Source organism: Calypte anna, chromosome W, assembly GCF_003957555.1.
Source record: "Calypte anna isolate BGI_N300 chromosome W, bCalAnn1_v1.p, whole genome shotgun sequence".
Taxonomy (NCBI): domain Eukaryota; kingdom Metazoa; phylum Chordata; class Aves; order Apodiformes; family Trochilidae; genus Calypte; species Calypte anna.
In genome coordinates, this window is record NC_044276.1 from 2,992,561 (window position 1) to 3,136,739 (window position 144,179).

The window sequence follows — 144,179 nt, forward strand, 5'->3', positions numbered from 1 at the left end:
TTTTCTTGTATATTGGTGAGGAGTAAGAAAAGGAAAAGAAACAAACAAAGAAACAAAGCAGGGAACACAGTTATGAGAATGAGTATGCCTTTTCGGAGGCTGAAAGTTGCTGCGGAGAGTGAGAGTTGCTCCTGGTACGGAGAGCACCCCCACTCCTGCCTCCGCAGCTGCTTCTCGGCCCCCGCACACACTGCTGCTGCTCAGAAAATGAGCCCTGCTGCAGACACCACAGCAGAGAAAAAAAAAAAGTGTGTGTGTGTGTGCCTTTGCTGCTTATAGGCTTGGAATTTTGCCTCTAAACAATTTTATTAGGCCTTTTTGCGCTTCAATTTGGCAACCATGGAGGAAACCAGGACTCCACCGTGCCGTGATCCGTGAGGGGTCTGGGGACGCTTTTAGGGCCCCCCGACTAATTTTTTGTCAGATAAGCTTCCTCTACCCCCTTGGTTCTGTGCGCCAGTGGACACCTGACCTTCCTCATACTAAAAAGGTTTTTAAGTCCCTCCACTGCAGTGTGAAATGTGCTTTTAGTATTGTATTGTATTGTATTGATAATAGGCTTTTGTTAATGTTGTAATTCCTGTGATCGTTTATATGTTGATTATGGGATCCTTCGTCTATATATTGATTGCTGATTGTGCTATTCTGTTGCACTGCTAAGCAGATGAACTTAACTTCTGGTATTTTAACACAGATGCTAAAAGATGTTGATAGTGTCAGGCATGCAGTTTTACAAAGTCGTGCTGCCACTGACTTTTTATTGTTAGCTTTTAGGTTATGTTTGTGAAGACTTGGATGGGGTGTATTTGCATAAATTTAGCTGATCATTCAGAGTCAATTCACAACCAAAAACGATTGATTAAGATAACATGAAAAAATTAACTGTTGAATATACTGGGTTAAATGAATGGTTAAATCATTTAAGGATATAGGGATAGCTTAGAGATTTAATTAGTCAAGGTTTATCAATTTTATTTGTTATTATTGTTTTTGATTATAAAAAAAAAAAAAAAAAAGGGCAGAGCGCGATGTCAAGACATCGCTGGAGCGGACCCGAGACAGATCATTTTGCCCCTTATGCAGGACTATTTGGTTTGGTTATTGCTAACTTGAACAGACCTGCAAATAGCTTTAGCAAGGTTTAGCGGGGAAATAATAGATTCTTACCCCTTATATTTCTTGTTACCGCTTTTATCTAACATGCAGTGGGAGTCGGACTTTTTTTTTTTGTCTGACAGCCCAGTGGACGGCATAATGGTCTTTACGGATGCCGGAAAAAAAAAAAAAAAAATCCCGTAAAGCTGTTGTTACCTGGGAGGAGACGCCTGGGCAATGGCAAGAACATTTAATTCAAGGGAAGTCATTTGACTCTTTGCAAACCCTTGAACTTAATGCGGTTATTTGGGTTTTTGAAACGTGGAATAATACTGCTGTAAATATTGTCTCTGATTCACTTTTTGTAGTAGGTATTGTTGTTACGATCCGAGTTATTATTTATATTTTGATTGCGAGGAAAATTCAGCCACTGACTCAGAGACAACGCTTGAATTGACCAGTAACCAGACTGCTGGATTTAAAATTAGTTACAAAGTTTATTTCTAAATAGGGAAAGCCGGTTATACTAGCAATAAGACCTTTTGTATAAAGTAACCACCTCAATCGATGGTCGTTAAGAGTAACAAAGGAGAAACAAAAGAGAGAAAATGTCACTGTCAGGCGCAGGGCCTGGTTCCTCGGGCTGGAGGGTTGCTCCTGGGTTTCGCTGTTGAGTGGCTGCTCTGTCCTTCCGTAGCTGAAAATCGGGGTGAAGCTGGAAATCGGGGTGACGAGCTGAGGAGACGTCGAGCCGAAAAAGCGCTCACGCTTCCCGTCTTCTCCTAGGGTTATTTATCCCCCAAAAGAAAGGGGGGGTCACTTCATTCAAGATGGCCCTGATACATACATATCTCCAGGCTTCCTGGGATGAGTCATTTCTTATCTTTGTGTCCTGGAACCCTGCTAGGTTTGGGCGACCAGGTGTCTGTCAGGCCTTCCTTGAGATAAACATATGGTAATTTACTAGCCGAAGGAAAAAAAACTGGTCCGAGAGACATGTTTTATATTTTCAGTTCCACATGTATACCACAATTGTTTTAAGAATGTATCATGCCATTTTGAAGGAAATTTCGAATAAGCATTTGTATTTCTTATTGCAGAAGTTATTGAGACTCTTAGCAGAAAGAGCACATCCTTATTTTATCACTCATATCCGGAGTCATCTTAGTGACCAAGGTTTGGCTATCGGTAATAACCGAGCTGACTATTTAGTTGCACCAGCATGGACTGGTCCTTCTGTTGATGTTTTTTCACAAGCTTGACAATCTCATGCATTTTTTCATCAATCTGCTAAAGTGCTAGCGAAGCAATTTCATTTACCTCTGGGGGATGCCCAGGGAATTATGAAATCTTGTCCTGATTGCCAAAGGGTTGATCTTGGTATTGAAATGTGAATCAATCCTAAAGGTTTGAAATCTTTGGAACTGTGGCAAATGGATGTCACTCATGTACAACAGTTTGGACGTTTAAAATATGTGCATGTTGTTATAGATACTTTTTCTATGGCCGTTTGGGTCTCTGCTCAGACTGGTGAGGCAACGAAACATTGTCCTGGTTTGGACCAGGATAAAGGTGATTTTCTGTCTTGTACTTTTGCTTTTAGCTAAGTCTTCTTAAGTAGTTACACTTGCTGAAATTAACAGCAAGTTTCTCAGACAGTGTGTTCTTCTAGGATTCATAACACTTGATGTTTATAGTTACTGCTAGAGACTGGTATGCAGAGCCAAGGACACTGCTCAGCTCTGAGGAAAACATTTTACCGTTCAGGAGGATAAAGAGGTCCCACCTGAGCCCTCCTTTGGGGAGGAACAGACAAGATAGATGCCAGAATTGACCATAGTATTCCATCCCATATACGTCACACTCAGAATAAATTTGAGGGATCACGAGGGCCAAGCCAGACTTCCGGACTTCTGGATTTCCTGATTTCCTGCTTCCCTTCCTTCCCCGGCATCCTGGAAGGATCCCGTCCGTTCGTTTGGCTGTGGTCCTGATCCGTGCCAGCCCATATCTGTGTGTTCCTGCCTCCAGTTCCCGACTGCTGCTGACTCCAGGAGTCCAGCCTGGACTTTCGAGGGATGCCCTGCAGCCTCGGTGGTGACGTGAGAGTTATTGGGGGAGAGGGGGGAGGAATGCGGTATCCATTTTCCTGTATATTTGTATATATTTAGTAATTTTTCCTATTTATCATTACTGTTTCATTAAAGTTGTGTATTTTAGTTTCCAACCCATAAGTCTCTCTCCCTTATTCTCTCTCCTTTCTTTATCAAGGAGGAGAGAGACATTAATAGAGAGCGTCTGTTATTTGGTTTAATCGCTGAGCCAGTGTTAAACCGTGACAAACATCTTATCAGACATCTATATGTATCCTTTGCTGTTCTTGGAGTACCTCAGTGTATTAAGACGGATAATGGCCCCACTTATTCTTCTGCTCGTTTTCAAGAGTTTTATGAACAATGGGGTATTCAACATGTTCCTGGTATTCCTCATAACCCTACGGGTCAAGCAATAGTCGAACGTTGCCATTCGGTACTAAAGACACTCCTTGAAAACAAAAACGGGGGGAGGAAGGGAGTCCTCCTTAGGACTGGTTAAGTAAGGCTGTATATGTCATGAACTATTTACGCCTTACAGGAGAACGTACAAACCTCCGATACTTATTCACCAAAAAGCTTTAGCAGACTTTGCTTCGGAACCTTCCTACAAAATTTTGGTGGAATTCAAGAATTCCATCACTGGACAATGGGAAGGGCCGGCAGAGGTGAAACTGACTGGTCGAGGTTATATGTGCTTACTTATAGGGACTGGAATGCTTTGGGTACCAAGCAGATGGGTTCAGCCATGGAAGCAAACGCCTTTAAATGTGGATTCACAAGTGACAATATTTCTGATACAAGTATCTGGTTTGGGAGATTGTACTGATTTATTTTATTTCAGGCTGATTCCACCAGATTTTAGTAGTAATAGTGTTTTGGTTTTTAAAGTTTTTGGTAGGTGTTGTTAAATTTTTCTCATATATTGGTAAGGAGTACGATAAAGTCATGAGAATGTTTTTCAGAGTCTGGAAATTGCTGCGGAGAGAAAGAAACTTGCCCCCCCAGACTCTTTCCCCCACGGCTGCTTTTCAACCCCCCTTTGTGTGGCTGGTGTTTGCTGCCACCTGCAGTTGATTCTTCTGCCCCCGCAGATACTGTAGCTGTGAGCGCTGCTGGGAGGGGGGGAAAGGACACCACATAGTGTCATTAAAAAGACAAGACAAAAAAAAAAAAATTCTCTAATGCCTTCTGAAAGGTATGAAGCAGAAGTGGGAAATATTTTTACATTGTTCTGGGCACCAAATGTCCAGGCCTGAATCTTGGTAGGTAATAGCTGCAGCTCCCACCTGTCTGCAAATGCCAGGAGGAGGAACTGGCTGATGGAGCTCCTGTTGGACATCTGCTGCTTTTCAACAGGGAGCACTGACCAAGGAGAAAAATTAACTTATGGAAAACCCGTCTAGAAAATACAAGACAAATTTCCCCATCATCTTTTTCTGCTAAAGACACACAAACTTCCCTATGAGACCTTCCTTCAGCTCTATGCTCATATATCTTAGGGGCAACTATTAATGGTGAAATGTGTCATACCAAAGCAGTGCTAAACAAAAGGGATTGTCAGCATCTGTATTCTCCATGCTGAAGAACCAGGTTGCAGAAGGCAGTTTCAGGGAGGTTAGGTTTTTTTTTTTTTATTTCAGCTCCCTCCATCTCTGCTGGGGAATATTCTTGGATGTCTCAAACCCTCAGCATTTCTGCTGCACTCAGGGAGAACAGAGCAAGGCAAGAGGATTGCCTGTGGCTGCATGCAGAGAAGGGAGAGCTGGCCTGATGAAGGGAGGGTTACCTCCTCCCAAGCCTTAAAGGGCATTGCCCAGAGCTCCAGAGGGCAGAGGGAAGATAGACACCTCCTTGCCATGGACACATCTGCTCCCTGGAGCTGCCCCAGCCAGGAGCTGCTTCCTTGGCCCCGTCTCCCTAACTGCCCCTGCTCACAGAGCCCAGCCCAACCCCTGGGTGCCCAGCTCTGCCCTTCAACAACTCGGGGGGTGCAGGGGCTAAAGAAAAGGGCACACACCCCCTGAGGACAATGGAAAGGAGAGCCTGAGCTGCTGGGGGGTGGTGGGTGGAGGCACTTCCCCAGGTTCCCAGTCCCCCTCCAGGTGATGCTTGAGGAGTCTCAGCCTCTGCTCTCCCCTGCACAGCTGAGTTTCCATCCCACCAAGCTGAGCCAGAGACAAGTGGAAGAAGAGCCTGAGGAGAGACCAGACTGGAGCAGAAAAGCCCTGCCCTGAAGGAAGTCTTGAAAAGTCCCCTCAGAAATATTCTGGGCATCAGCTGGAGCTGTGAGCAGCTCTGATTCCCTGTCTCAACAGCACCAGGACCTGCCCTGGGCTCCCTGTCTCCTGCCAAGCCACAGCTTCTGCCAGCGCCAGGGAGCTCCCCGGGCAGGCTTAGAACTGCCCCTGGCAGACAGGCAGCAGAGTCCCTGCTCCAGCACACAGCCCCTGGGCTGCAGGACCCTGCTCTTAAGGACAGCCCTGGGCACCCCTGCCTGCACACCCCCCCTCAGCCCCTGCGGCCATCCCCAGCAGAAGGTAGCCCCATGCCCTCTACTTCTGACGCGACTCAAGGATAGCCCTGCTCTGCCAAACTGTAGTAGGTGCCACTAATTACCAGGTAGTGGGCATGAGCTTGTGTTAAGCCCACCTGTGCCTTATTAGGGCGGGCCCCAACTGGACATGAGCAGGATAAGGGGGCCAATAAAAGGTGAGGCCTGAGACATAGGCTCAGGTCATTCCTGAGCAAGCTGGCAGAGAGGTTAGTTGAATTTGGAGCAGTAGCTCTGTGCCTGGCTAGTCAATCCTGCAGGCAACAGACTCCGCATCTTTTATGCACTCCTGTGGGAACACCTGTTGGACCTCAGAGCGCCGTGCCCTAAGAGAGGTTTGTTTTGCAACATCTGGTAAAGAATGCGGGCACAGACCTCGTTCTAGTCCCTGCTCAGATGCATCAGAAGAAAGGGAGCCAGTTCAGCGCAAACGAACATCAGCAGAAAACCCAAGCAGTTGGGTAAGAAGATATACTACTTTCCCTCTTTATCACTGACTTGCCAAGAAAAAGAGAAAGATGGCACTGTCATCAAGCAGCCCCGCTAATGAGAAGCCAGTGACATGGACGAAGAAACAAGAAGTCTCCCCCTTCCTGGCCGCTGCGGCCTTATGGGAACTTTGGCAGGAGTTCGGTGACCTGTTGGGAGGCTTCTATACCCAAGAAATGAATAAGAACATAACTGGATTAAATAGCACATATGGAGTGGTAATCAATGCCCTAGAAGAAATAAAAGCCGAGGTGGAAGCTGCCGCCATCGCAGCACTTCCGCCAAAAGCTAGCATTGGTACTACAACGCCATCACCATAACCAGGATCCGGTGTTGTCGCCACAGCGCCTCCGCTACCCACCCCTGTTCCTGAGGGTGGAAAAACCCGGAAGGCATTCTTAGGATTGAGGGACAACGGCCTTGCTATCAAGGGCATGACAGGAAAATCACATCATTCTATAGCTGAGTTTCTATCAGATATCGGGCCAAAGGAAGAAGAAGAAGCACCTGCTCCGAGCACCAAAAGAAACGAACAAAAGAATGTGAAGATGCCGACAGCCCATGACCCCAAGATGGGCGTCCCCAGCTGCTGCTTTAAACCATCCCTACTGCCACCTCCCAGCTCAGAAAAAGAGCATGGGAAAGAAGCGGCCACCCCACCAGCTGCACCCATCGGCCTGGAGGACAAAATAAAAGCCCTCCTGGAACAAACAAATCAGGCCGTGAAATCCTTCGAGAAAAGGATGACAGACATAGAACAACGCTCGTCTTTCCATAAATATTGAGACCCACCCACCCTCCATGATGATGAAGAGGAGGACATTCCAACTCCGCTGTTATCAAGAAAGAACAACCAAGGCATCAAAGGTGCTGATAAACCCCGACCCGGAAGATGGTCTGGTTTCATCCGCAATGCTATTCTCGAAGGGGATTGGGAGGCCAGCACCATTGCTTGCCCCGTTCTGCATGATAACAACAGGCCACCTCAATTTGAACAGCACAGTTGGAAAACCTTACAGCAAGCCAAGAAGACCCTGAGAGAGGGAGGATTAAAATCAGAGAGTGGTCAGGCTGTCCTGGACTGGCTCTTCACTGCTGACACCAATTGCCTCCACGACTGCCGCAATCTGGCCAGGTACCTGCTGACTCCCTCCCAGCAGATTGTCTGGGCCAAAGAATGAGAGCACCTGGCCCAAGTAGAGGCAAATCACCCTCGAGCAACTGAGGATCCACTATTAAGTATAATCGCCGAGATGCTCACGGGCTCAGGACGCTATGCAGATGTCCAAGTCCAGCTTCAGTTCCCGACTGATCTCCACCACGTCGCTGTGCACCTAGCCCGCCAAGCCTTCTATGTGGTCCCAGAGCCTACTCCAGTCCCTTCATTTCCTTCCATCAAGCAAGGGATGAATGAGCCTTTTCAACATTTTGTTGACAGCAGTCTATCATGGGTCAATCCAAGCTGGGAACAGAGCAAAAGGATTCCATGTTCAAGCTACTGGCGTTTGAAAACGCAAATCCGAGAATGAAGTCACTGTTCTCCACTTTACCAAAAACGGCTGACGTCTCGGAGATGCTAGAAGTCACTGCCAGGGCCACCCAAACACAACAAAACCAAAGCATGGCCAGTGCCTTTGCCGCCGCCTTGGAACCCACTCAAAAGCTCCTCATGGCAGTCGCACAGAAACTAGACAGAAGGGGAAATCGATACAGAAGGAGAAATTGATCAAGGGAATTCACCCCTTTCTGTTCTCGATGTGGAGCCACAGGCCACTCAACAAGAGCTTGCTCAGCCACAGTGTGGTGTGACCGGTGCCAGAAAGACAATCACAACAATCTGGCATGCAGGTCTGCAAAAAACGGAAGGTGCAGCACACTAGGCCCCAGCGCCATGACACAGGTAGCCGGGCCAGCGCTCTACACCAGCTCCCCGCCCCAGCCACAAGGGGAAGCCTGGGTATCGATGTGCCCTCAGCAATAGACGTCACGCTCACGACAACACAGGTGCACCGGATACCGATGGGAATATGCGGACCAGTATACCAAGAAGAAAGCACAGTTGGAGCCTTATTAATGTGCCATTCTTCTACTTGAATCGCAGGACTTATTTTGCTCCCAGGAGTTATAGATGCGGATTATACAGGGGAGATTGTGATTACTTGTTTTACATTAACGCCACCCCTGATAATCAAAGCAGGAATCATAGAATCATAGAATCCTAGGGGTTAGAAGGGACCTCGAAAGATCATCTAGTCCAACCCCCCCCTGCCAGAGCAGGGCCACCTAGAGTACATCGTGCAGGAACGTGTCCAAGCGGGTTTTGAATGTCTCCAGTGAAGGAGACTCCACGACCCCCCTGGGCAGCCTGTTCCAGGGCTCTGTCACCCTTACAGTAAAAAAATTTTTTCGAATATTCAACTTGAACCTCCTGTGCTCCAATTTACACCCATTACCCCTTGTCCTATCACTGGTCATCACTGAGAAAAGCCTAACTCCATCTCCCTGACACTCACTCCTTACATATTTGAAAACATTGATGAGGTCACCCCTCAGTCTCCTTTTCTCCAGACTAAAGAGACCCAGCTCCCTCAGCCTTTCCTCATAAGGGAGATGTTCCACTCCCTTAATCATCTTAGTAGCTCTGCGCTGGACTCTTTCAAGCACTTCCCTGTCCTCCTTGAACTGAGGGGCCCAGAACTGGACACAATACTCCAGGTGCGGCCTCACCAATGCAGAATAGAGGGGGAGAAGAACCTCTCTTGACCTACTAACCACACCCTTTCTAATGCACCCCAGGATGCCATTGGCCTTCTTGGCCACAAGGGCACATTGCTGGCTCATGGTCATCCTCTTGTCTACCAGGACCCCCAGGTCTCTTTCACCTACACTGCTCTCCAGCAGGTCAGCCCCCAACCTATACTGGGCCATCGTGTTGTTCTTCCCCAAATGCAAAACTCTACACTTCCCCTTGTTGAATTACAGCGTGTGCTGAAAATTCGCACACAACCGTGCTGTACTCTCCACATCCGTAGCCATAAAACATCTTTAGGCCTCGGGGAAGGAAATGCAAGGGCTGACTCCCTCGTCAGCCTTGGAATGCATGGTTCCATAAGTCAGTTTGGGAAGGCTCAAAACAGCCATTTCTTGTTTCACCAAAATGCCAGGGCACTGAAGCGCATGTTTTAAATTCCGTGGGAAGATGCAAAAGGGATTGTTAAAGCATGCCCTCAGTGAGCACAATTTGGCCCTGCCCTAGGTGTGGGAGTCAACCCATGTGGTTTGCAAGCACGAGAGATCTGGCACATGGATGTCACCCACGTTCCGGAATTTGGACGACTCAAATATATCCACGTGACAATAGATACCTTTTCAGGCATGCTTTGGGCGACAGCTCAGACGGGAGAATGTAGAAAATCCGTGGAGGCTGAAGGACAACACGTAGTCACCAATATGGTTTAAGTGAAGTCGTCTATTAACAATTCACACTCGCTTTATATAGAGCCCTTGTTTATATGACGATATCTTGCAGGTGACTATATCTTGGCCACAAATCATGTTCTCACAGAACTTCTGCTGGCTACATCATTATCCTGTTGTTACTCTTTTCTGCTGCCAGCTCCCTTATCTTTTGCCTATAGCTCATCTTTCAGTAACCTTGCAACTAGGTCTCAAGGCCCTTAGCTTACTCTAGCTAAAGCTAAATAGTCAGGATTGCTCACATGTCTCTTTTCTTCCAGACAGTTTCCCAACAGGAGAAGGGTTTACATATGGTCTGTGACCTGACCAATTGCTTTGCTGTCATGGGGGTCCCCCAAGTAGTAAAAACTGACAATGCGCCTGCTTATATAGGTGGAAAGGTCAAGCAGTATCTTGCTACTTGGGGAGTAAAACACATTACAGGAATCCCTCATTTGTCTACAGGCCAGGCGATAGTGGAAAGAGCTAATCGCACCCAGAAGACATATTTACAAAAGCAAAAAGACAGCAAAGACATGGACCCACAGATGCGGCTTAGCAAAGTGCTTTTTACATTGAACTTCCTTAGTCTAAGCCACGATTCCCCTCAACCTCCCGTGTTACTGCATTACTTGTCCCAGAAACTCAACCGCATGCCGGAAGTCCAAATTAATTACAAGGATCCATCTACAGGTCAGTGAGTAGGGCCCAAGCCGCTACTTTTTACTGGAAGAGGTTATAGCTGTGTCTCCACAAACTCTGGACCTCTTTGGGTTCCCAGTAAATGGACACGCCCTGCTGCGACCAGATCTCTAAGGGACAACCTGACACCCATTCCTGACAACGATGCATCATCTAGCAGGTCAGAAAAGTCATGTGTAGGACATCTCATACTTTTGAACTTCACATATTTTTTGTGTTCCTTTTCAAAAACAAAACAAAACAAAACAAAACAAAAAGGAGGAATTGTCATTTTTGTTGTATTTGTGTTTATTAGAGCATATGTACTTATTGTAATTATCATTGTAATAAACGGTTGTTCTTCACAAAAAAAAAAAAAGGGGGGGGGGGGGGGGGAAGTGTGCCACTAATTATCAGGTAGTGGGCATGAGCTTGTGTTAAGCCTACCTGTGCCTGACTAGGGCAGGCCCCAACTGCGCATGAGCAGGACTAGGGGGCCAATAAAAGGTGAGGCCTGAGACACAAGCTTAGCTCATTCCTGAGCAAGCCAGCAGAGAGGTTAGTCGAATTCGGAGCAGTAGCACCGAGCCCGGCTAACCAATCCTGAGAGCACTATTTGTGCGGTCCTGCTGGAACACCTGTTTGACCTCAGAGCACCATGCCCTAAGAGAGGTTCGTCTTGCAACACCAAACCTTTTCCTCCTGCCCACCAAAATCCTCCGCAAGGATCCCAGCAGCTGTGGCACAGGCTGCCAGCTGAAAAAGACACCCTCCAGGAAGCCCAGCTTCACTGCTCTGCAGCCAGAGACTCACCATGGCAGAGGCTGTGAAGATTTCTGCCCCAGGCAGCTCTCAGCTCTCCTCCCAGCCCAGGCTGCCTTTCTCCTCTCTCTCCCTCCTCTCCCCTGTCCTGCTTCTTGCAGGCAGTGCCCTCAGCCCTGCTGAGCTCTGCAGAGGAGCTGCTCCTGCCCAGAGCTGTCTCTCTGCAGCACTCTCTGCTTACCAGCAGCTCTCTCAGTCTCAGGAACCTGGCCCAGCATCACAGGACTAGCGCCAGACTTTGCCACTTGCTCAACTCTCTTGGGGCTCCCTCCAGCTCTCCCTGGGGCTCCCCCGGAACCCAATGTGACACACACTGAAGTCATCGTTCATGTCCCCTCCCTCCTTTCCAGCACAGCCAGTTCCACTCTAGAGACACAATTTCTACTTCTCCCACTCTCACACTGGGCACCCAGGCAGTGCTAGGAGGAATCTCCTTTCCCTCCTCTTCCACTGATAGCCATGAGTGACACTGGAGGTGCCAGGGCTGGTCCTAGACATGTGTGGGTCCCCAGCTCCAGCCCCTCAATGTCCTTCTTGTTGTGAGGGGACTTGTTGCCCAGGGCTGACCCCAGGTTCAAGGGGCATCCTTACTAGTGATGAATGCAGGGGAACAATCACCTCCCTGGTCCTGCTGCCCACACTTTTTCTCATGCAGCCCAGGGTGCTGGTGGCCTTCTTGGCCACCTAGGCACATGCTGGTCCGTGTTCAGTCGGCTGTCAACCAGCACCCCCATGTCCATCTCTGCTGTAATGTGCACCATTTATTAGTGACTTTTGACCAAAATGCAGGACCTGGCCCCTGGCCTTGTACAACCTCAAACAAAGGTCACCTTGGAAGGTTCAGACTGGAGGGAAAGAACCAGAAGTCTCACCCCCAGGGTATCCTCATGTTAGAGGTTTACCCAGAGGGGTCCTTGATCAGCCCAGGATTTTGTTTACACAGCAAAGCCAGTGAGAGCAGAGGGACACCAGAGAAGGTCTGAAAATGCTGGGGTGAGAGTTAGGTGGGAAAGCAGGAAGGGTGACAACAGCCTGAAGGGAAGGAGCTGCAGGCATGGACACCGCAGGACAGCCTGCAGGAGAGGTGGCCAACGGCTCTGTCAAGGAGTGAGGTCATTGTCCCCTTGGCCATAGCAGTGTCCTGTGGGAAAGCAGTCCGCGGAGGCTTAAGGATTCCATGTGCACATCAGTATGATTGTATGAAATCGTTTATTAACAACTTGCACTCACTTGTATAGAGAAGTCTTGTTTACACCATCATATCATGCAGGTGGCTTTGTATTCCAATTACACAAAACATTCTCACGGAACCATCTTCTCACATAATTATTTTCCTCTTCTGTTGCCAATTAAGTTATCTCTTTCCCATTAGCTCATTCTCAGAAAACCTCTAACTAGGCCTCAATAACCATTAACCCAATGTAGCCTAAGTCAGGATTGCTCACAACCTGTATATTTCTGAACTGTTTCCCCAGCATATTCCCCTTTTTGCTTTTTGAGCAATTCTGACTTATTTCATTACATAAGATAACATGCTAATGCTATATTGTCATAAACAGCATACTACTAATGCAAAAGCAATAACATATAATTGTATTATATTGTCTACCTGGACTTCAGCAAAGCATTTGACACTGTCTCCCACAGCATTCTCCTGAAAAAGCTGGCAGCCGGCAGCTTCAACATTAGCACCCTGTGCTGGATTAGGAACTGGCTGGATGACCGGGCCCAGAGAGTGGTGCTGAACAGGGCTGCATAAGGTTGGCAGCCAGTCACTAGTGGTGTCCCCCAGGGATCAGTATTGGGCCCAGTTCTGTTTAATATCTTTATCGACGACCTAGACGAAGGGATTGAGTCCATCATCAGCAAATTCGCAGATGACACCAAGCTGGGAGGAAGTGTGGACCAACTCGAAGGCAGGAGGGCTCTGCAGAGGGACCTGGACAGACTAGAGAGCTGGGCCGATTCCAATGGGATGAGGTTTAACACGGCCAAGTGCCGGGTCCTGCACTTTGGCCACAACAACCCCATGCAGCGCTACAGGCTGGGGACAGAGTGGCTGGAGAGCAGCCAGGCAGAAAGGGACCTGGGAGTCTTGATTGACAGGAAGATGAACATGAGTCAGCAGTGTGCCCAGGTGGCCAAGAAGGCCAATGGCAGCCTGGCCTGTATCAGGAACTGCATCGCCAGCAGGTCCAAGGAATTGATTCTGCCCCTGTACTCAGCCCTGGTGAGGCCACACCTTGAGTACTGTGTCCAGTTCTGGGCCTCTCAGTTCAGGAAGGATATCGAGGTCCTGGAGCAGGTCCAAAGGAGGGCAACCAGGCTGGTGAAGGGACTCGAGCACAGACCCTATGAGGAGAGGCTGAGAGAGCTGGGGTTGTATTACCTTCATTGCGCCACTAGCGCTCATCGTCTCCAGAGTGAGGCTCTGAGGAGTCTTGAACCCGGGGCCTTCAGCATTGCAGTACTGTGGCGTAGCCAGCTGTGCCATCAGAGCCTCACCTTGTGGGCAATGAGCACTAGTGGCGCAATGAAGGTAATACAGTGCTCCAAGAGCAACTGACCTCTCTGATGCCTAGCCCAAGAGTGAGCTGCCCTGTGGCTGTGAGCCTTACCTTTTATTGGCCCCCTGGTCCTGCTCATGCTCAGTAGGGGGCCTGCCCTAACCAGGCACAGGTGGACTTGACACGAGCTCACACCCACTCCTTGGCAATCAGAGGCACCTGGTTGCCTTGTTACTCTACAGGTACCCTTTTAAGGTGATTTAGACCAAAAAATTTATCTTTACACTGGTAAAGATTGCTCCAGGGGAGCAATTCCCACAGCTGCCTACAATTTATCTTGGTCACAACTTAGAAAGATGTGGGTAGAAAAGCACTGAGTAATTATATTCATTGTATTAACATACTAGTGAGCTACCACTGTACTGAAATACACACCCAAGGCTAGAGAAGACCACTGCTAACCAGAAGATCCTGACTCTTTAAGCATAGGAAGTGACATTTTTGAGCATTGCCACTCCAAATGGAACAGAGAAACCAGTTAAACAACAATAGAATCATAGAATGGCTTGAAGGGACCTTAAAGATCATCTCATTGCATGGGCAGGAACACCTCCCACTAGATCATGTTGATCCAGGCCCCCTCCAACCTGGCCCTGATCACTTCCAGGGAGAGGGCATCCATAACTCCTGTGGACAACCTGTTCCTGTGCCTTACAACCCTCAGAGTAAGGAATTACCTCCAAATATCTAATTTAACAATCCACTTTTCAAGTTTTAAACTGTCTTGGTTTAATGCAGTGGTGTTTTGAAAGCAGGGGGGGTTGCAGGGGTGGTTCCTGTGAGAAGCTGCTAAAAGCTGGCAGAGTTCCAGTCTTGGCACCACAACCAAATGCCTCTCATCTCTCTTGTTCTATCAGAGTTGGACTCTGCAGCCACTCAAAACTCGAGAAAAACATATTTTAGAATGAACTATGACCCAAGAATAGAATCAAGCCAAGCCTGAAATGATAATGAAGGAGAAGGAAGAACCTTCAGGGCAGTAACCCTGACCTGGGTTGGTGATTGTCTCCCTGAGTTTACACCTGAAAGCAGTGAATTAACAGCCTCTTATCTCCAGGGCCTGCGGGTTTTGTGTTGAGGTTGGATCAGCATCACCCAGCTGTGATGTGTCCCCTCCCCCTACCCATTCCACAAGCCTGATGTCCCCAAACCCCTCAGGACCCAACCCTGCTGTCCCCCCCTGCCAACTTCCAACCTCACCAACCAGGTCAGGTCCCTCCCCACGGAGGCCCCTCCCTACCTTTTCTTCCTCTCTCTGCCACTTCCCGCGATCGCGCTGCCGCTCCCAGGAGGTTTTGCTCTGCCGCCCTGGAGCTACACCCATACCCCCCTCCCCACAGCCAGAACCTGGTGACCTGGTGACCGCCGGAGCATCGCCCCCCCCCCTCCCCACCGGCCTGGGCTGTACCCCCCTGCATGTACTGGGGGGTGCTGGGAGGTGATGGGAGGGGGGTGGTTATCCCAATACTGCCAAAACTGGGGGCAAGCAGCACAAGATGGGGGAGGCAGGGGGGGTAGGGAATGGGTGATGAAGGGAACTAAATTTATCCCTGGAGTGAGGGCAGTGGGATTGGCAACCTTCCAACCACTTCAGGAGGGTTGAGGAGCTGTGATTGGGTCTCCCCCCACCTCATTCAGGGATTCCCAACTCCTTCTGCTTTGCAGGGCTGTGATAGGGAATCACCAAGTCATCCAAGCGGTTTGGGGGCTGCAGCCGGGGACCCTTAAATCACCCTGGAGCCAGGGACTAACGATGGCAAATCCGGAATCCTTCCAGGGGACAATAACCCCAGGGCTCAGGAGCCACAATTGGGGATTCCGAAAACATCTCAGGAGACCCCAACTCATTCCAGTGGATGACAGCTCATCTTGTATGTGGGTGCAATACGGGAATCCCAAGGTCTTGGTGGGATTTGGTAGCATGACAGGAGACCCAAACTCTACTTTGTTAGCACACTAGGGCTTCTTTCCCAAAGACAGGGTGACTCCATCTGGGCAAAAATCTCTCTGGGTGCCCTAAGGAAAGGAAAGATTTCAGTCAAAGCGTTATTTCGGATAAAAATAACTGAATCCACCAAGAACTGAAATTTGACATCAGCGAGCAACGTAGGAGAAGGTTTAGGATCCGCTCAGCCCATTTACACCATCCATCAGGGTGAGAGTCCCCAGAGATGTCCTGACTGCAGGAGATGGTTTAGTGACAGCTTGGATCTACTCCAATGGTGACACCATCACACAGGCACCATGTCCTACACCTGCACTGACTGCGGGAAAGTTTTCAGCAGGAGATCAGATTTTATCCAGCATCAACAGGTCCATAAGGGTGAGAAACCCTTTAATTATTATGACTGTGGGAAGGAATTTACCCAGAGTTCTACATTATCACAGCATCGCCACATCCACATGGGAGAGAGACCCTATAAGTGTCTGGAGCGTGGGAAGGACTTTACCCGGCGTTCCAATTTATCAAGCCATCACCGCATCCATACAGAATAGAAGTTGTATCCCTGCACTCACTGTGGGAAAGCCTTCAACAATAGCACCTCTTGGATTAATCACCAACATGTCCACACTGGGGAAAAGCCCTACATGTGTCTCCAGTGTGGAAAGAGCTTCATAGCCAGCTCGGGTCTCTCCTATCACCTATGGATCCATAGAAGTGAACGTCCCTACAAGTGTCACCAGGGTGGGAAGAACTTCCTTCAATGCTCCCGTTTGCAGACCCATCAACGCCTCCATACCAGTGAAAAGCATTAAAGCTACACCCAGTGCAAGATGATGAGATTTTAGTGGAAATTAGATTTCATCTGTCATTACTCGACCCATCACAGCCATCACCAAGTATGAAGGGTCAAGTTGACCTCATTTTCCAAGCTCCATCACACCATTGATGCTTTCTTCAGCTTCTCATTGTAGTGAAATGAGGCAATCAGGTGTTGCTAATTACGAGGTGGGAGGCGTGAGCTTGTGTTAAGCCCACCTGTGCCCAATTAGGTCTTACCCCAGCTGTGCATGAGCAGGATTGGGCGACCAATAAAAGGTGAACTTCCGAATGCATGCTTGGCTTCCGCTCGAACTCACAACCTCAGCGTTGCTCGGCTTTTGTACTGCTTGTATAAGTGCCATGCGCTAAACTGATTGTGCCACTGGAGCTCATTACCAAGGTGAGGCTCAAACTCATAACCTCAGCATTGCTCGGGTTTTTACTGCTGTATAAGGACTGCACGCTAACCGATTGCGCCACTGGAGCTCACTCCTCATTTCGCTGCATCTTGAGAAAAACAAAATGGAGTCAGATCAGAAACTGCTTCATAACCCACCCAAAATTTGAGTTTTAATATTTGTTTCAGCATCGTGAAAGTTTTTTACCAAATAAGGAAAAAACAGAAAAATATTTACAATTGTGTCACCCTACTAAAGGGATGTGGCAGGATGGGATCCTGGACACTTTTCCTGCACAGCAGGCTGGGAGTGCAGCTGAGGGAGCAGTAGAAGAGGGAGGCAGCACACTGCAGGACAATGCTTACAGCAGCAGAGCAGGATCATCTCTACTACATGGTTTTTAAATACTTCTAGGGATGGTTGTTCCACCACCTTTTTGGGCTGACCATTTCAACACCTAGCTACTCAGTAAAAAATTCTTCCTCAGATCTGACCTAAACCTCCCCTGGTGCAACTTCAGGCCAATGTCTTCTTGTCCTTTCATCGTTCACTTGAGAGAAGAGGCCAGCACCCACCTCAACACCACCTCCTTTCAGGGAGTTCTAGAGAGCAAGAAGGTCTCCTCTCAACCTCATCTTCTCCTTACTGCACTTTCCCAATTCCCTCAGTCTCTCCTCAGAACACTTCTTCTCCATTCCCTTCACCATCTTGTAGATGCCTGTAGACTCCAGGAGCTGGCACAGCTCTTCAGAGGAGCGTTACTGCTCCTTGCCTGTCAGGAGGGATGCTTCATGAGCTCTCTTGAAACCTCCGTGACACCATGGGTGATGTGATGGGACACCTTGAGCAGCCTGCAGTAAGACTTCTGTCAGTTGTCTCCTGAAGTAAGAGAATTAAAACTCGAGTGGTTGGAATGAGCTGATGAGAGCTCAGTAGAAAAGAATCTGTATGAAAAGCCCCAGAACATCTTCCCTGCCTGATTGGTTGACTGATATCTTGTGAAGCAGTAGTTTTACAAAAATAAATAAAAGTATTTGTTTAAAGAAACATATATGCAATGTTTTTACAAAAATAGAAGTATAGAAGTAGTAGAAATGTATAATCTATAGTTTAAGGGACCCTCATGGGAATTTACTAGCTGAGTAACATAGGTAGGTGTGTGTATGTGTCAAGGCTTAACACTGGCCCGACAATTAAACCGAGTAACAGACGCTCTCTATCAATCTCTCTCTCCTCCCTGATAAAGAAAGGAGAGAGAATAAGGGAGAGGGACTTATGGATTGGAAACTAAAATACACAGCTTTAATGAAACAGCAATGATAAATAGGAAAAATTACTAAATATATACAAATGTACAGGAAAATGGATACCATGTTCCTTCCCTCCTTTTCCCCCAATAACACTCGTGTCACCACCGAGGCTGCAGGGCATCCCTCGAAAGTCCAGGCTGGACTCCTGGAGTCGGCAGCAGTCGGGAACTGGAGGCAGGAACACACAGATATGGGCTGGCACGGATCAGGAGCACAGGCAGATGAACGGACGGAATCCTTCCAGGATGGCGGGTGAAGGAAGGGAAGCAGGAAAGGCAGGAAGGACAGGCAGCCGGAAGCTGGAAGCAGGAAATCTGGCTTGGCCCTCGTGATGACTCAAATTTATACTGAGTATGACATATATGGGATGGAATACTCTGTTTGGTCAATTCTGGCATCTATCTTGTCCGTTCCTCCCCAAAGGAGGGCTGCAGGTGGGACCTCTTTCTTTCTTCTGGAAGGTAAAAGTTTTCCTCAGAGCTGCACAGTGTTTTTGGCTCTGCATACCAGTCTCTAGCGGTAACTATAAACATCAGTTGTTATCAGTCCTAGAAGCAGGCACTGTCTGAGAAACTTGCTGTTAATTTCAGCAAATGCAACTACTTACAAGAGACTTAGCTAAAAGAAAAGTACAAGACAGAAAATCACCTTTATCCTGGCCCAAACCAGGACATTATGTAAAGGGTATATGTGATAATGGAATGTAGTATGGAAAACTAATCCATGAGAGCACATTATGGGATATATGAAGGTTGCTGGAGTCTGTAGAAGGATTAAAACTGAGAAAAAATAATTTGATGTTCCTTTTGTGTTTATAATTGTGCTGCATTTGTGTAAATTTTCATTTTTATTTCGGTTTTTTATGCTCTACTGTTGTGAAGTTTGTGATCATTGTACATAGTGAATAATGTTACTGCATGTAATGCCACCAAAATCTCTGATTTGGAGTGCCCTATCCTAAAACACATCAGATTGTATAGTGCACCTCTTGAACAATTGAATTAGAACTGCTTTTGGAGAACTAAATTCACAGGTACATCAATCCCAAGGGTGTTGCTACAGAACCCTTAGCTTTAGAGGTGACACTGCTTGAGGAACAAGGATTCTGCACATCATAAATATCACCACTGCCTGAGCTGAAGAAGCTGGAGTGAAGATGCTAAGCTTGTAGCCATCATGATGTCATTGCCTTACGATATCATCATGCCTTGTGATATTTGTACTGATGGGGTGAGGGAACTGGATTATTGAGATGTCATTTGAGTATATGGTTTTTATGATCCAAGCAATCAGCTTTTGTGATTGCACAGCCTGAACATTGAACTATCTTCTTTTGTGCTTTTATAATATGTTTATTCATACATACTACTGAGTGATTTGTGTTCCCTAAAAATTGCTCGAAAAGAAACTTCAATTGTTAGAGAAACACAACTGATATTTTGACTGTAGAGAGAAAGACCTTAAGTGTCATTTCATCTTCATCTGATCAAGGTGTATTTGGATGGTCTCAGGAGGCTGTCACTCTTTGTTTACCCTCCAAGGATAAATTTTCCCTAGAAGTTTTTCTCTGTCCTGGGAGATGGACTCTCCTTGGGCTGTTGTCTTGGTCAGGCCACAGGATGTGACAGTCCTGTGCTGTTGTGCCAGCAGCAGGTGCTTGTGCTGGAGTGCCCTTACATTTCCTGCAGCCCCACAGGGCTATGCTTGGCCACTCAATTGAGGGGTTGCACTGACTGAGGTTGGAGCACCCCAGACATCTCCAGTGTCATCCATGGCGTTCATGGGAAGAGGAGGGAAAGGAGATTCCCCCTGGAACTGCCTGGGTGTCCAGTGTGAGAGTGGGAGAAGTAGAAATTGTGTCTCTAGAGTGGAATTGGCTGTGCTGGAAAGGAGGGAGGGGACATGAACGATGACTTCAGTGTGTGTCACATTGGGTTCCGGGGGAGCCCCAGGGAGAGCTGGAGGGAGCCCCAAGAGAGTTGAGCAAGTGGCAAAGTCTGGCACTAGTCCTGTGATGCTGGGTCAGGTTCCTGAGACTGAGAGAGCTGCTGGTAAGCAGAGAGTGCTGCAGAGAGACAGCTCTGGGCAGGAGCAGCTCCTCTGCAGAGCACAGCAGGGCTGAGGGCACTGTCTGCAGGCAGCAGGGCAGGGGAGAGGAGGGAGAGAGAGGAGAAAGGCAGCCTGGGCTGGGAGGAGAGCTGAGAGCTGCCTGGGGCAGAAATCTTCACAGCCTCTGCCATGGTGAGTCTCTGGCTGCAGAGCAGTGAAGCTGGGCTTCCTGGAGGGTGTCTTTTTCAGCTGGCAGCCTGTGCCACAGCTGCTGGGATCCTTGCGGAGGATTTTGGTGGGCAGGAGGAAAAGGTTTGGTGTTGCAAGACGAACCTCTCTTAGGGCATGGTGCTCTGAGGTCAAACAGGTGTTCCAGCAGGACCGCTGTCCTGGTTTGGGCCAGGATAAAGGTATTTTCTGTCTTGTACTTTTGCTTTTAGCTAAGTCTCTTGTAAGTAGTTGCACTTGCTGAAATTAACAGCAAGTTTCTCAGACAGTGTGTGCTTCTAGGATTGATAACACTTGATGTTTATAGTTACTGCTAGAGACTGGTATGCAGAGCCAAGGACACTGCTCAGCTCTGAGGAAAACATTTTACCCTCCAGGGGGATAAAGAGGTCCCACCTGCAGCCCTCCTTTGGGGAGGAACAGACAAGATAGATGCCAGAATTGACCAAACAGAGTATTCCATCCCATATACGTCACACTCAGTATAAATTTGAGGCATCAGGAGGGCCGAGCCAGATCTTTTCCGGATTTCCAGATTTCCAGACTTCTGGATTTCCTGATTTCCCTTCTTCCCTTCCTTCACCTGGCATCCTGGAAGGATTCCGTCTGTTCGTCTGCCTGTGGTCCTGATCCATGCCAGCCCATATCTGTGTGTTCCTGCCTCCGTTTCCCGACTGCTGCCGACTCCAGGAGTCCAGCCTGGACCTTCCCAGGGCTGCCCTGAAGCCTCGGTGGTGACGTGAGAGTTATTGGGGGAAAGGAGGGAGGAATGTGGTTTCCATTTTCCTGTATATTTGTATATATTTAGTAATTTTTCCTATTTATCTTTACTGTTCATTAAAGTTGTGTAGTTTAGTTTCCAACCCATAAGTCTCTCTCCCTTATTCTCTCTCCTTTCTTTATCAAGGAGAAGAGAGACATTAATAGAGAGCGTCTGTTATTCGGTTTAATTGCCGGGCCAGTGTTAAACCGTGACAACCGCACAAATAGTGCTCTGAGGAAAAGGTTTGGCAGAGCAGGGCTGTCCTTGAGTAGCGTCAGAGGTAGAGGGCATGGGGCTACCTTCTGCTGGGGATGGCTGCAGGGGCTGAGGGGGTGTGTGCAGGCAGGGGTGCCCAGGGCTGTCCTTCAGAACAGCGTCCTGCAGCCCAGGGGCTGTGTGCTGGTGCAGGGGCTCTGCTGCCTTCCTGCCTGCCTGCCAGGGGCAGCTCTCAGCCTGCCCAGGGAGCTCCCTGGTGCTGGCAGAAGCTGTGGCTTGGCAGGAGACAGGGAGGACAGGGCAGGGTCCTGATGTTGTTGAGAAAGGGATGAATTGCTCAGGGCTGCTCACAGCTCCAGCTGATGCCCAGAATATTTCTGAGGGGAATTTTCAGGACTCCCTTCAGAGCAGGGCTTTCTTGCTCCAGTCTGGTCTCTCCTCAGGCTCTGCTTCCACTTGTCACTGGCTCAGCTTGGTGGGATGGAAACTCAGCTGTGCAGAGAGCAGAGGCTCAGACTCCTCAAGCATCACCTGGAGGGGGACTGAGAACCTTGTTAAGTGCCTCCACCCACCACCCCCCAGCAGCTCCGCTCAGGCTCCCCTTTCCATTGTCTTCAGGGGTTGTGTGCCCTGTTCTTTAGCCCTTGCACCCCCCGAGTTTTTGAAGGGCAGAGCTGGGCTCCCAGGGGCTGGGCTGGGCTCTGTGAGCAGGGGCAGGAAGGGAGACGGGGCCAAGGAAGCAGCTCCTGGCTGGGGCAGCTCCAGGAAGCAGATGTGTCCATGGCAAGGTGGTGTTCATCTTCCCTCTGCCCTCTGGAGCTCTGGGAAATGCCCTCTGTGAGGCTGGGGAGGAGCTGACCCTCCCTTCATCAGACCAGCTCCTCCTTTTCTGCACGCAGCCACACGCAATCCTCTTGTCTTGTTCTGTTTTCCCTGAGTGCAGCAGAAATGCTGAGGGTTTAAGACATCCAGGAACATTCCCTGGAGAGATGGGGGGAGCTAAAATAAAAATGCAAACCTCCCTGTAATTGCCGTCTGCCATCCTGGTTCCTTAGTACTGGGAATGCAGATGCAGGTGACCCCTTTTGTTTAGCACTTCTTTCATGTAACAAACTTTACCACTAACAGTGTCTCTATCTTGGGGATTACTCCTTAGCTGCAGGCTGCCTTCTAGAAGGAAACAGATGAGAATAGAATTGATGGAGAGAAAACATGTCCTCACTGCTCTACCAAACTGCCGCTTTACCTCCAGATGTCCCTTAGAGACCAGTAGATATCTCAGGTATATCTGCCTTAAAAGTACTCGTCATTACTTATGGGGTAAGTAGAAGAGAAAAAATGAAAACTTTCCCTTCAGGTATGCTCTGCAGGCTGGTACACTGGGGTTAAAAATTCTGAAATGTTCATGGATGTCTAGAGTGGATTTAATCTGAATTCCCCCCATGTTCCTTTTTACCAACTTCTGTAGGGCAGGACTGATACCTGCAGAGGCAAGAGTGCAGCCTTTTCTCTATAAGACACCATCAGCCAGCACCAGCCACAACTCATGAATGGGACTTCACAAAATTATTCCTGTATGGAGCATGGTGCTTTCAAGGTTTCTGTGAGAAACTGAATGCATCTGCCAAGAAAATTACTTATTTAACATTTTCTTTCTCTGACAGTGCACTATGCTCAGAGACAGCAGATGTCTCTGAGACATCTCATGTCTGACTGAGACAACAGGAGCTCCATCAGCCAGTTCCTCCTCCTGGCATTTGCAGACAGGAGGGAGCTGCAGCTCTTGCACTTCTGGCTCTTCCTGGGCATCTACCTTGCTGCCCTCCTGGGAAACGGCCTCATTATCACCACCATCACCTGTGACCACCACCTCCACATCCTCATGTACTTCTTCCTCCTCAACCTCTCCCTCCTCGACCTGGGATCCATCTCCACCACTCTGCCCAAAGCCATGGCCAATTCCCTCTGGGATAACATGGACATCTCCTACAGGGGATGGGCTGCACAGCTCTTTCTCTTTGTCATTTTTATGGTTGGAGAGTTTTATCTCCTGACCATCATGTCCTATGACCACTACGTGGCCATCTGCAAACCCCTGCACTACAGGACCCTCCTGGGCAGCAGAGCTTGTGTCCACATGGCAGCAGCTGCCTGGGGCACTGGGTTTCTCAATGCTCTGCTACACACAGCCAATACATTTTCCCTGCCCCTCTGCCAGGGCAATGCCCTGGACCAGTTCTTCTGTGAAATCCCCCAGATCCTCAAGCTCTCCTGTTCACACTCCAACCTCAGAGAACTTGGGGTTCTTGTATTCAGCTGTTTTTTAGATTTTGGCTGTTTTGTTTTCATAGTGGTGTCCTATGTGGAGATCTTCAGGGCTGTGCTGAGGATCCCCTCTGAGCAGGGAAGGCACAAAGACTTTTCCACGTGCCTCCCTCACCTGGCCGTGGTCTCCCTGTTCATCAGCACAGCCATCTTTGCCTACCTGAAGCCCCCCTCTGTTGGGGAAACAGTTCAGAAATATCCAGGTTGTGAGCAATCCTGACTTACTTCAATTTAGGCCACATTGGGTTAATGGTTATTGAGGCCTAGTTAGAGGCTTTCTGAGAATGAGCTACTGGGAAAGAGATAACTTAATTGGCAACAGAGGAGGAAAATAATTATGTGGGAAGAAGGTTCCGTGAGAATGGTATGGGTAATCGGAATACAAAGCCACCTGCTTGATAAGATGGTGTAAACAAGGCTTCTCTATATAAAGTGAGTGCAAGTTGCTAATTAATTATGTGGGAAGAAGGTTCCGTGAGAATGGTATGTGTGGTTGGAGTACAAGGCCACCTGCATGATAAGATGGTGTGAACAAGGCTTCTCTATATAAAGTGAGTGCAAGTTGCTAATAAACGATTTCATACAATCATATTGATGTGCACATGGAATCCTTAAGCCTCCGCAGACTGTTTTCCCACAAATGGCGGCCGAACAGGGACTAAGGGTGGCCCGGACCATGGTCTAAGGACGGCCCGGACCAGAGACTCTTATGCTGTTGCTTCCAGGAGCGATAAAGACAGCTGGAATAAGAGGGCGGAGAAGCCAGTCGAAAGGAGATTGCTGCCCCGGCAATCTATGTAGCTGGTGCCCGGCTACGGAATAAAAGAGGTACCTCGGAGTTGAAGAATCTTGCCCTGATCAGGTGAGCGGCTGGGGAGGAGATGGGGTCTACACTCTGATGTACAACAAGAAGAGACAGTAGTTAAGCTCCTCCAATATATTCTCTCTAAGAGAGATTTATTACACGAAGGCAGGACCTTACGTGAATTACTGAAATGGGCACAGGGTAGAGACTTGATCCCCTCCATGGGTACTGTTTTTGAGTTACCTACTTGGGAAGCCATAGGTATTGCCCTATGGGATAAAATTAGCGATGGAGATAAGGAGGCACAACGCTTAGCGACACTTTGGAAATTGATTAAAGAAACCTTAAAAGAAATGAAAAGTGAAAGGTCAGCAGCAGCCTCAGCATTTGTTGTCTTAACATCTGATCTGCCAGTACCGATGAATGCTTGGGGTATGAACTTGACCTCTAAACAGTTGTTTGAGACACCTAAAATACCCTTACCAGCACCTGAAGGGACTGTACTGATTCAAACTCAGTCAACTGTGCCATTTGACCCTGGGGGTCAGATGAAAAGTAAAAATGGGACCGAGAAGCAAGACCAAAAGCGACCGAAAACACCACCAGAATCATCGGAGGACCCAGAGGGAGAGAAGCCGGAGAACACAGGCGAGGAATCTTGGAATGCAGACTCCCGACCTTGCAACTGCCCGCCACGGCTCCCGGCTGCTCTGCCACCTTTCCACCTCCGAAGCTTGATTTATCTTCTTGACCACAGTTGCCACCAATTAATCCTCTGCTTCACCTGTCAACACCATCAGTGCCTGCTATAGAGCAACAACCAAGGAAGGAACTGGGACTCGGAGACAAGCAACTAAGGAAACTGCTGAAGAAGCTGACAGAACTGGAGACCAAGGATGAGTATACCCCTGAAAAAACCCTAGTTTTTGCTCCAGGGAACATCCCGAACAATGGGGCACTAATTCATTTTTACCCCCTGATCCATTCCCTATTCCTGCTCCTATTTCCCTTAACCCTTTAACACCCACTGCTCTACCTCTTCCAGATCCAACATGGGGAGGGGAGGGTAGTGGGGGGGGGGGTGGTAATGTGTATCCAGTAACTAGATGGAAGGGAATTATTCAAATGCTATAGTTGAAGGAGAAATGGTTCCCAATATGAGTCCGATGGTTTTCCAGTGGTTGTGGGACCAGGAGGAGGAGGTCAATGGGTTGCATTAGATTGGGAAATGATAAAAGAAGCCAAAGGTGACATTACAGTACAGTACAGTACAGTACAGTACAGGGGAAGTACAATTTGAAATCGGTTTGAGTCATTTACTTAATCTCTTTTGCAACATCTTTTTACTGCTCAGTTGTTGATGCCATATGACACAAAAATGCTCATTAATACTCTGTTAACTCCTTCTCAACAATTGCAATTTCATCATAAATGGTAAATGCCACGTGAAAATGCAGCTGTGATTCCTAGACAGAACACCGATGCATTATAAGGAGTGCAAGCACAAATGTTACTCGGTGCTGGTCCTTTTGTACGTGCAGATTTGCAGGCATGGCTTCAAACTGAAGTGTTACAACTTTCACAAAAATTGGCATATAAGGCTTTGCAAATTGTTCATGATCCTACACAAGCAAACTTTTCTTTTACAAATATTAAATAGAGAGAGCAGAGTCATATTCAAAATTTATGGATCACATATATTCAGTGGTAATGTCACATCTTGATTTGTCAAAAGAGATGAAAAAAAAAAAAAAAAAAAAGAAAAGAAAAAAAAGAAAAAAAGAAAAAAAATAATTTTTTGTATGTCGGCGTATGACAATGCTAATGAAAAAACTAAATGGGCATTAGGACTACTCCCAAAAAGGTGCTACAGCAGCCCAATTCTTAGAAGCTGCTTGAGGTAAAGATGCTTAAGATAAAGCTGCTTAAGAATCATAATTGCAATATAGTTCTCAATATTGATGTATATTGTGGTGCATGGTACACTGGTGTTTCATACAGAGATAAAAAACTTGGTTAGTAATTATACTTGCAGTTTTGGTTTAGGAAATTGTACCATTTCATTTTGTTTCAGGGTGACTTTACCAGATTTTAATAGCAATATCATTTCATTTTTGAATCTTCTAGTGGTTGTTGTTAGTTTTTCTTATATATTGGTGAGAAGTAAGACAAAAAACACAGTTATGAGAATGAGTATGCCTTTTCGGAGGCCGGAAGTTGCTGCGGAGAGTGAGAGTTGCTCCTGGTACGGAGAGCACCCCCACTCCTGCCTCCGCAGCCGCTTCTCGCCCCCCCGCACACACTGCTGCTGCTCAGAGAATGAGCCCTGCTGCAGACACCACAGCAGAGAAAAAAAAAAAAAAAAAAAAAAGTGTGTGTGTGTGTGTGTATGTGTGCTTTTGCTGTTTATAGGCTTGGAGTTTTGTCTCTAAACAATTTTATTTGGCTTTTTGGGCTTCAATTTGGCAACCATGGAGGAAACCAGGACTCCACCGTGCTGTGACCCGGGAGGGGTCTGGGGACGCTTTTGGGGCCCCCCGATAAACTTTTGTCGGATAAGCCTCCTCTACCCCCTTGGTTCTACGTGCCGGTGGACATCTGAACTTCCTCATACTAAAAAGTTATTTATGCCCTTCCACTGTAGTGTGAACTGTGCTTTTAGTATTATGTTGTATTGATAACAGGTTTTTGTTAATGTTGTAATTTATGTGATCGTTTATATGTTGATTATGGGATGCGTGGTCTATATGTTGATTGCTGGTTATGCTATTTTGTTGCACTGCTAAGCAGATAAACTTAACTTTTGATATTTTAACACAGATGCTAAAAGATATTGATAGTGTCAGGCATGCAGTTTTACAACATCGTGCTGCCACTGACTTTTTATTGTTAGCTTTTAGGTTATGTTTGTGAAGATTTGGATGGAGTGTATTTGCATAAATTTAGCTGATCATTCAGAGTCAATTCACAACCAAAAACTATTGATTAAGATAACATGAAAAAATTAACTGTTGTATATACTGGGTTAAATGAATGGTTAAATCATTTAAGGATATAGGGATAGCTTAGAGATTTAATTAGACAAGGTTTATCAATTATATCTGTTATTATTGGTTTTGAGCGCAATGTCAAGACATCGCTGGAGCGGACCCGAGAGGGACAGATCGTTTTGCCCCCTAATGCAAGACTATTTGGTTTGGTTGCTGTGAACTTCCACAGACCTGCAAATAGCCTTGGGACAGCTTAGCGGGGAAATAGCAAATTCTTACCCCTCATATTGCTTGTTACCACCTTTTTCTAACATGCAGTGGGAATCATGTAATTTTTTGTCTGACAGTCCAGTGGACGGCATAATGGTCTTTACGGATGCTGGAAAAAAAAAAAAATCCTGTAAAGCTGTTGTCACCTGGGAGGAGACGCCTGGGCAATGGAAAGAACATTTAATTCAAGGGAAATCATTTGACTCTTTGCAAACCCTTGAACTTATTGCGGTTATTTGGGTTTTTTAAACGTGGAATAATACTGCTGTAAATATAGTCTCTGATTCACTTTATGTAGTAGGTATTGTTTTGAGAATGTATCATGCTATTTTGAAGGAAATTTCAAATGAGCATTTGTATTTCTTATTGCAGAAGTTATTAAGACTCTTAGCAGAAAGAGAACATCCTTATTTTATCACTCATATCCAGAGTCATCTTAGTGACCGAGGTTTGGCTATCGGTAATAACGGAGCTGACTATTTAGTTGCACCAGCGTGGACTGGTCCTTCTGTTGACATTTATTCACAGGCTTGACAATCTCATGCATTTTTTCATCAATCTGCTAAAGTCCTAGCAAAGCAATTTCATTTACCTTTGGGGTATGCCCAGGGAATTGTGAAATCTTGTCCTGATTGCCAAAAGGTTGATCTTGGTATTGGAATGGGAGTTAATCCTAAAGGTTTAAAATCCTTGGAACTGTGGCAAACGGATGTCACTCATGTACAACAGTTTGGACGCTTAAAATATGTGCCTGTTGTTATAGATACTTTTTCTATGGCCGTTTGGGCCTCTGCTCAGACTGGTGAGGCAACGAAACATGTTATCAGACATCTATATGTATCCTTTGCTGTTCTTGGAGTACCTCAGTCTATTAAGACGGACAATGGCCCCGCTTATTCTTCTGCTCGTTTTTGACAGTTTTGTGGACAATGGGGTATTCGTCACGTTACTGGTATTCCTCATAACCCTACGGGTCAAGCAGTAGTGGAACGTTGCCATTCGGTACTAAAGACACTCCTTGAAAGACAAAAAAGGGGGGAGGAAGGTAGTCCTCCTCAGGACCGGTTAAGTAAGGCTGTGTATGTCATGAACTATTTACGCCTTACAGGAGAACGTACAGAACCTCCGATACTGATTCACCAAAAAGCTTTAACAGACTTTGCTTCGGAATCTTCCCACAAAATTTTGGTGGAATTCAAGAATTCCATCACTGGACAATGGGAAGGGCCAGCAGAGGTGAAACTGACTGGTCGGGGTTATATGTGCTTACTTACAGGTACTGGAGTGCGTTGGGTACCGAGCAGATGGGTTCGACCATGGAAACAAAGGCCTTTAAATGTGGATCCACAGTGATAATATTTCTGATACAAGTATTTGGTTTGGAAGATTGTATTGATCTCTTTTATTTTAGGCTGATTCCACCAGATTTTAGTAGTAATAGTGTTTTGGGTTTTTAAAGTTTTGATAGGTGTTGTTAAGTTTATCTCATATATTGGTAAGGAGTACGAAAGATTCATGAGAATGTTTTTCAGAGGCTGAGAATTGCTGCGGAGAGAAAGTAAATCTACTCACCCCCCCCCCCCCCCGTCCTCTTTCCCCCGCGGCTGCTTTTCCACCCCCCTTCGCGTGCTTGGCGAGTACTCTCAGCAAGCTGGTTACAGCTGCAGGTGCTGCCTCTGCCCCCGCAGACACTGTAGCTGTGAGCCCTTCTGGAAGGGGGAGGAAAGGACACCACAGAGCCTCATTAAAGAGACAAGTTTTCTCTAATGCCTTCTTAAAGGTATGCAGCAGAAGTGAGAAATATTTTTACATTGTTCTGGGCATTAAATGTCCAGGCCTGAATTTTGGTAAGCAGTAACTTAAGGGTTATCTGCTACTCATAAAACATAGTGATATTTTCTTTTCTTTGAAAGGAGAATTTCACTATCTATGAAACAGAATTTTTTTGGTGTGTTGAGCCGTGTGGAAGGCTGCAGACACATATCATGTAGAAAAAAAAAAAAAAAAAAAAAAAAGAGGGAAAAGACAAGGGAAGAGCGTATACCCTTATGAGAAGAAAAAAGAGCGTGACCTCATGAAAGCACTAATGAGTTATCAATAATAACATTTGCGATCAAACTGGTCAATGTAAGAATTAGGCCTAGAATATAAGGGAAAATTTGAAATTTGGGTTTCTTGCTGTTTCATTGGTATCACACATAGCAAGAAGAAAAGCCTTTGGTAAAGAATTGATAAAAGTCATAAAATATACCAGTTAGCTTGTTGGCTTGCAGATTTAATTAGATAAGGCTTATTAGTTATATACATTATTATTGCTTTTATATTACTAGTATGTTATTATTGCTTTTGCATCAGTATGTGTGTTGTTGTTGCTTTTGCATTGTTGGTATGTTATCGCTTTTGCATTACTAGTGTGCTGCTTATGACAATATATCATTAGCATGTTATATTATGTAACGAAATAAGTCAGAATTGCTCAAAAAACAAAAAGGGGAATATGTTGGGGAAACAGTTCAGAAATATACAGGTTGTGAGCAATCCTGACTTACTTCAATTTAGGCTACATTGGGTTAATGGTTATTGAGGCCTAGTTAGAGGCTTTCTGAGAATGAGCTACTGGGAAAGAGATAACTTAATCGGCAACAGAGGAGGAAAATAGTTATGTGGGAAGAAGGTCCCGTGAGAATGGTATGTGGTTGGAGTATAAGGCCACCTGCATGATAAGATGATGTAAACAAGGCTCCTCTATATAAAGTGAGTGCAAGTTGCTAATAAACGATTTTCCTGCAATCATATTGATGCGTACATGGAATCCTTAAGCCTCCGCAGATTGCTTTCCCACAATTAGTGGCACCTGGTTGCCTCATTTCACTACGTACCTGTTGTTACGATCCGAGTTATTATTTTATATTTTGATTGTGAGGAAAATTCAGCCACTACTCATAGATGACGCATGAATTTACAAAAATGACAAGTTTTATGATTTAAACAAATTACAAAGATTTATTTTAGGGGAGGAGACAATAATACCACCTTTAAAAAGGAAAAACAAGTTTGCAAGAAGAGAGCTTTTGCACTAATTAGTCACCTTGGAGAGAGAGTCGTTAAGAAAAGAAAAGAACAAAGGAGTTTTATCACCGTCTGAGGGCCCTGGCCTCTGGCTGGAGTGGGGGGGGGCGTAGGATCCGTCGCTCCTGCTTGTTTGGTGTTCTCCGCTTTTCCTTTCCTCCGCTGTTGCTGTCCCGTAGGTGAAGCCGAAGTAGCAAGAGAAGGGGGGGTCTAGAGGAAAACTGCAACTTCTTTTCTCCTGTTTTTTTTATACAGCAAAAAAGAGGGGTCTCTTTTTTGCATAAGTCACTGATACACACAGACTTCCTGGAGATGAGTCATCTTTATCTTTCAGTCTTTTGGGTGTCCGGCTAATTTCACTGTCTTTGTCTCCACTATGCACCAAGAGGCGACCTGATAAGCATTCTTATCTTTTAGGTGTCTGTCAGGCATATGGTGAGGTAAAGTTAATTGAAAGCATGTTGCAAAAGAGCAGGAAGAAAAAAAAGTTGATTCAAGAGACATATTTTGTATTTTTAAAGTGTTTGCATCATTTTCACCCTGTGGCTCTTGAGTCAGTATTTTTTTTTATATGTATATATATATATACACACATCCCTATATATACGCACATCCCATTTGGTGTGGTTGTGTCGTGTGGCTCTTTTTGTAATCTGTGCTGTTTTAGCAGGCAAATTCCATCTCCGAGGTTTCCATTAAGGAGCAACCGGGAATTACACCCTGCCTGACACAGTTCTTCCCACTGCACGTCTAACCTGGCTCAAAAGCCAGTACATTTTTGATGTGTGTTTGTGGGGGGTGGTGGTGGTAAACTGTTGTACCATACATTTGCCACAACGTATATACCTCACCATATCACGTCTCCTCACACCATGGGTTTTGAGGCTAGGGGAGTGTGCTTTCGGGATAAACACACACACATATATATATATATAAATTTTTTAATTTTTTTTTTCACCAGCATTGAGAAGGTTTGCAACTAGGTATCTAGATATATTACAGACATTTAATGGCTAAAAGGTAGCAGAGAGCAGATATGAAAGGTTACAAAGAATCAACTTAATACGAGTAAGGTATGTGCCTGTACAAAGCAATTGTGTCAGGTAGTGACATGTACAACATGTATAGAAAGAAAGGTAAAATATTGACGGTTACAGAATCTTAGCAATTAAATGAGAAGGAGAAGATGTTGATTATATATGAGAGCTAATAAATACAATAGCAATAGTAATAAAAATTATAAGAATGATAATGATTATAAAATAAGATACAATGCAATAATCACAAATACATAACATAGGCCCATTTCATACACATACAAATTACATCAGATTTTATACCACCAATAAAATGTATTACAGGTAACAGCAATCCAGGGGCAATCATGGACAAAGTCGTGATGTTATAAATTAACTAGGCTAAAGAGGTGGCTAGCCTCCCAGCCAGCCGTAAGTAATTTCTTCCAATGTCAGTGTCAGAGTGGCCAAGTCTGAGACTGTACACCAGGGGAATTTTGTTTTGATGTCCTAGGGTTACTGATACCTGCAGTCACATTAATTTAACTCCATTCTGTCCCAATACACAAAACCTAATTACACAAAGGACCAAAAGAAAACATCTGTTAACAGTACATAGGCAAAAAGATAACTTAAACCTTATTCCACACAGATTATATAGTTTGTGCTAATTTTGTGCTGTTTACCATTCATGTCAGTTGACACCCATGTGTTTGAATTCAGTGGATTTTGCAAAATGAGTTTAATTCTTCCTATGTTAGGTAAATTCACACAAACTGCTTGGCCTGGCTGCAAGATTCCTCTGAAGTTCCTGGGAGGCTGTTTCTCAGTGTTGTTATCTTGATAAGGTGACAGGGGAAAGAATGCAGTCAGACAGGGACACCCGTTTACACCCCACCTATTATTGACAGTAGCAATAGCATAATTGAGTCTCTCATCCCATTGACTTTTGTGAGGTCTAATGAGTTTTTTAAGTAACCCATTAGATCTTTCAACATGCCATTTGCCTGTGGATGATAGAGAATATGAAATGCCCAGTTAATATGTTCACTTTTTGCCCATTGCTGGACCAGGTGGGAAGTGAAATGAGTACCATTATCAGATTGAATATTGCTAGGTTTTGGCAAAATGCCAAAGACCTTTTTCAAGAAAGAAACTGTATTTTCTCCATTGGCTTTTCCATAAGCTTCAGCACAAGTCAGGCCAGATATAACTTCTACCATTACAATAACATACTGTTTATTTCCTGACCTTCGGAAGGGTCCTATATAGTCCATTTGCCAAGTAGACCACAATGTTTTACCATCTCTGAGATGTAAATTGTCAGCAGTCAGAGGATGTTCTCCCAACCGAATTTTACACAAATCACATGAGGAAATTATTATTTTACATTGTTCTCGTGAGACAGACCAACCACGAGACTCTGCCTCTTTATACAAATCAAAAATACCTGAATGGCCTCTCTTGCAATGAAGCCATTATAGTAATTTTCCCCCTTCTTGGATTTCACGCTGATTGAGAGCATCTCTGATTTAAATGACATCAATTCTTGCTAATGCATCATCTTGGTTATTATATTTGCTTGCTTCATCTTTTAAGCTAGATTGGTGAGAAGGTATCCAGCCTACATGAAAATTGGGATTTTGTTTAGCAATTTGTAGAATTTCCTTCCATTTCTCTGTATGCCATACAGGCACTCTATTAATTTCCCAGTTATTATTTTCCCAAAATGTCACCCATTCTACACAGCCTTTAAAGACAGCAAAAGAATCTGTATAGATATATACAGGTTCCTTAGTGGGTTTTCCTTTTACAAATACATTCAAAACAGCATCCAGTTCGCCTGCTTGTGCACTTCCTTTCTTGATTTATTATTTGTTCGTCTGAGGAAGGTTTAATTGCAGCAGATTTAAAAAAACATACTTTTCCTTCCCTTCGGGAAGAAGCATCTGTGAACCAGGCTGCATTCATATCACTGTTGTACTCTGGGGCCTCTTTAATAGGGCTAGGAGTTTTTATAATTAAATCCACTTCATTCGTGGAGATTGCAAAAAACGAGTGAAAAAACTCAGGGTAGACTTTTTCAATGCGCGTGCCTTCTGTATCCTTGCCGCTATAATTTGGCAGGAGAAAGAAGAAATGCGCCAAAGATTGGAAAATCTTGAAAGTGGCATGTTTGTAGAATTTGGGGACCTCCTAAAAAATATTGACGAAGCTGAGCCAAATTCTGAAATCAGCACTGACCCTGGCCCGATGCTGGAAGGCACTACATCTGCATCTGAATATACAACAGACGATGGGGAACATGTCTCTCCTGAAAGACCCCGTAAAAAAACGGTGCGTTTTGCACCTAAAAAGAGGAGCAGACCCTCCATTTTAAAATCAAAGCCACAGCCAAAAGCTGCCAACACGCAAACACGAACTCCCCCTCAGGCTGTTAAACCACCCGAGGGAGAAATGGCTGAATTACGCAAATGGGTCAGCACATTTATAAAAGCTGGGGCTAAAAGATTTGATAAATTGGAGGAAAAGGTCCAGCAGCTCGCTGTAATGAGTGAGAAAATCTCTACTCAATCTTCCTCCTGTCATGAGACTTCTGATAGTTCAGAAGAGGAAAGCATGCCTGTAACACATAAGCGTCTTGGTCCTGTAATTAGAGCAGAACATACATGTGAATTAGATACAGGACGAGAATTAATTACTCATAAAGAGTTTCCATATTCTCCTCTGGAACTGAGTCAATTAAAAAGACAATTTGGCAGATTACCTATGGAAACTGATATAGACTGTGGTAAGGGTTTCATCTTCCAGTGGAGACCACATAATACTATCAGAGAAAGAAGCGTCAGGCCACTGGGGTCCTGGAGTTATGTTAATTACTGGTAACTCCAGAGCTCCTGACCCAACGAGCTGCTTATAATATGGGCTTCACTGACCTCATAGCTAGGGGAGAACCCCATGTATTGAGAGGGGGTCTCACCCAGCTACTGGAAAATGTTCATAAAGCCAGTGTGATCCAAATGATTTATGACTATGCTCTGGTGATTAACCAGGAGAACCCACTTATGCTAAAGGTAAAACCTGAGAGAATGGATATTCTCATCAGAGGGCTACCTACGCAACTGCAAAATCTAGCCCTACAGATCAAGGCTAGAATCGAAAATTCAAATAAAAATTCGCTATTAGGTTCGGACTATACTTGGTTCGATCTGCTTACTGAATTAACAGAGTTTGGATGCAAATATGTGGTACCCGAAGCTGAGTCTGCATCTGTAAGAATTCTTCAAACCCCAGAAAACTATAATTATAATCAAAAGTTGTCGTATGCCGCTGCAGCTGCCAGACCTCCCCAAGTTCCTCCCCACCAGCAGGAGGAATCACGAGGTGACTTGACAGTTGCAAATAGAGGAGGCAGACGAAGAAATAATAATAATAGAAATAATAATAATAACAATAATAATAATAATAATACTCCACGTCAAAAAAAGGCCCCCTCGAGACAGAAAAAGTTCACCACCAAGTGAATTGGGACCTTTTGCAAAGCTTAAAGAGGAAGCTAAGCGAAAAGGCATCCCTCCTTCACTTTTGACTCACAATTTTACCTATGGCCATCTAAAAGCCTTGGTAGAAGAGTGGCCTGTCAGGTCAAATTCAGGGGAAAGATCTGGAAATTCCCATAATTCGGGAAACTAAAAAGCCCTCTCTCTGCTACTAAAAAGAAAGCAAATAGGCAGCAGAGAGAGGAGACAGGTCCTGATCCCAGTTCAGTAAAATCTACAAACCCCCTGAATGAACCTTGGGAAACCCTCCCTACAAATCAAAATGACTGCTCTGAAAATTATGAACAATCAAATCCTAAAATATCAAGTCCTCCAAAAGACTGGCAAAATGTGCTAAGATTGGTCTTGCGTAAAAATGGGGATTTGGAACTTACGTGCGCTGTTCGGCCAAAATGCTACCCTGTAACATTTTTAGTAGACAATGGTGCACAGATCTCCACGTTAAAATCTAATGTAGCCAAAAAATGTGGTATTAATTCTTCACTCAAACCAATATTTGTTAGTGGTGCTTTGGGAACCCCTGTGTTGCAGAAGACAGCTAAAGTTTCCCTTAAACTACCAGTGACAAAGAGTTAATCCGAACCCAGATGACTGTGGATAACATTCCTTACAATCTTTTAGGAATGGATGTATTGATTGGCAGGTCGTGGAGAGATGAAAACGGTCGCATTTGGAATTTCGGCACCCCTAGTCTTAAAGTTAGACTGCTAACAGCCACCCCTTGCCTCCCCCAAAGCAAAATTACAAATGTTAAGCAGTATTCTATTCCCTTAGCAGCAAAAGAAGGTATCAGGGACATAATTTCTGACCTAAAACAAAGAGGTATCATTGTGCCATGCCATTCACCTCATAATTCCCCGATTTGGCCCAGAGGTGTGAAGAGGTACTGACAAGGTGGTGGTGGTGGCTGCAAATTATCCCTGTCCCTCCTAGAACCTTTGTCTTTTCCTCCCATCAGACTTCTCCCCTGCAGGCTGCAGCTGGATTTTACAGCTCCTTTGCACCAGATCCAAACCCATCTCCCTTAGAGAACTGCACTCAGGCACTGCAGCAGTTTCCCTCTTTGTAAGCAGAGAGAAATTTCAAATAGAGAAAGTTTCCTAAACAATAAAATACACTTTGCAACCATCTGCTGGGCACAAGTGTCCTCTATTGTGGTTGCATTTCTACATAGGATAATCTGATAAATATTTTTGGTAGCTACGTGCAGGAAGACATAAAAATTATTAAAGTATTGTAGAAGGGCTGCTGAAAGACAGTTATTCCAGTCAGGGTCATTCCATACCACAAGATGTCACACTCAGGACATAAAGTGGAGTGAATGTGCTGAGCAGTCTGACCACTGCTTGGGGATTGGTTGGAAATTCATCCAAAGGTGTGAGGTGTGGAAACAAACTTTGCAGCCCAGGAAAGATTCAAAAGCAGTGATGTTTCTTGCAGCGCTTGGCTGCTTGATCGTGGGTTATATGTGATGTAAGGGTTGATATAAAATGCCTGCTAGGAACTGTCTAGGGGTCACATTGACCTGAGAGAAGCTAAGAAAGAATGGTTGTTAAATAGAAGCTAAGCAATTGTTTAAGTAGTCATCACCTTATAAGGGAAATATATGCGCTAAAGTGATAACTATAGAAGCCTTGGGATAAGAAACAGAACATATTGTCAGCTTGGCTGAAGACTGAGGTACTTGGCATGGCCAGAGAAGAAGAGGTGAAAAGTTTACATAGAGAAAGAGCTTTGCTTCATTTTTACTTTATCCCCATGACCCTCACGACCACCACCAGGAGAAATCCCATGGGACAGGGTGTTAGAAGATAAAGGGGCTCAAGATAGCTGGTCAATATTCAAGGACCACTATTTGCAAGCACAGGATCAGAGCGTCCCTATGGTTAGGAAATCTAGTAAGGGAGCTAGGAGGCCAGCATGGTTAAAAAAGGAACTGCTGGGAAAACTTAAGTGGAAAAGGAAAATCTACAGATCATGGAAGGGGGGGCTGGTCACTTGGGAGGAATATAGGACTGTTGTCAGAGGATGTAGGGAGGCAATTAGGAAAGCTAAGGCCTCCTTGGAACTTAACCTTGCAAGTCAGGTTAAGGATAATAGAAAGGGCTTTTTCAAATACATAGCTAGCAAAACTAACACTAGAGGCAATATTGGCCCACTAAGGAATGAGCTGGGAGCCCTGGTGACAGAGGATATAAAGAAGGCAGAGGTGCTGAACGCCTTCTTTGCCTCTGTCTTTACTCCTGCAGGGTTTCCGCATGAGCCCCAGATTCATTTAGCCCCAGATGTAGTCAAGATAGATGAGAAGTTGGACATAGTAGATGAGGATTGGGTTAGGGATCAGTTGAGTAATCTGGACATCCATAAGTCGATGGGTCCAGATGGAATGCATCCAAGGGTGCTGAGGGAGCTGGCGGAGGTCATTGCTAGGCCACTCTCCATCATCTTCAGTAAGTCATGGGTAACAGGAGAGGTGCCTGAGGACTGGAGAATAGCAAATGTCACTCCAGTCTAAAAGAAGGGCAAGAAGGAGGACCCGAGTAACTATAGACCGGTCAGCCTCACCTCCATCCCTGGAAAGGTGATGGAACAACTTGTTCTTGTCACTATCTCCAGGCATATCAAGGACATGGGGGTCATCAAGAGCAGTCAGCATGGTTTTATCAAGGGTAAATCATGTTTGACTAACCTCATAGCCTTCTATGAGGAAATTACTAGGTGGATAGATGATGGAAGAGTGGTAGATGTGGTTTATCTTGATTTCAGTAAAGCATTTGACACCGTCTCTCACAGCATCCTTGTAGATAAGTTGATCAAGTATGGGTTTGGTGATCAGGTAGTGAGATGGATCAGGAACTGGTTGAAAGGAAGGAGTCAGAGAGTTGTAGTCAATGGGGCAGAATCTGGTTGGAGGTGTGTGACTAGTGGAGTCCCTCAGGGGTCGGTACTGGAACCGGTGTTGTTCAATATCTTCATCAACGACTTGGATGAGGGTATAGAATGTACCCTCAGCAAGTTTGCTGATGACACTAAGCTGGGAGGAGTGGCTGACACACCAGAAGGCTGTGCTGCCATTCAGAGAGACTTAGACAGGCTGGAGAGTTGGGCAGGGAGAAACATGATGAAATTCAACAAGGGGAAGTGTAGAGTTTTGCATTTGGGGAAGAACAACACGATGGCCCAGTATAGGTTGGGGGCTGACCTGCTGGAGAGCAGTGTAGGTGAAAGAGACCTGGGGGTCTTGGTTGACAAGAAGATGACCATGAGCCAGCAATGTGCCCTTGTGGCCAAGAAGGCCAATGGCATCCTGGGGTGCATTAGAAAGGGTGTGGTTAGTAGGTCAAGAGAGGTTCTCCTCCCCCTCTATTCTGCATTGGTGAGGCCGCACCTGGAGTATTGTGTCCAGTTCTGGGCCCCTCAGTTCAAGAAGGACAGGGAAGTGCTTGAAAGAGTCCAGCGCAGAGCTACTAAGATGATTAAGGGAGTGGAACATCTCCCTTATGAGGAAAGGCTGAGGGAGCTGGGTCTCTTTAGTCTGGAGAAAAGGAGACTGAGGGGTGACCTCATCAATGTTTTCAAATATGTAAGGGGTGAGTGTCAAGGAGAAGGAGTTAGGCTTTTCTCAGTGGTGACCAGTGATAGGACAAGGGGTAATGGATGTAAATTGGAGCATAGGAGGTTCAAGTTGAATATCCGGAAAAATTTTTTTACTGTAAGGGTGACAGAGCCCTGGAACAGGCTGCCCAGGGGGGTCGTGGAGTCTCCTTCACTGGAGACATTCAAAACCCGCCTGGACACGTTCCTATGCGAGGTACTCTAGGTGGCCCTGCTCTGGCAGTGGGGGTTGGACTAGATGATTTTTCGAGGTCCCTTCCAACCCCTATGATTCTATGATTCTATGAGACACTATGGAAATGCAGGACGGAGGAGATTATGAGAATGACCTCTCGGGAGTCATTGTAATACGGAGCAGGCTTAGGTGATGCATATGTATAGGTGTATTGAGAAATATAGTGAATATGTGAAACATCAGTGTATATAACAAAAGCCTCATTGCAAGATCGGTGCGCACAGATTTCGGAGGAATTATCCCTTTGTGCATCCAGTGCTGAATAAACACACCCCTTTCAATAACTTTCCAACTTGTAGAGTCATTTTCCGCAAGTCAGTAGGAGACGTGAAGATTGGAGGCCATCTCTGGCTCAGCGACCATGAATTGACAGATTTTAATGTTCTTGCCAGGAGGGCGGGAGGTAAAACTACTACACTGGACTTCTGAAGGGCAAACATTATCCTCTTCATCAGCCTGATGGCCAGAATCCATTGGGAATCCATTTTGAAGGATAAAGGAGTCCAGGAAAGATGGATGCTTTTTAAGAAGGAAGTCCTGAAGGTGAAGGAACAGGACATCCCAAAGACCTGTAAGGTGAGTCACTGGCACAGAAGACCAGCCTGGCTTAACAAGGAACGTTGGCTGTCTCTCAAGGAAAAAAATAGAATGCACGAGGGCTGGAGGAAGGGGCAGGACACTCATGAAAACTACAAAACTGCTGTAACGCTAGGTAGGGAGGGAATTAGGAAGTCCAAAGACCAGCTATAAAGTAATCTGACCTGCATGGTTAAGGATACCAAGAAAAGCTTTCATACATATATGAACAATAAAGGAAGGGCCAGGGTGACCTCCATCACTGGATAGATTTAGGAAGACTCCTGGGTTGAAAGACAGGGATCTGGGAATTAAAATGTACTGGAGATTTACAGTGGCACCTCTCTGCAAGCAGAATTGGAGGCAGGGATGCCTTATAACACACCCTGCACATGGCCTGTACAAGGGTGTTTGATGATAGCCACACACAGAAATTGCAGGAGAACCTGCAGGGGTGTGCCTAAGAGTCTGAGATGGATGCTTCTGATCCCATCCCTCTTATCATTCTTGCTCTGAGCTGGGGATATACGAATGCCTCAGGATATTCCTCTTATCCTTGTTTGTTTGTCTGATTTTTGCTAAGCCTCTTTTCTTACTTTACTTGAGAAAGAATTGCACCTATAATTGGTAATCTGTCATTAAAAAAATAAACACAAAACAACAACCAAACAGAAAAACACACAATAACCAACCAACCCAACAAACAAAAAAGACAACCAACCAACCAACCAACAAAAAAGCAAAAACCACAAACATGGTAGAAAGCAGATCTTCTATATAAAATATAGAATTATAATATAATTTCCTTTAACAGGCTCTGATTAGATCTGTTTTTATTTCAGCCCTTTGTACCTCACGTTGGGCCCAAAAAAGACTGTTTCGGTTGTTGCTATGGGACAGAAAGTGTTTGAAAATTACTGTACCCTCAGCACTGAGAATGAGATACAAAACTGGGAAAGCCAGACAAAAATCATGCAGCAAGATCTGTGCTGTTCATCAGCAGTATTCATAATATTGACCTGGAAAAAACTGGAGAGGTGGGCACAGGTGAACCTCCTGAGGTTCAACAAGACCAAGTGCAGGGTGCAGCACCTGGATCAGAACAATCCTCACCATCAGTGCAGGCTGGAGGATGAGGTTTTAGAAAGCAGCCCTGCAGAAAAGCACTTGGGGGTGCTGGTGGATGGAAAGCTGGTCATGAGCCAAGAGTGCACACGTGCAGAAGGCCAGAAGGGCAATCACATCCTGGGCTGTATCACAAGAAGAGTGTCCAGCATATTGAGAGAGGGGATTCTGCCACTTTGCTTTGGTAAAGCCTCACCTGGAGCACTGCATCCAGCTCTGGAGCCCTCAATACAGGAAGGACATGGACCTGATGGAGTGGGTCCAGAGGAGAGACACAAAAATGATCAGGGGGCTGGAACACCTCTCCTAAGAAGACAGAGTGAGGGAGCTGGGGGTGTTCATCCTGGAGAAAAGAAGGCTCTGGGGAGACCTTCCAGTACTAAAAGGGGCCCTACAGTAATGCTGGAGAGGGACAGTTTGCAAGGGCCTTTACAGGTCCATTTAAACCAAATTTTTTTCTGTAATTTTATGTTTTTCTAATCTTCAAACAGCTCAGTTACCACGGAGAGTGCCCAGAGATCTCCCAAAATGGGGTTTGGAGGCCCCAATATCATGGTGGTGTACAGGGACTGATGAGCCAAGGTTCAGTGGTGTGGACACTGTGGGCAGTAGAAGAGTATACTGGCAGTGCCTGAAGTGTGGGTTTGGGCATGGCAGAGCTTTTCTTCAGAGTGGGAAACAGCTTGGGCAAGAAAGAATAACCCAAAGTGTAGCTGTGGATGCCTGGAGTGGAGAGCAGAGGAAAGAAATGTCACTCCAGGGGCTGCAGGTCCACATCTGCCCCTCCATGCTCTTCCATGGGCTGCAGGGGACAGCTGCCCTCTCCCCACAGCCTGCAGGGGAACTTCTGTGCTGGCCCTTCCTTCTTTCACTGACCTTGGGGTCTTGTGGAGGGCTGGGAGCAGGCTTCCACCTCCTTCTCCATGGACATCTTGGGCATTTTCTGCCACAGACATTCCATGGTCACCCAGAGCAGATGGGGTCTCCTGAGGGAGGTTCTCACCTAGTAATGGGAACTCCAGGTGTCCACAACCATTCTATACCCCCAGGGTCACCGCAGAGACCCCCATGACAACGGTGTCCAGGCACCAGACCCTGAATCACAAAGCCCTGGTGGTGGCTGTGGAGACTCCCAGGCCTGGAACTTGCTGGGACAGTGTCACAGAATCATGGAATGGATGGGTTGGAAGGGTTAAAGATCATCTAGTTCCAACCCCCTGCATACATGGGTAGGGAGAGCACCTTCTCAACTGAAGCCAACCCTGCCCCTCTCCCCATGGAACTCCCCATCCACAGCATCAGCTTCAATCAGCAATAGTGTCTCTTTGAGCTGCTCGAGGATGAGCTTCCCATGGTCCTCCTGCTGCATGATCCTACACTTCATTCCCATGACCCTTCAGATCATTCTGAATCACAGAACACCTCAGGCTGGAAGAGACCCCTGAGCATAACCTTGTCTTAGTGCCCTGCTCAAGGCAGGCTAAACCAGATGAGGTTGCTCAAGGGCTTTCCCAGAGTGGCTTCATCCACCAAGAAGCTTAAAGTGCCTTTTGTCCCACCCCACAGGGGGTTTATAAAGACAGGAAACAGCGTTGGCACAAGTTCTGGACACTGAGGCACCGTCACTGCTTGCCAGGAGGACTTTGGATCACTGATGGCACTGTGATCCTCATCATCTAATGAACTTCCCACCCACCACATCACCCACCTCTTCAATCCAGACATCACCAGTCTGGCTACAACAGGAAAATGGTAGAGCATGTCAAAGGGCTTGCTAAAGGCCAGGTGCACCCCATGCCTTTCTGTCCCTGCCCACTCTGCTTCAGCAATCTCCCCTTTGTCCTTCATCTGCCTGGAGCAGGCTGGACCCCATCACTGTCGCAGGGACTGAGGTCATAGAATCATAGAATCCTAGAATGTTAGGGGTTGGAAGGGACCTCTAGAGATCATCCAGTCCAACCCCTCTGCCAAAGCAGGATCACCCAGGAAAGGCCACACAGGAACACGCCCAGGTATGTGTTGAACGTCTCCAAAATGAAGACTCCACAGCCTCTCTGGGCAGCCTGTTCCAGTGCTCCCACAACCTCACAGTCCAGAAGTTTCTCCTAATATTAAGGTGGAACTTCCCATGTTTTAGCTTAAACCCATTATTCCTTGTCCTATTAACGGGCACCACTCCAAAGAGATTGGCCTATTCCTTTTGACACCCACCTGTAGTGAAATAAGGCAATCAGGTGTTGCTAATTACAAGGTGGGAGGCATGAGCTTGTGTTAAGCCCACCTTAGGGTGAGCTCCAGTGGCGCAATGGGGTTAGCACAGTTCTGGGGGTGAGCTTCAGTAGCGCAATCAGGTTAGCGCGTGGTGCTTATACAAGCAGTACAAAGCCAAGCAATGCCAAGGTTGTGAGTTCAAGCATGAGCCAGGCATGCATTCGGAAGCTCACCTTTTATTGGTCGCCCAATCCTGCTCATGCGCAGCTGGGGTAAGCCCTAATTGGGCACAGGTGGGCTTAACACAAGCTCCCACCTCCCACCTCGTAATTAGCAACACCTGATTGCCTCATTTCACTACACCCACCCCCTCAGATATTTATAGGCATTCATTAAGCCTTCTTAAGGCTAAACAATCCAAATTCTCTCTTTCTTCAGAGGAGAGCTGTTCAAGTTCCTTAATCATCTTTCTTGCTCTCACTTGGACTGTCTCCAGTAGATCCCTGCCTCTTGGATAACTGTATCCAGTATTTCAGGTGTGGTCTCATCAGGACAGAGTAGAGGGGTAGGAAAACCTCCTGAGATCTGTTAGACACACTTTTCCTGATGAACCCCAGGACACCGTTGGCCCTCTTGGCCACAAGGGCCCATTGTTGAACCATGGAGAATTTACTGTGCGCTGGGACTTCAAATTTTTCTTTGTGGAGCTGTTTTCCAGCAGAATGTCCCCTAATCTGCACTGGTGGATGGTGTTATTCCTACCCAGATGTAGGACTCTACACTTGTCCTTATTGAACTTGATGAAGTTCACCTTTGCCCAGCTCTCCAGCCTGTCCAGATATCATGGAGAGCAGCACAGCCTTCTGGTGTCTCAGCCACCTCTCCCAGCTTTGGATCATCAGTGAACTTGCTGAGGGTACACTCCATCCCCTCATTCAGGTCGCTGATGAGGAGATTGACCAAAACTGGACCCGGTACTGATCCCTGGGGAACACCACTGGCCACAGGCCTCCAACTTGACTCTCTGGCACTCATCACAACCCTCTGAACTCTGCTGTTGAGCCAGTTACCAATCCACCTCACAGTCCAATCATCTGTCCCTCATTTCTAGAGTTTTGTTATGAGGATGTTATGGGAGACAATGTCTAAAGCTTTACTGAAGTCAAGGTATATGACATCCACTGCTCTCCCTTCATCTGCCCATTTGGTCATCCCTTTGTAGAAGGATATCAGGTCAGTCAAGCAAGAGTCCTCCTTAGTAAATCAATGTTGGCTGCTCCTGAGAACCTTTTTGTGTTTGCATACTCAGAGTACTGAATATTCTGTGAGGCAGACTTCTCCTTCCTACTCAGTATTGAGAGCTGCATCTACCATTGCAGACATGTGGAATCTCCTCAGTTTCCACAGAAGTGTTCTCCTTCCCCTCTTTCATCCTCCTGTGTGGTACTGACTGTAGCACAATGGACCTTCCAGTAACTGTAGGGCTCCTAGTGGAAGCCTGAGGAGGGACTGCTTACAAGGGCCTGGACTGATAGGATGAAGGGCAATGGGTTTAAGTAAGAGAAGAGTAGATTTGGACTCTATGTTAGGAAAAAGTTCATTACCATGAGAGTAGTGGGAAAAACTGTGGGAAAACAGTCTGCGGAGGCATAAGGATTCCATGTGCACATCAATATGATTGTATGAAATCCTTTATTAAGAACTTCCACTCACTTTATATAGAGAAGTCTTGTTTACACCATCTTATCATGCAGGTGGCTTTGTATTCCAATTACACATTCCATTCTCACGGAAAGAGTCTTCTCACATAATTATTTTCCTCTTCTGTTGCCAATTAAGTTATCTCTTTCCCATTAGCTCATTCTCAGAAAGCCTCTACCTAGGCCTCAATAACCATTAACCCAATGTGGCCTAAATTGAAGTAAGTCAGGATTGCTCACAACCTGGATATTTCTGAACTGTTTCCCCAACATATTCCCCTTTTTGTTTTTTGAGCAATTCTGACTTATTTCTTAGGTAAGATAACATGCTAATGATATATTGTCATAAACAGCATACTAATAATCCAAAAGCAATAACATATATACTGATGCAAAAGCAATAATAACATACTAGTAATATAAAATCAACAATAATATATATAACTGATAAGCCTTGCCTAATTAAATCTGTAAGCCAACAAGCTAACTGGTATATTTATGATTTTTATCAATTCTTACCGAAGGCTTTTCCTGCTGCTATGTGTGATACAAATGAAACAGCAAGAAACCCAAATTTCAAATTTTCCCTTATATTCTAGGCCTAATTGTTGCATTGATCAGTTTGATCACAAATGTTATTGATAACTCATTAGTGCTCTAAGGAGGTCACGCTCTTTTTTCTTCTCATGAGGGAATACGCTCTTCCCTTGTCTTTTCCCCTTTTTTGTTTTGTTTTGTTTTTGTTTTGTTTTATTTTATGATTGTATTAAATGAGAAAACTTTTATTATCGAATCATGTATTCTAATGGTTTCAAACTAAACTTGAAGAAATTTCTTTCTATCACACCACTCCCTGCATAGTATACAGTATTTTGCAGTGCAGCTTTGAGCATCTTTTAAACTCTTCTCTTAAATCATAGATCAAATTATAATCAATGTGCCCATCAAAGTAAGTTGCTTTAAAATATCTGAAGTTTGCATAAAAGCAGAGGAGTGACGCAATCTAATTGAAGCCAAATTATTTCTATTTCATGGATAGCGAAAATCTCCTTTCAAAGAAAAGAAAATATCACTATCTTTCATGAGTAGCAGGTAACCCTGAAGTTATTGCCTACCAAAATTCAGGCCTAGACATTTCATAGAATCATAGAATCATAGAATTGGCTGGGTTAGAAGGGACCTCAGAGATCATCGAGTCCAACCCTTGAACCACCGTGGCGGTTGCTAGACTTTGGCACTGAGTGCCACATCCAGTCTCTTTTTAAATAGCTCCAGGGACAGAGAATCCACTACTTCCCTGGGCAGCCCATTCCAATGCCGGATCACTCTCTCCGTAAAGAAATTCTTTCTAATATTGTCACGGTTTAACACTGGCCCGGCGATTAAACCGAATAACAGACGCTCTCTTTAATGTCTCTCTATCCTTGATAGAGAAAGGAGAGAGAATAAGGGAGAGAGACTTATGGGTTGGAAACTAAACTACACAACTTTAATGAAACAGTAATGATAAATAGGTAAAATTACTAAATATATACAAATATACAGGAAAATGGAAACCACATTCCTCCCCCCTCTCCCCCAATAACTCTCACGTCACCACCGAGGCTGTAGGGCAGCCCTGGGAAAGTCCAGGCTGGACTCCTGGAGTCGGCAGCAGTCGGGAACCGGAGGCAGGAACACACAGATATGGGCTGGCACGGATCAGGACCACAGGCAGACGAATGGACAGGATCCTTCCAGGATGCCGGGGAGGAAGGGAAGCAGGAAAAGATCTGGCTTGGCCCACGTGATGCCTCAAATTTATACTGAGTGTGACGTATATGGGATGGAATACTCTGTTTGGTCAATTCTGGCATCTATCTTGTCCGTTCCTCCCTAAAGGAGGGCTCAGGTGGGGCCTCTGTGTCCTCCTGGACGGTAAAATGTTTTCCTCAGAGCTGAGTGTCCTTGGCTCTGCATACCAGTCTCTAGCAGTAACTATAAACATCAAGTGTTATCAATCCTAGAAACAGACACTGAGAAACTTGCTGTTAGTTTCAGCAAGTACAGCTACTTACAAGGGACTTAGCTAAAAGCAAAAGTACAGAAACAGAAAACCACCTTTATCCTGGTCCAAACCAGGACAAATATCTAACCTAAATTTCCCCTGGCACAACTTAAGACCATGCCCTCTTGTCTTGTTGAAAGTCGTCTGGCAAAAGAGACCAACGTCCACCCGGTTACAACCTCCTTTCAGGTAGTTGTAGACAGCGATGAGGTCTCACCTGAGCCTCCTCTTCTCCAGGCTGAACAGCCCCAGCTCTCTCAGCCTCTCCTCATAGGGTCTGTGCTCGAGTCCCTTCACCAGCCTGGTTGCCCTCCTTTGGACCTGCTCCAGGACCTCAATATCCTTCCTGAACTGGGGGGCCGAGAACTGGACACAGTACTCAAGGTGTGGCCTCACCAGGGCTGAGTACAGGGGCAGAATCACTTCCTTGGACCTGCTGGCGACGCTGTTCCGGATACAGGCCAGGATGCCATTGGCTTTCTTGGCCACCTGGGCACACTGCTGGCTCATGTTCAGCTTCCTGTCAATCCAGACTCCCAGGTCCCTTTCTGCCTGGCTGCTCTCCAGCCACTCTGTCCCCAGCCTGTAGCGCTGCATGGGGTTGTTGTGGCCAAAGTGCAGGACCCGGCACTTGGCCGTGTTAAACCTCATCCCATTGGAATCAGCCCAACTCTTCAGTCTGTCCAGGTCCCTCTGCAGAGCCCTCCTGCCTTCCAGCTGATCGACACTTCCCCCCAGCTTAGTGTCGTCTGCGAATTTGCTGATGATGGACTCAATCCCCTCATCTAGATCATCAATGAAGATATTGAACAGAACCGGGCCCAACTCTGATCCCTGGGGGACACCACTAGTGACCGGCTGCCAACTGGATGCAGCCCCATTCAGCACCACTCTCTGGGCCCGGCCCTCCAGCCAGTTCTTAACCCAGCACAGGGTGCTCCTGTCCAAGCCACGGGCTGATAGTTTTTTCAGGAGGATGCTGTGGGAGACGGTGTCAAAGGCCTTGCTGAAGTCCAGGTAGACCACATCCACAGCCTTCCCTGCATCCACCAGGCAGGTCACCTGATCATAAAAGGAGATCAGATTGGTCAGGCATGACCTGCCCTTCCTAAACCCGTGCTGGCTGGGTCTGATCCCTTGCCCATCCTGCAGGTGCTGTGTGATTGCACTGAGGATGATCTGTTCCATGACCCTGCCAGGCACTGAGGTCAGGCTGACGGGCCTGTAGTTTCCTGGGTCGTCTTTCCAGCCCTTTTTGTGGATTGGCGTGACATTCGCCAACTTCCAATCATCTGGGATGTCCCCAGTGAGCCAGGACTCTTGGTAGATGATAGAAAGAGGCTTGGCAAGCTCTTCTGCCAGCTCCTTCATTACCTTTGGGTGGATCCCATCTGGTCCCATAGACTTGTGGGGATCCAAGCATCTTAGTAGGTCACTGACTGTGTCCTTCAGGATTACAGGGGGGGTGTTTAGATTCATGTCACTTTCTATGAGCTCTAGAAGACATCCATCTTCAGGGTAACCTGTCTTTCTGCTGAAAACTGAGGTAAAGAAGGTGTTAAATACCTCAGCCTTTTCTTCATCTTTGACAACTATATTCCTACCCGTGTCCAGTAAAGGATGGATGTTTTCCTTGCTCCTTCTTTTGCTGCTGATGTATCTGTAGAAGGACTTTTTGTTATCCTTCACAGAGGTGGCGAGATTCCGTTCACATTGTGCCTTTGTCTCTCTGATTTTCTTTCGACATAACAATATTCCTTAATTCCTCCTCAGTAGTTAGCCCTTTTTTTCCTCAATTGGTAGGCCCTCCTCTTAACCCTAATTTCTTTCAGAGTCTCCCAATTCAGCCAGACCAGTCATCTTCCCCGCCGGCTTGCCTTTCGGCACACTGGGACAGCCTGCTCCTGTGCTTTTAAAACTTGTTCCTTGAAGTATGACCATCCCTCCTGTACCCCTCTGTTTTCAAGGTCTGTTTCCCAGGGTATACTCTGAACAAGTCTTCTGAATAGGCCAAAACCTGCCCTCCGGAAGTCCAGCGTAGAGGTCTTATTGACGACCCTCCTTGTATCCCTGAATATTGAAAATTTTATTATTTCATGGTCGCTAAGTCCCAGGCGTCCACCGACCACCACATCTCCCACCAGCTCCTCTCTGTTTGTGAAAAGAAGGTCAAGTGGGGCTCCATCCCTGGTGGGCTCATTTACTAGCTGGAGCCATTGAACAATGTAAAAATATTTCCCACTTCTATTTCATACCTTTCAGAAGGCATTAGAGAAACTATTCGTTTTTTGTCTCTTTAATGAGGCTATGTGGTGTCCTTTCCTCCCCCTCCCAGCAGGGTTCACAGCTACAATATCTGCGGGGGCAGAGGCAGCACCTGCAGCTGTAGCAGACTTGCTGGCAGCATCGCAAGCCACACGAAGGGGGGTTGAATAGCAGCCAGGGGGGAAAGAGTCGGGGGGGGGGGGAAAGTTTCTCTCCGCAGCAATTCTCGGCCTCTGAAAAACATTCTCATGACTTTATCGTACTCCTTACCAATATATGAGAAAAATTTAACAACACCTACCAAAAACTTTAAAAACCAAAACACTATTACTACTAAAATCTGGTGGAATCAGCCTAAAATAAATCAGTACAATCTCCCAAACCAAATACTTGTATCAGAAATATTATCACTGTGAATCCACATTTAAAGGCCTTTGTTTCCATGGTCGAACCCATCTGCTCAGTACCCAACGCACTCCAGTACCTGTAAGTAAGCACATATAACCTCGACCAGTCAGTTTCACCTCTGCCGGCCCTTCCCATTGTCCACTGATGGAATTCTTGAATTCCACCAAAATTTTGTGGGAAGGTTCCGAACCAAAGTCTGCTAAAGCTTTTTGGTGAATCAGTATTGGAGGTTCTGTACGTTTTCCTGTAAGGCGTAAATAGTTCATGACATACACAGCCTTACTTAACCGGTCCCGAGGAGGACTCCCTTCCTCCCCCCTTTTTTGTCTTTCAAGGAGTGTCTTTAGTACCGAATGGCAACGTTCCACTACTGCTTGACCCATAGGGTTATGAGGAATACCAGTAATATGTCGAATACCCCATTGTCCACAAAACTGTCGAAAACGAGCAGAAGTATAAGCGGGGCCATTGTCCGTCTTAATAGACTGAGGTACTCCAAGAACAGCAAAGGGTACATATAGATGTCTGATAACATGTTTCGTTGCCTCACCAGTCTGAGCAGAGGCCCAAACAGCCATAGAAAAAGTATCTATAACAACAGGCACATATTTTAAACGTCCAAACTGTTGTACATGAGTGACATCCATTTGCCACAGTTCCAAAGACTTCAGACCTTTAGGATTGACTCCAATACCAACATCAACCTTTTGGCAATCAGGGCAAGATTTCACAATTCCCTGGGCATCCCCCAGAGGTAAATGAAATTGCTTCACTAGCACTTTAGCAGATTGATGAAAAAATGCATGAGATTGTCAAGCTTGTGAAAAAACATCAACAGAAGGACCAGTCCATGCTGGTGCAACTAAATAGTCAGCTCGGTTATTACCGATAGCCAAACTTCGGTCACTAAGATGACTCCGGATATGAGTGATAAAATAAGGATGTGCTCTTTCTGCTAAGAGTCTCAATAACTTCTGCAATAAGAAATACAAATGCTTATTCGAAATTTCCTTCAAAATGGCATGATACATTCTTAAAACAATACCTACTACATAAAGTGAATCAGAGACTATATTTATAGCAGTATTATTCCACGTTTCAAAAACCCAAATAACCGCAGTAAGTTCAAGGGTTTGCAAAGAGTCAAATGACCTCCCTTGAATTAAATGTTCTTGCCATTGCCCAGGCGTTTCCTCCCAGGTAACACCAGCTTTACGGGATTTTTTTTTTTTCTTTTTTTTTTTTTCTTCAGCATCCGTAAAGACCATTATGCTGTCCACTGGACTGTCAGACAAAAAAAAAAATCACATGACTCCCACTGCGTGTTAGATAAAAGCAGTAACAAGCAATATGAGGGGTAAGGATTTGTTATTTCCCCGCCATACTGTGTCAAGGCTATTTGCAGGTCCGTTGAAGTTCGCAGTAACCAAACCAAATAGTCCTGCATAAGGGGCAAAATGATCTGTCCCGGGTCCACTCCAGTGATGTCTTGACTTCGCACTCTGCCCCTTTTTTTTTTTTTTCCACTTTTTTTTTTTTTTTTTTTATGAAAACCAGTAATAGCAAATATAAATGATAAACCTTGTCTAATTAAATCTCTAAGCTATCCCCATATCCTTAAATGATTTCACCATTCATTTAACACAGTATATGCAACAGTTAATTTTTTCATGATATCCTAATCAATCACTTTCGGTTGTGAATTGACTCTGAATGATCAGCTTAATTTATGCAAATATACTCCATCAAAGTCTTCACAAACATAACCTAAAAGCTAACAATAAAAAGTCAGTGGCAGCACGATAGTGTAAAACTGCATGTCTGACACTATCAACATCTTTTAGCATCTGTGTTAAAATACCAAAAAAGTTCATCTGCTTAGCAGTGTAACAGAATAACACAATCAACAATCAACATATAGACGAGAGATCCCATAATCAACATCTAAACGATCACATAAATTACAACATTAACAAAAACCTGTCATCAAAACAACACAATACTAAAAGCACATTTCACACTGCAGTGGAAGGACTTAAACACCTTTTTAGTATGAGGAAGGTCAGGTGTCCACTGGCGCGTAGAACCAAGGGGGTAGAGGAGGCTTCTCCAACAAAAATTCGTCGGGGGGCCCCAAAAGCATCCCCAGACCCCTCCCGGATCACGGCATGGTGGAGTCCTGGTTTCCTCCGTGGTTGCAAAATTGAAGCCCAAAAAGGCCTAATAAAATTGCTTAGAGACAAAATTTTAATCCTATATGCAGTAAAGGCACACACACACACACTTCTTTTTTTCTCTTCTGTGGTGTCTGCAGCAGGGCTCATTTTCTGAGCAGCAGCAGTGTGTGCAGGGGGGCGAGAAGCGGCTGCAGAAGCAGGAGTGGGGGTGCTCTCCGTACCAGGAGCAACTCTCACTCTCCGCAGCAACTTCCAGCCTCCAAAAAGGCATACTCATTCTCATAACTGTGTTTTTTGTCTTACTTCTCACCAATATATAAGAAATATTAACAACAACCACTAGAAGTTTCGAAAATGAAATATTATTGCTACTAAAATCTGGTAAAGTAACCCTGAAACAAAATGAAATGTTACAATTTCCTAAACCAAAACTGCAAGTATAATTACCAACCAAGTTTTTTATCTCTGTATGAAACACCAGTGTACCATGCACCACAATATACATCAATATTGAGAAGTGTATTGCAATTATGATCCTTAAGCAGCTTTATCTTAAGCATTTTTACCTTAAGCAGCTTCTAACAAGTGGGCTGCTGTAGCACCTTTTTGGGAGTAGTCCTAAGGCATATTTAGTTTTTTCATGAGCATTGTCATATGCCGACATATAAAAAAAAAATTTTTTTCTTTTTTTTTTTTTTTTTTTTTTTTTTTATGACAAATCAAGATGTGACATTATTGCTGAATATACGTGATCCACAAATTTTGAATATGGCTCTGCTCCCTCTGTTTAATATTTGTAAAAGAAAGGGGTTGCTTGTGCAGGATCATGAACAGTTTTCAAAGATTTATACTGACTCTCTATACTGACTCATGGATGGTAGCAAATGCCTTATGGTGCTTGTTAAAGCAATGGAAACAAAACAACTGGCAACGTAGAGATAAACCTATCTGGGCTGCTGAACTGTGGAAAGACATTGCTGCTCAGTTAGAGAAACTTGATGTAAAAGTGCATCATGGAGATTCCCACATACCTGCATATCGAGCTACTGAGGAACATCAGAACAACCAATGAGCAGGTAAGGCTGCTCAAGTGTTCCAAATAGATCTGGACTGGGACCATAAAGGTGAACTGTTTTTAACTGGATGGGCCCATGACACTTGACGTCATCAAGGCAGGGATGGAACATATCGATGGGCTCGTGACCAAGGGGTGGATTTAACTTTGGATGCTATACTGCAGTTATCCATGATTGTGACATATGTGGTGCAGTTAAGCAAGACAAAAGGTTTAAACCTTTGTGGTATGAAGGGAGATGGTCAGAATATAGGTATGGGAGGCCTGGCAAATCGACTATCACACTGCCTCGAACCCGCCAGGGTGAGAGCTATGTGCTTACAATGGTTGAAGCAAGTACAGGATGGCTGGAAACATATCCTGTGCCTCATGCCATAGCCTGGAACACCATCCTGGGCCTAGAGAAACAAGTCTTGTGGTGACATGGTACACCAGAAATGAGCCAGATAATGGAAGCAATTTCAAAAACAGTCTTATAAATAACTGGGGCAAAGAATGTGGTATTGAGTGGGGATACCATATCCCCTATCATGCACCAGCATCAGGTAAAATTGAAAGGTACAATGGACTGTTAAAAACTACCTTAAAGGCAATGGGTGGTGGAACTTTCAAAAACTGGGACAAGCACTTGGCAAAAGCTACCTGGTTAGATAACACCAGGGGTTCCATCATCAGTTGAGCTGGTCCTGCTCAGTCAGACCTTCTACACACAGTAGATGGGGACAAAGTGCCTGTGGTGCATGAAAAGAATCTGCTGGGAAAACTCTTTGGGATTTTCCTGCCTCAGGCAAAAGCAAAACCATTTGTGGGGTTGCTTTTCCTCAAGGGCCTGGGCACACTTGGTGGGTAATGATGGAAGATGGAGAAGTACAATGGTTAGTATTACGGTCCGAGGTAACATTAAAATTAATTTTTGTTTTGGATCCATGAAACAAAGTCCAACCATAGAAGGGTCGCATGCAAGCAGACTTTATTTGACAATTGACACAGGCAAAAATATAGAGCAAGGCAAGAGGGAGAGACAAAAAGATATGAGAGAGAAAAGTGGTAATAAGGTTAAAAGAAAGAATGAGAGAGAAAAGTGGGATAAAAAGCATAAGAAAGTGGGAAGAAAGAATGAGAAAGAGAGTCACCACCACGGGCCCAGCTGTCCAGCTGTTTCTTCAAGATGGCGCTGATTCTGGGCAGGGTCCGATGTAAAACAGCGGTGGGTCAAGAGATGACAAAACAGCCACAGCCATATATACCCTTAAGTCCCTTTTGTTCAGCTGACAAAGAAGCCAGGATCGTTATCATAAGAGTCATTGAAGACAGCCTGCCTGGAAGGGAGCAGGGTGTAGTTCCCCACCCAGGCATCAGTTCTTATTTTCATCCATCTGCCACTCCCCGCTCTGTTCCAGCCTGGAGGGACCACCCAGCATTGAAAGCTGGCACTCAGAAAAGGGGAGTAGTCTCCACCCAGTTAGTACCTCTTCCGGAGGTGTCACCACCCCCCTGCTCAGTTCTGGCCAGGCCAGGTCCTCCACCCTAGACAGGGCTATTCACTTTAAAATTGTTCTCTTGAGACAATTGCAAATCATTGAGGTCAGACTCTCACATGTACCACAAGGGAATCTAACACTGGGTGAGAATACCTAATTTTTGTTTGGGTAGCTCAATCAGTAAAGCATGGCATTTTGGGGGTCTTGAATTCATGCCCCACATTAATGGCTGTTATGTGAATTGTTGCATAAATTAACAGTGTTCTGTGAGTGTTTTTCAGGATAATGTTGTGTTGATGAGGCCAGAACAAGGTTCATCGATTGGCATCCACTAACTTCCTCGAAGTTAACATCTGCAACCTGAAATTTGAGGACCATGGACATGAACTGCTGCAATCATTTCTTGCTTTAAGAGTCTGCTACAATAGATGAACATCTGTGTAGTGGAACAAAACAATCACACGCCTCTGATTACCGAGAAGTGGGTGTGAGCCAGTATCAAATCCACCTGTGCCCAATTAGGGCAGGCCCCCTATTGAGCATGTGCAAGACCAGGGGGCCAATAAAAGGTGAGGCTCACACCCACCGAGTAGCTCACTCCTGAGCTAGTCAAGAGAGTGTGCTGGTAGCTCATTGAGTGGCAGACCTGAGGCAGTACAGCCTCGGACTGTCAGCACCGAACAATTGCTGATGGAACAATTTCAACATAAGCCTTGGGCTATGTGCAAGGACAGTGCTGCTTAAAGCATATTTTGTAACCACAAGGAACAGTATGTTAGGACATTCGAAGGTTAAGGAGTAAGCAAGACGATTAGTTTAAGGAACTTGGCACGATTGCAACATCCGCAAAGAAACTCGAATGTATGAAAAATAAGCTTTGTCAGTTAACTGTTGCTAAAAGGTTTTGTAGCCAATCAAGTTAAAATGTGTGTAACAAGATGTAGAAACCACCAATCAGTAATATGTATACGTGGCATTAGCTCTTAGATTAGTGTATAAATATTGCCTTCTGATCTAATAAAGTTAGACATTTGTTTGCATCAAACAAGTCTCCGTCTCGCACTGCGACAAATGGTGACCCCGAGGTGATTCGGGTTGAAGATTTTCCGGTCGCAGGTCTCCAAGAACTTTGGTTTTGAAGAAGAAAGGCCGAGAAGAAGCCGGTACCTGTGGTGCGCACCTTCATCACCTCCTCGCGATTGGCAGGTGAGCTTGGAGAAACTTCTTTTTTGTTATGGGTTCAAACATTTCAAAAGAAGAACGAGACGTTTATGATACTTTAAAGACTTTACTTAATAAGGATAAAAAAGTTATATCGGGCCATGATCTAAAACTGGTTTTAAAATGGACCCGTGAGCATTTTCCCGACATCAATTCGGTCTCTATTTATGACCCTACATTTTGGGACGAGGTCGGAGTTAAATTATGGGATGCCACTACACGGGGCAATAATGAAACCGCCAAACTCTTAGCACCTTGGCAAACACTCTTTGAAACTTTAAAAGGAAAAGAGTCTACTACTTCATCTGCCCCTCCGCTGCCAACCACTGTCGCTATGGTGAATGCGGATTTGGACCCAGACCCCTTTGACCCAGGTCCTGTCGATCCTGAATCGGAACCTGATTTATATCCTGATGATTATGATGACCCACGAAGTGTATGGGTGGCGATTAAGGTCGAAGCACAGAAAGCAGGGGATATGGACATTGCCTGTTTAATTGAAATCCCTCCAAAGCCAAAGCCCCGTAGGAAAGACAGAGGATCCGTGATAGTTGCGCCTGTAATATATGGTGGGAAGGGGCGACCTCAATGGACCGCGCTGAATTTCTCTATTGTAAAAGAAGTTCGCAGCACTGCAGCAGATAACGGCTTAAGCTCTCATTATTTTCAAGGCTTGTTTGCAAACGTTTGTGAGGGGCATGTACTTACTCCTTATGATTTAAAATCTATTGCTGCTCTTCTTCTTAATCCCATGCAACAATCATTATGGGGATCGCGTTGGAGAACGGCGGCAGAAAAACTGCTACGGGAGTATGCAGCCGGAGATAACCAGGAGCTGCAAGCCCTTACAATTAACCATCTCATGGGTACGGGTGAGTTTGGCGACCCCGCCAAAGATGTTCCGAGAAGGGCACTGACAGACAATATGCATATAGCAAAAAGAGCCTTGTTGCAAATCCCTAATGCAAATAAGCCTGAAAAAGCCTTTACAACAATTTCTCAAGGGCCAAGGGAATCTTATATGGATTTTATTTCAAAGTTGCAGGATGCCCTAGAAAAACAAATTGACAATGCCGAAGCCCGAAACATTCTCCTTCTTAAATTAGCCGTTGAAAATGCTAATCCTGATTGCAAAAAACTCCTGAAAACTTTACCTAATCCTAACCCAACTTTAGTTGAAATGATGGAAGCCTGCAATAGGTTTGGATCTTCCGAACATAAATACGAAGTTATGGCAGCGGCATTCAAAAATATCCAGCTTACTCCAGCACAACCTAGATTCTCTGGGTCCACCCCTATTTGTTACGGTTGCAGGAAAATGGGACATTTGCAAAAGCAGTGTCGAGTTAAAACATCCATTCCCATTTGTACCCGGTGTCGAAAAGGTTGGCACTATAATAACCAATGCCGTTCTAAGTTTGATATTGATGGGAATGTGATTCCTCAGCGGCAGAATGCTTCCCAGGGAAACGGGAGGCAGAGCACGGGTCGGCGCCGCGCTCCGACACCAAATTGCATGCCGAACCAGCAGATGCACAATCTTCCACAACCACAAGCGCCAGTGGTAATGCCGACCCAAACACCATTCGGGCCACCAGTGGCAGCGCAGGCTTGGACCTCTTCACAGAATATGCCGTTACATTAACTGATACCACTGTTCACCTCATATCGACAACAATGAAAGGACCTTTGCCATCAAAGACTGTAGGACTTATTATCGGAAGATCCTCTACTACACTCTCTGGTCTTTTTGTTCTGCCAGGGGTCATTGATGAGGATGCCATCGACATTTCCGTCATGGCTTAGACCCCATCACCACCTTGTAATATTCCAAAACATAGCCGCATCGCCCAGATAGTGTTGATATACGGTGCAGCTGATTTAGTTACTCATTCCTCCACTCAAAGAACAGGAGCCTTTGGCTCAACGGGAGCTCCACAAATTTTTTGGTCTCATCTTATTGGTGAAGATAGACCACTTATTACGTGTCATGTTTCTTATAATTCTCAACAAATTACTATCACAGGCTTAATCGACACGGGAGCAGATGTTACAGTTCTTTCCAAATCTAAATGGCCACCAAACTGGCCCTTGGTGCCTACCTCGTCAACACTGGCGGGAATAGGTGGCACGGGTACCAGTTTTCAAAGTCAATTTCATGTGCAAATCAAAAGCCCCCAAGGGCAAACAGCGACAGTTAAACCATTTGTCTGTCCGGTCCCAATTCATCTTTGGGGTCGAGATGCTCTATCACAATGGGCAATGCGACTAGAGACTCCTTTTTAGTAATGGCCACTGATGTAAGGCACAGAGTACACAAGATTACATGGAAAACAGAAGACCCTGTATGGGTCAGTCAGTGACCATTACCGGAGGAGAAACTCTGTGCTTTGAAAACCTTAGTTCAAGAACAGCTCCAGAAAGGGCATATAGTGCCTACTTTTAGCCCCTGGAATACCCCTATTTTTGTTATACAGAAAAAGAATGGCACTTGGCATCTGTTACATGATCTTAGACGAGTTAACGCTGTCATGGAACCAATGGGTGCATTACAACCAGGTTTACCTTCACCAACAATGATACCTCAGGAGTGGTCAATGATTGTTATTGATCTTAAGGATTGCTTTTTTAATATCCCGCTGCATCCGTCAGACGCTCCTAAATTTGCTTTTTCAGTACCTGCTGTTAATATGACAGAACCTCTCTCTAGGTATCATTGGACTGTTCTCCCACAAGGAATGAAAAATAGCCCTACCATATGTCAATGGTATGTTGCTCAGGTATTAGCTCCATTACGGGAACAATTTCCCCGGGCCTTGATTTATCACTATATGGATGATATTTTAATCGCTGCTGAAAAAGAGGTAGAATTGTCATTATTATTCGAAAAAATGACAACTACTTTAAATCAAGCAGGTTTAAAAATATCCCCAGAAAAAGTTCAAAGACAGGAGCCATGGAAATACCTAGGTTGGCGAATTTCCAGACAGAAAATCTCGCCTCAGCAGATTACTATCGCTGCTAAAGTAACTACTCTTCATGATCTTCAAAAACTGCTGGGCACCATAAATTGGCTGCGCCCCTTGTTAGGAATATCGAATTCAGATTTAGCTCCTTTTTTTGACTTGTTAAAAGGTGATACTGATCTCAATGCCCCGCGAGCCTTGACCACCGAGGCAGTGGAAGCCCTAGGAAAAGTCAGTCAAATTTTAATGACTAAACAAGCAGCAAGATGGGACCCACAACTCCCTCTTGCATTAACCATTATTCCAGATGAAAAAAAATTTATGGGACTACTTTTCCAATGGGATGAATCACTTTCTGATCCACTTCTTATATTAGAATGGATTTTTCTTCCTTACCAATCTGCAAAGACAATCCTTCGCTAAGTAGAAATGATCTCCGAAATTATTATTAAGGCTAGAAATAGAGGAATTGCATTAACAGGCGGAGATCTTACTCATGTTTATGTCCCCTTTACTGAATTTTACCTTGATTTTATCATCCAACATGAGGTATTGTTTCAAATAGAAATTCTTGATTTTCCGGGACAAATTTCAAACCATTTTCCTCCTTCCAAACTCTTGCATGCTTCTCTGCCACTTGTTGAATGCCCAAAGATATCTTTGACCCCCCTTTCTGCTTTAACGGTTTTTACTGATGGTTCAGCGGCTACCCACAAGGCCGTGGTAACTTGGCTCAATGATTCACAGGAGTGGGTTTCCAACGTCACTTTCCACCCAGGATCTTCACAAATTGTCGAACTTGCTGCGGTCGTTAGAGCATTCCAATTATTTTCAGACCAAGCAATTAATTTGGTTACTGACTCTGCTTATGTTGCAGGTATTGTACAAAGGGCTGAACATTCTGCACTGAAAAATTTAACACATCCCCTTCTATACCCTTTGTTGTTACAACTAATTTCGCTACTTGATGCTAGAAAATATCCATATTTTGTTTTGCATATAAGCTCTCATACCTCTTTACCAGGTTTCCTTACACAAGGTAATCGTCAAGCGGATCTCCTCACACTTACTGTTAATGTCCTTCCAAACATTTTTGAACAAGCTTGTATACACCATTCCTTTTTCCATACGAATCTGCGTGGTCTTAAGAGACAATTTCATCTCAGTACCCAGCAGGCGGCTGATATAATTTCTGCCTGTCCTGATTGTCAGCAATCCTCATTAATTTCTAATTCGTTGGGCAGTCTTCCTAGGGGACTACAAAGTTTAGAAATTTGGCAAACGGATGTTACACACTTTCCTGAATTTGGTCGACAAAAATTTATCCATGTTTCCATTGATACCTTTTCAGGTGCTATTTATGCATCCTGTCATACGGGAGAGACAGCAAAAGACGTTAAACGTCACTTTTTAAAGGCATTTGCCTCATTGGGAATTCCTAAGCAGATAAAAACAGATAATGGCCCTGCATATACTTCACGTTTTCTACAATCCTTTTTTACTGACTGGGGAATTACACATATTACTGGTATCCCTTACTCTCCTACTGGTCAAGCAATTGTGGAACGAGCCCACCATACCTTAAAAACTATATTACAGAAACAGAAAGGGGGAGTTGGAGCATTATCAACACCTGAAGAGAGGCTGCTCAAGGCTATATATACTTTTAATTTTTTAAATTGTTATACTTCAGATGTGCCTCCCATTGCTAAACACTTTACTAGTAATAATCTTTTCCAATTCCAGGAAAGACCTCCAGTCCTGATTAAAGATATGGAAACAGGACAAATTAAAGGTCCATATTCACTCATAACATGGGGGAAGGGTTATGCTTGTGTTTCCACAGATCAAGGACCTAGATGGATTCCAGCGAAAAACGTTCGACCCTACAGGCTACGAGCCGCGCAGGACTAATATTTCTTGTTATTACTGTTTCACCTGTAGTAACTTTTACTCTGCCTAAAGAAAATGTGTGGCTCACTTTAGCAAACACCACAGGTCTGCAATCACTATGCATAGCAACAGCTACGCCGCAGAACCCCTTCTCTACATGCTTGGTGGGAATTCCCGTGGACACCTGGCTGATCCCTGAAGATCTGAAATCAATAATGAACGGAATGCATTGCGTTGATTCCTGGGATGGTTGGGTACCATATCTCACTCAAGCTTCTCTGGAACTGCAGGAAATTGAACTGTTAGGGTCCATAGAAATGGATTTTTGCCTTAGGTTTAATTATACAGGAAAAAATAAAACCAAAGCGTGGGATGTTTCCCCGATACATCCCGTTTTTACTAATGCATCCCTTTGGTGTAATTATACCTCTAAAAATGTGTCTAAATCCACTAACAAACCTTTATTGCTTCCCCCGGGTTTGTTTTTTATTTGTGGAGATAGAGCATGGCCTGCGATTCCTTCACACATTCATGGAGGACCCTGCTCAATAGGCAGATTGACTTTGTTGGCCCCTAACGATAGTACAATTATACAATGGCGAAAGAAATATCGGCACAAAAGACAGACACACGCTTTTACCAATGACTGTCGAGATGATGTTGAATTTTGGAATGTACCTCAGGTTATATTTTATTCTATTTTAGCACCTGGGGTCGCCAGCGCTCAAGCGTTAACAACACTTAGGAAGTTGGGCTGCTGGCTGGCAAAGCAGAGTAATGCTACTAGTGCAGCTTTAACTGATTTATTAATGGATGTAGATAGTGTTAGACATGCTACTTTGCAGAACCGCGCTGCTATAGATTTTTTGCTTTTAGCTCATGGGCATGGGTGTGAAGATTTTAATGGAATGTGTTGTATGAATCTTTCTGATCACTCTCAATCTATACATGCTGCAATACAATCGCTTAAAGAAGGGGTTGCACATTTGCAATCACAGGATAATTGGGAATGGTTTGAAAAACTTTTTTCAGAATGGGGTTTAACGGGATGGTTGCGAAGTTTGGTTAAGACTGTTTGTTATGCTTTACTTGCTTTTTTACTTTTTCTAACCTTGCTACCCTGTATTTTCAATGCTTTCAACGGATGCTCGATCGTGCCATGAAACGAGTTTATCTTGTCCAATCAGAAGGGGGAATTGAGGCAGTACAGCCTCGGACTGTCAGCACCAAACAATTGCTGATGGAACAATTTCAACATAAGCCTTGGGCTATGTGCAAGGACAGTGCTGCTTAAAGCATATTTTGTAACCACAAGGAACAGTACGTTAGGACATTCGAAGGTTAAGGAGTAAGCAAGACGATTAGATTAAGGAACTTGGCACGATTGCAACATCTGCAAAGAAACTCGAATGTATGAAAAATAAGCTTTGTCAGTTAACTGTTGCTAAAAGGTTTTGTAGCCAATCAAGTTAAAACGTGTGTAACAAGATGTAGAAACCACCAATCAGTAATATGTATACGTGGCATTAGCTCTTAGATTAGTGTATAAATATTGCCTTCTGATCTAATAAAGTTAGACATTTGTTTGCATCAAACAAGTCTCCGTCTCGCACTGCGACAAGACCAATCTTGCTAGTTCTACTTTGTGGGCAATAGACTTAGAGCACGGCTCACGAGTCTATATCACGACACCGAATTACACCTTGAGGCAACGATCCCTGAAGAAAGATTCGTCTTGCTACACGTCTTGCTACACGTCTTGCTACATTTGGTGGAGAATGCAGGCATAGACTTTTGTCTAGCCTGTGCTTCCGACGAATCAGGAAAGAGGGATCCAACCCTCTAGAGCGAACGGCAATTAACAGTCGGGTAAGAAGACCCGTTACCCTTCTTTTGACACTAATAATTAACCAAGAAAAAGGAAAGGAAGATGGGACTTTCACCAAGCACCCCCATCGAGCAGGGACTCTCCTACCCCCCCGCTGTTGCTACGCGAGAACTTTGGAAGGAGGTTGGCGACCTATTGAATGACCTCCACGATCAAGAAGTTTGAAAAAATATAACCAGAGTAGATGCCACCTGGGAAGTGGTGACTAATGCCTTAAAAAAGATAAAATATGAGGCGAAAGCTGCCATCACCGCAATAGCGGCAATCCCACCAAACGGCAGCCTTAATAGTAGAACACCACTTCCTGAGACAGAAACCGGCGTAGTACCAACAGCGCCTCCGTTACTGACTGAGAATGAAAAAGCCCAAAAGGCGTTCCCAATCTTAAGGAACAACAGCCTTGGCATCAAGGGCATGAGAGGAAAAGTACATCATTCCGTAGCTGAATTCCTCTCAGATATCGGGCTGGAGGTAGAAAAAGAAGTTCCTGCTCCGGAGACCAAAAACAATATGAAGATACCGACGGGTGACTCCAGCTGCTGTGTAAAACCGCCCTTACTGCCACCTCCCAGCTCAGAAAATAAGCATGAGAAAGCAGCAGCCGCTCCATCAGCCACACCTGTCGGCCCGGAGTCCACAATAAAAGCCCTGCTGGAACAAACAACTCAAGCGGTGAAGTCCCTGGAAAAGAGAATAACAAACATAGAGCAACGGTCATCCTTCCACACCTACCGCGACCCACCCACCCTCCCTGACGACGATGACGAAGGCATTCCAGCTCCACTGTTGTCGAGGCGGACCAACCCTGGCACCAAAGACGCTGGCAAATCCCGACCCGGAAGATGGTCTGGTATCATCCGTGATGCCATCCTCGAAGGCGAATGGGAGACCAGCACCGTTGCCTGCCCCGTCCTTTATGATAACAATGGGCCGCCTACATTTGAGCAACATAGCTGGAAAACCCTACAACAAGCCAAGAAGATCTTGAGAGAGGAAGGATTAAGATCGGAAAGTGGTCAGGCCATCCTGGACTGGTTGTTCACCGCGGACACCAACTGTCCCCATGATTGCCGCAACTTGGCCAGGTACCTACTTATCCCCTCCCAGCAGATCGTATGGGTTAAAGAATGGGAACGCCTGGCCCATGCAGAGGCGAACTGCCCTCGAGCACCTGGTGACCCATTGTCAGGGGTAACCGGTGAGATGCTCATGGGCGTGGGACAATTCGCGGATACAATTCGCGGATAGTACAACTCCAGTTCCCGTCTGTGCTCCATCATATCGCTGCGCATTTGGCCAGTTAAACGTGGTTCCCGAGCCCACCCCACTCCCTTCGTTCACTGCTGTTAAACAAGGGATGAACGAACCGTTCCAACATTTTGTCGATAGACTTTGGCAGTCTATCACGGCTCAATCCGAGCTGGGAGTCGATCAAAGGGAATCAATGTTTAAGTTATTGGCATTCGAAAACGCAAATCCGAGAATGAAATCGCTGTTTTCCACGTTACCGAAGACAGCTGGCGTCTCAGACATGCTGGAGGTAGCTGCCAGGGCCACCCAGACGCAGCAACATCAGGGAATGGCCAATGCCTTCGCTGCCACTCTGGAGCCCACCCAGAAGCTCCTTGCGGCAGTAGCACAGAGGCTAGGTGGAAGGGGAAACCGATTCAAAAGAAGAAATCGACCGAGAAAACCCACCCCTGTCTGCTACCGTTGTGGAGCAACGGGCCACTCGGCGAGGGATTGCTTGGCTACAGTATGGTGTGACCGCTGCCAAAAAAATAGTCATAACAACCGGGCATGCTGGTCTGCAAAAAACGGACGACGCAGCGCACAAGGCCCCCGCGCTGTCACACAAGTAGCCGGGCCAGCGTTATACAACGGCCACAAGAGGAAACTTGGGCATCGATGTGCCCTGCGCAATAGATATTACGTTGACAACTAATCAGGTTTATCGGTTACCGACGGGGATACACGGACCCATACATCGGGAAAACGGCACGGTAGGGGCTTTGTTAATGGGACGTTCATCCACAGGAATCGCAGGACTTATTGTGCTTCCAGGGGTAATAGACGCAGATTCAACAGGGGAAATAATGATCACGTGTCTCACATTGACGCCTCCCCTGATAATCAAAGCGGGAACCCGAATAGCGCAACTAGTCCTGCTCCCGAAAATGAATATAGGAAAGAATGTCCCCACGGCACGGGGCAATCGAGGCTTTGGATCATCTGGAGGCACTCTAGTAAATTTAGTGCAACAGATGAAGACCAGGCCCATTATCATCATAAAGATGACAGCTGGAAAAGAGGCGAAGACACTTTCCGTGATGATGGACACAGGGGCTGACGTCACGATCATCAACCTCAACGTGTGGCCTCGTCACTGGAAACTTGTCACGGCCTGTGATGCCGTCCAAGGAGTAGGTGGTGGTTCCACTCCCCTTCAGGCCCTGGAACCAGTGCAATTACAGTTTCCTGAAGGACAGAAGGTAACCGTACGTCCCTATGTATTATCGTTGCCAGAACAACTCGGAGGGCTGATCGGCAGGGAAGTAATGAGTCAGCTGGGGGCCGTCCTCTCCATCCCTGAACCCACCCGATCCCCTCAAAATTTTCAGTAAGGGCCACTGCAAAAGTGCCACCAACACCCAGACTAAAATGGAAAACAGACACCCCTGTCTGGGTGGAGCAGTGGCCTCTACAAAAAGAGCGGCTACAAATTGCCATCACTTTAGTGAAAGAACAGCTGGATGCAGGACACATCCAGCCATCAGTCAGTCTGTGGAACACACCTATATTCGTGGTTCCTAAAAAATCAGGTAAATGGCGACTAATACAGGATTTACGTAAGGTGAATAACCAGATGTGGCCAATGGGCGCCCTCCAACCTGGGCTGCCCTTACTTACGATGCTACCAAGAGACTGGCACCTTCTGGTCATTGACCTTAAAGACTGTTTCTTTAATATTCCCCTTCATCCAGAAGATACAGCGTGCTTCGCGTTCACCATCCCTTCAATCAACAAAAGTGAACCTGCGAAGAGGTACGAATGGGTAGTGCTGCCACAGGGAATGAAAAACTCCCCAACAATATGCCAGATGTATGTGGCATGGGCACTATTGCCGATCCGCGACGAGATGCCGGATACATTAATATATCACTACATGGACGACATATTGTTCTGTCAAGAAGCCCCGTTCCCTGACGACTTCAGTCAAATATTGACCAGCCGACTGAAGACGAAAGGACTAATAGTTGCTCCGGAAAAAGTGCAAACAAAATCGCCCTGGAGCTACTTAGGGTGGAAAGTTACCCACGCCATGGTGAGACCACAGAAATTGGAGGTAATAAGTTCGGTTAAAACATTGAACGATGCCCAAAAATTAGTGGGCGAACTCCAATGGGTTCGACCCATTGTAGGTCTTACCAATGCAGATATCCACCCCTTTTTGTCATTGTTATGGGGCACGCACCCAGGTGTGTTAGTGAACTGGACAAATAACCATACTAATGCATTGAAACAGGTCGTCCGTAAACTGGCAACCGGCTATGCGGATCGACGGGATGCCACTCAACCCATCGGAATCTGGGTATGTAATCACCCGTCATACCCATTCGCGCTGCTACTACAAGACTTCAACTGGAATAAGGAAAATGGGGAATATTTCCACGACACCGATAAACGACAACGCGATCAGAGCTCCCTGAGATCGGACTCCATAGCCATCTTGGAATGGCTATTTCCATCGCACACACCACAGAAGGGTATATGGCAACAGATCGAGATAATAGCATTCTTGATACGGAAGGGATGGCAGCGTTGCCTGGAGGTAGATGGTCAAGAGCCGGGATGGATCAGCATCCCCATAAAAGCAATCGACTTTGACTGGCTACTGCAACGCTCCGTGCCTCTACAACTTGCCCTCTTCGGGTATTCCGGGGAAGTCCGCCATGGAGGCCCAACACACAAGCGTTTACAGACCATCAGCCAGCTTCATTGGATTGAGCGTCCGATCGTTTCAGAGCGCCCATTGCCAGGCATCACAGTTTTTACCGATGCCGGAAAGAGGTCGAAAACGGCCGCCTGCGTATGGCAGGATAAGGGTCGGTGGAAACAACACCTGATTCCGGGCACTGCAGAAGATAATCTACAGACTCTGGAATTGCTGGCTATTATCTGGGCCCTAACGCAATGGCAACAGGCTCCCTTTAACATTGTCTCCGACTCGCAATATGCAGTCGGAGTCGCGAACCGCATTGAGGATGCTATTATCAAGCCGGTACAAAATAAGCGGTTACTGGAACTCTTCTTTATGCTACAACGTGTGCTAAAAATCCGAACAGAACCATGCTGCATCCTGCATATCAGAAGCCATAAAACCTCTCTGGGACTGGGTGAAGGAAATGCAAAGGCTGACTCCCTGGTCAGCCTAGGAATACAGAGCCTGGTAAGCCAGTTTGCGAAGGCTCAAAACAGCCACTCCCTATTCCATCAGAATGCCAGGGCATTGAAGCGCATGTTTTCCATACCGTGGGAAGACGCGAAAGGAATTGTTAGAGCGTGCCCTCAATGCGCACAATTTGGCCCTGCCCTGGGAATGGGAGTAAACTCATGCGGACTGCAAGCGGGTGAAACTTGGCAAATGGATGTCACCCACGTCCCAGAATTTGGACGTCTGAAATATGTCCATGTAACAGTGGATACCTATTCAGGCATGCTCTGGGCGACAGCTCAAACGAGGGAAAAGGCATTACATGTGGTCCGTCATCTAACCAACTGCTTCGCTGTCATGGGGGTCCCCCAAGTAGTAAAGACTGACAATGCACCCGCCTATACAGGCAGAAAAGTCAAACAATTCTTTGCTACTTGGGGGGTGAAACACATCACAGGAATCCCCCACTCGTCTACAGGCCAGGCGATAGTAGAAAGAGCTCATCGCACCCTGAAGACATATTTGCAAAAACAGAAAGACAGCAAAGACATGGACCCACAGATGCGGCTGAGCAAGGTGCTTTTTACATTAAATTTTCTTAGCCCAAGCCGTGATTCGCAACAACCCCCTGTGCAGCTGCACTATTCATCCCAGAAGATCAACCGCATGCCAGACGTTCAAATTAATTACAAGGATCCATCGACAGGTCAATGGGTAGGGCCCAAACCACTACTGTTCACCGGGAGAGGTTATAGCTGTGTATCCACAGACTCTGGACCTCTCCGGGTACCCAGTAAGTGGACACGCCCTGCCACAAACAGACCTCCAAGAAACAACGATGCAGCATCCAGTAGTTCCAATTGAGTTATTTTGACAAATTTGCCTGGACATTTCATGACCTTCCTTACATTACATGACTTTTCTTACTTGTTGATTGTGTCCCCCCCCAAAAAAAAAAACAAACAACAACAAAAAAACCAAACAACAACAAAAAACCAAAACAGAACAAAACAAAAAAACAAAAGAAACCAAAAAACCCCACAAAAAACAAAAAAAAAAACAAAAAAAAGAGGTGAGAGGGATTAGCACTTTTTGTTGTATCGAGTTTATTCACAAAAAAAAAAAAAAAAAAAAAAAAAGAGGGGGAAATGTAGTGGAACAAAACAATCAGACGCCTCTGATTACCGAGAAGCGGGTGTGAGCCGGTATCAAATCCACCTGTGCCCAATTAGGGCAGGCCCCCTATTGAGCATGTGCAAGACCAGGGGGCCAATAAAAGGTGAGGCTCACACCCACTGCGTAGCTCACTCCTGAGCTAGTCAAGAGAGTGTGCTGGTAGCTCATTGAGCGGAAGACCAATCTTGCTAGTTCCACTTTGTGGGCAATAGACTTAGAGCACGGCTCACGAGTCTATATCACGACACCGAATTAGACCTTGAGGCAACGATCCCTGAAGAAAGATTCGTCTTGCTACACGTCTTGCTACACATCTGCAATCATAAACTAAATTAACTTTGTGGTTTTTAATATATATAGAGAGTAATAATTTGTGTATAGGTGTATTTACAGATAAGAGATGGTAATGATTGGAGCATAACACAAATGCTATGGAATAAGGGGTGGAATGTCCTGGTTTGGGCCAGGATAAAGTAGTTCTGTCTTGTACTTTTGCTTTCAGCTAAGTCTCTCCTAAGTAGATGCACTTGCTGAAATGAACAGCAAGTTTCTCAGTCAGTGTCTGCTTCTAGGACTGATAACACGTGATGTTTCTAGTTAGAGCTGGAGAATGGTCTGCAGAGCCAAGGGTTTCAGCTGAACAGCTGGAGTCACGGCTGTCAGGACAGCTCAGTCTCTTCTCCATCTCTCTCTCTTCTCCATCAGCTCTATCTCCTACCTCTCCAGTCACTGTGCTGGAAGCTGCTTTATGCCCACCTCAGGGTGGGACAAAGAGAGGGGGGTTGGGGGAGGGGGTCCCAACCTCAGAGAACCCAAAGCATTCTCCATCCCTTTGAACCCCAACAGCCATGAGGGATTGCTCCATTGTACATTTGTAAAATTTTATTGAGTATCTTATTAATAAAAACAACCAAGTGATATCAAACCCCAGGCTAGTGTGCCCCCACCCAGATTTGCAGCCACAACTATCTGGACAATGAAGTGTAATCTGTGGCTATAAATGTTCTCAAAAAGCCGTCCTAGTTGAAAAGGTTTCTTTTCACCTCAAAATGACATAATCCCAGATTATCGCTCCCGTTTTCTTTCAAAGTCCTGCTTCAAAGTCATAATAAAATGCTCCATATGGGTGTTCCCTACCAAAAAAAAACCACATATGGCCCTATCCTGCCATGTCCCCTGACGAGTGTGTCATAGTGATAATCACTTCCTTGCTTTGCCTTATATGGTAAAAAGACCCAACATCTTAAAGATGTCAAAGCATGGAAACTCTGAAGTTGGAAAATGTGGTGACCTTGACCATGCCCCTTCATTTCTGGTGATGGCTGAGGTGGGTCTGGCGATGAGAGATGAGATCGTAGCTCTGGTAAAAACTCTTCTCACACTGCGAGCAGCTTTAGGGTCGTTCACCCCTATGGTGGCGCTGATGTCTCAGAAAGTGAGAGCTTTGCCTGAAGCTCTTGGAGCAGTGGAGACAGGAGTAGGGTTTCTCTCCTGTGTGGATTAGACGATGTCTGATGAGAGCAGAGCTCCTGGAAAAGCTCTTCCCACAGTCGGGACACTTGTAGAGACATTCACCCGTACGGATCTGTAGGTGTTGGGTGAGATTCCAGCTGGCTGTGAAGCCCTTCCCACACTGGGGACACGTATAGGGTTTTTCCTCAGTGTGGACATGTGGTGATTAATCCAAGAGGTGCTATTGTTGAAGGCTTTCCCACAGTGAGTGCAGGGATACAACTTCTCTCCTGTATGGATGAGGTTATGGTGTGATAATGCAGAACTCTGGGTAAACTCTTTCCCAAACTCCAGACACATATAGGGTTTCTCTCCTGTATGGATACGACGATGTTGTGATAAACTGGACGTCATGGGAAACCCCTTCCCACACTCCAGACACTTATAGGGTCTCTCTCCCGTGTGGATACGGTGATGCTGTGATAATGTGGAACTCTGGGTAAACTCCTTCCCACACTCAGAACAATTAAAGAGTTTCTCACCCGTTTGGATCTGCTGGTGCTGGATAAAATCTGATCTCCTGCTAAAACCTTTCCCGCAGTCAGGGCAGGTGTAGGACATGTTGCCTGTGTGATGCTGTCATCGTTGGACCAGATCCGAGCTGTCGCTAAACCGTCTCCCGCAGTCAGGACATCTCTGGGGTCTCTCACCCCGATGGATTTTCTGCTGGTGGAGATGGGCCTAAACCTTTTCCCGTGTTCCTCGATGATGTCAAACTTTTCTCCTCGATGGATTTAATGATTTTTCATCAGTCTCACACTTTGACCAAAATCTGTCTGATCCTTGGGGAACCCAGACAGGTTTTTGCCCAGATGGAGTCACCTCGTGTCTGTGAAAGAAGCCATAATGCAGTGACAAAGTAGAGGAGAAATTTTTGTTTGGTGAGGGCAGCCAAAACCTACATCAATCCTACCGTGGGTAAAAAAGGAATGTGAGGTGGAATGAGGAGGTTACCCATAGAGTTGGACACCCACTGATCATCCTTTACTCCATCTTTAAGAGCTACATTGGCACCCAAAACACAATGGGGGCATTGGGTGGGGCAGGGGGTGCTGGGCTTGTGAGCCACTCCTGGCTTGAGCTGGGATGATTCATTTGCACTTGCACTCTATGAGATAGTTCTCAGCTATTTCTGTAAACAACCCTTGAGGTGATTACAGTTCTCTATGTGCCACCAAACATCTCTGGTATGATTTTGTATTCCCCATTGTGGCAACAAATCCCCACCATGACCTGGGGGTTCCCACATCACACCCACATGCAGGATGAGCTGTCATCCACTGGGATGAATTGGAGCCTCCTGTGATGTTTTGGGAGTCCCCAGTTGTGGCTCCTGAGCCCTGGGGTTCATAAGTCCCATGGAAGGATTCCGGGGTTCTCATCATTACCTCTGGCTCCAGGGTAATTTGATGGTCTCCAGTTGCAGCCCTCAGACAGTTGGGATGACTTGGGGGTCTATTATAGCCCCCAACCCAAGATGAATCGGGATTACCCAGATGAGGTGGAGGGAGATCCAATCACAGCTCCTCCACCCTCCAGATATGTTGGGGTATGGCCAATCCCACCACCCTCACTCCAGGGATAAGTTTAATTCCCCTCTCTCAACCATCCCCCTCCCTCCCCATCTTGTGCTGCTCACCCCCAGTTTTTGCAGTACTGGGATAACTATCCCCCCTCCCATCTCCTGCCATCACCTCCCGGTACCTGCAGGGGGGACACAGCCCAGGCTGGTGGGGAGGGGGAGGCGATGGTCTGGCAGTCACTAGTTGGGGGGGCCCAGCTGCGGAGCAGGGGGTGTGGGTGCAGCCCCAGGGCAGCGGCGAAACCTCCTGGGAGCTGCAGCGCGATCGCGAGAAGCAGTGGGGGGAGGAAGAAAAGGTGGGGAGGGGCCTCGGGGGACAGGACCCGACCCAGGGGTGAGGTTGGAAGTTGGGGGGGGGGGGGACGACACACACCAGACTTGTGTCTTGGGGGGGTTGGGGACATCAGGCTTGTGGCATGGGTAGGGGGAGGGCACACGTCACAGCTGGGTGGTGCTGACCCAACCTCAACACAAAGCCCGCGGGCCCTGGAGATAAGAGGCTGTTAATTCACTGCTTTCAGGTGAAAACTTGGGGACAATGACCAACCCAGGTCAGGATAACTGCCCTGAAGGTTCTTCCTACTTCATTTACCTTTCACACTCATCTTCATGGAACAGAATTCACTGTAAAAAAATTTTTTTTTCCTCTTTAGAGGACCTTGATTTTTGAAAGGCTACAGACTCCAACTAAACAAGAGCAAGGGAGATCAGAAGTGTTGTGTTGGGTTCTCCACAGCTCTGGAACGAGGGATCCATGTGATCATGATCTAAAGTCCAGGGCGGCTGTTCTGACCTGGCCAACCCCAGTGTTCTACAGTATGACCACACACACCCTCCCTGTAGAGCAGGAAGTTGGTCTGGATGACCTTTTGTCACAGTTTAACACCGGCCTGGCAATTAAACCAAGAAAGAGATGCTCTCTATTAATCTCTCTCTCCTCCCTGGTAAAGAAAGGAGAGAGAATGAGGGAGAGAGACTTATGGGTTGGAAACTAAACTACACAACTTTAATGAAACAGTAATGATAAATGGGAAAAATTACTAAATATATACAACTATACAGGAAAATTGATACCACATTCCTTCCCCCCTTTTCCCCCAATAGCTCTCACGTCACCGCCGAGGCTGCATGGCAGCCCTGGGAAAGTCCAGGCTGGACTCCTGGAGTCGGCAGCAGTCGGGAGCTGGAGGCAGGAACACACAGATTCAGGATGGCATGGATCAGGACCACAGGCAGACGAATGGACAGGATCCTCCCAGGATGCCGAAGGAAACAGGGAACGGGTGAAGGAGGGGAAGCAAGAAAAACAGGAAGGGCAGGAAGCTGGAAGCTGGAAGCTGGAAGCGATCCCTCAAATTTATACTGAGTATGACGTATATGGGATGGAATACTCTGTTTGGTCAATTCTGGCATCTATCTTGTCCGTTCCTCCCCAAAGGAGGGCTGCAGGTGGACCACTTTATTCCTTCTGGAGGGTAAAATGTTCCTCAGAGCTGAGCAGTGTCCTTGGCTCTGCATACCAGTTTCTAGCAGTAACTATAAACATCAAGTGTTATCAGTCCTAGAAGCACACACTGTCTGAGAAACTTGCTGTTAATTTCAGCAAGTGCAACTACTTAAAGAGACTTAGCTAAAAGTAAAAGTACAAGACAGAAAATCACCTTTATCCTGGCCCAAACCAGGACACCTTTCAAGGTCCATTCCAATCCAAATTATTCTATGACTGAAGTTTGGGGGGATGTCTTGGCTTTTTCCATGGCTGCCTTCCCCAGTGGGTCCCATCCTCCAAGGCAATGTTACCACACCTGGCGCCTCCTCCTCCACATAACGTGCCTATCGCCTTCCCACTGGAGCCATCGTGCTCATTGTTAATACTAGATTATTATTGTTCTGCTTTTAAATCTGGTTTCATTGCAAGCCCCAGGGCTCCACTCTTCTCCCCTTCCCCCTCACAGGGGAGTTCTGGTGACAGAACAACTGTCCAACCTGAGACTCTTCTCCAAAGTGGTATGAGCTTTGGGAATGATCACCTGACACCCCCTTCATCATTTCCAAGGGTTACACATTTTATCACAGAATCATCAAATGAGGAGGGATGAGGAGGAACTTTTGTCAAGGGCTTGGAGTAATCATAGAAGGGGCAATGGTTTCAGATTTGAAGAGGGGTGATAGACTTGAGATATGAGCAAGAAATTTCCTGGAGAATCTCTGGCTGCCCCATCCCTGGAAGTGTTCAAGGCCAGGTTGGAAGGGGCTTAGAGCATCCTGGTAGAGTGGGAGATGTCCCTCCCTGTGCAGGGGGTTGGAGCTAGATGATCTTTTAGGTCCCCTCAAATCCAAACCATTTTGTGATACATGGTTCTACAAGTACAAAAGTGAAGGTTATGGGCTGTGTAAATTACCCCCATGAGTCTCAAAGGGGGCATTTGTTGTTGAAAGAAAAGGGTTCACAGCCACAAAAGTTTAAAAACCTGAAGGGCTGGTATAATGGGGGTGGACAGGAGGGAATGGGAGGACACACTTCCTGACCTGATCACAAAACAAGGACCTCAGAACCTTGAGATAAGAAGCTGTTGAATCAGTGCTTTCAGGTGTAAATCAGAAGGACAACAACCAAGGAAGCCTTTACTGCCCTGAAGGTTCTTCTGTGTCTTTGGTCAGCACAGCAAACCCTAAAGTCTTCTCTAAAGGGCTTCAGACTTTGTGGAAATGTTTCCTGGCACCTTTTCTGGGCAGATCTTAATAAACCAAATATCTCTGCTCTGGGTGGGGATTGGTTTTTGAACCTTCCAGGTGAAGAACCAGGATTTAGGGATCCCGAGGAACATGGAGGAAATATTTGGAGTGAATCTGCGGCTTCTGAGACTGAGTTTGAATATGATATGTAATTAAAAGGTGGTGGAAGCAAAACCCCCCCCCATACTGGTGACAGGGTAGCGGGAACCAGTGGACAGGGGAGCACAGATCATACAGTCCTGATGTCGTTTATTAACTGAAAGAAGTAAAAGTTATGACAAAAAGTCACATTTGGTGAAAAATCAAACAAAAGTGAAGAAGGGAGAAACTCAGAATAAAAATAGGGCTAACATGGCAGTGAAACTAAGAATTAGAGAAAACCAGATTGCAATTCAAGAAAAAATTAGTGGACAAAAGTGGACAAAAGGCGGCCTTGAGACAGGCCTGCAAGATACCTGCAAGACGAATGAGAATGATGGGAAGGAGCGCTCCCCACAGCTCCCCAAACTTATCTTGGTCACAGCCTTGAGCACTGGGTACAAAATCACAGACTCAAAGAAAGTCATGGGTTGGAAGAGACCTCGAAAGATCATTGAGTCCAAACCCCCTGCCAGAGCAAGGTCACCTACAGGAGGTCACATAGGAACAATTCCAGGATGGTTTTGAATGCCCCCAGAGAAGAAGACTCCACGACCTCCCTGAGCAGCCTGTGCAAGTGCTCTGTCACTCTCACAGCAAAAAAAAATTCTCCTCGTGTCTATATGAAACCTCCTATGCTCAAGCTTCTGTCTCTTGCCTCTTGTCCTATCATTGTGCATAACTGAGAAGAGCCTGGCACTGTCCTCCTGGATATCTCCCCTCTTACAGATTTGTAGACATGAATGACGTCTCCCTTCCTTCTCCCCTTCTCCAATCTGAAGAGCCTCAGCTCTCTCAGCTTTCCCTCATAAGGGAGATGTTCCACTTTTCTATCATTTTCCTTCAGGTGCAGATATGTTTAAGAGACCCTCTGGATCATTATCACTTGGAGAATGCTGCTAGAACCTGTCCTCTGAAGTACAAAGTAATGAAATATTCCCTTGAAAAAAAAAAAAAAAAAAAAAAAAAAAAGAGTATTTTTTATTAGCTGCACTTTGAAAACTTCCTCCTTTACTCCGCCAAGAAAAATTAACACACCAATGAGATCTACAGGTTTTGAAGATGTAAAGGAAATTACAAAAAGTTAAACAGCTCCTTAGGACATTTGAGGAACACTGCATGAACATCAGATGCTGAGAGAAGAATAGAAATGTATGGGTGAGAGGGGGGAGATATGAGTAAGCCAACACAGCTTCACAAAGGGCAAACTGATCCTCACCAAACTCCTGGCCTTCTGGAGTAATTGAGGCAGTGGAGAAGGGAAGAGCTGCAGATATGATCTACCAAGGCTTGATATGATCCCCTACAACATTCTCATTACTAAACTGGAGGGTGATATGTTTGATGGATGGACAGTTGGATGAGCAAGGAAATGGTCTGATGATCTCATGCAGACAGTCATATTCAATGGCTCGGTGTCCAAGGGGAAGGTAGTAATAAAGGATGTCCCTTCTGGATGTAAAGTTACCTTCTAAATAGTACTGGATGCCCCCCGTACTAATCAATATCTTCATCAGTGACAGGGATGGTGGGATCAAGTGATTCCTCAGCAAGTTTGCAGATGACACCAAGCTCAGGGGCACAGTTGATTCACTTGAGGGTAGGGATGAGAACCAGAGGGACCTGGACAGGTTTGAGGAGCAGGTCTGAGCAAACCTCATGAAGTTCAAGAAGGCCAAGTGCAAGGTCCTGCACTTGGGAGGAGGAAATCCCAACTGTCAGTAGAGACTGGTAGATGAATGATTGAGAGCAGCCCTGCAGAGAATGACTTGGGGATTCTACTGGGTCAAATCTTTTATGACAGGGTAACCCACCTAAATGATCAAGGAAAGCATGTGGATGTAATATTTCTGGACTTCAGGAAGGTTTTTGGTACTGTCTCTCCTAGCATCCTCCGGAAAAAAAGGTCCATCATACAGCTGGACAACTGTGTTATGTGATGGGTGAGCAACTGGCTCACAGGTGGAGCAAAAAGAGTGACAGTGAATGGGGTAACCTGCTCCTCATCAAGACATTCAAGAAATCAAGCAGATCTCTAGGAGAGCTTTTGTCATCTCCATTCCTGCAGGTTTTCAAGCACAAAATTAATAAACCTTGAGACACCTTCTCTTACCCGAAAAAAAACCCTGATGAGACTAGGAGGTTGGCCTAGGGGCCTACTTATGATCAGCCTTCTGATCATCTTTGTGGCTTCCTCTGTACTTGTTCTAACAGCTCCATGTCCTTTTTGTGCTTGGGGTTCCAGAACTGGACCCAGCACTGCAGTGGGGTCTCACCAGAGTGGAGCAGAGGAGCAGAATCTCCTCCCCTGACCTGCTGGCCACGATGCTTTTTGTGTAGCTCAGGACATGCTTTGCTTCCTGGGCTGCCAGCTCACCTTGCCAGCTGGTGCTGAGCTTATCAAACAGCACCTCAAGTCCTCCTCCTCCTCAGGGCTGCTCTCAATCCATGCTCTGCCCAACCTGTATTTCTGCTGGAGATTGCCTCAACCGGGGTGCAGGACCTTGGGCTTGTCCTTGTTGAACCTCATGAAGTTTTCATGGGCCCACTTCACCATCCTGTCCCTTTGTCTGGACGGGCTGTGTCTGGAAAAGAGACTTTAGAAATGGTCTCTGTATCACCACCACCACCAGGAAAAACTCTTTCTTGATGCTTTGAACTTTTTTTTCTCCTCATCCCATCTTAGGGCAGCCAGGAGGTGGTGTACATTTTCTGACATTATTGATCTTCATACCCCACTGTCTCCAGGAAGAATCCTGACTCACAAGTGAGGGATGGGCTCTGCCTTCCCATTACCTGGGGTTCAGAGAGTGGCCTAACTGCTTAATAACAAATAATAAATAAAAGCCACCTTCACAGAGTCGTTGTCTCCCTGCAATCATGGCCGCCAGTGATATGCTCTAACAAGGCCACGGGGAGGCTCTGGCAGCAATGGTCCTCAGTGGGGCCAATCAATGCTTCAAAGTACTTTCAGGTTCCATTCTGACTTCTTGAGCAGTTTGTTCATTCATCTCTCAGCACCTGAGGAACACGAACTCAGCACCAAACACACCCTGGGGCTCATTGAAATAAAGAGCCATGGCTCTCCAAGGGATATTCTTCACATCTTCAAGGCGTGAACAGCTAATTGGAGAGGTTTTCTCACTGTAGTTAAGGAGGAACATTTCATACTGTGCTTAATGAAAACTGATTCTGGGTTTTTTTTCTTGGTTCCTTTTTTTGTTCTCCTTCATATTTTAGCAGATCCTCTCATGATTTTCAGTTTAAAGAAGAGGTGATGGAAGTTCCCTGAGGTCTAACACTGTTTTGGAAACTTTACTGCTCACCTCCCCAGCCCTACCATTTCTGTCATGTCCCACCTGGGACTTCCATCCCTGCTCCTTGCATCAGACTTTTCTACTCCTCTCTGCAGCTGGAGATTACAGCTCCACTGCACCATCTCCCACCTGCTCTTCTTAGAGAACTGACTGAACACGGGCACAGCAGGAGTTTTCCTTTGTGCCAGCCAAGAAAAGTCAAACAGAGAAAGTGAAGAAGAATCTGATGAGAAATGGTTTAGAGAGACAGATGGGAAACGAGAGATGTGATCATCATGACAGAGGTTGCTAAAGAGACAATAAGGCTGCTGAAAGACAGGCGAGCTTTGAACAACCTGCTGCTCAAAGCATCAGCCTAGGGGAGAGGCATCTGAATGAATAAAGAGTAGGAGAAGGGGGCAATTGGAGAGGAATGGGAATGGCCTTTGGACAGTCTGTGTCTGGAAAGGTGGCTTTAGAAATGGTCACTGTATCACTACCACCAGGCAGGAGTTTATGTTGAGGCTCTGAACTCAGTTTTCACCATGGCCTTTCTTGGGGTAGCTGGGAGGTGTTGTGCATTTTTCATACAGTGGTTACTGCTCATCGTCATGCCCCACGGCCTCGAGAAAAATCCTGACCCACAAGTGAGGGATGGGCTCTGATTTCCCATTGCCTGGGTTTCAGAGTTTGCCCTGACTGATCCATAATATAAATAAATGCATAAACAAACAAATAAATAAATATCTCTGGCTTCAGAGCCACCTTTACAGAATCTTTTCCTCTCTGCAATCATGGCCTCCAGTGACCTTCTCTAACAAGTCTCTGAGTAGGCTTTCTCAATAATGGGACTCAATGGAGCGAATCAATACTTCAAGATAGTTTGGGTTTTTGTTTCCGTTTTAACTTCCTAAGATGATTTTTTTTGAGTCTCCTGTAAATACCTCGGGATCACGGACTCAGTCCCTCTGGCACCATGGGGCCCATTACAGTACTGAGCAGCCATGTCTCATCCTGTGGTGTTTTTAGTGTTCAAGACTTGCAGAGCAAATTGAAGAGGTTCCACTGTGGAGGAAGATTAAAAAGATCATCAAATAAAAATTATTGAAAATTCAATTTTACTGGTTTTCTGTTTAGAATTGTATATTCAACTGTTATTGCTGCAGAGTGTCTCTGCAAGAGACCTGGATACTGAGGAAAAGCCATTGAGATACAGCACTCCATCTAGAACTTTGCTCCTTACCTCCCCAAACACAACATTGCACTCATTGGCTCCCTGGGAAGGGTCTGGGATGATATGCCTCCACCACCTTCTCACCATCACCTTGTTTCTGCCTCCACTTCTACCCTCCATCCAGCAGCTGCTGCTCGTTCAGCTCACTCCTGTCCCCACGCTGCCACTTCATCCCCACCCACCCACCCCACATGGCACCAGCATCATCGAGGTCTCTGCGGGGAGCCCCGAGTGCTGGCAGTGATTGTCCTGTAACACAATGAGGGGACGGGGGCAGCGGCAGCGAGCCTATTCCTGCCCTGCCTGCAGGACACCTTCCCTTAGGGGCAGGAGGAGCAATGCCTGAAAAGTGTCCCTTTCCAAAAACCCGCAGCAGCTTCTCTTTCCATCGGCAGCTGCATTCTGCACCACCATCAATAACGCCCTGCAGGCTGTACTTTGCATTTCCCCCTAAGAAAGGGAATGGTCGTTCTTGTCATCACCCAGCATGGACAGAATGTCCTCGCTTCGGAAGAAAACACAAAAAGGGGGGAAACCCACTCCCACTGGCTCACGGGTGCCAGCTGTGCCCTCTGTGCCTCCCACCGGCCCTGGCCCCAGGGATTTACCCAGAGGCTCTGCAAGTGAAGAGAGGAAAGGGGAAGATGGGGGCCTGGGAATCCAAATGAAAATAGTCTCCAGCTGAGGCAAATAAAAGGTCAGGCTGTCTCACCATGCAGTGTTTTGGGGGCCACACGGGGGATGGGGAGCGGTAGCGTTAGCACAGTGTCACATGGAGGTGCTGAATGAGTGCCAGCTTCTAGCCAGAGGTGACAGGGTGGTGGTGACAAGGTGATCATATCCCTATCACTCCTAGGACCTGTATGTCTTTTCCTCTCATCAGATTTCTCCCCTGCAGGCTGCAGCTGGGGGTTCCATCTCCTTTGAACCAGCTTCCAACACATTACTCTAAAAGAACTGATGCTCTCAAGCACAGCAGGAGTTTCCCTCTTTGCAAGCAGAGAAATGTCAAGTAGAAAAAAGTTTCCTACAGAATAAAATACACTCTGTAAGCTTCTGCTAGGCAAAAGTATCCTCTAATGAGGTTACGTTTCTACAAGGGATGGTCTGATGAGAAATATTTTTGGTAGCTATGTGCAGGAAGATATAAACATTATTAAAGAATTATATAAGGGCTGCTGAAAAACAATTATTCCAGTAACGGTCATTCCATGCCATAACATGTCACATTCAGGACATAAAGTGGAGTGAGTCTGCTCTGGAGTTTAACCACTGCTTGGAGATTGGTTAGAAATTCGTTGAAGGGTGTGAGGTGCGGAAACAAAGGGTGTGAGGTCCTGGAAAAAAGCCCAGGAAAGATTCAAAAGCAAGGATGTTTCTTGCAGCGCTTGGCTGCTTGATCGTGGGTTATATGTGATGTAAAGATTGATATAAAATGCCTGCTAGGAACTGTCTAGGGGTCACATTGACCTGAGAGAAGCTAAGAAAGAATGGTTGTTTAATAGAAGCTAAGAAATTGTTTATGTAGTCATCACCTTATAAGGGAAATATATGTGCTAAAGTGATAACTATAGAAGCCTTGACATACGAAACAGAATATGTTGTCAGCTTGGCTGAAGACTTGTTGGGGAAACAGTTCAGAAATATACAGGTTGTGAGCAATCCTGACTTACTTCAGCTTAGGCTACATTGGGTTAATGGTTATTGAGGCCTAGTTGCAGGTTTCTGAAAATGAGCTAATGGGAAAGAGATAACTAGTTGGCAGCAGAAGAGAAAAATAATTATGTGAGAAGAGTGGTTCCATGAGAATGGAATGTGTAATTGGAATACAAAGCCACCTGCATGATATGATTTTGTAAACAAGGCTTCTCTATATAAGTGAGTGCAAATTGTTAATAAACGATTTCATACAATCATATTGATGTGTACATGGAATCAATCCTTAAGCCTCCGCAGACTTTTTTCCCATAGACTGAAGAAATTGGCATGCCCTGAGAAGAAGAGGTAAAAAGTTTACATAGAGAAAGACCTTTGCTTCACTTTTACTTCATCCCCACTGTTAAAAACACTGACTCGATGTATCGACAATAGAAGTTTTTATTGAGAGAAATATAAGTAAAGCAGTGCACTGCAGCGTGCTGGGCGGCCAGGGAGTGGCAGCTTTACCCATGGCTCGCAAGTTCAATAATGTAAAACCAGTTCTTTTATACTTTTCGTAAACCCCTTCCCGTTAGTCTCTTACCAGTTTATCATTGTTTTTTGTTTCGCGGGCTCTCCCAGTATTGGTTCTTGTTTTTTGGGCTTAGTTATGTCGCTGAGGAAAATGGTTACATTTCGCAGGCTTTGTTCCGTTGCTGAGAGAAATGGTTATATATTGTTCTTGTTTCACGGGCTTTTGCGGTCGGCCTCCTCTTCTTATTTTTCTGACTTTTCTTCCTTATAAATACGCTTAAACATACACTTTAAAATAACAGGATATAACATGCTATTTCAACAAAAACCTAAGCAAACATTATTAAATTGAAGGATACACTCAACAAAACAATAACTTACAATTTTAAACCCTTATTTTTTACACCCATGACCCTCATGACCACCAACAGGAGACACTATGCAAGTGCAGGAGGGAGGAGATTATGAGAATGACCTCTTGGGAGTAATTGTAATACAAAGGGGTAGTAGGTGATAAGTATGTATAGGGGTATTGGGAAATCTAATGAATGTGTAAAACTTTGGTGTACATGAAAAAAAAAAGCCTAATTGCAAGACTGGTGTACATGGATTTTGGAGGAATTATCCCCTTGTATACCCAGTGCTGAATAAACACACCCCTCTCTATAACTTTCCAAATTATAGAGTCAATTTCTGCAAGACAGTAAGAGATGTGAATGTTGGAGGCCATCTGGGGCACAATGGCCATGAATCGATAGAGTTCTATATTCTTACCAGGAGGGTGGGAGGCAAAACTACTACAGTGGACTTCTGAAAGGAAAACTTTATCCTCTTATGCAGCCTGATGGCCAGAATCCCTTGGGAATCTGAAGGACAAAGGAGTCCAGGAAAGATGGATGCTCCTTAGGAAGGAAGTCTTGAAGGTGCAGGAACAGGCCATCCCCAAGAGCTATAAGGTGAGTCACTTGCACAGAAGACCAGCCTGGCTGAACAAGGAACGTTGGCTGTCTCTCAGGGAAAAAAAAAATGTACAGGGGCTGGAGGAAGGGGCAGGACACTCATGAAAACTACAAAAATGTTTAAGGTTTTGAAGGGAGGGAATTAGGAAGTCCAAAGACCATCTAGAAATTAATCTGACCTGCATGGTTAAGGATACCAAGAAAAACTTTCATAAATATATGAACAATTGTGGGAAAACAGTCTGCAGAGGCTTAAGGATTCCATGTGCACATCAATATGCTTGTATTAAATCATTTATTAACAACTTGCACTCACTTATATAGAGAAGTCTTGCTTACACCATCATATCATGCAGGTGGCTTTGCATTCCAATTACACAAAGCATTCTCAAGGAACCATCTTCTCACATAATTATTTTCCTCCTCTGTTGCCAATTAAGTTATCTCTTTCCCGTTAGCTCATTCTCAGAAAACCTCTAACTAGGCCTCAATAACCATTAACCCAATGTGGCCTAAAGTAAGACTGAAGTAAGTCAGGATTGCTCACAACCTGTATATTTCTGAACTGTTTCCCCAACAAACAATAACAGAAAGACCAGGGTGCCCCCATCACTGGACAGATACAGGATATCTCCTGGGTGTAAACACAGGGTTCTGGGAATTGAACAGTACTGGAGATTTACAGTGGCACCTCTCTGCAAACAGAATGGAGGGAGGGATGCCTTATAACACACCCTGCACATGGCCTGTACAAGGGTGTTTGATGATAGCCACACACAGCTCCCTGGTGCTGGCAGAAGCTGTGGCTGGCAGGAGACAGGGAGGACAGGGCAGGGTCCTGCTGCTGGTGAGAGAGGGATGAATTGCTCAGGGCTGCTCACAGCTCCAGCTGATGCCCAGAATATTTCTGAGGGGACTTTTCAGGAGTTCCTTCAGGGCACGGCTTTCCTGCTCCAGTCTGGGCTATCCTCAGGCTCTGCTTCTACTTGTCTCTGGCTCAGATTGGTGGAATGGAAACTCAGCTGTGCAGGGAAGTGCAGGGGCTGAGACTCCTCAAGCATCACCTGGAGGGGGACTAGGAAACTCGGGAAGTGCCTCCAACCACCACCTCCCAGCAGCTCAGCTCAGGCTCCTGTTTCCATTGTCCTCAGGGGGTGTGTGCCCTGTTCTTTAGGTCCTGCCACCCCCAAGTGGCTGCAGGGCAGAGCTGGGCACCCAGGGGCTGGGCTGGGCTCTGTGAGCAGGGGCAGGAAGGGAGACGGGGCCAAGGAACAAGATCCTGGCTGGGGCAGCTCCAGGCAGCAGATGTGTCCATGGAAAGGAGGTGTCCATTTTCCCTCTGCCCTCTGGAGCTCTGGGCAATGCCCTCTGTGAGTCTGGGGAGGAGCTGACCCTTCATCATACCAGCTCCCCCTTCTCTGCATGCAGCCACAGGCAATCCTCTTGCCTTGCTCTGTTCTCCCTGAGTGCAGCAGAAATGCTGAGGGTTTGAGACATTCAAGAACATTCCCCAGGAGAGAAAAGGAGAAAAAGAAAAAACAAAAAATTTCCTCTTAGCTTTCCTCATCTGGCTGGTGCATTGGGGGTGACAATTCTGAAAATCTTTTGGTTGTTTAGTGGATTTAATCTGAGGTTCCCCCTGTGTTTCTTTTTACAAATTACTGAAGGGCAGCGTGTACTCCTGCAGAACCAAGAGGGCAGCTCCCTATGACACCATCATCCAGCACCAACCATAGCTCATCAGTGTGACCTAAACAAATTTTTCCTGTAAAAAGTGAGGTTCTTTAGGGAATTCTTTGAGAAATTGAATGGATTTGCTAAGAATACTTTGACTTTACTTAAATATTAATTAATATTTTCTATTTCTGGCAGAGCACCATCCCTAGAGTCAGCAAATGTCCAACAGCAGGTCCATCAGCCAGTTTCTCCTCCTGGCATTTGCAGACAGGTGGGAGCTGCAGCTCTTGCACTTCTGGCTCTTCCTGGGCATCTACCTGGCTGTCCTCCTGTAAATGGCCTCATCATCACCACCATTGCCTGTGACCACCACCTCCACACCCCCATGTAATTCTTCCTCCTCAACCTCTCCCTCCTCGACTTGGGATCACTCTCCACCACTCTGCCCAAACCCATGGCCAATTCCCTCTGGGACAATACGGATATCTCCTGCAAGGGATATGCTGCACACCTCTTGTTTTTTTAATTCTTCATAACAGCTGAGTACTGTCTCCTTGTTGCCCGTATCCAAAAACACAAACCAACAGAGTCAGTTTATGCGGTGCTTTATTCAGGGCCCGGGAAGCCTGAGGACTAGCGTCCCAAGTCAGGGTTCCAAAGACCCTCATTTTTGGTTCAGCTTTTATACTTTTTTCATTACAGGCCACGTACAGAGTTACATAAATTTTGGTCACAAACAGTCACATAGATCATGCAGATAACAATAGACAAACAGTCACATAGATCTTACAAATAACAATAGATAGTCATCTCTTAAACTGTAAATCCATGGTTTACCATTTCAGCTGTCACTACCACCTGGCCCACCACCTGGATACAATTTTTCATCTTGATCTTTGGTATATAGTATCAGCTTACCTAACTGTTCTCCTTTTGATTAATGTTTTTGCTGATGGGGTTGACACACTCCTTATTTTCCTTTGATTATTGTTCTTGTAAGGGTTAGCTCATTCTTAACTAGTTACTTATTTCCAGAGTTTTAGTCTACCCGAGCCCCTTCTAACTCTTAATTTGTTCACTTTTGAAATTTTACAACTAATACCATTTTATTTCTACTATAAACTGTAACAACTCCCCCCTTTTGAGCATCCTTCGATTATTCCTTCGCAAGGATGCTCAACCTTTAAGCCTCTTGATAAGCAGGTGGAGGCGTCCCTTCTTCTGGAGATATTACCTCCTACCGGGTTATAGCCTTCATGACTCTTCGTGTATTCTGAGTTTCTTTGATAATCATTCCCAATAAACCCTTGTACACTACGTAAGCAATCACAACAATGATAATTATCATAATTCCATATTGTATAATTGATGATATCCAACCAGAGACCTGGATCCCTAAGGAGCTAAATACTGCTCCAACCCAATTGTGTTCTGCCTCCTTTTGAACATCGTGGACCTTGTCCTCAATTTGTTCCAATTGACTAATATCTTTCTCTACTTCCTGGGTAACGTTTGGGATATGCACACAACAATGTTCATTTTTATTATTCAGATACCCACAAACACCATGCTCTTTTAGCAACATCATATCTAAGGCCATCCTGTTTTGTATGGTCATTCTTGTAGTAGCCTGAAGTTGCAGGTTTAAATCCCTAAATCCTTTTTTAGTTACTGCAGCTAACCGTTCAGTTTGTCCTAATAATTTGTACAGCATTTCCCGATTTCTATAAGTCGAGATGGGTGCAAATAATGATTCTAATACCCATCCAAATTTAACTCCAGAAGAGGGTTCATGCCATTCGTCTTTCTCATCTAACCCTGTTATTTCCAAGTCTTCATCTATACCCCTTTTCTCTCTCTTACCCTTCTCTTTCTGTGTCAATTTTGCCTGTTTCCAATATGGACATAAAGTAGGTACCCCTAAGGTAATTTGTGTGGCCAATCCATCCAAGGGTAAATGTGATGTCCATTGTCCATGTCCCAATACCCATACTAAATTTCCAGGACTATGAACGGTCATAACTTTACAATTTATAGCAAAATTTCCTTGTACCGCACTAATGGTATGATGGTATCCCCTACATTCACATCCCCATTTTAATGCCATTTTTACTGGGACCAACCCTATTCGGTCTTCTGGGGTGTCACATGTAAATATTTCCGTGCAATTCCATTCTTCTCTTTGGGTTCGTAATTGTCTAAGAGAAGTGGAAGTAGACATGACTAGGGTTTCTAGATAAGAGTGATCCCTATTCCCAAACCACTGTATAAACCATTGTACTTTTCCCAAATATGTATAGTGTTCCAAAATACTAGGTCCCCATACTGTCGTCCAATCTTTCCAAGTATCAGTGTTTTTAGTAATGTTTTGACAATCCATCTCATTCTGTGTGGATTTAGCTTTTATAGTGCGTTTTTCGCATGGTTCGTTTGCGGGGAAATTAATCAAGCATTTCCTAGTATTTTGTACCCATCCATAATAGTTGGATTTTCCTTTACATTCCTTTTCTGACATAGCCTTAATTGTCTGACACACATCTTTCTGTACCATTACCACCTTTGGGACTAATTTGCATGTCCAAGAAACATTTTTCAAAGATTCTGGCATCCCAGTTACTGGTATTATTCCCCATGATATCGGTTCACCTGCTGCTTGGGGTAAAGGCAAACAGGCTGTAATTTCTGTGACATTTTGCATAAGGCCAAAATCCCTAATCAATCCAATTACTAAATTTTCCTGACCCTTATTCCTTGTTAAATTTTCATCACTAACCGGTTGTTTGCTTTCATTGATAACTGCTTGCCTAGTTATCCTCCCTTCTTGTTTTGTTTTGGGTCTAACTCTCATTGTCAGTTCTCCATATCCAAAGCTTTCTCGAATTAATACTATACAGGTATATTCCCCTTCATCTTCCTCGGTCACTCTAGGTATCTGCAACATGGTTATTCCCGCCTGGTGTTGTCTATCCCAAACTGTTTGTACTCCTCTTATGATCACTTGATCTCCTGTCACCAATTTCCATCCTGCTTTTATTTCGGCAGACCCAGCTCCCTGGTCATCAGTAAACCAACAAGTCAAATTAACTTCAGATCCCTCCTCCACTATCAAATAAGGCTCAGGTACATCGATCTTTACTACTGTTTCTACAGTCATGATTAGGCTACAAAAGATCAATGCCCTCATGACTTGCTTCTGAACACCATCCTTGTTGGAGACAAAGGCTCTACCGACCATTGTGTGGGGACCTTCTTGACCCTGGTGTAGTGAATCCAGTTGTCGATTCCATCGACCTTGACGGCCGTGTAGGTGGTCATGATCACCTGATGAGGACCGTCCCATGTCTCCTTCAATGGTTCCACTGACCAGTTCCTGATGTAGACTTGGTCTCCTGGAAGGATGTCGTGGACCGGATTTTCCAGGGGTAACGGTCGGTTCCACTGCAACGCTCCTCTAAGTGCTGTAAGGGTCTTCTTATTCAAAGACAACACATAATTTAATATCATCTGGTCCCCCACCAAATGAGGATCCCCCTGATAAGTAGTAGCATGGTATGGTTTACCGTACAAAATTTCATATGGACTTACCCCTATCCTTTCCCTTGGTTTAATCCTAACTCTTAACAGAGCCAAAGGCAATGCCTGCGGCCACTGGATTTTTGCTTCTTGACAAATTTTCTTAATTTGGTTTTTCAATGTTTGATTCATCCGCTCTACCTTACCACTTGATTGGGGTCTCCAGGGCGTGTGCAGATTCCAACTTATCCCCAGTATTACAGAAATCTCCTGCACAATCCCTGCAGTGAAATGAGGACCCCTATCAGATGATAGCCCTAATGGCACCCCAAATCTAGGGATGATTTCTTTCAAGAGTGTTTTTACCACTTCCTTTGCCTGATTAGTTCTGCAAGGGAAAGCTTCTGGCCACCCCGAGAATGTGCACACATACACCAACAAATGTTTGTATGTTTGGGCTTTTGGTAACTCAGAAAAGTCTATTTGCCAATAATCTCCTGGTTGGGGACCTACCTGTAACTTGCCCATTTGTACCTGCCTTCTTACCACTGGGTTATTTTTGATACACACCGGACACATTGCATTTACTCTTTTTGCCAATGTTAACATCTGGTTTGAGAATATTTCATTTTTCAAAAATTTTACCATTGCCTCCGCACCCCAGTGACACTTATTGTGTTCTGTTTCCAGTACTGTTTTCATGATTCTCACCGGCAGGATCACCTGTCCTGTTGGGGTCACATACCAACCCTTGATGTTCTTTCGTGCCTGCAACATCCGAGCCAGCTTCTCGTCCTCTGGCGAGTAATGTGGTTTGTCTTCCATATGTGCAGCGGCAGGGTTACTCCGAGCCGGTAACAAAGCTAATTGAGTCCATACCTCTCTGGCAACCTGCTTTGCCACTTGGTCCGCTTGTCGATTTCCCTGGAATTCTTTTCCTGGATCGTTCCGATGTCCTTTGACGTGCATCACTGCAACTGCCGATGGTTTGTAAATTGCTTCCAGTAACATAATTATCTCTTCCCTGTGTTTGATTGTCGACCCCTGCGAATTAAGAAGTCCCCGCTCCTTCCACAAAGCCCCATGCACATGTACTACTCCAAATGCATATTTGGAATCAGTCCATATGTTAACTTTCTTCCCTTGACTCAAAACCAGGGCTCTTATCAGGGCCCAAATTTCTGCTTTCTGCGCTGACGTGCCTGGGGGCAATGCTTTTGCTTCCACTATCTGCTGCAAGGTAACCACTGCATACCCGGCATACCTGGTACCTTTTTCCACAAAACTGGACCCGTCCGTGAACAGTTCCCAATCAGGGTCCGGCAGTGGCTCATCCTTCAGGTCCTTCCGGCTGGCGTACACTTGTTCGATTACTTCCACGCAGTCATGTTCCAGCTCTCCTTCTTCCTGGGTGGACCTGAGGAATTCTGCTGGGTTAAGGTGATTGGTTATTTTCAGCTCCACATCATCCTGTTCCCTCAATTGGGCCTGGTATTGGAGCATCCTGCTCGATGAGAGCCAATGGCCCCCCTTTTGTTCCAATACTGTGATGACCATATGAGGCACATAAACTGTCATGTGCTTGCCCAATGTTAGCTTACGTGCTTCTTGGATCAGGATTACTGTGGCTGCCACTGCTCTTAGGCATCCTGGCCATCCCCCACTTACTGAGTCCAATTGTTTAGAAAAGTATCCAACCGGTCTTTTCCAAGACCCCAGTTTCTGAGTAAGCACCCCCAAGGCCAACTTTTGCCTTTCATGTACATACAATTGAAAGTCCTTGGTTAGATCCGGTAGGCCCAGGGTAGGTGCTTCCTTGAGGGCCTGTTTTAACTCCCGAAATGCTTTATCTTCCGTGGGTCCCCACTTAAATCTCGGTTCCTTCACAACCTCATACAGTGGTTTGGCTGTCAGCCCAAAGTCGGGGATCCACAGTCGACACCAGCCGATCATTCCTAGAAAAGATCTTAGTTCCTGATTATTACGGGGTACTGGAATTGCACATATGGCTTGTATGCGATTTACTCCCAAACGACGAACCCCCTGCGAAATTTCACATCCTAAATAGATGACCTTTTGTTTGACCAGCTGTGCCTTTTCTCTGGATACCCGGTATCCAGCCTGTCCCAGCATATTCAATAGTCCAATGGTTAATTTGAAGCAGAGACCCTGTTCTGTGGTACCCAGGAAAATATCATCCACATACTGCAACACCACATAAGAGAAAGGCGAGTCTTTTACCTGGGTAATCTTCCATTCCTCAAGTTCCTTGGCCAGCTGGTTACCGAATATGGTGGGCGAGGATTTAAATCCTTGGGGAAGCCTGGTCCATGTAAGTTGGCGCTTTCGTCCCGTGTCGGGGTTCTCCCATTCAAATGCAAAAATGTTCCTACTTTCAGGTGCCAGGGGTATGCAGAAGAAAGCATCTTTTAAATCAATTACTGTAAACCATTGAAATTTCTCAGAAACAGATGTTAACAATGTGTACGGATTTGCCACTACAGGATGTATATCTTTGGTGATTAAATTAATTGCCCTTAAGTCCTGCACTAACCTGTAATTACCATTAGGCTTTTTGACCGGGAAGATTGGAGTGTTGAATTCAGATTCACACTCCTGCAGAATCCCTAAATCCAAAAATTGAGTTATCATTGGGGCTATTCCCTTTCTAGCTTCTAGGCTAATGGGGTACTGCCGTATCCTTACTGGTTGGGCCCCTTCCTTTAATTCCACTACTACTGGTACTGCCGCTTTTGATTTACCTGGGGTCCCTGTTTCCCAAACCCATGGCACGACTGCTTGTTCGATTTCCTGTGGTATCTCTTCCCCCCCTACTTCTTTAATTACAAACAATTTTGCTAGGTTTTCCTCTGGTATTTCTAATTTTACTCTACCCTTTTCAAAAATTATTCTTGCCTGTAATATTGAAAGCAGGTCTCTCCCGATCAGAGACTCCGGGCTGTTTGGCATGTACAAAAATTGATGATCAAATTCCTTTCCTCCAAATTTTATCTCGAGTGGCCGCAGGAATGTCCTTTCTTCAACCTTCCCAGATACCCCAACAACCAATACCTTAGAATCACTTAAAGGTCCCTTTAATTTATTCATTGCCGAATAACTAGCTCCTGTATCTATCCTAAATTCTATCGGCTCCCCTTCAACCTCTAAAATAACTTTCAAATCTCGGTCTAGTCAACTCTGATTCTGGTAATTCCCCATCATAAAGGCTTGAGCGACACCTTGTGGACTTCCCGCAAACGGATTCATTCCATTACCTGTAAAGCCTTTACCCATCGGGGTTCCCTGTTTGAGTGGGCATTCATTTTTCCAGTGTCCCTGTCCTTTACAATAGGCACACTGGTTAGGTCCTAACCTTACTCGTCCCCCTATATCCTGATTCTCAAAGCCCCCAAAGCCATTCCTCAATCCAGCGCCACCTCTCCCTCTGCCTCGATTGCGACCTCTATAATTTCCATTATTTCCAGCCGTTGCTTGCTGCAGGACCGCCAGCATGCTTGCCTGCTGTTTCTTTGCTGTCTCCTTCTCCCTGTTGTTATATACCTTCCATGCAACCTCCAATAACTTTTCCAAATTCCGTGTATCCTCTCCCTCTAACTTCTGCAACTTTTTCCTAATATCCTCCTGAGACTGACCCATAAAAATCAATGCCAACTGCAATTTGCCCGATTCAGCTTCCACATCCAAATCTGTATATCTCCGTGCAGTTTCTTTTAGCCTTTCTAAGAATACTGATGGAGATTCCCCCTTATCTTGTCTTACAGAATATAATTTAGACCAATTCATTGTTTTAGGAATTCCCTCACGTACCCCTTCTACTAATAAATCCTGGTAATCTTTTAACGCTTTATATCCCGCTGAAGAATTGGGATTCCATCCAGGATCCTCCCTGGGTACCAACTCATTTACCGATCCTTGTGCTATCTGCATTCTAATCAATTCCCTTGCCCGATTCGTCATTGCCCTGAATACCATTTCTTTTTCTGTGGAATCCATAATGGTGTCCAGCAATACCTGCAAATCATTCCAATCAGGATTCTGTGTTTTTATTACCATTTTCACAATTCGGGCCACTTTATCTGGATTTTCCCTATATGCCCCTGCTGATTGCTTCCATATTATTAAATCATTTGGTGAAAAAGGAACCTTTATCATCACTTTTCCTCCCCCCGCTCCTACTGCCTCCCGCAGTGGGGCCATCAATTTGGGGTGTGAAAGGCCACTTCCCTTTCCCTGCCTTCCCTTTCGAGTACGCTCCGCTAATGGCGTCCTCGGTTGATCTTTCAAATTTTCCTGTTCCGTCTCTTCTTCTGATGAGGAGGAGGACGGATCCTTGTTTGAACTTTCTGAAGGGGCTTTATAAGGTGGGAGCGGTGGTGCACTCAGGGAAACTAACAAGGATACATCCTCCTCCTCCTCCGAGAACCGTACCTTGCGTTCCTTACAGCCAGGACATTTATCACATTCTACTTTCATAGATTTTAACACTAACAGCCCACAAGCCTCCTGCCACTCAGGTTTTCCTTTTAAATAATAAAACAAATCCAAATACTGTATTTCATCCCATTTCTCAGTTTCTCACAAAAAGTTCATCATAGGACTTAGTATTTCAGGGGTTAATGTACCATTTCGTGGCCACTGCATACCCCCTGTTTCATATTCAGGCCACACATGATTACAGTAATCAATCAAGGTTTTCTTCCGTAACTCCTGTCCAAAATTACCTTCTTTCCAATGTTTCAACAGACAACCCAGAGGTGAATCCTCAGGGATATCCTTGCTATTACAAGACAGAGCTCTAAAGGTCTTAAAAGGCAGCATGCTGACACTTATATTTGCGCGCTCTTACACACACACACACACACACACAAAACCAATATTCGGCCGATTACCAGAACCAGATACCGAACTTGCCTATACTCGTCGCCGCGAGTGGCAAGTGCTGGATCCGCACAGCTTTCTACTTGCCGTGTCTTACGACCAGCGCCCAGAACCAGATACCGAACTTGCCTATACTCGTCGCCGCGAGTGGCAAGTGCTGGATCCGCACGGCTTTCTACTTGCCGTGTCTTACGACCAGCGCCTAGGCTTCCAACAGACCAGATCTAATACTAACCTAATACTAACTTATTTCTATAAGGAATAAAGCACCTCCGGGCTTACCTTATGGTCGTCCGTCGGGCGCGGGGTCGGGCACGGGTTGATGTCTCCTCCAGGAATCACCTGGTGCCGGCTTTTGGAGTGGATCAGCACGTGAACCGCCCCAGCCGCCTCCGGAGTCCCATCTGGGTCGCCAGAAAACTGTTGCCCGTATCCAAAAACACAAACCAACAGAGTCAGTTTATGCGGTGCTTTATTCAGGGCCTGGGAAGCCTGAGGACTAGCGTCCCAAGTCAGGGTTCCAAAGACCCTCATTTTTGGTTCAGCTTTTATACTTTTTTCATTACAGGCCACGTACAGAGTTACATAAATTTTGGTCACAAACAGTCACATAGATCATGCAGATAACAATAGACAAACAGTCACATAGATCTTACAAATAACAATAGATAGTCATCTCTTAAACTGTAAATCCATGGTTTACCATTTCAGCTGTCACTACCACCTGGCCCACCACCTGGATACAATTTTTCATCTTGATCTTTGGTATATAGTATCAGCTTACCTAACTGTTCTCCTTTTGATTAATGTTTTTGCTGATGGGGTCGACACACTCCTTATTTTCCTTTGATTATTGTTCTTGTAAGGGTTAGCTCATTCTTAACTAGTTACTTATTTCCAGAGTTTTAGTCTACCCGAGCCCCTTCTAACTCTTAATTTGTTCACTTTTGAAATTTTACAACTAATACCATTTTATTTCTACTATAAACTGTAACATCCTGACCATCATGTCCTACGACCACTATGTGGCCATCTGCACACCCCTGCACTACAGGACCCTCCTGGGCAGCAGAGCTTGTGTCCACATGGAAGCAACTGCCTGGGGCACTGGGTTTCTCTATGCTCTGCTGCACACAGCCAATACATTTTCCCAGCCGCTCTGCCAGGGCAATGTCCTGGACCAGTTCTTCTGTGATATCACCCAGATCCTAGAGCTCTTCTGCTCACACTCCTACCTCAGGGAACTTGGGCTTCTTGTGGTCAGTGTGTTTTTAGGATTTCTCTGTTTTGTTTTCATAGTGGTGTCCTATGTGGAGATCTTAAGGGCTTTGCTGCTTCCCCTCTGAGCAGGGAAGGCACAAAGCCTTTCCATGTGCCTCCCTCACCTGGCCGTGGTCTCCCTGTTCATCAGCACTGGCATGTTTTCTTACCTGAAGCCCCCCTCCATCTCCTCCCCATCCCTGGACCTGGTGTTGTCATTTCTGTACTCTGTGGTTCGTCCAGCAGTGAATCCTCTCATGTACAGCATGAGGAACCAGGAGGTCAAGGGCCTGTTTTGGAAACTTATAATGGGATCTTTTCAAATGTAATAAATTTCCCAGTTTCTTATGCATATCATTGATAATGTATCTCATATCACTCATCATTTCTCTCAACACAGACTCCGCCTGACTTCTGGGACTCTGGATCTTGGAGGTTTTTCCTCTGAAAGAAATTAGGATTAAGAAGAGGGCCTATCAATTATGGAAAAAAGGGCTAACTTCTCAAGAGGAATTTAGGAATATAGTCAGATCATGTAGAAAGAAAATCAGAGAGACAAAAGCACAACATGAACTGAATCTTGCTACTTCTGTGAAGGACAATAAGAAATGCTTCTACAGATATATCAATAGCAAAAGAAGAGGCAAGGAAAACATTCATTCTGTACTGAACATGGGTGGGAATATAGTTATCAAAGATGAGGAAAAGGCTGAGGTATTTAACACCTTCTTTACCTTAGTTTTCAACAGAAAGACAGGTTATCCTGTTGACAGCAGGCTTCTGGAGCCTATAGAAGGTGATAAAAATCTAAACAGCTGCCCTGTAATATTGAAGGACACAGTCAGTGACCTCTTGAGCTGCTTGGACCCCCACAAGTCTATGGGACCAGATGGGATCCACCCAAGAGTGATGAGGGAGCTGGCAGAAGAGCTCGCCAAGCCTCTCTCTATCATCTACCAACAGTCCTGGCTCACGGGGGACATCCCAGACGATTGGAAGTTGGCGAATGTCACGCCAATCCACAAAAAGGGCCGGAAGGAGGACCCGGGAAACTACAGGCCCGTCAGCCTGACCTCAGTGCCTGGCAGGGTTATGGAGCAGATCATCCTCAGTGCAATCACACAGCACCTGCAGGATGGGCAAGGGATCAGACCCAGCCAGCACGGGTTTAGGAAGGGCAGGTCCTGCCTGACCAACCTGATCTCCTTTTATGATCAGGTGACCCGTCTGGTGGATGAGGGGAAGGCGGTGGATGTGGTCTACCTGGATTTCAGCAAAGCCTTTGACACCGTCCCCCATAGCATTCTCCTGAAAAAGCTGTCAGCCCACAGCTTGGACAGGAGCACCCTGTGCTGGGTTAGAAACTGGCTGGAGGGCCGGGCCCAGAGAGTGGTGGTGAACAGGGCTGCATCCAGTTGGCGGCCGGTCACTAGTGGTGTCCCCCAGGGATCAGTATTGGGCCCAGTTCTGTTCAATATCTTTATCGATGACCTAGACGAAGGGATTGAGTCCATCATCAGCAAATTCGCAGATGACACCAAGCTGGGAGGAAGTGTGGACCAACTCGAAGGCAGGAGGGCTCTGCAGAGGGACCTGGACAGACTAGAGAGCTGGGCCGATTCCAACGGGATGAGGTTCAACAAGGCCAAGTGCCGGGTCCTGCACTTTGGCCACAACAACCCCATGCAGCGCTACAGGCTGGGGACAGAGTGGCTGGAGAGCAGCCAGGCAGAAAGGGACCTGGGAGTCTGCATCGACAAGAAACTGAACATGAGCCAGCAGTGTGCCCAGGCGGCCAAGAAGGCCAATGGCATCCTGGCCTGTATCAAAAACAGTGTCACCAGCAGGTCCAGGGAGGTGATTCTTCCCCTGTACTCAGCGCTGGTTAGGCCACACCTCGAGTACTGTGTCCAGTTCTGGGCTCCTCAGTTTAAGAAGGATGTAGAGGTCCTGGAACAGGTCCAAAGGAGGGCAACCAGGCTGGTGAAGGGACTCGAGCACAGGCCCTATGAGGAGAGGCTGAGAGAGCTGGGGCTGTTCAGCCTGAAGAAGAGGAGGCTCAGGGGAGACCTCATTGCTGTCTACAACTACCTGAAAGGAGGCTGTAGCGAGGTGGGAACTGGACTCTTTTCACAGACGACCTTCAACAAGACAAGAGGACACAGTCTTAAGTTGTGCCAGGGGAGGTTTAGGTTAGATATTAGAAAGAATTTCTTCACGGAGAGGGTGATTAGGCTATGGAATGGACTGCCCGGGGAGGTGGTAGATTCTCCGTCCCTGGAGACATTTAAAAAAAGACTGGATGTGGCACTCAGTGCCATGGTCTAGCAACTGCTCCGGTGGGTCAAGGGTTGGACTAGATGATCTCTGAGGTCCCTTCCAACCCGGCTAATTCTATGATTCTATGATTCTCTGTTTTTCCTCTATATCTTCCTTTCTGGTCTTAAACAAAGGCTGCTGGAAAGTTTTTTTAAATAACATTTTTGTTCTCTGAGTATTTTAAAAAATAAAGTATCCATCAGTTATTTCTATACCTGATGTCCTTTTTCTGAGACTTCCACTGGTGTTAGGGTTTGATACAGCCACAAAGCAAGGGGGTTCACACTGACCCTCATGACTTAACGGGAGGGCCTTTGTCTTTCTTTTCCTGATCGCTAAAAAAATTACTCCAACCCTGTCATGACTCCATTTCCACTATCCCTCAGGAAATCATTGTCTCAGATCCCCATGTCAGCCACTCCAAGGGCATGTGCCCCTTCCACATCTTAACAGAGCAATCCTTGACATCAAATCCTATTAAGTCTCAACTTCTGTATTAAAATCACCTGTTCCTGATATCTTTGTCACACTACAAAGGTCAGGATGACAGGGACAGAAGTCCATGCTTGTGTTGAAGAGATGTTAGATTATGGAACTGATCCTACTGGAAGCAATATTAAAATCTATGGGGGAGAGGGAGGTGATCTGAGGCAGCCAACACAGCTTCACAGAGGGCAAACTAAGCCTCACCAACCTCCTGGCCTTCTGCCATGGAGTAATTGCAGCAGTGGAGAAGGGAAGAGGTGCGGACATCATCTACCAAGACTTGATATGATCCCCTACAACATTCTCATTGCTGAATTGGAGGGTGATATGTTTGACAGATGGACAGTTGGATGAGCAAGAAAACGGCCTGATGATTTCATGCAGACAGTAATGGTCAGTGGATCAGTGTCCAGGGGGATGCCATTAATGAAGGATATCCCTTCTTGACTTAAAGGTACATTCTAATTAGTACTGGATGTCCCCAGTACTGATTCACATCTTCATCAGTGACAGGGACGGTGGGATATAGTGATTCCTCAGCAAGGTTGCAGATGACACCAAGCTCAGGTGCACAGTTGATTCACTTGAGGGCAGGGATGACAACCAGAGGCACCTGAACAGGCTTGAGGAATAGGTCTGTGAAAACCTCATCAAGTTCAACAAGCCCAAGTGAACAGTCCTGCACCTGGGAGGAGGAAATCCCCACTCTCAGTAAAGACTGGAAGATGAATGATTGAGAGCAGCCCTGCAGAGAACGACTTGGGGATCTCACTGGGTCAAAACTTTTATGACAGGGTAACCCACCTAGATGATCAAGGGAAGCATGTGGATGTAATATTTCTGGACTTCAGGAAAGCTTTTTGTACTGTCTCTCATTGCATCCTCCTGGATAAAATGTCCAACTGTGCTATGTGATGGGTGAGCAACTAGCTCACAGGTGGAGCACAAAGAGTGATAGTGAATGTGGTCACATCAGGCTGGTGACTGGTCCCTGGTGGGGTCCTGCAGGGATCCATCCTTAGCACAGTCCTCTTCAACATCTTCATCAATGACTTGGGTGCAGGACTGGAAGTAATCAAGCAAGTTTGTAGATGAGAGACCTCAGCAGGTTAGAGAGATGGGCAATCAGCAGCCACAGGAAGGACAAGTGCTGAACCACAAGTTCAGCAAGTGCTGAATCACCAACCACAAGGGCAAGTGCTGAATTCTGCACCTGGGATGGGGCAACCCTGGTGGCAAGTACAGACTGGGGAACAAGTGGCTGGAGAGCAGAGAGGGACCTGGGGGTCCTGGTTGATGGCAAACTGGACATGTGCCAGCAGTGTGTCCTGGCAGCAAGGAGGGTCAACTGTGTTCTGGGGTGCATCAAGCACAGTGTCACCAGCCAGTCCAGGGAGGTGACTGTCCTGCTCTACTCTGCACTGGTACGGCCTCACTGTGAGTACTGCGTGCAGTTTGGGCACCCCAGTATAGAAAAGGTATCAAGGTGTTGGAGAGTGTCTAAATGAGAGCAACAAGGATGGCAAGGCTGGTGAAGGGTCTGGAAGGTATTACTTATGAGGAGCAGCTGAGGTCACTAGGATTGTTCATTTGGGAGAAAAGAAGGCTGAGGGGAGGACCCATTGCAGTCTATGAATCTTCACAAGGGGAAGCGATGGGGCTGGGTCTGATTTCTTCACTCCTGTGACCAATGAGAGGACTTGGGGAAATTATAGGAAGCTTAATCAGTGGTAGTTAAGGTTACACAGAAGGGAAAGGTTTTTCATCTGGATGGCAATTGAGTGATAGAACAACTTCATTGTTTCCAAACAATGACCACTTCGATGGGGAAGTGGTCACAGCACCAATCCTGCCTGAGTTCAAGAAGTGTTTTAATGATGCTCTCAGGCTCATGGTGTGATCCTGGGGGTACCCTACACAGGACAAGAGTTGGACTTGATCATCCTGATGGGTCCTTTCCAGCTCGGCAAAATCTACGATTGTATGATAACTCATTTTGTATCAGCAAGAAGTTGAGCCATGTCCTTCCTCGGTGTGCATGATGGGAGGGTATTGGTGTCACAGACAGGATACTACTGAGGACAAATTAGAGCCTGCTCTTAGACTGACGCCTGAATTGCAAAACTAACCCTTAAGGAAATTTAAAACAATTTAAATGGAGTCTATAATGTGTTCTGCTAGCTCTGGTGGTTTGACCTTCTGTAAAGAAAATGAATTTAGTGAAATCACTTTGGTTCGCCCATTCTGGGAATACCTCAAACCCGTAACTATACCCCGAAGAAAACTCTCTATTATATGACTTATAAAAATCATAAGAGTAGAGATTTTATTGCCCTTGCTAAATTGATAGCAATATTAGAAAACAAATACGCTCTGGATAAAGAAATTAAGAAACAGGTGAAAAAGTTGGGTATAGATTTTTTCAATGCTCATGCCTTTTTCATCTTGGCTACTATTATTTGGCAGGAGAACAAAGAATTGCGCCAAAAATTAGAAAATATTGAAAGTGGCATAAACCTTTTAAAATGTGATAAGCCGCCCGGGAAGTCAAATTCTGAAATCTGTACTAACCCTAATCCGATGCTAGATGGCACTCCATCTGCATCTGAATATACCACGGACGAAGAGGAAGTTTTTCCTGTAAGATCACGGGGGAAAAAATCAGTTCATTTTGCTTCTAAAAAGGGGAAAAGCAGGCCCTCCATTTTAAAAACAAAACCCCAGCCAATACCTACCAATACCAAGAGATGTGCCTCCCCCGACTCCTCGGAGGGAGAAGTAGCTCAATTACGCCACTTCGTCAGCAGTTTTATAAAATCTGGAGCCAAGAAATTTAACAAATTAGAGGAAAAGGTACGTCAGCTCACTATTATGTGAGAGTACCTCGGCACCTTCTTCCTCCTGCCATGAATCTTCTGCTAGCTCAGAAGATGAGAGCATGCCTATAACCCACAAACGGCTACGCCCTGTGGTAAAAGTAGAACACACATGTGACATGGAAACAGACCGTGAACAAGTATCTCATAAGGAACTCCCCTATACTCCTCTGCAGCTGGCAGAATTAAAAAGAAAATTCTGCAGAATGCCCCTGGAAAGCGACGTGGAATATGTTGTGAGGGTGTCATCTTCGGGTGGGGACCACATATTGCTATCTGAAAAAGAAGCTTCAGGCCATTGGGGTCCTGGAATTATGTTAATTACTGGTAACAACAGAGCCCCCTGGTCCCTGACGCAAAGAGCGGCTTATGACATGGGTTTCACTGACCCCATAGCCAGGGGGGAACCCCATGTACAGCATGGAGGCCTCTCCCAGTTATGGGATAATATTCACAAAGCCAGTGTAATTCAAATGATATATGAACATGGTTTAGTGATGAATCAAGATGACCCACTTATGCTGGATATAAAACCTGAAAGAATGGATATCTTAATCAGAGGCTTACCTGCAAAATTGCAGAATCAAGCCCTACAGATTAAGACTAGAATTGAAAAATCAAGAGCAACTCCTCTGTATAGCACAAACAATACCTGGTCTGATCTGCTCACAGAATTGACAGAATTTGGATGCAAATATGTGGCACGCGAAGCTGATACTACATCTATAAAAGTTCTCCAAACCCCTGCAAATTATAATAATAACCAAAAAATGACTTATGCTGCTGTCACGGCCATGTCTCCCCAAAATCCTCCTTACCAGCAGGACGTATCATGGGGTGAATGGACAGTTGTAAATAGAGGAGACAGACGAAGAAATAATAATAATAGAAATAATAATAATGATAATGATAATGATAATGATAATAATAATAATAATAATAATAATAATACCCCACGTCAAAATAGGCCCCCCCGAGACAGAAATAACTCACCACCAGGTGAATTGGGACTTTTTGCAAAGCTTAAAGAGGAAGCTAAGCGAAAAGGCATCCCTCCTTCACTTTTGACTCACAATTTTACCTATGGCCATCTAAAAGCCTTGGTAGAAGAGTGGCCTGTCAGGTCAAATTCAGGGGAAAGATCTGGAAATTCCCATAATTCGGGAAACTAAAAAGCCCTCTCTCTGCTACTAAAAAGAAAGCAAATAGGCAGCAGAGAGAGGAGACAGGTCCTGATCCCAGTTCAGTAAAATCTACAAACCCCCTGAATGAACCCTGGGAAACTCAACCTACAAATCAAAATGACTGCTCTGAAAATTATGAACAATCAAATCCTAAAATATCAAGTCCTCCAAAAGACTGGCAAAATGTGCTAAGATTGGTCTTGAATAAAAATGTGGATTTGGAACTTACGTGCTCTGTTGGGCCAAAATGCTACCCTGTAACATTTTTAGTAGACAATGGTGCACAGATCTCCACGTTAAAATCTAATGTAGCCAAAAAATGTGGTATTAACTCTTCACTCAAACCAATATTTGTTAGTGGTGCTTTGGGAACCCCTGTGTTGTAGAAGACAGCTAAAGTTTCCCTCAAGCTACTGGGAGACGAAGAGTTAATCCGAACCCAGATGATTGTGGATAACATTCCTTACGATTTGTTAGGAATGGATGTATTGATTGGCAGGTCGTGGAGAGATGAAAACGGTCGCATTTAGAATTTCGGCACCCCCAGTCTTAAAGTTAGACTGCTAACAGCCGCCCCTCACCTCCCCCAAAGAAAAAATTGTAAATGTGAAACAATACCCTATTCCCTTAGCAGCAAAAGAGGGTATCAGAGAAGCAATTTCTGACCTAAAACAAAGAGGCATCATTGCGCCATGCCATTCACCTTATAATTCTCCAATATGGCCCATAAGAAAACCAAATGGTAAGTGGAGAATGACTTTAGATTATAGGAGATTAAATTCTGGTACTGAAAAATTAACTGCAGCTGTGGTAAAACTGAGCAAGCCATGAGAACAGTTTATGATGCCATCATTGGGCACTTAACAAGCTTACAAATTGAAATACCTGAGTAAAAAAGACAACCTCCATCCCAGGAAACCAAATTTCTAGGGATCACCTGGAAAGCTGGAACATGGACCATTCCTACTGATACACTCTCTCACTTAGGAGAAATAAAAGCACCCACAAATAAAAAGGAATTGCAGGAAATTATGGGGACTTTGCAATATTGGCGAAGACACATACCAGACTTGTCAATTATTGCCAATCCTCTATACAACCTGCTGAAAAAGCATCGCCTTTAGGAGTGGAACCACAACCATGATGAGGCGTTAAAACTCCTGCTGCTAGAGGCACAGACTTTTCAGACCCTGGGACCTCTTCACCCTGAGGATCCCATAATTGAATGGGGTTTTTCCAACAGTGCATTATCATATCACTTTTGGCAGCAAGGCCCGTCTGGGTCCACCAGACCCATCTCTTTTTATTCACAGTCATTAAAAGATTCCAAAAAGAGATACACTATTTTGGAAAAAGGCCTTCTCACAGTGAGTACTGCCCTTAAGGAGATAAGTAAAATAATTAAAAAACAAAAGGTCATACTACAAGGACCCTTTAAAGTGGTTAACCAGGTCTTGTCTGGGAAACCGCCCCCTGATGGGATTTCTCAGAAAGGAATTATCAGAAAATGGTACTCCCAGACTGAATATTTTGCTGAGCTGTTTCAAATTGTAGAAGGGCCAGAAAAGCAGTTAAAAATTCAGGAACCTCTTGACTCCACAAACAAAAAGGATTTAATAATGAAAACTCCTAGCCCTATTAAGGAAGCCCCAGAATTTGAAAGCAGTATGCATAATGCCTGGTTCACAGATGCTTCTTCCAGAAGACAGGAAAATATGGCTTTTTAAATCTGCTGCAATTAAACCCTCCACGGGGGAACAAATAATAAATCAAGATGAAGGAAGTGCACAAGCAGGCGAACTGGATACTGTTTTGAATGTATTTGTAAAAGAAAAAGCCACTACAGAACCTGTATATATCTATACAGATTCTTTCGCTGTATTTAAAGGCTGTGTTGAATTGATAACTTTTTGGGAAATTAATAACTGGGAAATTAATAGTGTACTGGTATGGCATACGAAAAAATGGAAGGAAATACTACAAATTGCTAAAAAAAATCCCAGTTTTCATGTAGGCTGGATACTTTCTCACCAATCCGATTTGAAAGATGAAGCAAGCATATACAATAACCTAGTTGATGAATTGGCAAGAATTAATGTCATTGAAATCAGAGATGCTCTTAATCAAGGTAAAATCCATGAATGGGGAAAATTATTGGAATGGCTTCATTGCAAAAGGGGTCATTCTGGTATCTTTGATTTGTAGAAAGAAGCACAATCACGTGGATGGTCTGTGTCGCGTGAGCAATGTAAAACAATTATTTCTGCTTGTGATTTCTGTAAAATTCGATTGGGAGAACATCCTCTGACTGCTGACAATTTACATCTCAGAGATGGTAAAAAATTATGGTCGACGTGGCAAGTAGACTATATAGGACCCTTCCGAAAGTCAGGAAACAAACAGTATGTTATTGTATTGGTAGAAGTTATATCTGGCCTGACTTGTGCAGAATCTTATGCAAAAGCGAATGGAGAGAATACAGTTTCTTTCCTGAAAAAGGTCTTTGGAATTTTGCCTAAACCTAGCAGTATACAATCTGATAATGGTACTCATTTCACTTCCCACTCAGCAATAGGCAAAAAGTGAAAATAATAACTGGGCATTTCATATTCCATATCACCCACAGGCGAATGGCATTGTAGAACGAACTAACGGGTTAATAAAAAAGCTCCTTAGGCTGCAGGACGGGAAGTGGGACGAAAGGCTTAATTATGCTATTATCACCATCAACAACAGGTGGGGCGTAAATGGGTGTCCTTGTCTTACTGCCTTCTTTCCCCTGTCGCCTAAACAAGATAACAACAATGCAAAAACGCCTCCCAGAAACTTCAAACAACGCCTACAACCTGGAAAAACTGCTGTAGTGTAACGAGGCAACCAGGTGCCACTGATTTCCAGGGAGTGAGCATGAGCTTGTGTCAAGCCCACCTGTGCCCAATTAGGGTGGGCCCCCACTGTGCATGAGCAGGATTAGGGGGCCAATAAAAGGTGAGGCTCAAACTCACAGGCTCAGCTCACTCCTGAGGTAGCTGGCAGAGAGATCAGTTGCTCTCAGAGCAACAGCACCAATCCAGGTTAGTCAACCCTGTGGCTATAGGCTCCGAGCACTGTTCGTGAGTCTCTGCTGGAACACCTGGTTGGACCTTGAAGCACTGTGCCCTGGAAGAGGTTTGTCTTGCTACAAACTGCTTATGTAAATTTACCAAATATAGGTAGAGTTAAACTGGTTTTGCAAATTCCCCTGAATCCAAACACATGGGTAGCGACTGATATGAATGATAACACAAGATTAGTACAAATTGGATAGTCTGTATGCAGTAAATGGTTACTTTGTATTGTCTAAACCAAGGTGTGTCTTTGGTCCTTTTGTGTAATTAGGTCTTGTGTATTGCGAAAGGAAGACGTGCTTACCAGCTTCAGCATTTCTCGGAAACAGGAAACCCCCCGGCTCAGTCTCAGAATTGGCTACTCTGAATCTGGGTACTGAAGAAGTTACTACGTGACAGCCGGAAGATCAGCCACCTTTTTGGCTTACACGCAGTTATTTGTAAGACCATGGTTTTGTTTCTAATTGTTCCGGAAATGCTGTTGCTTGTAACATGTTTGGTTGGGTGTACAAAACCTGATTTGATTGGTATGCCAAGGAATACATTGATTCACGAACCCTGGGATAAAAATTCTTTCCTCAATTTGGGACGAAATATAAGTACAGTCCTGGATTTGCAAAATTGTTGGGTCTGTGGATCGAATCAGGGTTTCACACAATGGCCGTAGATGGCACATCCTGTCCACCCTAAATGGATGTTGCATCCCTATTCTAAAGAACGTATGAGTAAAACTCCTGTTGTCTGGGAAAATGATTCACCTGCCTGGGACCTTCATCACGTCCCAGAAGGGTAATTTTGCCTCAGCTGAAAGCTGACGGATCAGGATATTAAAACAGGTACTGGAAAAACTATAGGTTTCTCCAGATGCAAATACACCCTGGTTATGGGATGGCATTGTACTGATAGAAATTGCAGCACCATAGACTGCTTGAAACGCGCTTTGGCTAAGGATAGAACTGAGGTTTGTGGCACAAGTAACAGTCCATGACATAAACAAATGTATTATGGTTTGGCTTGGCAGGACCGCTCGGGATGTCCAGCTATTTTTAAGCGATATTGGTCCTCAGTGGATAATTCTGACAGACCTCAGAATGCACGACTCAAACGTAAAACCAAGGAGGGAGTATGGCTGTGTTCAAGATCTGATTTAAATCTTTTTCATGCAGTAGCCCCTCCCCCACTCGCCAGAGTGAGACATATTATTATGATAATCATTTCCTTCAAGGAGACTTATTTGCAATCAAAGGTCACTGTGGGAAAACAGTCTGCGAATGCTTGAGGATTCCATGTGCACATCAGTATGATTGTATGAAATCGTTTATTAACAATTTGCACTCACTTATATAGAGAAGCCTTGTTTACACCATCATATCATGCAGGTGGCTTTGTATTCCAATTACACATACCATTCTCACGGAAAGATTCTTCTCACATAATTATTTTCCTCCTCTGTTGCCAATTAAGTTATCTCTTTCCCATTAGCTCATTTTCAGAAAACCTCTTACTAGGCCTCAATAACCATTAACCCAATGTGGCCTAAATTGAAGTAAGTCAGGATTGCTCACAATCTGTATATTTCTGAACTGTTTCCCCAACAGGTCACCATTTCATTTGTGGACATAAAGCCTATCATAAGCTTCCACAGAAATGGACAGGAACATGCTATGTGGGGATAATCAGGCCTTATTTTAAAGTATTGCCTAATGAAATCACACCGCACCTAAAACTGGCCGGAGCAAAGAGGGCCTTCATTAATTTCGATGTGGTGAAATCTGGTTCACAAAAGTGGAAAGGAACTGAATGGACACCGGAAAGAATAATTAGGTATTATGACCCTGCAACATTGAATCCTTATGAAATTATTAATGGGGCACGGAATCCAATTTATAACCTAAATAGAATTATTAGGCTTCAAGCCGTTGTGGAATTGGTAGCCAATGGTACCAGCCAAGCTCCGTTCTTGTTAGCAGATGAAGTTACGCAGTTACGAGACACTGTATACCAACATAGGCTGGCCCTGGATTATCTCTTAGCTTCTGAAGGTGGAGTGTGTGCAAAATTGAATCTCACCAATTGCTGTCTCAAAATAGATGTTAATGGTAAAGTGATGAAAAACCTTGCCAAAGAATTATCCACAATAGAAAAAATTCCAGTCCAAATATGGGAACATCCTGTATGGACATCTTCTCCTTCATAAATAAATAGGAGACTGGATTTATGTTCTGCTTGTATTTGGCTTAATTCTTTTCTTCTCACCATGTGTAATTAGCATTTGTTCTTCTTGGCTGAATGCAGTTCAAGTGAGACGTGTTCAACAAATTTTATCTTCTGACCAGGTTGACTCAGATACAGATAACAAATACCCTAGGGTCATGGCCCAGACTTGAGGAAAATTCCTCCTGTAAACTTTCAACATTTTACCTTTCTTTAATGTGTATGTAATAGACCTATGTTATGTATTTGTGATTCTTCCATTGTATCTTCTATTATTATTGTTATTATCACTCTTATAATTTTTACTATTGCTATCGTTATTACTGAGTTCTGATATGGAATCGATATTTTTCTCCTTTTAATTTAACTGCTACGATTCTGTAACAATCAGTATTTTTCCTTGATTTCTATACGTGTTGTAAATGAAAACAATTGCCATGTACAGGCACATACTGTATTCATGTGAAATTGATCCTTTGTAAGTTTTCATATATGTTCACTGCTTCCTTTCAGGCTTTACATGTCAGTAATATATCTAAATAACTAGTTGCAAAACTTCCCAATGCTGGCGCAACACAGGATGCAGTTTCTTTTTTCTTTTGTGTATCTATATATATGTATTCATCCCGACTACATGCTCCCATAGCCTCAAAACCCACAGGGTGAGGTGACGTAATTTGGTGAGGTATACACATTGTGGCAAATGTGTGGTACAACAGCCGGTTTTACCACTAACCCCCCCACACACACAAACACACGTCAAAAATATACTGGCTTTTGAGCCAGGTGGGACATGTAGTGGGTAAGTGGGCAGAGCACTGTGCCAGGAAGAGGTTAATTCCCGGTTCGTGCCCCCAGGGTAAACATCGGAGATGGAATAGCCCGCGTAAGGTACAGATTGCAAAATTAGCCACACAACACCACCACGCCATACGTGATGTTCATATATATATGTACAGGGATGTGTGCGTATGTGTATATGCATATAAAAAAAGAGAAGAAAAAAATAATAAATGAATATTGACTCAAGAATCACAGAGCGGAATGATGTAAACACTTGAAAAATATTTGATTCTTGAGCAAGGGTTATTTAGGTTTTTTTTCTTCTTCAAGCTCACATATCAAACATGCTGCCACATTAACATATCTAAAGACTGGCAAACAGGAAAACAAATTCCTGGTGCCTGACATTTGGCCAGATGTCGTGAATTTAGCATATCTTAATGAACTGATAAGGTAACTTGTTTTCAGGAAGTATGATAAACTTTGGAAAAGCCTTTTTTATCAACAACTCACACAAGAGGAAAAAAGAGGGGGACCCGCTATCCTTTGCATTATAGAAATCCCCCAGAAAGAACCAAAGGGTGGCCAGCAGCTCCGAAGAACCACGCGGAAGCCAGCTCCTGTGACTACAAACTCCAGCCAGCTCAGCGAAGAAAGGTGGGCAAGCAGCTCCGAAGGCACAAGCGGAAAGCGGCGACACGGCTTTTCGACTGCAGCGGCGGCGCGGTAAAACGACTCCTACCACACCACCCCCCCTCCGCTAGGACCAGCTGGCGGTGAAACATTTTAAATTACCCTCTCATTTCTTTCTTTCCTTAACAACTCGTCTCTCCAAAGGTAGCGAATTGTGTTTACCCTTTCTTAACTGTGATATTTTATTTTCCCTTCCCTAAAAATAAATCCTGGAAACTTAAGTTTCAAAACATGTTAGCTTGCAATTTTATGCGTCATCTCTGAAACAGAGGCTGAGAAATCCTCATAATCAAAATATAAAATAATAAACGGATCACGACAGAGGGTGAGAACCAAGGGCCATCATCTGAAAAAAGGGAGGAAAATCTCAAAAAATTGCTCCTCATCAAGACACACAAACAGGTCTCCCAAAGAGCATATTATCATCTCTATTCCTGCAGCTTTTTAATCCCCAAATTAATAAATCCTCATCAAACTTCCCTTAACCCAAACCAACCCTGATAAGACCAGGAGGTCTCTGATCATCTTTGAAGCCTCCTCTGGACTTTTTCTAACAGCTCCATGTCCTCTTTGTGCTTGGGGCTCCAGAACTGGACCAAGCACTGCTGTGGGGTCTCACCAGAGTGGAGCAGAGGAGCAGAATCTCCTCCCCTGACCTGCTGGCCACGATGCTTTTTGTGTAGCTTAGGAGATGCTTTGCTTCCCGGGCTGCCAGCTCACCTTGCCAGCTGGTGCTGAGCTCCTCATCAACCAGCACCCCCAAGTCCTCCTCCTCCTCAGGGCTGCTCTCAATCCATGCTCTGCCCAACCTGTATTTCTGCTGGAGATTGCCTCAACCGGGGTGCAGGACCTTGGGCTTGTCCTTGTTGAACCTCATGAAGTTTTCATGGGCCCACTTCTCCATCCTGTCCCTTTGTCTGGACGGGCTGTGTCTGGAAAAGAGACTTTAGAAATGGTCTCTGTATCACCACCACCACCAGGAAAACCTCTTTCTTGAGGCTCTGTACTTGGTTTGCTCTTCATCCCATCTTGGAGTAGCCAGGAGGTGCTGTACATTTTCTGACATTATTGATCATCACACTCTACTGTACCCTGTCAGGAGAAGAATCCTGACCCACAAGTGAGGGATGAGCTCTGCCGTTTCATGGCCTGGGGTTAAGAGAGTTGCCTCACTACTTAATAAAAAATAATAAATAAAAGCCATCTTTACAGAATCTTTGCCTCCCTGCAATCATGGCCTCCAGCAATTTGCTCTAGCAACGCCATAGGGAGGCTCTAGATGAAATGGCCCTCAGTGGGGCCAATCAATGCTTCAAGGTACTTTCAGGTTCCATTCTGACTTCTTGAGCAGTTTGTTCATTCATCTCTCAGCACCTGAGGATCATGGACTCAGCATCAAGCACACTCTAGGGCTCATTGAAATACAGAGAGCACTAAAGGGCCATGGGTCTCCATGGGATATTCTTCACATGTTCAAGATTTGTACAGCAAATTAATTTTCTCACTGTAGTTAAGGAGGAAAATTTTCATACTGTGCTTAATGAAAACTGTTTCTGGTACTTTTAAAGTTTTTGATTTATGCTATTTTTTAAAAATATATTTTAACAGATAATCTCATGATTTTCATTTTAGAGAAGAGGTGTAGTGGAACAGAGCGACCAGGTGCCTCTGATCATCAGGAAGTGGGTGTGAGCCGCTATCAACTCCACCTGTGCCCAGTCAGGGCAGGGCCCCTATGGAGCATGTGCAAGACCATGGGGCCAATAAATAGTGAGGCTCACACCCACCAAGGCAGCTCATTCTAGAGGTAGCTTAGAGAGTGGTTGGTTGCTTCCATAGCAGCAGACCATCTTTGCTAGTTCCACACTGTGGGCAATAGACTCGGTTCACATCCTACGAGTCTAGATCATCGTATCGACGCGTCGATCCCGGACAAGAGACTCCTTTCCGGCAACATCTGTTGGAGAATGCAGGCATAGACCTTGGTCTAGCCCAAATTTCCGTCGGATCAAGAAAAAACAGGACCTGACCCAGGGCAAACGACAACCAGCATTCGGGTAAGAAGATCCATTATCCTTCAATTATCACAAAAAATGGGACTCTCTTCCAGCACCCCCTCTGCACAGGGACCTTCCTACTCCCCATCCGCTATCACCGCACGGGCACTTTGGAGGGAGGTTGGAGACTTGCTAAATGAACTCCACGATCAGGAGGTCCAAAAGAGTATAGCGGGGGTAGAGGCCACCTGGAAAGTGATGGCTAATGCCCTAGAAGGGATAAAGAATGAGGCAAGGGCTGCTGTCACCGCAATAGCGGCAATGCCACCAAATGGCAGCTTTATTAAAACACCGCCTCCTGAGGTAGAAAGCAGCGTGGTTCCCTCGGCACCCCCACTGCCGCCCAAGGATGAAGGAGTCCAGAAGGCATTCCCTATCCTAAGCAACAACAGCTTCGCCGTCAAGGGCATGAGAGGGAAGGTACATCACACTATAGCCGAGTTCCTCTCCGACCTCGGATTAAAGGAAGAAAAGGCTCCAGACAATGTAAAGCCATCAACAAGTGACTCTAGTGGTGATGTAAAACCTTCCCTACCGTTACCTCCCAGCCCAGAAAATAAGTGTGACAAAACAGCAGTCACTCCATCAGCCATACCTGTTGGGCCAGAGTCAATGATAAAAGCATTATTAGAACAATCCACCCAAGCAATGAAATCCTTGGAGAAGAGAATATTGAACCTAGAACAACGGTCATCATTCCACACTTACCGAGACCCACCCTCCCTCCCCGATGATGATGAGGAAAGCATACCAGCACCACTGTTGCCAAAGCAGACCAACCAGGGCATCGGCAAATCCCGACCCGGAAGATGGTCTGGCATCATTCGTGATGCCATCATTGAAGGAGATTGGGAGCCTAACACCGTAGCCTACCCTATCCTGTATGATAATAACAGGCCGCCCATCTACGAGCAACACAGCTGGAAGACGCTTCAACAGGCGAAAAAGACCCTGAGGGAGGGGGGACTAAGATCGGAAAGCGGCCAAGCCATCTTAGACTGGTTATTCACCGCGGACACTAACTGTCCTCATGACTGCCGGAATCTAGCCAGGTACCTGCTCACTCCGTCCCAACAGATTGTATGGGTAAAGGAGTGGGAACGCCTGGCCCACGTGGAGGCGAACCGCCCGCGAGCAGCCGGTGACCCATTAGCAGGGGTAACCGGTGAAATGCTCACGGGCGCAGGACAGTACGCGGACATACAGGTCCAGCTCCAATTCCCGACCGTACTACATCATATTACGGCGAGTTTGGCCCGCCAGGCGTTTAACGTAGTCCCTGAGCCTACCCCGCTCCCTTCATTTACCGCCGTGAAACAAGGGATAAACGAGCCATACCAACACTTCGTTGACAGACTCTGGCAGTCTGTCACGGCTCAATCTGAATTAGGGGCCGAACAAAGGGACTCAATGTTCAAACTTCTAGCATTTGAAAACGCCAACCCGAAAATGAAATCACTATTTTCTACGTTACCAAAAACAGCAGGGGTCTCGGACATGCTGGAGGTTGCTGCCAGAGCCACCCAGACGCAGCAGCACCAAGGGATGGCTAATGCTTTTGCTGCTGCCTTAGAGCCCACCCAAAAGCTTCTTGCGGCAGTAGCGCAGAAACTAGGTGGAAGAAGAAACCATTTTAAGAAGAGAAGTCGACCGAGAAATCCCATCCCCGTCTGTTATCGCTGCGGGACATCGGGCCACTCAGCGAGGCAGTGTTCAGCCACCGTCTGGTGTGACCACTGCCAGATGGATAATCACAACGACCGGGCATGCTGGTACAAAAAAAAACGGACGGCGCAGCGCGCAAGGCCCCCGGGCCGTGACACAAGTGGCAGGGCCAGCGCTCTGCAACAACTCCCCGCCCCAGCCACAAGAGGGAGCTTGGGCTTCGATGTGCCCTGTGCAATAGATATTACAATGACAACAATCCAGATCTATCGGCTACCAACAGGGATTCACGGACCAATCCATCAAGAAAATGGCACGGTTGGGGCATTGCTAATAGGGCGTTCATCAACTGGAATGGCAGGACTTGTTGTGCTTCCTGGAGTCATAGACGCAGATTCAACAGGGGAGATAATGATTGCATGTTTCACGTTAACACCTCCCCTAGTAATCAAGGCAGGAACCCGAGTAGCGCAACTAGTCCTCCTTCCAAAAATGAACATAGGGAAGAACGCCCACACGGCACGAGGCGACCGAGGTTTTGGGTCTTCGGGAGGCACGCTAGTAAGCTTAGTACAACAGATGAAGACTAGACCCATTATTGTTATAAAAATGGTCGCCGAAAACGAGGCAAAGACACTTTCAGTGATGTTGGATACAGGAGCCGATGTTACAATTATCAATCTCAACGTATGGCCACGTCACTGGAAGCTCGTCACAGCCCGCGACGCCGTTCAGGGAGTGGGTGGTGGTTCCACCCCCCAGCAAGCCCTAGAACCGATTCAACTCCACTTTCCTGAAGGTCAAAAGATATCCGTGCGTCCCTATGTACTAGCCTTGCCTGGACAACTCGGAGGTCTGATCGGGAGAGAAGTGATGAGTCAACTCGGAGCTGTCCTTTCCATTCCCGAGCCCACCCGATCCCTCCAGAATTTTCAGTAGGGGCCACTGCAAGAGTGCTGCCAACACCCAGACTAAAATGGAAAACAGACACCCCTGTCTGGGTGGAGCAGTGGCCTTTACAGAGAGAGCGGCTACAAATTGAAAAAAACTTAGTAAAGGAGCAACTGGATGCGGGGCACATCCAACCATCAGTAAGCCCATGGAACACACCAATATTCGTGGTTCCTAAAAAGTCAGGTAAATGGAGACTAATACAAGATCTACGAAAGGTCAATAACCAGATGTGGCCAATGGGCGCCCTCCAACCCGGGCTACCCCTACTCACGATGTTACCAAAAGACTGGCACCTTCTGGTTATCGATCTCAAAGATTGTTTCTTTAATATTCCCCTGGATCCTAAAGACAGCGCGCTTCGCGTTCACGATTCCGTCCATCAACAAAAGTGAACCCGCGGAAAGATACGAATGGGTTGTCCTGCCACAGGGGATGAAAAATTCCCCGACGATATGCCAGATGTACGTGGCCTGGGCATTATCGCCGATCCGCAATGAGGTGCCAGATACGTTAATATATCACTATATGGACGACATAGTGTTTTGCCAAAAAGCCCCATTCCCCGAAGACTTCAGTCAAACAGTGACCAACCGACTAAAGACCAAAGGATTAATAGTGGCTCCAGAAAAAGTGCAAACAAAATCGCCTTGGAGCTACTTGGGGTGGAAAGTCACCCACGCGATGGTAAGACCTCAAAAACTGGAAGTGATAAGTTCAATCAAAACTTTAAACGATGCTCAAAACTTAGTGGGTGAACTCCAATGGGTCCGACCCATAATAGGTCTTACCAATACGGATATCCACCCCTTCTTGTCACTGTTACGGGGCACGCATCCAGGTACGTTAGTACACTGGACAGATGACCACACCAAGGCATTAAAGCAGGTCGTCCATAAACTGGTAACCGGCTACGCGGATCGGCGGGATGCCGCACAACCCATTGGGATCTGGGTATGCAACCATCCATCATACCCATTCGCGCTACTACTCCAGGACTTCTGCTGGAATAAGGAAAACGGGGAATATTCTCACGTCACCGAAAAACGTCAACATGAGCAGAGCTCCCCAACTTCGGACTCTATAGCCATCTTGGAGTGGCTATTCACACCACACACTCCACAGAAGGGTGTTTGGCAGCAGACCGAAATAATAGCACTTCTGATACGGAAAGGACGGCAGCGTTGTTTAGAAGTAGACGGTCAGGAGCCGGGATGGATTAGCATCCCCATAAAAACAGCTGATTTCGACTGGCTACTACAACGCTCCGAGCCTCTACAACTGGCACTATTCGGTTATTCTGGGGAAGTCCGCCACGGAGGCCCAAGGCATAAACGACTGCAAGCGATTGTAGAGAAACAAGATAAACCAGGTGCCTCGAATTGCCAGTGAGTGGGTGTGAGTCCACCTGTGCCTGATTAGGACAGGCCCCTATTGGGCATGAGCAAGACCAGGGGGCCAATAAAGGTGGGACACACACCCACAGAAGGGACCTCAGCTCACTCTGGTGCGAGGCATGGAGAGGCCAGCAGCTCGTCGAGCCTCTGGAGCAAGAAAGGCTCTTCCTGCTACACTTCTACCCTGGAAGTGCTGTGTGGTGGCTGGAGTCCTGGAAGAGACCAGCAGCTCGTCGAGCTTCAGGAGCAAGAATGGCTCCTCCCGCTACAAGCGATCAGCCAGTTCCAGTGGATCAAACGTCCATCGGTTTCAGAGCGCCCAGTGTCCGGCATTACGGTGTTCACCGATGCCGGAAAAAGATCAAAAACGGCCGCCTGTGTATGGCAAGTCAAAGGTCGGTGGAAACATCATCTGATTCAGGGCACTGCGGAAGACAATCTACAAACGCTGGAACTACTGGCCATTATTTTGGCTCTCACACAGTGGCAACGGGCTCCCCTCAACATAGTCTCCGACTCACAACATGCAGTCAGAGTGGCAAACCGTATTGAAGATGCTATTATTAAACCAGTACGGAATAAGCGTCTGCTAAAACTCTTTTACATGTTACAACGAGCACTAAAAGTCTGAACAGAGCCCTGCTGTATCCTTCATATTCGAAGTCATAAAACATCCCTGGGACTGGGTGAGGGAAACGCAAAGGCTGACTCCCTGGTCAGCCTAGGGATTCAGAGCCCGGTGAGCCAGTTTGCAAAGGCTCGGGACAGCCACTCCCTATTTCATCAAAACGCCAGGGCATTAAAGCGCATGTTCTCTATACCATGGGAGGATGCTAAAGAAATTGTTAGAGCCTGCCCCCAATGCGCGCAATTTGGCCCGGCCCTGGGTATGGGAGTAAACCCGCGTGGATTGCAAGCTGGCGAGACGTGGCAAATGGACGTCACCCATGTCCCAGAATTTGGACGATTAAAGTATGTCCACGTAACAGTGGACACTTTCTCTGGAATGATTTGGGCAACAGCTCAAACGGGGGAGAAAGCTCTACATGTGGTCCGTCATTTAACAAACTGTTTTGCTGTCATGGGGGTCCCCCAAGTAGTAAAAACCGACAACGCACCCGCCTATACAGGCGGGAAAGTCCAACAATTCTTTGCTACTTGGGGGGGTAAAGCACATCACGGGAATCCCCCATTCGTCTTCAGGTCAAGCGATAGTAGAAAGAGCTCATCGCACCCTGAAGACATACTTACAGAAACAGAAGGACAGCAAGGAGACGGACCCACAGATGCGGCTGGGCAAGGTACTTTTCACATTAAATTTTCTTAGCCCAAGCCGCGACTCAGAGCAACCCCCCGTGCTGTTGCACTACTCCTCACAGAAGATCAATCGCATGCCGGACGTACAGATCCATTATAAAGATCCTTCGACAGGCCAGTGGCTAGGGCCAAAACTGCTGCTGTTCACCGGGAGGGGTTATAGTTGGGTATCCACGGACCACGGACCCCTCTGGGTGCCCAGTAAGTGGACGCGCCCTGCCACAAATAGACCTCCAAGGAACGACCAACATACCTGATTTATGACTTTTGATTATGCCCCCCCCCCCCCTTTTTAACAAAACAAAACAAAACAAAACAAAAAAAAAAAAGAGGGGGGGGAATGTAGTGGAACAGAGCGACCAGGTGCCTCTGATCATCAGGAAGTGGGTGTGAGCCGCTATCAACTCCACCTGTGCCCAGTCAGGGCAGGGCCCCTATGGAGCATGTGCAAGACCATGGGGCCAATAAATAGTGAGGCTCACACCCACCGAGGCAGCTCATTCTAGAGCTAGCTTAGAGAGCGGCTGGTTGCTTCCATAGCAGCAGACCATCTTTGGTAGTTCCACACTGTGGGCAATAGACTCGGTTCACATCCTACGAGTCTAGATCATCGTATCGACGCGTCGATCCCGGACAAGAGACTCCTTTCCGGCAACAAAGAGGTGATAGAAGTTCCCTGTGGTCTGACACTGTGTGGGAAAATTTACTTCTCACCTCCCCAGCCCCACCATTTCTGTCATGTCCCACCTGGGACTTCCATCCCTGGTCCTTGCATCAGACTTCTCCTCTTCTCTCTGCAGATGGAGGTTACAGCTCCACTGCACCACCTCCTACCTGCTCTCCTTAGAGAACTGACTGCACACAGGCACAGCAGGAGTTTTCCTTTGTGCAAGCCAAGAAAAGTCAGAGCAAGTGAAGAAGAATCTGATGAGAAATGGTTTAGAGAGACAGATGGGAAAAGAGAGATGTGATCATCATGACAGAGGTGGCTAAAGAGACAATCAGGCTGCTGAAAGACAGGCGAGCTTTGAACAACCTGCTGCTCAAGGCAGCACCCAGGGGAGAGGCATCTGGATGAACAAAGAGTAGGAGAAGGGGACAATTGGAGAGGAATGGGAATGGCCTTTGTCTGGACAGTCTGTGTCTGGAAAGGTGGCTTTAGAAATGGTCACTGTATCACCACCACCAGGCAGAAGTTGATGTTGAGGCTTTGCACTTGGTGTGTCCTTGCCCATTCTTGGGGTAGCTGGGAGGTGTTGTTAGTTTTTCCTACAGTTTTTATTGCTCATCATCATCCCCCAAAACCCCACTGGCCCACAGGTAAGGGATGGACTCTGATTTCCTATTTCCTGGGGTTCAGAATTTTGCCTCACTGATCCATACTATTAATAAATAAATAAATAAACAAATATCTGTGGCTTCAGAGCCGCCTTTACAGAATCTTTGCTTCCCTGCAATCATGGCCTCCAGTGACCTTCTCTAACAAGTCTCTGGGGAGGCTTTTCCAAAAATGGGACCCAGTGGGGCCAACCAATACTTTAAAATAATTTGGTTTTTTATTTTGGGTTTAGCTTCTTGAGAGGGGTTTTTTTCAGTCTCCTGTAAGTACCTGAGGATCATGGATGTGGAAAAATCCATGGAGGCTTAAGGACAACACATAGTCACCAATATGGTTAAAGTGAAGTCGTCTATTAACAATTCACGCTTGCTTTATATAGAGCCCTTGTTTATATCATGATATCTTGCAGGTGGCTATATCTTGGCCACAAATCCTGTTCTCAAAGAACTTCTGCTGGTTATATCATTATCCTGCTATTTTTCTTTTTCTACTGCCATCTTCCTTATCTTTTTCCCATAGCTCATCTTTCAGTAACCTTGAAACTAGGCCTCAAGGCCTTGTCTGTTTTCTTCCAGACAGTTTCCCAACTCATAGACTCATTCCCTTTGGCAACTGGAGGCCTTTTACAATGCGGACCAGCACTGTCTGACCCTGTGGTGTTTTTTTGTTCAAGACTTGCAGTGCTAATTGAAGAGGTTGCAGTGTGGGGAAGTGTTGGGGAAAAAAAAAAAAAAAAAAAAAAAAGAAGAAAAGAAAAGGAAAGGGCAGAGTGCGATATCAAGACATCGCTGGAGTGGACCCGGGACAGATCATTTTGCCCCTTGTGCAGGACTATTTGGTTTGGCTACTGCGAACTTCAACAGACCTGCAAATAGCCTTGGCACAGTTTGGCGGGGAAATAATGAATTCTTACCCCTCATATCGCTTGTTACCACTTTTATCTAACATGCAGTGGGAGTCATGTAGTTTTTTGTCTGACAGTCCAGTGGACAGCATAACGGCCTTTACGGATGCTGGAAAAAAATCCTGTAAAGCTGTTGTTACCTGGGAGGATACGCCTGGGCAATGGAAAGAACATTTAATTCAAGGGAAGTCATTTGACTCTTTGCAAATCCTTGAACTTACCGTGGTTATTTGGGTGTTTGAAACGTGGAATAATACTTCTGTAAATATAGTCTCTGATTCATTTTGTGTAGTAGGTATTGTTTTGAGAATGTATCATGCCATTTTGAAGGAAATTTCGAATAAGCATTTGTATTTCTTATTGCAGAAGTTATTAAGACTCTTAGCAGAAAGAGCACATCCTTATTTTATCACTCATATCCGGAGTCATCTTAGTGACCGAGGTTTGGCTATCGGTAATAACCGAGCTGACCATTTAGTTCCACCAGCGTGGACTGGTTCTTTTGTTAATGTTTTTTCACAAGCTCGACAATCTCATGCATTTTTTCCTCAATCTGCTAAAGTGCTAGTGAAGCAATTTGATTTACCTCTGGGGGATGCCCAGGGAATTGTGAAAATTTTGTCCTGATTGCCAAAAGGTTGATGTTGGTATTGGAATGGGAGTCAATCCCAAAGTTTTGGAATCTTTGGAACTGTGGCAAATGGATGTCACTCATGTACAACAGTTTGGATGCTTAAAATATGTGCATGTTGTTATAGATACTTTTTCTATGGCCGTTTGGGCCTCTGCTCAGACTGGTGAGGCAACGAAACATGTTATCAGACATCTATATGTATCCTTTGCTGTTCTTGGAGTACCTCAGTCTATTAAGACGGATAATGGCCCTGCTTATACTTCTGCTCGTTTTCGACAGTTTTGTGGACAATGGGGTATTCGACATGTTACTGGTATTCCTCATAACCCTACGGGTCAAGCAATAGTGGAACGTTGCCATTCGGTACTAAAGACACTCCTTGAAAGACAAAAAGGGAGGAGGAATAGAGTCCTCCTCAGGACCGGTTAAGTAAGGCTGTATATGTCATGAACTATTTATGCCTTACAGGAGAACGTACAGAAACTCCGATACTGATTCAACCAAAAGCTTTAGCAGACTTTGCTTCGGAACCTTCCCACAAAATTTTGGTGGAATTCAGGAATTCCATCACTGAGCAATGGGAAGGGCCGGCAGAGGTGAAACTGACTGGTCGAGGTTATATGTGCTTACTTACAGGTACTGGAGTGCATTGGGTACCGAGCAGATGGGTTCGACCATGGAAACAAATGCCTTTAAATATGGATTCACAGTGATGATATTTCTGATACAAGTATTTGGTTTGGGAGATTGTACTGATTTATTTTATTTCAGGCTGATACCACTAGATTTTGGTAGTAATAGTGTTTTGGTTTTTAAAGTTTTTGGTAGGTGTTGTTAATTTCTCATATATTGGTAAGGAGTACGATAAAGTCATGAGAATGTTTTTCAGAGTCTGGAAATTGCTGCGGAGAGAAAGAAACTTCCCCCCCCAGACTCTTTCCCCCACGGCTGCTTTTCAACCCCCCTTTGTGTGGCTGGTGTTTGCTGCCACCTGCAGTTGCTGCCTCTGCCCCCGCAGATACTGTAGCTGTGAGCGCTGCTGGGAGGGGGGGAAAGGACACCACATAGCCTCATTGAAAATAAAGGGAAGACCGTATACCCTCATGAGAAGAAAAAAGAGTGTGACCTCATGAGAGCACTAATGAGTCATCAATAACATTTTCGATCATACTGGTCAATTCAACATTTGGTCCTAGAATATAAGGGAAAATTTGAAATTTGGGTTTCTTGCTGCTTCATTTGTATCACACATAGCAGCAGGAAAAGCCTTTGGTAAGAATTGATAAAAATCATAAAATACACCAATTAGCTTGTTAGCTTACAGATTTAATAAGACAAGGCTTATCAGTTTTGTATGTTATTATTGCTTTTATATTACTAGTATGCTATTATTGCTTTTGTATTAGTATATATGTTATTATTGCTTTTGAATTTTTGGTATGTTATTGCTTTTGCATTATTAGTATGCTGTTTATGACAATATATCATTAGCATGCTATCTTACATAATGAAATAAGTTAGAATTGCTCAAAAAACAAAAAGGGGAATATGTTGGGGAAACAGTTCAGAAATATACAGGTTGTGAATAATCCTGACTTACTTCAGCTTAGACTACAGTGGGTTAATGGTTATTGAGGCCTAGTTACAGGTTTCTAAAAATGAGCTAATGGGAAAGAGATAACTAATTGGCAACAGTAGAGAATAATAATGATGTGAGAAGAGTGGTTCTGTGAGAATGGAATGTGTAATACGAATACAAAGCCACCTGCATGATATGATTGTGTAAACAAGGCTTCTCTATATGTGAGTGCAAATTATTAATAAACGATTTCATACGTTCATATTGATGTGTACATGGAATCCTTAAGCCTCTGCAGACTTTTTTCCCACAGAAGGGGAATTGTGAAGATGTGAGGAGGTGTGTGTGCTGGCAGAGGTTCCCAGGGCTGTTCTTCAGAGTAGGGTTCTGCAGCCCAGGGGCTGTGTGCTGGGACAGGGACTCTGCTGCCTGCCTGCCTGCCAGGGGCAGCTCTCAACCTGCCTGGGGAGCTCCCCACGGCACTCTGGGGAGAAGCTGTGGCTGGCAGGAGTGAAGCCCATCAGGACATGGCAGGTTCCTCCTGCACTCAGGATAGGGCTGCCTGGTACAGCTCCCAGCTCCACATCACCCCAGGACATTGCAGAGGCTCCTTTGGAAGCAGTGCAGAGGCAGCATTTTCCTGTTAGAAAAGCAGTCTGTACTCTGCGTTCTCCACTCTTTGTTGGATGGATGGGCAGCAGGACATGGAAAGCTCTTTCTGCACTCTGCAAAAGGCACGGAGACCCTAGTTCTTCTTAGCCCTTGTCTGAGCTGCTCCTGAGCCCCTGCACACCCAGAGATGCCCTGGGACAGGTCCTGCTGCTGCCAGGAGGGATCTGCAGGGCAGAGCTGAGCACTCAGGGGGTGGGATGGGGGCTGTGATCACTGAAAGGGAGGAGAGCGGGGGACAGAGAAAGAGCTGCAGGCAGCAGACATGGGCAGGGATTGAGAGGGAGCTGCTGCCTGTAAGAGGATGGCAGAGGGGATTCCTGCACCTCCCAGCCATCCCCTGCAGAGTTGCTGCCCTCCCTAGAGCTAAGCCCTGCTCTCTGTCACACAGCACAGTCCCCCAGCCTTTCAGATCATGGGCACTGATTTCTGAGGATCCTTCCAACAGCCCCCCCACAAGAGAGGAGAAATGTTGGAGTCTGCCTGTGTCTCCCTGTCCCGACTCTCTTGGCAGCAGAACTTTGGCAGGTTCCACTCTTGCCCCTGCTGCTGCTGCCCTTGTTCTTCCCCTTCTTTTTGCTGGGCTGGCGGGTGAGGATTCGGGTGCAGCTCAGACACTGATGCTGCAGGTCCTTTCCTGCTGCTGTGTCCATGGAGGAAAAGAATCCAAACCACCTGAGATTTGGGGCTGTGGGGCTGCAGGCTGTGGGGCTGGGGGTCAGCCCACCCTCCCATCATTATACCCCATCTTTAGGGTCTTTGCCTCTTTTTGTAGCTGAGAGAAGGACTAATGGACAGAGCGGCTGTCCTCACTTTGCACTAAGGGACAGTCCCTTTGCCTCTTAAGCACCCTCAAGGTTTCACTTGCAGAGCAGCTGAAATGCTGAGGGATTTGTGAAAGGGAGGAAGCAGTTTGTGGGTCTCAGAGAAGAAATGTTTTTGAAAATGTTTTCGAAAATGTTTTCTCATGAAGAAATATTTTTGAGAATAGTCTGCTGTGATTGCTTGCTGTCTTTTCTCCCGTGACAGTGCACCATTCCCAGAGGAATCAGATGTCCAACAGCAGCTCCATCAGCCATTTCCTCCTTCTGGCATTTGCAGACAGGTGGGAGCTGCAGCTCTTGCACTTCTGGCTCTTCCTGGGCATCTACCTGGCTGCCCTCCTAGGCAACGGCCTCATCATCACCACCATCGCCTGTGACCACCACCTCCACACCCCCATGTACTTCTTCCTCCTCAACCTCTCCCTCCTCGACCTGGGATCCATCTCCACCACTCTGCCCAAAGCCATGGCCAGTTCCCTCTGGGAAAACACGGACATCTCCTACAAGACGTGCTGCACAGCACCTCTTCTTTGTCTTCCTCCATTCAGCAGAGTTTTTTCTTCTAACCATCAAGTCCTACGACCGCTATGTGGCCATCTGCAAACCCCTGCACTACGGGACTCTCCTGGGCAGCAGAGCATGTGTCCACATGGCAGCAGCTGCCTGGGGCACTGGGTTTCTCCATGCTTTGCTAAACACAGCCAATACATTTTCCCAGCCGCTCTGCCAGGGCAATGCCCTGGACCAGTTCTTCTGTGAAATCCCCCAGATCCTCAAGCTCTCCTGCTCGCACTCCTACCTCAGGCATTTTGGGCTTATTGTCATCAGTGCCTTCCTGGCATTTGGCTATTTTGTTTTCATAGTGGTGTCCTATGTGGAGATCTTCAGGGCTGTGCAGAGGATCCCCTCTGAGAAGGGATGACACAAAGCCTTGTCTACGTGCCTCCCTCACGTTACCACACTCTCTGTCTTCATCAGCACTGGCGTGTTTTCTTACCTGAAGCCCCCCTCCATCTCCTCCCCATCCCTGGACCTGGTGGTGTCATTTCTGTACTCGGTGGTTCCTCCAGCAGTGAACCCCCTCATTTACAGCATGAGGAACCAGGAGTTCAAGGGTTCTCTGTGGACAGTGATTACTGATGCTTTTCCACAGCTATAGATTGCCTGCCTTTTTCTGCAATAGGTTCTTTGATTATGTCAGTAAACATCTGTCTTTCCTTCCTTTCATATTTCCTGGTTTTTCCTCTTATGATGATTTTCTTTTCAAATAAATGATGTTATGCTTCCCTTCTGCTTTCATTTTCACCCATCTTGTGTGACCCTAAGAGTGTGTGTCATAAGGGACTGTCCCATTGTACTTAATTGCAATCAAAGAATCTGCAGGAATTTTTGTCTTTTGTCCCTGATCAGAGTATTAGGAATGAATGGTGTCACTGTTTAACACTGGCCCAGCAATTATACCGACTAACAGATGCTCTGCATTAATCTCTCTCTCCTCCCTGATAAAGAAAGGAGAGAGAATAAGGGAGAGAGACTTATGGGTTGGAAACTAAACTACACAACTTTAATGAAACAGTAATGATAAATAGGAAAAATTACTAAATATATACAAATATACAGGAAAATTATTACCACGTTCCTTCCCCCCCTTTTCCCTCAATAACTCTCACGTCACCACCGAGGCTGCAGGGCAGCCCTGGGGAAGTCCAGGCTGGACTCCTGGAGTCGGCAGCAGTCGGGTGGGACCTCTCTCTTCCTTCTGGAGGGGAAAAGTTTTCCTCAGAGCTGAGAAGTGTCCTTGGCTCTGCATACCAGTCTCTAGCAGTAACTATAAACATCGAGTGTTATCAGTCCTTGAAGCAGACACTGTCTGAGAAACTTGCTTTAAATTTCAGCAGGTGCAACTACTTACAAGAGACTTAGCTGAAAGCAAAAGTACAAGACAGAAAATCACCTTTATCCTGGCCCAAACCAGGACAAATGGGAAGTGAAACCCCTCCCTGGCTGGAGCAGCCCTGGGAAGGCTGCTCTGTGCATGGAGCAGTCAGAGCTCTTGAGGAGTACAAGGGCCAGGGCTGTTGTGCTGGGCTGGGGAGAGGGGATGGCCCAGAGGGGCTGAAGACCTCTGCGGATCTCCTGGAGAGGAGAGCAGGGGACACAGGGTGCCTCCTGCTCCTTTTGCCATGCATGGTCACCCATCTGTGGGTCTGAGCTCTCTCTGCCCCCCAGGAGCTGCTGTGCCCTTCAGAGGGGCTGAGGCTGTGGTGGGACTGCCCAGAGCAGCCTGGGGTGGGCACTGGTGTGGGGCCAGCAGCAACTGGGCTGTGCTGGGAGAGAGGGGAGGGGAGGTGGGAGAGCCTGGAGGGAGCTGTTCTGGGCTGGCAAGTGAAACCCTGGCAGAGAAAGCCATGGGTGTCCTCAGTTTAGGCTGAGTCTTTCTGCCAGAGCATCTCCATCCTCTTGCTGGGCTCAGTGCCTGCATGGGGGGAACTCCCAGCCCTGCCTGGGCTCTCTCCTGGCCCAGAGCCAAGCAGAGCCTTGGGCAGAGCTGTCACTGAAGCCCCACAGCTGACATGGTTTCTCTAGGAGCTGCCCAAGAGGATGGACATGGGGTGACACAGCACCAGGGACATCTGAGGCCATCCCATTAGATAGAGCTGTCTCCAGCAGGAGTGCACCCTGTCCTGGGCTGTGCCTGCATGAAAGGCATCAAGGAGCAGCAGAGCTCATCTGGAGAGAAATCTCAGAAGGAAAAGTGCCAGTGTCTGCCCCTGCAGGGGACTCACCAGGGCCATGGCACAGGTTGGGGCTGCCTGGTTGGGAGCAGCCCTATGGGAATGTCCTGGGACATTCCTAAGTCCCCAGAGCAAGATGGATTTGAGAGATGGGATCAGATGCATCCATGTTGACTCTGAGTAACAAATTATTCTCAGCCCACATCACATTTAAGTTTTAACCCATCTGTGATATACATGTGGAACTGAAAATATAAAATATGTCTCTCGGTCCAGTATTTTTCCTTCACCCGGCTTGTAATTACCATATGTTTACCTCAAGGAATGCCTGACAGACACCTGGTCCCCCAAACCTAGCAGGGTTCCAGGACACAAAGATAAGAAATGACTCATCCCAGGAAGCCTGGAGATATGTATGTGTCAGGGCCATCTTGAATGAAGTGACTCCCCCCTTTCTTTTGGGGGATAAATAACCCTAGGAAAAGACGGGAAAAGTGTGTGGGCTTCTTCGGCTCGACGTCTCCTCAGCTCGTCACCCCGATTCCCAGCTACGAAAAGGCATAGCAGCGACTCAAGGGCGGAAAACCCAGGAGCAACCCTCCAGCCCGAGGCCTGGCCCTGCGCGGACAGTGATATTTTCTCTCTTTTGTTTCTCCCTTTGTTACTCTTAACGACCACCGATTAAGGTGATTACTTTATACAAAAGGCCTTGTTGCTAGTAAACCAGCTTTCCCTGTTTAGAAATAAACTTTTGTAACTAATTTTAAATCCAGCAGTCTGGTTACTTGTCAATTCAAGCATTGTCTCTGAGTCAGTGGCTGAATTTTCCTCGCAATCAAAATATAAATAATAACTCGGATCGTAACACCATCCCAGCAAAACTCCAGACTGTACCATGGGGAAGTTTCCACAAAGGTGGTATGGGCAGTCCTTTTGGAGTGATCATAAGAAATAAAAGTCTAGTCTGTCACATTCCTTCACACCGAGGCAGCTCTATGGCTTTATAATGGAACTCCTCTTGGTAGTCCAAAACCATCACAATGGTCACCTTGGAAGGTTCTGACTGGAGGGAAAGAACAAGAAGTCTCACCCCCAGTGTATCCTTGTGTTATAGGTTCACCTAGAAGGGTTCTGGATCAGCCCAGGATTTTCTTTTCAAGACAAAGCCAGTGAGAGCAGAGATATACCGGAGAAGGTCTGGAAATGTTGGTGTGAGAGTTAGGTGGGAAAGCAGGAAGGGTGACAACAGCCTGAAGGGAAGGAGCTGCAGGCATGGACAGTGGAGGACAGCCTGCAGGAGAGGTGGCCAAGGGCTCTGTCAAGCAGTGAGGTCATTGTCCCTTTGGTCACAGAAGTGTCCTCGGCCACCAAGGCTGGTGAGAGGAAACTTTCTCTTGAGGCTCTCAGGATCTGCCTTCCCAGGGCCTGGGGTCAGGGCTTGGCCTTTCTGCTGCATCCAACAAACCAAAGGGTTTTCTCAGCATTACAGCCACCACCACAGGGCCTTTGCCTCCTGCAATCATGGCCTTCAGGGATCTGCTCTAACGAGCCCATGGGGAGGCTCTGGCAGGCTCAGGGGGACCCATCAGTGCATTTTTTTTTTCAGGTACTTTGGGTTTTGCTTCAGAATTTGACTTTATTAGAGAATTTTTTTCAGTCTTCTCTCACTATCTGAAATTTATTTAATGACTCTCAAAAGCCCAAAGTATTTCTTTACCTTTTTGTATTTTCCTTTGTGTCTTGAAGACCTATATAGGTCCCTGGAGTTGTTCATTTTTTCCTGGTGGAGTTCAGGAGGAAGACTTCAAAGGGCACATTTTCACTCTTAGTTGAAAGGGAATATTTCATTACTTTGTACTTCAGAGGAGAGGTTCTAGCAGCATTCTCCAAGTGATAATGACCCAGAGGGTTTCCTCAGGAGGTCTGCACTAGAAGAATCAGTTCCTTGAGGTCTGACACTGGATGGACACCCTTGCTCCTCACCTCCCCAACCCCACCACTGCTCTCCTTGGCCCCTGGGACTTGCATCACTTCTCCTCCCATCAGACTTCTCCCCTGGTCTCTGCAGCTGGATGGTACAGCTCCTTTGCACCAGCTCCCCCCTCTTTTCCTTAGAGAACCGCTGCACATGGGCAGAGCAGGAGTTTTCCTCTTTGCAAACAAATCAAAGCAAAGTATGATAAAGTTTCATAGTCAATCAAACACACTCCTCAACCATATGCTAAGTACAAGCTGCCCCTAGTAAGGTCACCTTTCTGCAAGGGATAACCTTATGAGAAATACTTTTTTTCAGGAGACACAAAAAGATGGACACAAACACAATGACAGAGATGTCTAAGGAGGCAATCAGAGTGCTGAAATGTTTGTGAGCTTTGACTTCTGAAGCTGAGAGCATCAGCATAGTTGAAAGGAATGGGAATGACCAAAGAGGAGTATTTAATCATTAATCAATCATTAAACTTTTCTTGTCTCAATCCATTCCTCCACCCCAGTGCTGGGGGAAAGCTGAGTGAGAGGCTTCGTGGTGCTCAGTTCCTGGCTGGGGTTCAACCACAACAGTCTTTATTTGGGCCCAATGTGGGGCACAAAGGGCTGAGATAAGGACAGATCTGATCAGAGCATGTTTAAACAAATTAGTTATAAATATTTCCTTTTTGGGGTTTTCTGTCTCTGGTCACCATGTTTGTTGGTTTGGTCTCAGAGCTATTTTTAGAACTGTGAGATGTCACACCTTCCTCTCTCCAGCTCTGGAACCTTCTCAAGGGTATCATTGGGCTGTGCTGTGTGGCACTGCTGGTGAGAATGAGTCAGGACCTGCAGCCAGTATGGCTGTCACCTCCATAGTTTTGGTGACACCTTCTGCAGACTGTTAATAATTACAGTTCTCACTGGTTTTTTTTAGGAGAAAGTGATGCATACTGGTCTCCGTACTTTGGATGTCATCTCCTGGACATTATTTATAATTACACTTTTCCCTTTTTCTCCTTTATGGAGAGGACATCATTCCTGATCTTCTCATTCTCCCTATTGCTAATTATTGTAGTTGAATTTTTAAAAATTTCTACTATCCTTGGGATGCAAAAACATGTACCAACCCATTAGCAGGAACCGACATGGCCCTGAGTATGGGTGATACCTTGTTCAGGGTTAAATAACTCTCTATGAATACTTCCTTGAGGCAGTACAGCCTCAGACTGTCAGTGTGGGAAAACAGTCTGCGGAGGCTTAAGGATTCCATGTGCACATCAATATGATTGTATGAAATCGTTTATTAGCAACTTGCACTCACTTTATATAGAGAAGCCTTGTTCACACCATCTTATCATGCAGGTGGCCTTGTACTCCAACCACACATACCATTCTCACGGAACCTTCTTCCCACATAATTATTTTCCTCCTCTGTTGCCAATTAAGTTATCTCTTTCCCAGTAGCTCATTCTCAGAAAGCCTCTAACTAGGCCTCAATAACCATTAACCCAATGTGGCCTAAATTGAAGTAAGTCAGGATTGCTCACAACCTGTATATTTCTGAACTGTTTCCCCAACATATTCCCCTTTTTGTTTTTTGAGCAATTCTGACTTATTTCGTTACATAATATAACATGCTAATGATATATTGTCATAAGCAGCATACTAATAATGCAAAAGCAATAACATACCAATAATGCAAAAGCAATAATAACATATATACTAATACAAAGGCAATAATAACATACTAGTAATATAAAAGCAATAATAACATATATGACTGATAAGCCTTGCCTAATTAAATCTGTAAGTCAACAAGCTAACTGGTATATTTTATGATTTTTATAAATTCTTTCAAATTTTCCCTTATATTCTAGGCCTAATTGTTGCATTGACCAGTTTGATCGCAAATGTTATTGATAACTCATTAGTGCTCTCATGATGAGGTCACGCTCCTTTTTTCTTCTCATAGGGGTATATGCTCTTCCCTTGTCTTTCCTTTTTTTTTTTTTTTTTTTTTTTTTTTTTTGACTGTAATGAAAATAGTTTTATTATCGAATCATGTGCTCTAATGGTTTCAAACTAAACTTGAAGAAATTTCTTTCTATCACACCACTCCCTGCATAGTATACAGTATTTTGCAATGCAGCTTTGAGCATCTTTTAAATTCTTTTCTTAAATAATAGATCAAATTATAATCAATGTGCCCATCAAAGTAAGTTGTTTTAAAATATCTGAAGTTTGCATAAAAGCAGAGTAGTGACGCAACCTAATTGAAGCCAAATTATTTCTATTTCATGGATAGCGAAAATCTCCTTTCAAAGAAAAGAAAATATCACTATCTTTCATGAGTAGCAGGTAACCCTCAAATTACTGCCTACCAAAATTCAGGCCTGGACAATTGATGCCCAGAACAATGTAAAAATATTTCCCACTTCTGCTTCATACCTTTGAGAAGGCATTAGAGAAACTTTTCTTTTTTTTTGTCTCTTTAATGAGGCTATGTGGTGTCCTTTCCTCCCCCTCCCAGCAGGGCTCACAGCTACAGTATCTGCGGGGACAGAGGCAGCACCTGCAGCTATAGCAAGCTTGCTGGGAGCAATCACCAGGCACACGAAGGGGGGTTGAATAGCAGCCGTGGGGGAAAGAGGCGGGGGGGGGGGGGAATTTCTTTCTCTCCGCAGCATTTCTCGGCCTCTGAAAAACATTCTTATGAATCTATCGTACTCTTTACCAATATATGAGAAAAATTTAACAACATCTACCAAAACCTCTAAAAACCAAAACACTATTACTACTAAAATCTAGTGGAATCAGCCTGAAATAAAATAAATCAGTACAATCTCCCAAACCAAATACTTGTATCAGAAATATTATCACTGTGAATCCACATTTAAAGGCATTTGTTTCCATGGTTGAATCCATCTGCTCGGTACCCAACGCACTCCAGTACCTGTAAGTAAGCACATATAACCTTGACCAGTCAGTTTCACCTCTGCCGGCCCTTCCCATTGTCCAGTGATGGAATTCCTGAATTCCACCAAAATTTTGTGGGAAGGTTCTGAAGCAAAGTCTGATAAAGCTTTTTGGTGAATCAGTATCGGAGGTTCTGTACGTTCTCCTGTAAGGCGTACATAGTTCATGACATACAGCCTTACTTAACCGGTCCTGAGGAGGACTCTATTCCTCCTCCCTTTTTGTCTTTCAAGGAGTGTCTTTAGTACCGAATGGCAACATTCCACTACTGCTTGATCTGTAGGATTATGAGGAATACCAGTAACATGTCAAATACCCCATTGTCCACAAAACTGTCGAAAACGAGCAGAAGTATAAGCGGGGCCATTGTCCGTCTTAATAGACTGAGGTACTCCAAGAACCGCAAAGGATACATATAGATGTCTGATAAGATGTTTCGTTGCCTCACCAGTCTGAGCAGAGGCCCAAACGGCCATAGAAAAAGTATCTATAACAACATGTGCATATTTCAAGCGTCCAAACTGTTGTACATGAGTGACATCCATTTGCCACAGTTCCAAGGATTTTTAACCTTTAGGATTGACTTCCATCCCAATACCAAGATCAACCTTTTGGCAATCAGGACAAGATTTCACAATTCCCTGGGCATCCCCCAGAGGTAAATGAAATTGCTTTGCTAGGACTTTAGCAGATTGATGAAAAAAAATGCATGAGATTGTCGAGCTTGTGAAAAAACGTCAACAGAAGGACCAGTCCACGCTGGTGCAACTAAATAGTCAGCTCGGTTATTACCAATAGCCAAACCTCAGTCACTAAGATGACTCCGGATATGAGTGATAAAATAAGGATGTTCTCTTTCTGCTAAGAGTCTTAATAACATCTGCAATAAGAAATACAAATGCTTATTCGAAATTTCCTTCAAAATGGCATGATACATTCACAAAACAATACCTACTACATAAAGTGAATCAGAGACTATATTTACAGCAGGATTATTCCACGTTTCAAAAATCCAAATAACCGTGGTGAGTTCAAGGGTTTGCAAAAAGTCAAATGACTTCCCTTGAATTAAATGTTCTTTCCATTGCCAGGCGTCTCCTCCCAGGTAACAACAGCATTATGAGATATTTTTTTTTTTTTTTTTTTTTTATCAAAACCAATAAAAACAAATATAATTGATAAACATTGTCTAATTAAATCTCTAAGCTATCCCTATATCCTTAAATGATTTAACCATTCATTTAACCCAGTATATGCAACAGTTAATTTTTTCATGTTATCTTAATCAATAGTTTTTGGTTGTGAATTGACTCTGAATGATCAGCTAAATTTATGCAAATACTCTATCCAAGTCTTCACAAACATAACCTAAAAGCTAACAATAAAAAGTCAGTGGCAGCACGACTTTGTAAAACTGCATGTCTGACACTATCAACATCTTTTAGCATCTGTGTTAAAATATCAGAAGTTAAGTTTATCTGCTTAGCAGTGCAACAAAATAGCATAACCAACAATCAACATATAGACGAGGCATCCCATAATCAACATATAACCGATCACATAAATTACAACATTAACAAAAACCTGTTATCAATACAACACAATACTAAAAGCACATTTCACACTACAGTGGAAGGGCTTAAATAACTTTTTAGTATGAGGAAGTTCAGATGTCCACTGGCGCGTAGAACCAAGGGGGTAGAGGAGGCTTATCCGACAAAAGTTAGTCGGTGGGCCCCAAAAGCGTCCCCAGACCCCTCCCGGGTCACGGCACTGTGGAGTCCTGGTTTCCTCCATGGTTGCCAAATTGAAGCCCAAAAAGCCAAATAAAATTTAGAGACAAAACTCCAAGCCTATAAACAGCAAAAGCACACATACACACACACTTTTTTTTTTTTTCTGCTGTGGTGTCTGCAGCAGGGCTCATTTTCTGAGCAGCAGCAGTGTGTGTGGGGGGGCAAGAAGCGGCTGCGGAGGCAGGAGTGGGGGTGCTCTCCGTACCAGGAGCAACTCTCACTCTCCGCAGCACCTTTCAGCCTCCAAAAAGGCACACTCATTCTCATAACTGTGTTTTTTGTCTTACTTCTCACCAATATATAAGAAAAACTAACAACCACTAGAAGATTCAAAAATGAAATGATATTGCTACTAAAATGTGGTAAAGTTACCCTGAAACAAAATGAAATGGTACAATTTCCTAAACCAAAACTACAAGTATAATTACTAACCAAGTTTTTTATCTCTGTATGAAACACCAGTGTACCATGCACCACAATATACATCAATATTGAGAACTGTATTGCAATTATGATTCTTAAGCAGCTTTATCTTAAGCATCTTTACCTCAAGCAGCTTCTAAGAATTGGGCTGCTGTAGCACCTTTTTGGGAGTAGTCCTAATGCCCATTTAGTTTTTTCATTAGCATTGTCATACGCCGACATACAAAAAAATTTTTTTTTTTTTTTTTTTCTTTTTTTTTTTTTTTTTTTTTTTTTTTTTTTTTTTTAACAAATCGAGATGTGATATTACCACTGAATAGAAGTGATCCACAAATTTTGAATATGACTCTGCTCTCTCTATTTAATATTTGTAAGAGAAAGGGGTTGTTTGTGCAGGATCATGAACAATTTGCAAAGCTTTATACGCCAATTCTTGTGAAAGTTGTAACACTTCAGTTTGAAACCATGCCTGCAAATCTGCACGTACAAAAGGACAAGCACCGAGTAACATTTGTGCTTGCACTCCTTGTAATGCATCAGTGTTCTGTCTAGGAATCACAGCTGCATTTTCACACAGCATTTACAATTTATGATGAAATTGCAATTGTTGAGAAAGAGTTAACAGAGTATTAATGAGCATTTTTGTGTCATATGGCATCAACAATTGAGCAGTAAAAAGATGTTGCAAAAGAGATTGAGTAAATGACTCAAACTGATTTCATAGAATCATAGAATCATAGAATTGGCTGGGTTGGAAGGGACCTCAGAGATCATCGAGTCCAACCCTTGAACCACCGTGGCGGTTGCTAGACTATGGCACTGAGTGCCACATCCAGTCTCTTTTTAAATAGCTCCAGGGACGGAGAATCCACTACTTCCCTGGGCAGCCCATTCCAATGCTTGATCACCCTCTCCGTAAAGAAATTCTTTCTAATATCTAACCTAAACTTCCCCTGGCACAACTTAAGACCATGCCCTCTTGTCTTGTTGAAAGTCGTCTGGCAAAAGAGACCAACGTCCACCCGGTTACAACCTCCTTTCAGGTAGTTGTAGACAGCGATGAGGTCTCCCCTGAGCTGCCTCTTCTCCAGGCTGAACAGCCCCAGCTCTCTCAGCCTCTCCTCATAGGGTCTGTGCTCGAGTCCCTTCACCAGCCTGGTTGCCCTCCTTTGGACCTGCTCCAGGACCTCGATATCCTTCCTGAACTGGGGGGCCCAGAACTGGACAAATTTCAAATTGTACTGCGCCTGTACTGTACTGTAATGTCACCTTTGGCTTCTTTTATCATTTTCCAATCTAATGCAACCCATTGACCTCCTCCTCCTGGTCCCACAATCACTGGAAAACCATTGGACTCATATTGGGAACCATTTCTCCTTCAACTATAGCATTTGAATAATTCCCTTCCATCTAGTTACTGGATACACACTACCACCCCCCCCCACTACCCTCCCCTCCCCATGTTGGATCTGGAAGAGGTAGAGCAGTGGGTGTTAAAGGGTTAAGGGAAATAGGAGCAGGAATAGGGAACGGATCAGGGGGTAAAAATGGATTACTGCCCCATTGTTCGGGATGTTCCCTGGAGCAAAAACTAGGGTTTTGGTTTTTTTTTTTTTTTTCAGGGGTATACTCATCCTTGGTCTCCAGTTCTTTCAGTTTCTTCCACAGTTCCCTTAGTTGCTTGTCTCCGAGTCCCAGTTCTTTCCTTGGTTGTTGCTCTATAGCAGGCACTGATGGTGTTGACAGGTGAAGCAGAGGATTAATTGATGGCAACTGTGGTCAAGAAGATAAATCAGGCTTCCGAGGTGGAAAGGTGGCAGAGCAGTCGGGAGCCACGGCAGGCAGTTGCAAGGTCGGGAGTCTGCATTCCGAGATTCCTCGCCTGTGTTCTCCGGCTTCTCTCCCTCTGGGTCCTCCGATGATTCTGATGGTGTTTTCGGTTGCTTTTGGTCTTGCTTCTCGGTCCCATTTTTACTTTTCATCCAACCCCCAGGGTCAAATGGCACAGTTGACTGAGTTTGAATCAGTACAGTCCCTTCAGGTGCTGGTAAGGGTATTTTAGGTGTCTCAAACAACTGTTCAGAAGTCAAGTTCATACCCCAAGCATTCATCGGTACTGGTAGATCAGATGTTAAGACAAAAAACGCTGAGGCTGCTGCTGACCTCTCACTTTTCTTTTCTTTTAAGGTTTCTTTAATCAATTTCCAAAGTGTCGCTAAGCGTTGTGCCTCCTTATCTCCATCGCTAATTTTATCCCATAGGGCAATACCTATGGCTTCCCAAGTAGGTAACTCAAAAACGGTACCCATCGAGGGGATCAAGTCTCTATCCCGTGCCCATTTCAGTAATTCACGTAAGGTCCTGCCTTCGTGTAATAAATCTCTCTTAGAGAGAATATATTGGAGGAGCTTAACTACTGTCTCTTCTTGTTGTACATCAGAGTGTAGACCCCATCTCCTCCCCAGCCGCTCACCTGATCAGGGCAAGATTCTTCAATTCCGAGCTCGTTTATTCCGTAGCCGGGCACCAGCTATATAGACTGCTGGGGCAGCAATCTCCTTTCGACTGGCTTCTCCGCTCCTCTCTCATTCGAGCTGTCTTCATCGCTCCTGGAAGCAACAGCATGAGAGTCCCAGGTCCGGGCCATCCTTAGTCCCTGGTCCGGGCCACCCTGGGTCCCTGTTCGGGGACACCCTGGGTCCCTGTTCGGGCGCCATTTGTGGGAAAACAGTCTGCGGAGGCTTAAGGATTCCATGTGCACATCAATATGATTGTATGAAATCGTTTATTAGCAACTTGCACTCACATTATATAGAGAAGCCTTGTTTACACCATCTTATCATGCAGGTGGCCTTGTACTCCAACCACACATACCATTCTCACGGAACCTTCTTCCCACATAATTATTTTCCTCCTCTGTTGCCAATTAAGTTATCTCTTTCCCAGTAGCTCATTCTCAGAAAGCCTCTAACTAGGCCTCAATAACCATTAACCCAATGTGGCCTAAATTGAAGTAAGTCAGGATTGCTCACAACCTGGATATTTCTGAACTGTTTCCCCAACATGTCAGCACCGAACAATTGCTGATAATTTCAACATAAGCTTTGGGCTATGTGCAAGGACAGTGCTGCTTAAAGCATATTTTGTAACCACAAGGAACAGTACGTTAGAACACTCGAAGGTTAAGGAGTAAGCAAGACGATTAGATTAAGGGACTCGGCACGATAGCAACATCCACGAAGAAGCTCGAATGTGTGAAAGATAAGCTTTGTTAGTGGCATTATCTCTTAGATTAGTGTATAAATATCGCCTTCTGATTCAATAAAATTGGACAATTTGTTTGCATCAAACAGGTCTCCGTCTCGCACTGCGACAAATGGTGACCCGACATGATTCGGGTTGAAGATTTTCCGGTCGCAGGTCTCCAAGAACTTTGGTTTTGAAGAAGAAAGGCTGTGAAGAAGCCGGTTATTTGGTGCGCACCTCATCACCTCCTCGCGATTGGTAGGTGAAGCTTGGAGAAACTTCCTTCTTTTTGTTATGGGTTCAAAAGAAGAACGAGACGTTTATTATACTTTAAAGACTTTACTTAATAAGGATACAAAAGTTATATTGGGCCATGATCTAAAACTGGTTTTAAAATGGACCCGTGAGCATTTTCCTGACATCAATTCGGTCTCTATTTATGACCCTACATTTTGGGACGAGGTCGGAGTTAAATTATGGGATGCCACCACATGGGGCAATAATGAAACCGCCAAACTCTTAGCACCTTGGCTAACACTCTTTGAAACTTTAAAAGGAAAAGAGTCTACTACTTCATCTGCTCCCCGTTTTGCCCCTCCGCTGCCAACCACTGCCGCTATGGTGAATGTGGATTTAGACCCAGAACCCTTTGACCCTGGGGGTTGGATGAAAAGTAAAAATGGGACCGAGAAGCAAAACCAAAAGTGACCGAAAACACCACCAGAATCATCGGAGTTCCCAGAGGGAGAGAAGCCGGAAAACACAGGCGAGGAATCTTGGAATGCAGACTCCCGACCTTGCGCCCGCCTGCCGCGGCTCCCGACTGCTCTGCCACCTTTTCACCTCGAAAGCTTGATTTATCTTCTTAACCACAGTTGCCATCAATTAATCCTCTGCTTCACCTGTCAACACCATCAGTGCCTGCTATAGAGCAACAACCAAGGAAAGAACTGGGACTCGGAAACAAGCAACTAAGGAAACTGCTGAAGAAGCTTACAGAACTGGAGACCAAGGATGAGTATACCCCTGAAAAAACTCTAGTTTTAGCTCCAGAGAACATCCCGAACAATGGAGCACTAATCCATTTTTACCCCCTGATCCGTTCCCTATTCCTGCTCCTATTTCCCTTAACCCTTTAACACCCACTGCTCTACCTCTTCCAGATCCAGCATGGGGAGGGGAGGGTAGTGGGGGGGGGGTTGTATTGTGTATCCAGTAACTAGATGGAAGGGAATTATTCAAATGCTATAGTTGAAGGAGAAATGGTTCCCAATATGAGTCCGATGGTTTTCCAGTGATTGTGGGACCAGGAGGAGGAGGTCAATGGGTTGCATTAGATTGGAAAATGGTAAAAGAAGCCAAAGTTGTCATTGCGCAGTACGGTTTGAAATCGGTTTGAGTCATCTCATTTGCAACATTCTTTTTACTGCTCAATTGTTGATGCCATACGACACAAAAATGCTCATTAATACTCTGTTAATTCCTTCTCAACAATTGCAATATAGTTCTCAATATTGATGTATATTGTGGTGCATGGTACACTGGTGCTTCATACAGAGATAAAAAACTTGGTTGGTATTTATACTTGCAGTTTTGGTTTAGGAAATTGTACCATTTCATTTTGTTTCAGGGTGACTTTACCAGATTTTAGTAGCAATATCATTTCATTTTTGGATCTTCTAGTGGTGGTTGTTAGTTTTTCTTATATATTGGTGAGAAGTAAGACAAAAAACACAGTTCTGAGAATGAGTATGCCTTTTTGGAGGCTGAAAGTTGCTGAGGAGAGCAAGAGTTGCTCCTGGTACAGAGAGCACCCTCACTCCTGCCTCCGCAGCCGCTTCTCGCCTCCCCCGCACACACTGTTGCTGCTCAGAAAATGAGCCCTGCTGCAGACACCACAGCAGAGAAAAAAAAAAAAAACAAAAAACAAACAAACAAACAACAGGTCTCCGTCTCGCACTGCAACACTTCCTAGAGATCAAGTTTGTGTGCTTGACTGCAGCACATGTTTCACATTCATGGATCAGCTGTGCAATATCATCCATGCTCAGTTCACCCCTCCCTCATGACCCCACCTGTGTTTTTCATCTATTCCTTGATGGATTTGATGGGACCACCAAGCTATAAAATAATTCACCTTTATCTTGCCAGTCCAGACCCACCTGAGCCACACTGACCTTAGCAGTCTCACCCACCTGCTGGTTCTTTGGATATTCTTCTGGGGCCCAACTCTCAGGTACAGATGGATGGACTTTTACAGAGAGGTTCTATGGATGGGACACAGCACCTTGCCAGGGGAAAGCAGCCCAGATGCTGCCAGTTGCTCTGCTCCCATTGCTTTACCCATCTCCACGGTGTATTTGTCACCATCCAGGGGTCATTACAGAGATGGAACACTGTCCCCTTTTCTCCTTCCCCATTGTCTACAGCCAGCTGGATGGCTTCCAGCTCTGCCAACTGACTCCATTCACCTTCTCCTTTAGCAGTTTGTGCCACTTGTTGTGCAGCAAGAGGCCAGGCAGGAGAGGCGGTGGGGTGGCCCTGTGTGTCAGGGAGAGTTTTGATTGCCCAGAGCTGAACCATGGTGAGGATTGGGTGGAGTGTGAATGGAAAAGGATCAGGGGGAAGGGCAGCAAGACAGATACCATGGTGGGAGTCTGCTCTAGAGCATTCAACCAGGATGAAGAGGCAGATGAAGTATTATTTTGATATTTGAGATCTTGTTCTCATGGGGGGACTTCACCTTCTCAGATGTCTTATGGAAATACAGCACAGCAGAGAGGGAAAAGTCCTGGAGGTTCCTGGAGTGTATTGAAGAGACCTTCCCGACAGAGCTGGTGCGGGAACCAACCAGAAAAGATACCACAATGAACCTGCTTTATTTCAAACAGAGAAGGACTTGTGGGTTATGTGATGGTTGGAGGCCATCTGGGGCACAGTGATGATGAAATAAAAGCTATCTGCATCCCTAGAATCACAGAATCAGAGAATCATCAAGGTTGGCAAAGACCTCTAAGATCATTGAGTCCATCTGTCTCCCCTACAACTCCTAACCACTAAACCACCCACTGTAGCTCTTCATCTATCTGTCTTTTGAACACCTCCATGGATGATGCCCCACCACCTCCCTGGGCAGCCTGTTCCAATGCTCCACCACCCTTTCTGTGAAGATGTTTTTCCTAATATCTAATCTGAACCTCCCCTGTTGGAGCTTTAACCCGTTTCCTCCTGTCCCATCACTGGTCACAAGAGAGAAGAGGCCAGCGTCTGTCTCACTACCACCTCCTTTGAGGTAGTTGTAGAGAGCAATGAGGTCTTCCCTCGGCCTCCTCTTCCCTAAGTTGAACAGCCCCAGTTTCCTCAGCCTCTCCTCATAATTCCTGTTCTCCAGACCCCTGATCAGCCCAGTTGCCTGTAGCAGAACAGCAGAGGAGCAGACACTGTGTTGTAGTGGAACAAAGCAATCAGATGCCTCTGATTACCGAGAAGTGGGTGTGAGCCGGTATCAAATCCACCTGTGCCCAGTTAGGGCAGGCCCCCTATTGAGCATGTGCAAGACCAGGGGGCCAATAAAAGGTAGGGCTCATACCCACAGACTAGCTCACTGCTGGGCACTGTATTACCTTCATTGCACCACTAGTGCTCATTCCCTCCAAGGTGAGGCTCTGATAGCACAACTGGCTAAGCTGTAGTACTGCAATGCCGAAGGCCCTGGGTTCAAGACTCCTCAGAGCCTCACCCTGGAGGAACTGAGCAGCCTCTCACTAACACACCACCCAATGGTGGGAAGGAAGAAAACATGAGAGTATTTATAGATTGAGCTAAAAGTATTTCAATTATTGCAATAAGATACATTTAAATATTAATACTAGCAGTAATGTGAATGCTAGTTCTAATAATTATATGACTAAAAATGGAATAATACAAAAAAATTATGTGCTTTGCTTTTCTATGCTTGCAAAGAGAGAAACTCCTGCTGTGCTTGAGTGCAGCAGTTCTCTAAGGGACATGGGTTGGGAGCTGGTGCAAAGGAGCTCTTAACACCCAGTGCATTCTGATAGGAAAAGACTAAAAACTTCCAGGGGAAACAGGGACAATTTTCCACTGCCACCTTGCCACCACGACGACCTTATCACCACCACCTTGCCACCTCTGGCTGGCAGCTGGCACTCATTCAGCACCTCCACCTAGCACTGTGCTGCTACTTCCCACCCCCATGTAGCCCCCAAAACACTGCATGGTGGGACAGCCTGACCTTTTATTGGCCTCAGCTGGAGACTATTTTCATTTGGATTCCCTGGCCCCCACCTCTCCCTTTCCCCTCTTCACTTGCAGAGCCCCCGGCAAAACCCAGCGCTGTGGGGCCAGGGCCTGTGGGAGGCCCGGAGGGCGTGGCCGGCACTCGTGAGCCAGTGGGAGTGGGTGTCCCCCCTTTTTGTGTTGAGTTTTATTCCAAAGCGAGGACATTCTGTCCATGCTGGGTGATGCCAAGAATGACCATTCCCTTTCTTAGGGGGAAATGCAAAGTGCAGCCTGCAGGGCATTATTGATGGCAGTGCAGAAAGCAGCTGCTGTAGGAAAGAGAGGCTGCTGCGGGCTTTTGGAAAGGGACACTTGTCATGCATTGCTCCTCCTGCCCCTAAGGGAAGGCTTCCTGCAGGCAGGGCAGGAACAGGCTCCCTGCTGGTGCCCCCTTTCCCTCATTATGTGACAGGACAATTGCTGCCAGAACTCGGGGCTGCCCGCAGAGACCCCAATGATGCTGGTGCCATGCGGGGTGGGTGGGTGGGTGGGTATGAAGTGGCAGCATGGGGACAGGAGTGAGCTGAATGACCAGCAGCTTCTGGATGGAGGGTAGAAGTGGTGGCACTGACAAGGTGGTGGAGGCAAATCATCCGAGACCCTTCCCAGGGAGCCAATGAGAGCAATGTTGTCTTTGAGGAGGTAAGGAGCAATGTTGTTCATGGAGTGCTGGATCTCAAAGGATTTTCCTCGCTTTCAAGGCATCTTGAACAGTTACTCTGCACCAATACCAATTGAATATATATTTCTAAACTGTAAACCAGTAAAAATATAACTTTTCAAAAATGTTTATTTGATGTGATTTCTAATCTTCCCCCACACTGGAAGCTCTCCATTTAGCTGTGCAAGTCTTGAAGATGTGAAGAATATCCCATGGAGAGCCATGGCCCTTTAGTGCTCTCTGTATTTCAATGAGCCCCAGGGTGTGTTTAGTGCTGATCCTCAGGTGCTGAGAGATGAACGAACAAACTGCTCCAGAAGTCAGAATGGAATATGAAAGTGCCTTGAAGCGTTGACTGGCCCCACTGAGGGCCATTTCTTCTAGAGCCTCCCTGAGGCAGTACAGCCTCAGACTGTCAGCACCGAACAAATGCTGATAATGTCAACATAAGCCTTGGGCTACGTGCAAGGACAATGCTGCTTGAAGCAACTTTTGTAACTGCAAGGAACAGTACGTTAGAACACTCGAAGGTTAAGGAGTAACCAAGACGATTAGATTAAGGGACTCGGCACGATTGCAACATCTACAAAGAAGCTCGAATGTGTGAAAGATAAGCTTTGTTAGTTAATTGTTGCTAAAGGTTTTGTAGCCAATCAAGTTAAAACGTGTGTAACGAGATGTAGAAATCACCAATCAGCAATATGTATACGTGGCATTAGCTCTTAGATTAGTGTATAAATATCGCCTTCTGATTCAATAAAGTCGGACATTTGTTTGCATCAAACAGGTCTCCGTCTCGCACTGCGACACCTCCCCATGGCGTTGTTAGAGAATATCACTGGAGGCCATGATTGCTGGGAGGAAAAGGCTCTGTAAATGTGGCTAAAGGTGATTTTCTGTCTTGTACTTTTGCTTTTAGCTAAGTCTCTTGTAAGTAGTTGCACCTGCTGAAATTAACAGCAAGTTTCTCAGACAGTGTCTGCTTCAAGGACTGATAACACTCGATGTTTATAGTTACTGCTAGAGACTGGTATGCAGAGCCAAGGACACTTCTCAGCTCTGAGGAAAACTTTTACCTTCCAGAAGGAAGAAAGAGGTCCCACCTACATCCCTCCTTTGGGGAGGAACGGACAAGATAGTTGCCAGAATTGACCAAACAGAGTATTCCATCCCATGTATGTCATACTCAGTATAAATTTGAGGCATCATGAGGGCCAAGCCATTCTTCCAGCTTCCGGCTGCCTGCCCTTCCTGCTTTTTCCTGCTTCCCTTCCTTCACCTGGCATCCTGGAAGGATTCCGTCCGTTCGTCTGCCTGTGGTCCTGATCTGTGCCAGCCCATATCTGTGTGTTCCTGCCTCCAGTTCCCAACTGCTGCCGACTCCAGGAGTCCAGCCTGGACTTTCCCAGGGCTGCCCTGCAGCCTTGGTGGTGACAAGAAAGTTATTAGGGGAAAAGGGGGGAGGAATTTGGTATCCATTTTCCTGTATATTTGTATATATTTAGTAATTTTTCCTGTTTATCATTACTGTTTCATTAAAGTTGTGTAGTTTAGTTTCCAACCCATAAGTCTCTCTCCCTTATTCTCTCTCCTTTCTTTATTAGGGAGGGGAGAGAGATTAATAGAGAGTGTCTGTTATTCAGTTTAATTACCGGGCCAGTGTTAAACCGTTACACAAGGCAATGGGAAGGCAGAGCCCATCCATCACTTTTGGGTAAGGATTTGTCCTGGGGACAGTGGGGTGTGAAGATCAGTAATGTCAGAAAATGTACACCACCTCCTGGCTTCCCTAAGATGGGATGAGGAGAAAAAAAAAGTTCAAAGCCTCAAGAAAGAGTTTTTCCTGGTGGTGATGGTTATACAGTTTCCATTTCTAAAGTCACTTTTCCATACACATACAGTCCAGGCAAAGGGACAGGCTGGAGAGGTGTGCCCATGCAAACTTCATGAGGTTCAAGAAGGACAAGCACAAGGTCCCGCACCTCGGCTGGGGCAATCCCCATCAGAAACAGAGGTTGGGCAGAGCATGGATTGAGAGCAGCACTGAGGACGAGGAGGACTTGAGTGTGCTGGTTGATGAGAAGCTCAGCATCAGTTGGCAAGGTGTGCTGGCAGCCCTGGAGGCCAATCATGTCCTAAGCTACACAAAAAGCAGCGTGGCCAGCAGGTCAGGGGAGGAGATTCTGCTCATCTACTCCACTCTGGAGAGACCCCACTGCAGTGCTGGGTCCAGTTCTGGAGCCCCAAGCACAAAAAGGACCTGGAGCTGTTAGGACAAGACCAGAGGAGGCCACAAAGATGATCAGAGGGCTGATCATAAGGAGGCCTCTAGGACAGCCTAATCAGGTCTAATCAGGGATGGCTTTGAAGTAAGAAAAGGTTGCTCAAGGTTTAATTAATTTTGGTCTTGAAATGCTTCAGGAATGGAGATGAGACAAGCTCTCTGGTAGATGTGCTTGATTGTCTTGATGAGGAGCAAGTTTTTGAGTTGTTCCTCCCTTTTTTCAGATGATTCCTCTTGGTTCTCCCCCTCCCAGCATGCACACCCAGGAAGGACCTGGCTTTATTTCTTGCTGATACCGAATGAGTTATCATAGAATCATAGAATATGCTGAGTTGGACAGGACCCATCAGGATGATCAAGTCCAACTCCTGTCCTGTGTAGGGTACCCCCAGGATCACACCACGAGCCTAAGAATATCATTCAAACACTTCTTGGACTCAGGATTGGTGCTGTGACTTCTCTGGGGGAGTTGTCATTGCTTGGAAGCAATGAAGTTGTTCCATGCCTCAACTGCCCTTTAGGGAAAAACCTTTCCCTGATATCTAACCTAAACCTCCCCTGATTCAGCATACTATCACTTCCTTAAGTCATTGGTCACAGGAGTGAAGAAATCAGAACCAGCCCCATTTCTTCCCCTTGTGAAGATTCATAGACTGCAATGGGGTCTCCCCTCAGCCTCCTTTTCTCCCAAATGAACAATCCAAGTGACTTCAGCTGCTCCTCATAAGTCATCCCTTCCAGACCCTTCACCATCCTTGTTGCTCTCCTTTGGACACTCTCCAACACCTTGATGCCTTTTCTATACTGGGGTGCCCAAACAGCACACAGTACTCACAGTGAGGCCATACCAGTGCAGAGTAGAGCAGGACAGTCACCTCCCTGGAGTGGCTGGTGACACTGTGCTTGATGCACCCCAGGAAACGGTTGGCCCTCCTGGCTGCCAGGACACACTGCTGGCACAATTCCAGTTTGCCATCAACCAGGACCCCCAGGTCCCTCTCTGCTCTCCAGCCACTAGTTCCCCAGTTTGTACTTGCCACCAGGGTTGCCCCATCCCAGGTGCAGAATTCAGCACTTGCCCTTGTGGTTCAGCACTTGTCCTTCCTGTGGCTGCTGATTGCCCATCTCTCTAACCTGCTGAGGTCTCTCATCCACAAACTTGCTTCAGATTCCTTCCAGTCCTGGACCCAAGTCATTGGTGAAGATGTTGAAGAGGACTGGGCCAAGGATGGATCCCTGCAGGACCCCACTAGTGACCGGTCACCAGCCTGATGTGACCCCATTCACTGTCTTTCACCTGTGAGACAGTTGCTCACCCATGACATAGCATGGTTGTCCAGCTGTATGATGGACATTTTATCCAGGAGGATGCTATGAGAGACAGTACCAAAAGCCTTCCTGAAGTCCAGAAATATTACATCCACATGCTTCCCTTGATCAGCTAGGTGGGTACCCTGTCATAAAAGATTTGCCCCACTAGGATCCCCAAGTCGTTCACTGCAGGGCTGCTCTCAATCATTCATCTCCCAGTCTTTACTGACAGTGGGGATTTCCTCCTCTCAGGTGCAGGACCTTGCACTTGGGCTTGTTGAACTTCATGAGGTTTTCACAGACCTACTACTCAAATCTGTCCAGGATCCTCTGGATGTCATTCCTACCATCTTGTGAATTGTTAAAAATGACCGAGACTCAATATTCTGTTAATGGTTTAATTATTCAATAAAATTGCAATAAGCAAAACAGCGCTGGGTGCATGGGGAGTCTTCACTCCACTCACACGCACACCCCTAAAGCTCTGGAATTACCTTTTATTGATTACAATTCTATGCATATTCAAAGGAAGGTGGGTTTACATACATATTCATAGGATTACATCATGTCATTATAATATTCATAACAGGCAGGGTCTGGGCGGAATCTTGTTTTGGGGAGATATCTGGAGGTCGTGAGGGGGTCTTTGGATGAAGTAAAAGGTCTTCTTCAAGCTTGAACTTTTTACATTTCTTGATTTCGCTGACTTAATTATATTGTTACAAGGCGCTATCAGACCCTAGCAATAACTTTCCCCTTAACTGCTGGTTATGACATCTTTATGTTCCTTTTGTGCAGATGTTCACATTCCTTTGGTGCCTAGTTAGCCTTGGCAGTGTCTTGTTTTAAGAACAGGACCTACACTTTTAATTATCTTTGAGACAGAAGCTAGCCTCATTAGGGCCTTGTATTGTTCACACTGTTTCAGTGGAAAATTAAATGCCTTAACTGCTTTGTCTAGCCCTCTATTCACTTCTTTCTCAGTTTAATTCTTTCCTGAATTTTACTGGTTAGGAATACAAATTCATCAACATATATTACAGAATCAACTGTGCCACTGAGCTTGGTGTCATCTGCAAACTTACTGAGGAATCACTATATCCCACCGTCCCTGTTACTGATGAAGATATTAATTAGTACTGAAGGCATCCACTACTATTTAGAAAGTATCTTTACAATCAGAAGGGACATCCTTCATTATTGCCTTCCCCTTGGACACTGATCCATTGACCATTACTGTCTGCATGAAGACATCAGGTCATTTCCTTGATCTTCTAATTGTCCATCCATCAAACATATCTCCCTCCAATTCAGCAATGAGAATGTTGTAGGGGATCATATCAAGTCTTGGTAGATGATGTCCGCACCTCTTCCCTTCTCCACTGCTGCAATTACTCCATGGCAGAAGGCCAGGAGGTTGGTGAGGCTTAGTTTGCCCTCTGTGAAGCTGTGTTGGCTGACTCAGATTACCTCCCTCTCCCCCATAGATTTTGATATGGCTTCCAGGAGGATCTGTTCCATGATCTGACATCTCTTCAACACAAGCATGGACATCCTGACCCTTGTAGTGTGACAAAGATATCAGAAAGAGGTGATTTTAATACAGAAGTTGAGACTTAGTAGGATTTGATGTCAAGGATTGCTCTGTTACGATGTGGAAGGGGCACACGCCCTTGGAGTGGCTGACATGGGGATCTGAGACAATGATTTCCAGAGGGATAGTGGAAATGCAGTCATGACAGGGTTGGAGTAATTTCTTTAGGGATCAGGGAAAAGAATGAGAAAGGCCCTCCCGTTAAGTCACGAGGGTCAGAGTGAACCCCCTTGCTTTCTAAACTCCTTCTCATAGGACTGCAAGTGTGGTTGGATCAAACCCTAACACCAGTGGAAGTCTCAGAAAAAGGACATCAGGTATAGAAATAACTGATGGATATTTTATTTATTAAAATGCTCAGAGAACATAGATGTTATTTAAAAAACCATTCCAGCAGCCTTTGTTTAACACCAGGAAGGAAGATACAGAACAGGAAATTGTATGAAAAATGAGATTTCTTTGTGCACATCATTATGATACGTAAAACAGAGGAAAAAACCTTCAAGACCCGGAGTCCCAGAAGTCAGGCTGAGCATGTGATGAGGGAAATTATGAGTGATATGAGAAACATTATCAGTGATATGCGTAAGAAACTGGGAAATTTATTACATTTGAAAAAGATCCAGCTGTAAGTTTCCAAAACGCACCCATAAGCTCCTGGTTCCTCATGCTGTAGATGAGGGGGTTCACTACTGGAGGAACCACTGAGTAAAGAACTGACACCACCAGGTCCAGGGATAGGGAGGAGATGGAGGGGGGCTTCAGGTAAGAAAACATGCCAGTGCTGATGAACAGGGAGACCACGGCCAGGTGAGGGAGGCATGTGGAAAAGGCTTTGTGCCTTCCCTGCTCAGAGGGGATCCTCAGCACAGCCCTGAAGGTCTCCACATAGG

The 144,179-nt window shown here is 45.6% G+C and overlaps 1 protein-coding gene and 1 pseudogene across 1 annotated transcript; both read left to right on the forward strand.

The window, feature by feature from the left end:
- Positions 1–6,260: 6,260 nt before the first annotated feature.
- Positions 6,261–93,321, forward strand: LOC115600050 (olfactory receptor 14A16-like). Its single transcript, XM_030468284.1, has 3 exons — positions 6,261–6,528; positions 23,204–23,985; positions 93,169–93,321. The coding sequence occupies exons 1-3, from the start codon at positions 6,261–6,263 to the stop codon at positions 93,319–93,321; spliced, it is 1,203 nt and encodes a 400-aa protein (XP_030324144.1).
- Positions 93,322–120,206: 26,885 nt separating this feature from the next.
- LOC115600051 lies at positions 120,207–121,149 on the forward strand (annotated as a pseudogene).
- Positions 121,150–144,179: the final 23,030 nt, after the last annotated feature.

Bases quoted from the DNA above. Each gene is read 5' to 3' on its own strand.
- LOC115600050 (XM_030468284.1), top strand. From the start codon at position 6,261: ATGGCACTGTCATCAAGCAGCCCCGCTAATGAGAAGCCAGTGACATGG. The intron at 6,529-23,203 runs GTACTACAACGC...TGTCTGACTGAG, and splicing joins TCCGCCAAAAGCTAGCATTG to ACAACAGGAGCTCCATCAGC. The intron at 23,986-93,168 runs GTTGGGGAAACA...TCTTACCTGAAG, and splicing joins CCTACCTGAAGCCCCCCTCT to CCCCCCTCCATCTCCTCCCC.